The sequence below is a fragment of the Anguilla anguilla genome, chromosome 9 (genome assembly GCF_013347855.1).
Source record: "Anguilla anguilla isolate fAngAng1 chromosome 9, fAngAng1.pri, whole genome shotgun sequence".
In the NCBI taxonomy this organism is placed as follows: Eukaryota; Metazoa; Chordata; class Actinopteri; order Anguilliformes; family Anguillidae; genus Anguilla; species Anguilla anguilla.
The window spans coordinates 12123993-12268171 of NC_049209.1; the positions used below are offsets into that span (position 1 = coordinate 12123993).

Genomic DNA, 144179 nt, shown 5'->3' on the forward strand with positions numbered 1-144179 from the left:
TGACTCCAGTGTGACTCCTGAAACGCAATGATAAGAACAGCTCTGGGAAATCTACTGCAAATAAGGGATAAGCACTGTAGTTGCAGGATAAGTCTACCTCACAGATACATGTTTTGGTAAAGGAAAATAAGTGGGACGCATAAACTGAAGGAAATATCTGTCTCGTGCAAAGACATCGGTTCCTACTGACACAATTAGGTACATACGAATACACACAAGCCTGATGATGGACCACCAGCTGTCTGTCAGTCAACCCCTGTTATCTAATTGGAGCATGAAGGCTTGGTTAGTGGAGAGTACTGAGAGAGTTCATATAAAACAGACAGCCTGTCCTGACATTTTGATTCACACTTCATACTTTGAAGCAAGAAAAATGTCAGGATATGCTAAGTTATAGGTATGGTGGCGAATAAAGGACAATTAAGGATTATTATTTATGTCTTCCATCCAAAATCTTCTACAGCGTAGACAACTGTACTGAACATACATGGACATGTACAGTATATGAAGGGGGGGGGGGGGGGGGGGGGGGTAATAAACAAACAAACAGAATCTGAACTCACAAACAAATGACTCCCTCATAAAAAAATGAAATATTCATATTATCTTTTATAACATACCATATGGGGAAATTGTGCAAAACCTATTCAGAAGTATGAAAATAAAATAGAATGGAAGTGGTTCATAGTCAAACAGTCAAACAGAACCTTCCTCTTGAACATGCAGAGATTGTATGGTCTGATATCCAACAGGAGAACATTATTCATTATTTAATTCTAAATATACACAGAACATGTAATTTGGGTATTAAACAATATCTAAATTGCTTTACTCTTTTGAATTTCACACTTGTACAAATGTTTAATTTATGAGTTATTTACTTCAAATAGCATTGAGACCGGGAGATTATTCTCAAGCATACTACGTTAAAAAAAAAAAAAAAAAAAAAAAAACACTACAACTACTGACCTCGTTTCACAAGTATCTCTAAAGCAATTTGCATGTGACAGTGACATCCCAGTTTAAATAAATTATCCTACACGCATACCGGTTTAGATGCTAGCCTTCGTTTCCCGTATTTTGGAGATATGTTTAACATATAATTGTATATTGAATCATTTATTTTAAGTTTGAAAAAAATAAATGATGATTAATCACTATTACGTAGCCACAGATGGTTTGAATAAAACCAGTAAAAGAGTTTAAAAAATCTACTTAGAATGCTATTTCATTTATGCTCAAAAAGCAAAAAAAAAAATGTTTTTTGAACTGCCGCAGTTATCCAAGACAGCGAATGCCGCTTTACTTCTTAACGAATGCTTCCGGTAGAGGGCGACATTGACTACTCTTAAAAATAATCGTCGAATTTCCGAATGATCCAAATTAGTACAGGAACTATTTCCCTATGAATGACTTACGTATCTGTGCACGAATGCCAAACTTCATTAAATTGAATAAGTCACCACAGCACATTTACAGAGGGAGAAAAGGGACAACGGTTTTCACAATAGACACCGCTGTTTTGTTCTTGTTTTGAATTGCGTTTAATATTATAAACACATTAGTGTTCGGGGATTTGGACCATAAACGCAGGTTTTATTGTACGTTAAAGATTCTAACTTGAATTTTTTTAGTAACATGATATGATGTATCGTCAATTTCAGAATTTTAAAATAGACCCACCTCGAGGAAATTCCCACGATGGCTAATTAGGTCTGCTGCAGGAGAGTACTCACTAAAACTGAACCAAAGATATTATGTCTGCTCAAGGGTCTGTTGGCATTTAGTTAAACAGCAGAATAAAAAACCCTGTCCGAGGTGAAAATGGTAAAAAGAAGTGTTCATGTTTTGTTTAACCACTATGTGACAGGGGGATGGGGAGAGACCTTATACGTGCACTGTGTAGTTATTTTTTAAAGAAATGCAATCAAAACATTAATATTAAAATACATCTACTCATCTACTTCTAGGATTAGCGTGGAGCAACAGAGCGCTTACCACAGATATTAATGGTGACTGTATGAGGACCCTCAAAGTTTGCTATGATTGGTTGGGAGTACGGGGCTGTCCTTCGCTTGCCTGAGCATCATATTACACCAGCAGTTTGCCCGAGGAGGGGCGTAGTTTCAGTCTCATGCAAGGGCGCTTTGCTGTAACTGGAGTCATAGCTCTTGAGCGCGACCACCATTCAAATGAGCGTTGGATACTACTTTTTCTGTTCTTTGTATAATTTGCACGTGAAACATAACAAGACAACAATCCCTCTTCAGTGAATGAATCCAGAACAATACGCATTTTGGAATACGCAGCACAGTAAAGACTCTGCAATTCACCTGTAATGCACAAGGCACTACAGAGAGGACCATGTTTTGAGGAAATTCAAGCAATTGGCTTTTTGGTGTACGGGAGTCTGGAAGGATAACGACTACAGAACCTAGGAGCCAATAAACGACTCAGGATTCGTCGCGCTTAATGCAGTGGAGAAATGTTCTGATGGAGCACTTTAGACAGTTATAGAAATAACAATTTGGGGAGTTCTTTTTTACCTTCAAAAAGTTCGGTCGCAGCATTGCAGCAGAATGGATTTGTGTTTACTAATGTAACCGAAAGACTCCGAGCCACAGGCAACTCATAATCTTTCTGTTAGACAGGCAACGAATCACCTGTATACCGCGGAAAGGAGAACCTTTTTTTATGACAGACAGCAAAGAAAACGCCGATAATCAACAGAACATACTCCAGCACAAGAAATCGCGTTCCTGAATTAGAAGCGCACGCGATACCAGTCTCCAAATCGCAATTTAACCGCTTCACTGTGAGCTGAGAGCAGGCAACTTAGGTAACTTGAATTGCGAAAAAAAACCGTAATTGTATTGTATAGCACAGCGGCATTTGCTTAAAAAGCCATCCAGAATTTATAACCATAAGAAATAAATATATGTTTCTGGCTATTCGTACTCTAACTGCTTTTCAGTTTGCATTGCGCTTGACACAAGGACGCGCATACAACAAGGGGAGTGTGCAATAAACAAGACTTCTAAAGATTTGTTTTTATTGTTGATTGACCCTTGCCACTGGCGAGCTAGCAGCGAACACTTCTTCATGCGGCGTTATTGTTTTTGGTCAGAAATCTAGCGGGATTTACACTTCACCCATTGCTTTGAATGATCAAGGCGCGTTGTTGATTTGCTGCAAAAACTACGACGAGAATGGCAGGCAACGGGTGCTACTGGAAGTATTACCTCTGGATTTTAACAGCCATGTGCAGATCTGCGTTACCAACAGCGAAATCTCTGGAATCAGTGATCTGGAGCTCGCAAAATCTCAAGTAAGTTGCCTGAACGTTATCGCTATTTGTACTGCACATACTAACTAATATTTGAACTCTGAGTAATACCTTAGGCTACATCCCAACCTGTGTTCTTTCGTGTATGAGTGGGCTGTGATGCATAAACACACTTAACTCCGTAATTCATCAAATCTAGGATCCGATTGAGCTGAGCGCACGCGGTGACGTGAGATGCTGGACAATTCAAAGTAACCTACAGTGCGCTTCATTGAGCATAATGACTTGATGCACAGCTATAGGCTGTCTATAGAAAGAAGTCAAACGAAAGTATTGTATCCTAAGAGCGATTTTGGTAAGAATATAAAGCAACTCTAAATCGCGTAGCCTATAATTCAACCAGGTAGATTAAAAGGCTCTTTTTCAAAAGCATTTAGAACACCGTGCCGATACACTGCTATTTTGTCATTAAAAAATGATAATAAAATTCAGTGTCAACGACATGCATTTTTTACGTCGGCTACGGCGTTAGGCTACTGTAGATGTAGCGTGCGTATTCATGACCATTAAAATGTTTTCGCAAACTAGCGAGTAATTAATGTCCACTCGATAACTAACGACGTTCGCTGTCTCTAATGTCGATTAGCATTTTCATAAAATTGAGGCAAAAACTTGATTTTGCTGTTTTTTCTAGTGCTTTGTAATATATATGTAAATCTAATGTAGGCTACAATGCGATTACGTGGTGCTTTATGGCCTGATATCATGCCTACATCTACAGGCATTTATGCATTTTTAATGATTGGCACATTTGTTGACTGACTGAACATATTTTCCGAGGGGAAGACTTCAACAACGCATTTAGGCATTTACTTGTATCTATATTATCAATATATCGCTAACAGTAATTTGTAACTTGTTTAAAAGTAATGCAAGTTAGCAATTCGCTATGCATCTAGACTTTAGTCGAGGTCATATGAGAATTAAACATGCAGGGCAGTAGTATAGGTTGTTTTAGCCGCTGTAAAAGTGAGTCGTGCTATGTCAACGTCCTTTTCATGGACTATACAAAATGTCTTGGCCGAGACCCTATAGGTCTTTATCTTATTTATAATGATCTTCACAAGCTACAAATAACTTGTTTCTAATTTATATATAGGTGTTTGTGGGTATTCATTAACTTTTTCAATAAAATCTATACAATGATTCACATTAATTAACTTTGAATTCAGGTGGCTATTTAAGTTGATTAAAAAAAAAAAAACAAAAAAAAAATAAAACGCTTGAAGTATAAAGTATATAAATATAAGTGTTCTAATGTTATAAGTATACTAAATATAATACACGCAGTTCTAAAAGTTATGTAGATAAAATGTACATTTTTAACCACTAAGGTAAACTTTAAAGGTTTATAACAGGCTACTTTATTTTCTTAAATTAAGTTGAGTCAAAATGTACTCTTCTGTTCATATGTTATGTCTTTAAAACAATATCAAAACCTATATTGCAGTATAGAAATCTTACTCCCCAAACATCATAGATTGTTATATTATTATTATTGCCACTTAAATAGTTGAATTCTGGAACACAGTAACAGAATACTTAAAACATATCTAGTGTGCATAATTTACATCTTTTCTTTATAACAGTATAGCATGTTGCAGTGCTTAGTTTTTAGTACCAAAGCAATGACATTTGGAGGGCTTTGTCCATGCTGACATAAGTATATAAATAAGTATATTCAGGGGTCTCAACTTTGAAGCCTGGCAGGAACCTGTTGTAAATTGCAGCAAAACAGGTGTGAAAATAAGGGCTGTGTTGTTTTAAAGCAGTTGGTGGGAATTTTCTCAGCTAAGGTGCTGTTTGTTTGCTTATCCCGCAAATGGTGTTGCTTGGTCTGCTAATAGGTTTGCACGCGATAGAACTGGTAGATTCGGGGCCTTTAAAAGTGTCTTCAATGGCAACTGAAAGGTTACGACGATAAGACCAGTGCAGTGATCTCATATATTGCATATATGAGGCATATATTGACTTGGTCAGGCTATATAAAGATTTGTGGGAAAAATCTGTTGTATTTTTTTGCACATTTTGAGAAATCAATGGCGGTTTTCAAGATATGCCCCGATTCTTATATTTTTCAACTTATTTCTCAGTTTTTATAATAGCGGTGAGGTCCATATGTAAATGAGAGACTTCGGCATTTTCTGTTTATTTTTCTGTAAATTTCACACAATAATCATTCATGAATTCACTTAAACACAGCTTTGGTACTCTTCGAGGAATGCTGTAGCGTATTTCTGTGAAGACATCAAATGACAGGTTTGAAGTTTTTTAGTTATAATTATTGTAATTTGTGATCAAGTGAATGGGGGATTAGTGGTGAACAATGTTAGGTGTGTCCAAGAAGTCAAAAATAGCCCGGGATTCTCAACTCTTAAATTTGTGATGCTCAAATACAGCTTACAAGAAACCCTTACTGTAGGCCCTTTTTTCTTCTGCAACACTATAAACTTGCTCAGTCATAAGTTATGCTTTGTCTACACATGACTGTGACTGCAACAGTTATTTATTCTTGTGCGTATTTCAGTCCGATTGTTGAATGATCTCTCTTCCTCGGAGCGTCGTCAGAGTGAATTGTGAGCCCAGTGGAGGCTGCTCTTTTGAGGAAGCTGAGTAAACATCGTTTGAATTCCTACTGGCTGTAATGGTTTTATGACTGGAGGTGATGGTCCAGGAGAGGAGGCTTATAGATGTCTGACTCTAAAACAGACATATGGAATAACACTACCCTCGTGCTCGGCCTGGTAAATCACTCTCAAAAGAGGCTTATGAGGCTTTCCACAGTAAGTCCATGCAGATCAGCTCTCCTTTTTTTTTTTTTTTTTGTTTAGTTTTTTTTTTTTTTGAAGACACATTTCTCTCAAGGCCCAGTTTGTACATTTATTAACCTTTATTTTTTCCCACTGGACCTAAACTCAACATTTTTTAACTTCGAGTGACGTGTTTTCTCTGTAATTTCTCATTAGCTCAATACTCCAGCTGTGTAGGCTCAAAGTTTAAAAGCCCAAAGCTTCTCCCTTTACTGCTGATTTGTATGGGTGGACACTGCCTTAATAATGATATAGTCTGAAGTATTTAAGACTTGTCAGATATCATGAAACTGTGAATAAATCGGTTTGCATTGGGCTATATGATTTGGGCCATTTAACTTCTGTATTTGTAATAATCTTAAATTTACAGGTATTGTGTCACATTTCAGGGTAGGGCAATAATTTACAAAGTTAGACGGTTTCTGTTGAAAATCGTTTCCATAGGATGCCTGTGTGGCACGCACGGTTGTCCGCACTATTTGTTTCATTATTTTATGCAATTAAGCAGATTTCTCTGTAGTTAATTTTGTATGTCTAAGATTGCGCGTAGACTTGAAAGCCGTCAAAACTTTAAAAACTTGCAGTATCATTCACAACTAAATTGTACCGATAAATTCGTGGACCATTTGAAATCGTTTTACTTTTTTTGGGGGGGGTGGGGGGACGGGGGGGGATTTCTCCTATAGGCAGCTTAGGTGGCTTGAAAAAACACTTAAGCAGCCTGCCTAAGACATTTCAGTGTAGCAAAAACCCTGGTGTTTGTAATGTACAACCCGTGGGACTACGCTCCTGTGATCTTGATGTACTAAAAGTTTACTGACCTCAATTTGTAAAATAACTTGTGGTGTGCTTATGTTTTTTTTTTTTTTTTTTACTATTATGACCACACATTTTGGATGTCTAATACTAATGCAAAGACCAGAAATTCATGGCAGTTTAATCCAAACAAGGACCTATAGACCTGGAGAGTTAATTAGGCGCTCTGCAAGTCCAGCATGACAGTAAAAGTCATTTTCTGGTAAAATAACAATGTAAATGGCCATCATACTGCTTTTCTTACTGCAATAATTTCATTTTTTTGGTGGGGGGAAAAATAGGTAAGTGTGCTTAATGCCTTGTTAGGGCTCATTGTGAAAAATCAATCCTTCAGTGTTTTGTAGCCTATTGTCACCGACCCAACACCTTCACAGCATTTTACTTTGTTACAAGTGCATTTCAAATGTAATCCTTTAACCATTTGAATCTCATATGTGATTAATTGTCTCGTGGATTTAATTTAACGGATATATCACTCTCACTATGCAACTGCAAGGCTTACTTTTTTAACTCATAATCAAACCAGCTAATAATCATGCAATCATGATTTGACTTTTTTTTTCCTGCATTGGCTTTCTGAATGGCCTCGATGGCTATCTGTGACCTATTATTCAAAGTGTTGTATTTTGTACTACCTTTTTTTCATATCAACTAAAACTGTTGACTTTCACACATATAGGTTAGCTATATTCTTATCATTAGGGCTTAAACACAACCCTAGTAATTTTAGAGTTTTTAAAGTTATTTTTAGAGGAATGATGAAGGTGAATTTACCATATAAGATTGTTAGAAATTGAACAAGGCAACACTTGAAGACTGTACTGTTATATACTATTTTTTTTTTAAATATAAGGCTGTTTGGCCAGTTTGACCTCTACGTTTCCCAAAGAAATATATGAAATGTCTACAGTGATAAATGATAGCCAGTGTCTTAGATACGAATGGTAGGTTGTTTTCTTTTTCAGCAGTTATAATTGCATATTTAGCTGAAAAATATATTTATTTACGTTAAACCCAAACATGTAGAGAACTTGCCTTCTGTGTGTGACAATGGATGTCTTTCCAGATAAAGGCTGTCAATATCACAAAAAACAATACAGAAACCTCTTGAATTATATTAATCAGTGTTGCCAAAATGAAAATGCATAGATCCATATGAACACATTTGAAACATTATGAGAAGCCTGTTTTTAATTTTATTGAATAGTTGTGAGGGGTTCTCAGTTTAAAAGGAAACGGTTCAGAAGAAAATGAATCGCAGTCTTACTGATTGATGATGTACAAACCTATTTAGATCTAATTTCTCAAGAGAGATAGACTAAAATGTGGAGGGAATAGAAGAGAATCTGTCTTTCATTAGCGAAGGAGATTTGGTATGTTCCTAATAGAACTGAGCTTGTTAACAACATTAAACTGATTTACACTCATTTAAAACTGCCACTTTGAAAGAGCTAAGGACCTCTGGTTTTTGACACTCCAGCAGAAAACATCATGTTTCATTTTAGGGTGTTTTTACTTTTGCGCTTTTAACCCCACTTTGAATTGGAAGTGCATCAGCTGGTCCCTCGCAGTGAATGTGTTCAATTGGATTTACAAGTATAGTGGTAGTAATTTAGTGTTTTGTTTTCCGATGTGCTGTGGTGATCCCTTTCTCTGCCCTGGTCGCTATCTCACCAGGGCATGGAGAAAGTATCTAAGTCTGTCGCATAGATTTACGGCACTTTGGACCCTGTTCCTGCTTTGGAGACCAGCACTGCTAAAACTAATAAATTTATGCTGCCATCTTTGTCTCTCTTGAGAACAATAGCAATACAGTCCTGCCCTGCACTCCCAGATTTTGGTCCTGAATTAAGTTTCAGCGGATGTTGAGCAGGTGTTTTCCAGTTTTGTTTCTCTGAGTTTGCAGGTTTTTTTTTCCTTTCCTGACAATTACTAACATATTCTCTCGGCCAATTTATATCTGCTAGGCACATAATTTAACTTTATATCTCAGAAGACTTAAATTTGAATATCTCACCGCATTCTCTCAATAAGCATTTCTTTTGTCAGGTTTGTGAATTGAGTGGCATGAGGATGAGGAGCAACTGATCTCCATAGACACTCCATGCACTATGTGCATCTAAACCTTTTCTGTTGCAAAATACAACAGCATTTGCGATTCAAAATTCAGACAACTAACACTTTCCTTTAGGGATGAGACCACTATCAGGTGTGTCAAATATTCACTTTAGAAGGTCATAAATGAATTTTTTGGATCAGCATTCAAGTGCTTTTAATTAACAAACACGTAGGGTTTTGTTTTCCATTAATATTCACACAGAGAGTCTAAGAATCCACATAAATCAAGAGATGATTAAATTACATTATTTATTATTTATTTTTTTGGCTGAGTTTTTGTCTCTTTTGCAGTGAATTATTACAACAGTATAACAGGAGTTTACAGCCTACAGAGCTTGGGGAAAAATTAGCTTTGTTTTAGAATATTTGATTTTGAGAACAATTGAATATTCAGAATACAAATGAATATAAATGCATTACCTTGCTTAACAATCACAGAGCAGTCTGCAACAATTATGCTCTATGGCTGGAATATAACAGGCGAACCATAATCCCTAATCATGTTTGAGACTAGAACCATGGAACTGTAAGCTATTTGTTACTTTTGCATTTCATTTTAATTTGTCTTTGATCATTTCTGATATTTACATCTCATATGATTTTATCTGCTGTAGCCAGCTATGAAAGCTTTTTACCAAGCTTTTATTGTATCAATACGATGTAAGCACTCTTTAGTTGTTCTTAGGTGATCATACATCTGTGTCATATAGTTATGCAAAAGTTTATTTAATTTCTATAGTGCAAATGTGTATTAAAATGTAACTGGCAAGAAAAGAAAACATTTTCTGTTGAGATTCATTTTATCATAATTAGCAAGCTACTTTTCATTAACTAGCTCACTGGCTACTAAGCCAGATTTAACAAAGTCATACCTCTTTGGGACCGTATTACATCTTAGTGATGCTCCTGACCTATTTACATCCCATTGTTAGCTTTTTTTGAGTAATCGATATCTGCTTGTTCAGACAGCAGTTTTTGGTTCAGACAGCAGTGTGAATTTAGTCAGTGCATTAAATAACAGGTTTCCATTGGTTGCATTAATAAAGAATCCACTAGCATTTCCAGAAAAGTTAAATGTGATAATTTTGTGGGTCCCGAGTGTGATATGCGTTATAGCGGCAGCTGTTTCTTCTTTTGAGATGAGCGGTTAGATGAGCAGTTTACTGTCAGGATGAAACAAATAATTTACTAAAGAACTATTTTTTTTGTGATTCATTTATTTATTTATTTTTTAGTGAAGATTGAGTCCATGTCCCTGGTTCCTGTTGCAAATCTTGGTTAAAGCTACTTGGTTCAAGTTGCTTCTCATTTGGTCCCACAGTATAGATGACACAAAAAACCAGAGAATTGTTTCTGGTTCTTTCTGGTTTCAGTTCTATTTGAACAATGTGGGCAGTTCTTCTTCGTGCCTGAGGCTCAAGTTTAAAAGTGGAATAGCGAGAAAATGTAAGATAATGCTGATAAAAAATGAACTGGTTTTAACTTTCCAATTAAATATAAAGGAATAATTCCAATTTGACTGTTATCTAAAGGCCAAATTTTTGATGTGTTTATATAGCCTGTTCTGCAAAACTCTCACTTCCCTTAGCTGACATTCCAAAGTGTTGTACGTCGTCTTGTTCAAAGGTCTTAGATTAATGCTAGTCTTACTGAAAATATCATTTGAATGGTTTGATATAGGCTATCAAAAAATCATCAAACGCCTATTAGCTAATACGTACAATTGCAAATGGCAGTGCTAATGCTTTCAATTTAAAATTTTTCGTTTTGGACAAATCCATTGCTGAACAGTTCACATTTATCCACATTAGCTGTCATGGCAGCACCCACTGCCACTATTCTCAGAACAGGAGAAAGGGAAATATGTGGATTCATTTGGAATTATGGCACTTCCTAGCAGACCCCCTTAGATATATTTCTGAACTCAGCACATTTGGATCCGAAGAGTCCTCCATATAAAATTACCGAGCCATTTGTGTGCCCGTAGTCATAGTCGTGATGTAGACAAAAAAGGAAAAAGAAATGAGCAGTTGTGAAATAGTTCCATCAATTAGCATTTTTAATTGGACACTTGCAAGGAGCCTGTGTCTCCTAGGTGTTCCCATTAGTAGGACTTCCTTCCACCTCGGATGCAAAACTGGCATCATGTATAATGAATGCAGGAGATATCGAGTGTCCTGTGTTTGATGCATTAAAGTCACCTGGAAAGGGAGAGGTCCCTTGCTCACCCGTGCCATTCTGATCAATGTTCCTGTGATTAAAAGCGACAGTCGCGGGATTAACTTTGTCACTGCGTAGATAGGCAGTGCCAGCCTTCCAGCTCTTTAATAAACCCTTCCCTCACGCCGATTCCGAGCAGCCGTTTGCACAAGAAAGGGACTCCCTCAAGAAGTGTCACAGGAGTGTTTTTTTTTTTTTGTTCTGCTGGCTCCCTTCATGCACGTTTTGATTCTGTTTCATAGGATTCCAGATTTACCTCAAAGAGCGTGGGGCGGGGGCTTAGAGCCACCTCAGGATGGCTTAGCTCACAAATAAAGAGAGTGAACCCATCCATTGTGGGATTAGGCTCCCTTAGTATTCCACTTGTGGAAAGCAACTGGTCTGTCTGCTCCAAGGATTGTCTGGGCCCATGCCTCCTTTTTCAGTTCTTTTTTCATGTTTTCCCCCTTTTTTCTCCCCAATTTGTTTTCAGCACACATGGCAGCAAAATCAGGCAGACAGGCATGTGCTCACCTTTGAAGCGTGCAATGTCAGCCGTGGCCTTTTGCCACACCGCAGTTTGCAGTCAGGCTCACACAGACACGAGTCGAAGGAAGACCTTTTAATGTTCAGCTGAACAGGCTGAGTTGTGGGCACTTGATCAAATAGTGGGCGGTTGCTAGTGTGACTGACTAAAACCCTTCCATCCATGGGCAACGCAAGAGCCAGCTGTGCTGTGCCCTGAAGGGTGACAGCCGCAGTCAGCGCTGGCATGGTCTGGAGGGATACCAGACTGTGGAACCCTTCCATACCCTGGAATGGTACCTTAACAGGGTGAGCCACCCAGTAACCTCCTTTGGCTTTCCCTTTGAGGCTGTGGTCCTACGTACTGTGCCATAGAATTGTAAGAGGTTCCTTGAGGAAAAGACATTTGTCATCTCTTAATGGTCCCTTTGTTTCCTTAGGCAGCAGCCTTTAGTTTTAGGTCTCTTGTGGCCTTATGCTTTGTGTACTTTAATGATGATTCTGATTCTTTGATGATTTAACTCAACAATGTAACACGAAAAAAAGCAGTTAATGAAGTACATTGTCAGTAATTAATACGTATATGTATTATTTAATATTCTGTCTATGATGTAACTTTTTCAAAATGCTTCCATAAAGATTGCACAGCTACTCCTAGAGCAGGCTTAAGATGGAGAAATAGACAGCCTGACTACTTACTAGATTCGGAAGAGATGAGGCCTCACTTCAGCATTTTCAAGACCTAGTTGTGTCTTTCATAGACAGACACAGCTAGGTCTACACAAAAAGGGCACACCTCCATTCAGGATCCTGGAAACAGTGACACGTTGAGGGGAAAATAGCAAGTGCGTTCATTTATGTTCAACATGTTAGCCCTTTTGGAATATTAGCGTAATTGTTGTTTTAACCTCTTAGCGCATTGCCCCTAGTGGTGGGCACGCCCGCGTGCCTAAATTACTAAACTCAAACATTTGGTGCTACTGCAACCAAAGTGTGAGATGAAAACAGAAACGCGTTGTTTCAGTTTCATTAGTAGACGATACATGACAACTATGCCGAAAACGGAGTTTCGCAGCCCCACCATTGTCGCTCCCGTCGTTCATTTAACACACACCCCCTCCCTGCAGTCTCATCTAAAAAACACCCCCCACCCTTGACATAATGGACAATATTGTCTATCTTGGCATTCATAAAAATATTCTTTCACCACTAAAAAATCGTATTCCGTCATAGCAACAAGATAAACCCGACAATAGCCCTAAGATATGCCTATACAGCAGTGAAAACGCTGCTCACTGAATAACGAAATAAACGAGAAAAAGTTTTTTAAAATGATACCATGTCATTCTACAGTCAATATCTGGGACTAAATATTGAATAAATATAAAACCTTACTGTTGGTTTTACGTGTAGAGATGTCCCTTTTGAGACTGCGTGGTCATATATTGTCTTGGACAATCCGTTTGGGAAATATAGGCGCATCTGTGACGCCTGGGTATCTTCCAAAATAGCTGTGCGTAACACCACACCTGTTGTTTACGGCGTCGTCGCCCTTTTTAGTACAGTCTGACTAGATTTACAATTCATTTATTCGGTAGGCGAGAGTATAAGCTTTCTAACGATGTATAACATGTCTAATTCTGCTTTCGGAATAGCGTTTTATAGGTCAGCGTAACAGAAAATATTCTTAGCATAGCATTCACTTACGCAATCACACTCTGTTAGCAGACAAATACGATGCACCTAACGAAACATGTTCAAGGATATTTCGTAATTTCTTGGAAAATACTATTATTATTGAGGACTTCTGAACATAGCTAAGCCATATGTTTGCTGATAGACCTAGCTGACATCGTTTTCTGGAGCAAAACAGAAGCGAATAGAACAATATAATTGATACTGTCTCTCTGTCTCTATCTACTGAACATAGAGGAGATTTCACCATTGCTATGTAAGTATTATCGTTCAAAATATTTCGGTTATATACGTTCTTTTTGAAATTGAGTATTTTTAAATAGGTTAGTGGTGTTATATAATGTAAATATTTCACACTGTAATGTAAGCGTTAGACGGAAGTGTAATAGTTTTTGTGAAGCATGCAACAGTGATGACGTCAGAGCTGGAACATTGCCAAAACGTGGTGGACGGGTGAAAATTGTTTTCATGTTGTCTCATCCCCATACAATAAAACATACGACAGTACAGAGTATAGAAATACACACGAGTTAATTATTACACATTTAGGTACTGTACCGCATTGTGTGACAATGTTTTTGCATTATTTTTTTAATCTGATAGCAATGTTTCATCTTAAACCCTCATAAGGGGCTCATTTATATGCTTTATAATGGACAAAAAACATTTTATTCAATTTTGGAGAGATTTTGGATATGTTTCTGGACACCTAGCTATTTTAGACCACTGTACTGACTGAAAGCTTGTAATTCCCATTTGAAAATTATGCAACAGTGATTTTCTTGAGTCAAAACAGTTGATTTGTAGTGAAATACATGGATATGTTATGATTTACAGCAATGCATAATTTAGACATTTTGGATAGATTTGGAGATGCTGGGTACACTGCTTAGTTTTTGCTTCATACATCTATAGTAGTTCTACATATCCACCCTTAGATTTTATGAACTTGTGGTCAAGAAGTTTTTGACCTAGCACATGTATAGTTTAACCTCCTGCATATATTAAATCTCGCAGTATTTCATTGCGAACTTAAAAAGTGCAAATTTGTTTTGGATTTTTTGTCAAAACAATTGCATTTGTGGCACTTTATTTCTTCCAAAATTATGAATATAAACTAATCTGTGTTAGTATTGTAAATTGTACAAATGTCTTGCTTCATTTAAGCCATTTTTCAAGTCTCTGTGGTGTTCACGTCTGGAGTTATAAAGCTTTAAATAGGGTACCCCCTAAATGGGCAAGGATTGGCAAAATTTGGCTTGTTCCTTAAGAGGTTAAACAAAATAATTAGGCTAAACACTGAAACTATCAAATGTGTGAAAGAATCCCTGACTGCTTAAAATTAATTACATCTGTTGCTGATGAAAGTATATATGAGCATCCTTGTCCCTTGCATTAGATTCTTTTCATATGATTCCTTTTTATGATGTACAGAGAAACACTAGCACACATGCAGGCAGCATTTTAATTGCTGTTTCTAACAGGTCCTTGATGTGCAAATAGACCTACCAAAGGTGAAGGAAAAGAGCAGGTTAATTATCTAGGAGGAGACTAAGTAAGGAGACTCATCTCAGCTACTTAAATCGATAGAGGATATGTAAATATTCAGTAAAAGTAAATATATGGAAAGTGACCTTTCTTGTTAAATGGACCTTTGAGAAATGATCTCAAGCAGTAATTCCTCATTGGAGCCTTTCTGTGTCAGTTGGTGCATTTTCTGAAGGTCATGACAGTCAATTGGTCTACGTTTAATGCATGCCCACGTGCTGAAAATGGAACTGTGTTTCCCCCTAGAACTGAAATGGCGACTTTACCATTTTTGTTCATTATCAAATGGCTTATTTTTTTTATTTTATTATTTTTACAAATTCTCTGTAACAGCAAATCTAAATCCTACATCCTGTTGAAGTTGAAGTAGTTAAGTTGTAGTGTAACATTAAACGGAGAAGATCAGCTTTATTCCAGTCACATTCTGAATGTTAAATTTAAGTGGACTGTGTGTCTGATTACTGTCGCAAGCATGTCCTTGAGACAGTATTGTACTCCTGAACTGTTCAGTTTTGACAGACCTAACAAATTATGTGGTAATTCTTTCTTGATATTGTAATATCAGACCACACTGTACACTGCACTGTCAGGGTCCTCCAGATCCTACAACGATTTTCCAAGTAAATGACATTCAAATTTCCATGTATTTTAGCCAAGGTAATAAAACAATTTTCCTGGGAAATTGAATTGAAATAACAAAGGCAGTTGTGAGCAGGAAAAGTAGGATCTTCTCCGTGTGCTAACATGTCAGTACAAAGTGCTGATCCATATCTGTTTTAAATCAATTACTTGGTTTTGCTAAGCAATCAGAGGTTTTGGATACACCACTATCCTACGCCAACCTCCTTGGAGGGAGGTGTAGTCACTGTGAAGTATCCAGGCTGTCTGACACTTCATGCAAGAGACAGCAGATGTTAGCGCTCAGAAGAAAGGGTCAGACAAATGGCCACTTCATTGGACTGCCTGACAAAAAAAATTGTGTACATAAATCTGACAACTGTACTTCACTTCACTGATATTTAACATATGTCCCCCCACCTCCCCGCCCCCCCCCCCCCCCCTCCCCCCCTCCCCCATACGCACCAACACGTTTTGCTCATAATACAATCTGTGGTCTGTCAGGAGGGCAGTCTAACCTGTGTCTGTTTTTGGATTGCACAGTAGTTTTTTTTTACATGCAGACGTGCTCCTTCATATTCCAAGGAATGTCTGTCATATTTCAGCTAGGAGAAAGATCTAGATTATTGTACTGTGTGCTGGAGCTGAAGCGCTGAAAGCTTGAACTAGAACATGCTGCGACACTGCACCTGTGCAATCGAACTGTGCTCTTCCCAACCTTCTTATTTCTACTGTTGCACTTTTGGCAGCTTTGGTGTTTTTCTGTTAGTGAAACAACTGGCTTTGGGTACATTGGGGCGTTGCAGGTGCTGCACCAGGAGACAGACAGACAGACAGACAGACAGACAGACAGACAAAGACGGGGGGAGATTTGATCTATGAATGGAGAGGACAACAGTCAAGAAACCCTTGCGTTGCCCTGCATTCCCGCTCAAGGGAGCAGGGCTGTGGAACGGATGGATGTGACAGCCATTCCAAAACCCATTAGATTCCACATTTCAGAGCAAATTTAATTGAATGGATGATGCTGTTCCTGCTGGGCCCACTCCTCTGTAAGTGTGTCACGGCGCCAGATGGACGCTTGCTCACACAATTCTAATGATTAATTATAAAACAGTCCTAAACGACACAGTGCGTAAGTATGGCAGAAATTAAAACCAGCAAAGACAGTAGGAAATGTCATCACTGCTGGCCAACCTTGGCCACGCGAGAGATCATTTTATTGTATTTAAAATTTTTTTTTCAAACATCCCTTTTTCAGGGATTTCAGTCATCTTTTAAGTGCGTACGTCAGTTCACCCACCGTGAGTGCAATTTATCACAGAGGATTTCTCAGTCTTTTGTCCTGCCTGGCCTCAGAGCCGGCCCCTGAAACGCCGTAAGCGGGTCTGACATCACAATAGCCAGCGCTCCTCCACGTCTGTAAAGCCAGAGGTCTCTTTCTGCCGCCTTTAACCCATTCTGCCTGCCGCCAATGCCCTCTCTCACTTGTTGCTATGCAAATGCCTAGCGTGAAAGGGGCACCCCAGCCTTTTGCACAGGATGAAGGGCGAGGGGGGTGGGGGGGTGGGAGATGGATTAAAAGTCATGCTGCTAACGCCCCGGCTCGGCTCCTGAGGATCAGCGATTCCAGGCCGCCGAGTTCTATGGCGGCAGTGAAGGCCAGCTCAACGGCTTCACTCCGGGAAGCCACAACTGATCTGCACGCCATCTTTCACTGCTCACAAGCACTGCAGCACGCCCACAAACCTCAACCCAGACACGTTATACCTTACCACCGAGACACCTTTTTATAAACTCTTGCAGTTTTATTCTTAGAAAAGAAAGGAAAAAAAAAACTTGAGCAAAGTTAGCAAAGACAAAATGCATTTAGTGCAGTTTTTGTTTTAAAAAGTCTATGTAATGGCGTATATCATTCACTGTATCTATACTTACCTGTTATGGAAAATTGAATATATTTTAAAAAGATGGTGTCAAAGTAATCTAGATTTAATGCCGTTACTGTTCAGCTTGTCTCTTGGCTCCATGTGTCTGCAATCAGAGGTATGTGGGATGTAAGCCATGGAGATTTGACATCCTGTGATTGAATTATTTTTTTGTAGTATCTTTGATTGATGGAGTCAAACATTCACATATATCTTAGTTTTTTGTTTGCTTCCCCGCTGTTCCTTTTCATTATGGCCGCTGAGGAGATAATCGAAGATGGCAGATCCCAGCGATCAGACAGATTATCACCTCAGAAACATAAACATTTGATTTGAAAAGCTGTGAGCTGCCAGGTTAAAGTTTCAGGAAGCTTGCCAAAGCCATCTTAAGTTTCCTCTTGCTAAAAAAGGGAAAAGAATCATAAATAACAGGACAAAGTTTCCCTGGAGCTTGTGCCAGCATTGTCAGTCCATCAGCTGAGTAACAGGGTACAAGGGCTTAGCTGTTGGCACTGAGAATGAAACCGCTCATCCTAGTGCCTTGTAACCTCTGTGTCTTACAGTGTTGAGGTAAGAATCCAGCCGTTTTGAACTTTGGGTTTACCCTCATAAAAATGCACTCTTAGCTGAACTGGACAGAAACTGTTTGACCCTAGGCCATTCACATTTGCTGACAGCATCTGCCTGCTGTTTGTACAAGCAGTCGCAAGAACACTCCCTAGTAGAGAATCATTATGAGACAAATAATTATTAATCAATCCCAGCTCTTGGCCAATCATCTACATGACTATAAAAACATCAAATAGGCCATTGAAATGATGGAAAGCTGCTGCTGGTGTTTGATGATGGCAGAGCGGGCCTTGTGGACCAGGAAGGTTGGGACCCCTCCTCTGTTGGCTCTGCGGCCTACTGGTCAATGGCATTATATGGGAAGGCACTTGAGTTGCCCATTGATAGCCTTGCCTACTAAAGCATTTCAAAATGGGGGTCCAGGTGAGAACAGAACCTGTGTCACCTGAAATATTGTTATTTTTTCAGTTATGTTGTGGAACAGGCGACATAGAGGGGCAGACACCTCCTACATACAGTAACTCCAATGTGGTATCTGTCTTAGACAGTCCAATTGAGATAGTCTACTTATATAATGTTTCATTTGTATATCATCCCATGTGCAATGAGCCTCAAAAATAATTTCAGTACAGCCCTTCTGGACCATTGATTTGCATTCAAAATGCTGTACATAACTATTTGGAATTAGAGTAGATAATCTAGAGTCTAGCACATTTAGAATATTTCAGTGATGAAAGCTCTTAAGAATTTACAGATTTCCCATGCTGTCAGCCATTTCCCAAAGAGAGACGGGGCCTTAATTAGTGTGTTGGAAAGTGCACACTGACACCCCTTGGGTATTTTTTGTTCACTTATACTCATTATTCCTGAATTCCACTGTCATGACCTGAAATATGACCTGTGGCTTGGTTCTGTAGGGAGGGCAGTTTTAAACAAGGCCTCATCTAGCCTCTCTAACCTGGGGCACAAAGAAAGACCTAACCCTCAGCCTTGGATATCTTTAGGGACTGAACCAGGTGAATACAACAGAAAGTTTTTTTTTTTTTGATTTTTAAGGGGGAATGCCTTTTCTCAAACTGAGGCATTGTGATGATTGCTTCACAAAAACGTATGGACATTCTATCCTCGAAATACATAGAAAGGCCATTTAGAAATATAGTTGAAAAGCTTATGCAAAGAGGCAGCAGATACACCAAGTTTGTGTACATGTCAATTATTGGCTGTATATTTATTTAAAATTGTATTCTGGTCTGCACATGTACACTGGTTTTATAAACATATCTGCTTTGCAGCAAGAATGCATGCAAACAACTAAATGAAGGGAAAGTCATTTCATTTAGCTCATCTGGACACAATGTCCATCACAATCACAGTTTTCTTTAACCGGTCATGTATGACTATGCATATTCTATATTTACTTAGCCTAAATCGTAATGTAGACAATTGAAGTTTCTCCACCCCACCATGGCGTGGTTTCTTTCACACTGCACTATGCTGTTGTGTGCTGTTGCTGGTAGTAACAGGTCAGAGTTCACCCCTGTAGTGCCCCATTCATGCCCTCCCAGTCAGCAAGGGTAGGCTTGTCCAAGATTGCAGCAGACATTTTGTTTCTTAGATATTTTATTTCTGATTGGCCAGTTGGAACATTGGCTGTTTCAGACAATGAAATTGGGGCAGAGCATGCCACAGTTGATACATCTTCCAATAAAATAAAATGAAACCTGCTGCAACATGCTTTCTGCTACCCTGTCCCTAATGGTCCCTGCATTTTTAAATTGAGTCCTACTAAATAATTGCTTTATAAGGGAAGGGAGGTATCGCTGAAAACTGAAGTCTTCCAATACATTGTGTGGGCTTAGAATTGCCAGCTGCTTGCCAAGTGCTATTATTGTACGTCAGCGTTTTCCATTACAGGGGCTGATTTGAAAAATAGCCTGAGTGTGTTGTCTGGCTCAGTACCCAAAAAGTGTGTTCAGTTTTGTGAATCGATCCCCCCAACCCTTTGGGTTCATAATATTCTTCACTGTGAATCCAAATTTAGAATGCATCACATTTTACAACAGGAATGCGCGCACACGCACACATGCACACCTACACATACACACACACACACACACACACACACATACATTCTCACACACTTTATTTAATCAATTTCAAGTGGTTTGAAGGCACTGGAAACTTTTAAATGTATGAAATCAACATTTCTGCCGTGTTTAGGGTTACTAAATGTGCACCCCCCTCCCCTCCCCCACTATAATTCATGGGAGATTTGAAGTCAAGGGAACCCAGCAAAGAGAAAGCCATTAAGAAATCAAAACAGTTTCATTAACAAATACAGTAGTGTTTTCACACACTGGCATGTTTACCCTGAAATGAGTTGGGACTTGGGGAACGCAAGACAAACTGCACACTTGAGACCATATAGTGAGATTTGTTTGGGTATTTGTCTAATGATGTGTGCTCCTGGACTGTTGAAACTGGGTGTTGCGGATGAATGATGAATACGAGGAAAGTGTCATTATTACTTTGCAGCCTTCTAAACATATCGAGAGCATTGACTGACGGGTAGTTGTAAGGAGTTATTCTTTTGTGTTTTGTAGATTTGTTGTATGGCTGGTGTTTTCCTGATCAGGCATTCTCCACAGTCTGTTTTATGGCTCTGAATGCCTTCCTGTTTGCCTCAAACTTGCAGCCACCTGCTACATCCTACAGGGTACCCTACCGCATTTGAATCGATCAGCAGTGGCAAAGCACTTTAAATAAACAGGGTGATCACACTCAAGAGCCATTCCAGTGTAAATGTGACTTTTTTGTTTGGCAGTGACGCTCCTCAGACCCCCTGCAGCTTCTGGCTAGGCCTCGTCTCCACTTAAATTATTTATTTATTTATTTATTTATTTTTTGAGAAGGGCGTTGCTCCAAGTGTGAAATGACTTGAGCTTCAAAGCCTGCGCTTGTTCTGAGATTATGGACGAATAAAAGATGACCAGCACTGTCTGCTTCACAGGGGAGAGAAAAAAAATACGACCAGGAAATGATTGGATCTGACTAGCTTTTAGGCTCCTAATGCAACACGGCCCTTTCAAAGGTTCCAGGCTTCCAGACGGGGGCCTCGCGCCGCACTTGACGCGGTGCGACTTTGAAAGGAGAATATTACGCGCGTGGTATTCTCCGCGTTGGGTTTTCTTTTCTTCCCCTCCCCGACACAGTGGCCGCTCTGTGTTCTGGTCAAGTGGTTCGGAATAGTGCGTGTCCAAAAGTCACATTGCGAGGCAGGGGTACAGCTGTTTCCACAAAAGGGGAGGCAGAGGGGTAGAGGGAGTCTCCAGTGTCAGCTCGGCAGAGCCCTGGCGAGATTAAGGGCAAGTATCAGTTGCAGATGGCGTTAATAGTGATAATATAGCCTAGCTTTACTAATAGCACGTCTTTCCCCTCAGTGCTCTCAAGCTTTTCTCCGGCTGTCACTCCGAAAACAAAAACAAATGCTTTCCTGCAAAGCCTGACATTTTCTTTAAAGGAAGAGCAAAAACCTTGCAAAACCAAAAAGAAACCTGGCCGAGAAACTTAAGTCAGATCCAGAAGTTAAGATAAGGGGGGAAAAAACAAAAACCTGTTTCAGGGTTTTCCACAGGAGCATTCTATTACTAGGTAGCCTATAGGCTACCACCTGTTCGAAAATTTGCGGCTGGTTTTACTGCAAGAAAGTTTTATAGTGTATAAGCATGAATGTGAGATGATATGAACAAACAATTGAAGTACATTTTAACTTACTGCTTGAATTATTTCCCATATTTATAAAGTTAATTTGCAATGTAATGTCTGGATTCTGTTGAAATCTTATAGGATTACTTTAGTGACTTCCAGTCCATTTGCTACACTTTGTTTAACCACGAGGGGTTTCCTTGGGTATACACTCTGTATCTGGGTGAAAAATGACCGTGGTGCTGGCTCATTTATCCTTTTAGAGCTGATGTTCCACAGATTACAGTGATTTTGTGCCATGTCTGAAAGTGCAGAATTGGAGATCAATATTCACACCCTATAAAAAGATATTAAATTAAGAAGGATGCATTTTCAAAATTTCCATTAAACATTGACAAAAAAGAAAACTAAACTCCTTTTTAAACAAGGGGAATTTTACCATGATGTGTGGAGAAACAAATACTGTCCTGCAAACAATGATTTTGAGTAACTGCTTGAAATTTATTTTTCTCGAAAGCCTCTGTATATTTAGGTCATTTTAAGAGCCTAGAACAAATGTAGATTGCGTTATCATTTCCTGCAACCACCACAAGCAGCGCCAGATTTTGCATGTTGTGTGTTTACCTGTCCCCATTGCTGAATCTCAAGCCACTTTGTACGGTAAGGTAAACAAAATTACCCCAAACTGATCCCTTTTCAGTCTTTAAAGGGTCAAAGTTTTTGGGGATCTGTCTGTGTCTTGCACCTCCTGACCTGGCTTGTTTCTATGGAGGGTGGAAGACATTAGCATTTAGATGGAAGGGGCTGAGCCTGTTTCTCTTGTTGATTGTTAACAAAGGGACGCTATGGGCTTTAGATATCAGAATAATTAAGATAAATGAAATTAAACTAATAAATACATGAAAAGGGAAGTTGCATGAAGTTTGGATTGCATGAACAAACCTCCGCCGTAACTAGTCGCTTCTGCTTGCTGGCGTAAACATTCCCAGACTTAAACTGCAGCAGAAGAATTGTCGCAATGGATTATCTTCTTGCCTCCGGGGAGAGATAGAGTTGTCTCTCACAGTGACAGCCTGTCATTGAAGGCTCATTGTTCTTTGGTGAGTACGCATTGTGCTTGTGCAGCATTGCGCATGCTTTGGCGTGCTCGGAACGTGACGTTTACATGTTAATAACGAGCAGATCCTAGAATGGCATTACCAGTTGGTCAGCAATCGAAGGTTTAATTGAGGACGTTCCAGCGATGAGAAAATATCTGCTGGGAAGAAAATGGACACAAATCGACAACGATAAAACACATCTTCATTGTTCTTAAATGTACATGACAACATTCAGTTACTTTGACTATTTTTGTAATTGAAATTGAATTTCCAGCAAAAGTTTTAAATGTGTGTTTACAGCAATCCTGACACAGTTATAAAAAAGAGGTAATTTTGTTCGGTTTCATTAAAGTCATCAAACTGTGGCAGTGGCTAGATGATGCAGCCTCAGCCCCTTTTCTCATTCGTCTGACTCATCGAGCTGGGAGGTTACCAGGTGGAGCTACTTTTTACCACTAGGGGGTGAAAAATCCAGCAAAGTAGTCGCAGCTGTTGAGCATTCAGTTATTTTTTTTACCAAGTTTCTCAACCTCATGAGAACAACATTCTTCTCCTAACACAGCGCTAAGAAGAGAGAACTAGAAATAACAGTCTGACTCACAAATGGGTTGGTGGTAACATTTGCGGTACATGAATATAATTTAGAGCGCTACAGAATGTAAACCAATATTACTTTGTTAGCAGGGAAAATAGGGTCATGTTTAGAACTGGTTTTGAGGGGGTCGTTTTTCCTTTGCCTCCTAAGTATAATTTATCTCCAGAGCCGGTGTCTCTCATTATACATATAAATATGTTTTTTTTTCTTCCCAGGGATAAATGTGCCTGTAGCTACTCTGTCGCGAGCCTTAGCTCCAGAAAACAAAGTCATATTTTAAAGGTTACCTGCTAAAACGTGTTCAGATCCAGGTACTGCGTCTCGGCCTTTGGGTCGGGAAAGATGTTGGTAAAAGAACAGAGGTAGTAACCATGCCCACATTTGTCTTCAGGGAATTTGGTGAAGCGGGAGGATGCATCAGTCTCATATTGGCTTATATCTCCAGACTAATTAATTCTGTCTTCCGGGCTTGTTCATTAATATCCTCTTGATTCTTCTCTTCTGGGATAGAAATGCGATCAATGACGATGATTGCATCCCTGTTATTTTCCCATAAGCCAAATGACATCCCAGCGGACAGAGTGGCTGTCTTTGGGAGGTTTGGCAGACCAGACTTGTTGGAGCAGGTAGAAAGACCTAGCAAGGGAATTATGTAAATTACTCATTTTTTTTTGAAGGGGAGCCCCCCAGTTTTTGCTGCTATTAAACGTGTTATATTAAAAGCGCCCTGGCAACTCAAAACGCAACGCAGGAGACGGTGACATTTTAAAGCTGGCCTTTCAGGCTGCTCAAGTTTTTTTTTTTTTCTTTAGTCTGCTGCTCGTCAGCCAAGTAAAACCTGTTTATTTGACTGCTGTTGTTGAGTGCCGTCGTTTAGTCCTTTACAGTCCAGGCAAGCATACCATGCTGATGCAAAATACTTTGTCAAGGAGGCTGCCATTGTTCCTAGAAGACAGAGAATCCAGGACTACTCACTAAATTTAGACCACTCTCAATCACCTTAAATATTCATTGCAGTAGAATGTCACTGAACAAAATTAAACATGCTTTATCATTGTGAAAGGCCTCTGTCTGCCTAAAGCAAGATTGAATTATCTGTCAGAAAATATACTGGTGTTTAGAAATATAGAAATATAGTTAATTCTTATATCATGGAATGTTGCACATGAGTTAGCCTACTTACACAGAAAAACAATTACACACAAATAAAATATATGTGATGTGACTGTAATGATATTCATGGTCAGCATGTTATAAAGAATAAAATATAGTGTTACTTCATCCCATTAGGAACTGTAGCATAGGCTGGGCTTGAAGATTGAACTGTAATTTTCTGGGATGTTGATTTTACAGGGTTTTGCTTCCTCAAAATAGGGCTTAGGTAGTGACTTTACATGACAGCGACTGCGGTCGGTTATCACAAATTTAGTTTATTTTCATGGAGTTATGTCCAGTTACATCGCATAATTATCTATAAATATATATTATAAGCCGGCAGATGCCTGACAAATAAACTGACAGTTTCCCTATAAAAACAGGAATCGTGTCTATAGCAGAGTCCTGAGTGGCATGCGCTGTTGTGTGCACTTTATCTCCTGTCTCATTCTTTTATGCAATTACGCAGATTCTTCTGAAGTTAATATAGCATGTTGACGTCACCTAAGTCTCGTAAACTTGAAAGTAGTCAAAACTTAAAAAACTTGAAATGCAGTGTCATTCACGCCCAAATTGTACCAATAAATTGTTTTACAGGTGTTTTTTTTTTTGGAGTAATTTTTCCTGTAGGAGGCTTGAAAAAAACACGTAGGTGGCCCGCCTAAGACATTTCAATGCAGGGAAAACCCTGTATTAATCTTCTGTAATTTACGTATCTGCCTAATTCTACCAGAAGTGGCTACGTGGTTCCAGCTCATGATCATGCACAGAACAGCGAAAACCTTCAAACTTTTGAGGCCTTGTATTTTTATCTTTATGTTTTCATTTTTTAAAAACACCAATGATCTTTTCAGAATGTGTGAAGATAAAGCAGCCAGGGCAGCCAGTTTCAACCATGTTTGTGAGTGTGTGTGTGTGTGTATCTGTGTTGCTACTGCAACCGAATGCTGGCTTTGTCTAGAATCAACATGACTTGCATTCCATATTCATTGAATATTCATGATGATGTTGATGAAGTTTGGAGTAAATGCTGCGTGGTAACCGGAATAATCCTTCTGGGAAAACAAAGGAGCCATTTCCAATCAATTATACTAATCAGCAGCTCCGAATTGAACAAACTTTACTTTTCTCAGATTTGTTCCATTTAACCCCATTTAACCCTCAAACTTGGAGTAAACAGCTCATTAAATGTGTATTCTTTGGTTCCTTGGTTCTACTTTAGAGGAGATTAGTTTTTATCTAAGATATGGTCATTTTCATTCATTTGAATAATATTGAGCATGCCCTGCGATCCAATTTGACTGGGGTCCAGCTGAAATATTGGCTGAATTTGGGTTTGAGTACCAGCATCCAAGTTTACATTTCATTTGTCCTTAACTTTGAATCATAATTAAAAGCAGGAAGGCCTTTTTCTTTTTTTTCATAAGCACAGTTCAGCAATCATGAAACTAACTTGCCAATGTGTGCTTGCGTTTATTTCTATGGCAAAGTTCACAGTTCAGAGAAGAAAACATCCTGTACAGCACAAGAGGAAGGGAAAGCAACACAATAGGGGACAGCACTAACTTGGAAATGAAAAGGACAGCTCTTATACACACTCATTTTCAGATAGTGGCCTTCAGGGTGACAGTTTTATTGCTTCAATAAGCAATTGCTGGAAATTGTGTGTATTCTTTGATCGCTGGTCAGAATATGTCAGTAGAATTTGTTTTCTGCGGAGGCATGGAGCAAGCAGTGCGTTCACAGGCTGAAGTTAGGACTTAGGCAAAGTCTGAGCCCCTTCCCTTTGTCTTCTTTTATTGGCTTCTGCCCTTTGCTCTCTCTCTCTCTCTGTTTGGGAGGAAGATGGCAGGGCGAGAGGAAAGGAGACGTATCTGAGGAACGTGCACCAGGAATGCCAAGCTAGTTCAAGAGAGGATGGGAGGAAAAAAAATATTTGTGACAGTTCATCTACAAACAAAGAAAGATAAATATTGAACACCAGCAGAGAGGTGAAAGGAAATAAATAAAAGTGTTATTCTTCCCCTTACAGTTTGTTCAGTTAGATAATAAATCTTGCCATTCTGTAAGTCGATCTTGTTTTGTCCTTAGCTACCAGCGCCTTGCTGGTGCGTATGGGAATTGTCCTAAGGTCATATGTGTTCTTGAGAGTTATTACTAGCTAAGACTTGCTTGTGGCCTGCCAGGCATGAGAAAGACAAATTGTGCTGCCTTGCAATAGTCGAACCAGCTAATTGCCACCCCCCGATCTCCGAGGCAAAGCTGGGAATGAAAGGTAGGGAGTATAGAGCTTTCCAGCATGGTAGGAATCTTGAACGCCTTTAGAAAGCTCGGCTCACAATTATAACGCCAAGCGATGCCTTTTCATTAATTCTTTTTTGTCATGATTTGACTCCTGTTTTACTTTTTTTAAAGTGTGAATCACCAGGCACTTTTTGAAAAAAATTGATTACGTGCAGCAAAATATATCCGTCCCTTTTTTGTACGTATGTCTAGTTCTCATATTCAGTTGGACTCTTACCACACCCAGCAGTTTGGGTTTTGCAAAAGCTTTATAGCAGTGGCCATTACATTCTGTGCTGAGGCCTCCATTTTGAAAGCCAATAATGTTTGTAGAGCACATGCTGTTGTAATTATAGCTGAACACACTTTCTCTGTCTCTAGACGTAATTGAAAATGTGCAATTGGAAGCAAACCACTTTACACACTTGTTTCTTAGCTATGTGTCATGGTGAGCACAAATTTTAGGTCCCAGGGACCCCTGGAGATGGCAAGCTAACAGAGAGCAAGCCAACAGAAGCCAGAACTATTTTCTGTTCATACAGCCATTTGCCACCACAGTGTGTAAATGTGGAACAAAATAATGATTTTGAACAAAGCATCACCCATGCAGTCTTGATTGGAACAGATGTTTGTATCTTTGTGGAAGTGAACAAGTCATTAGAGAGGGACTTCTTTGTGGTTTTATTTGTATCGTCTCCAAGATGTGGGTGGAGGGGGCCCATTGATAAGCATAACCCTGTAAGCTGGCATTACTTGCTATTCCTTGGCAGTCACAGTAATTATCCCTGTTACTGCATTGGTGTACTAGATAATTGCTATATTGTACTTTGGGTACCTGAAGATTGATGACTATGTCACAAACGTTCGTGTGGCAACATTGGTTTGGTCACTTCCACTCCCATTTAGCGAGGCGGAACCATGTGCTCTCTCATTATCTCATCCCCCCTCCCCCCCTCGCCCCAATGGCAGGTCTCTCTGTGCTTATTTCCTCTTGTGCAGGCTTCGGGCACATTGAAATAAATCGAAATATTTCTCATTTTTGACTCTGAACATGTGGGGTGTCCCCCCTTGCAGAGAACATATTAAATTACCACTCTGCAATATGTATTCTATTGATAAGAAATTAATCCTGATGGTCTTCCCAGGTAGTTTATATAAATATATATTCCTTAAAGAAACTGCAGACAGAAATGAAAAAGTTCTGAGGATAGTGGGTAGGGGTGAGGGGGAGGGGGCGGGGGGGGGGGGGCATGAAAAAAAAAACAGTCTTGTTCCCTGTTGACTCAACCGACACGAATACATTACCAGGGCAGCTCTCTGAGTCTTGCTGTCTCTTTGGGAGTGAGATGGGGGTGGGGGAGGGACGTCATTGGTGGGGTAGTCAGACGTGAGGAAGACTACCCTGCACTTGTCGAAGAGGGGGAGCACCATCAATCATTTGCTGCTTTTGTCGATGGGAATAATAAGTGTAGCTGGGATCCGTGCGGCAGCTGGCACAGAGTTACAAGATAAATATTGGGCCTGTACATTCTTCCCTGCCTCCTCCTTCTTCTTCTGCACTCTACTTTCGCTTTGTTACACATCAATAATGAAGGCATTTAAAAGTTGGGGCCCCCTCTACCCTTAGCTCCAGCCCTACAGACGACTCAATTCGAGCTGTCAAAAACGGAAATGCTGCCCCTGAAGATGGACTCCCTCTGTCTCCACTCCTCCTCCCTCTTTTGTCGTCTGCCTACTCGTGTTTGTTTTTTGCATTGTGTTTCTGATGAACAGCTTCCCTAGCTAGCTGTGGTAGGTTAAATCTTTAAAGAAAATGAAGGCATTGTAAAATGTCTGTGTATGATGGAACAGACTTTTCCATATGGAATTATTCTTTGCTTTAAATGTAATGAGTTACCATCCGTGTTAATGAGAATCTGATATTCTTATTTTTAATTAAAACAATCTTGATCCTGAATTCCATAACCCCTAGTGACTAAAATTAGAAAGGAAATGAAAGTCTATTTTGTGAAGGGGGAAGGTGGAGGGGGGGAGGTAGAAAAACATAGTATTTTTGATTTGTCATTAAAACGGCTTTGGCTTTCAAATCAGCTTCACTATATGCTCTCCACAACATATAGAGATAAGTTTAGCCCGCCAAACTAGAGACCTAAGTCATCAACCAAAGAAACAAATATTTGTTCATTTTGAGTGATGTTACATTTTGCAGAGGATGTTCACATGCTCAGGTATGACTCTGAGCTTCTGTACACCTGCAGGTACAGTGTCATCTAATTTCTGTGATGGGCACACCCAGAAACCTTATTCTTGGAAGTAGGGCTTAAGCTGTGTTTAATTATCTTGTGCCTGCCTGGTTTTGCCTACTTTCACAAGCTGTCAAAGTGACAGTTTTCTCCTTTCTCTATATAAGGCACTTTCTTAAAAGAGCCAACGAGTCTTCAGTATGATGCTCAAAATTGTCCACAAAGCTTGGCCCGCGGTTTGCTGAAGAGTGGGCCGTCGGCACGCAACCGAACCTTCATCTCCGCTCATGCTGCCTTCGCATTTCAGCCCGTACCAGGTAATAAAGTGTTTTCCCCCTCAGCCGTTAAAGCGAAGCCCCGTTTCATCACATCATTATCTCTGGCAGGCCAGCCTGGAATATCCTCATTAGGTGCGCGTATTATAGTCTGAGGCGAGCACCGGGGGGAGACCGGTCAAGGACCATCGTCCCCCACGGCACTCTGGCATGCGGGCGCTTTTCATCACCGGGAGAGTCTTGGCTGCATCGCTGCGCTGGCCCCGGCTGTCGAGAGGCTCGGGCCTGGATCTGGGATCTTCGGCAGACCGCAGGGAGTCCATCTGTATCCACCCCCCCTCCCCCCCCCCCCCCCTCCCACCCCAAGTAATGGAAAGCAGCCTGCTGCTGCCCAGCCTCTTACAGGGAACGTTGCGAGGAAGCCTTCCGTTTGGCTCGTTCACGATACAGGCGCAGTCCAGGTCTAAGGATGTGTTTGTGTACACTCCTAGCTTTGGAATGGAGACACTCTTGAGTCCTCTGGCATGTGTGTACCAGAAACTGTGGTTAAATGTTTGTAGAAATGTGAATGATGATGTTATATGAATGAACGGTCTTCATTTAGGTTCTGTGCAAAGTCCAGGGCAATAATTTATCAGGAAACAATATTTGATTCATTGTGTCGAACCTACATTTTAGTTTAATGTACGTGAGCTTTCAGAAACTCTAAAAAACACAGATGTTGACATCTGTATTATTATCAAAAAACAAAGTAATAAAAAAGCATACAGTGAGGATATTCTTGAATGCAAATGTGGCCATACCTCTGCTATGGCTCTTGCTTAACCCTTTGCATGGAATTCACTCACTTCGAACCATGGGTTGGCTAATGCGTTCTTGAAAAATCCAAGCGAGACATCTCACTGCAGCATTCCTCTCAGAAATTCAAGACAACCACAAATTTCCAGGCGTAAACATGGCCACCTAGAAACAGGCCCTGGCCTTTTCCACCGCTGACATTGTGAATAAGCACAACATTAAGTATTCTAAATTCAAGGGCTCCATAACCTGTCATTTGATACCATGGATACCAGCTGTATTCACAGGAACAGACTTGCCTTCCTGTTTGTCTCGCTGTGACTCATGCCTGCATTTATTTGTGTAATTTGGGATTTTAGACATCTTTTGAAACCGAATCTGCCGTTCGTGTCTTGTACCAGACAGCTACACGTGTGAGTGCGACAGGGAAGATATATGCATAGGACTGTCAAAAGATGTAAATTAGTCACAGAGGATGTAATGTGTATGTGTGCACTCAGGGGATAATTGACCACATCACACCTCTTTAGATAAAATAGTCTAATTTGGAATGCATTAAGTTTGACAGCGACAAACATGACATGTTTTTACTGACAGTTCTTTTAATTTCTGTTATGACATGTATACCACTGTAAACCCATGGATTTAACAGTAGTCGGTATTAACTTTCATCGTGCCTGCAGGTCAGAATAAAAACTGAGCATGCTCGTTTTGGTAATTTATCTTGAAACGAGTCTACATTGCATTTAGGTTATGGATTTACTTTAGCAAATGATGACTTAAATCCATACCTATTATGAACCATTATTTGAACCAATGCAACATTTTAATTTATTTATGCTGAGATGTGCCCAGAGGATTCTGTCATAAATTAGGTTTGGAAAAGAACATGTTCCTGCTAGGTTTTTTTTTCTTCTTTTTTTCCCCCCAAGTTAATGCAGCAAACGATCACAGTGGAGCATAAAGGAGAAGCCTGCCCCGGCTCTCTTTGTCATGTCCTCTGACCCGTTCCAGGAACCTTCTGACCAACATGATGGTAATTGGGATCATTAGATAATTCGCACAGCCATGCCTGTGTCCCAGTCTCGAGCCCACGAGAGCTCCTACTTAAAGCCAGGTCCTTCGTCTGGAGGAGACGGGACTGCCTTGCAATTAGTGCATCCCTCGTAATCTCCGCGCTCGCACTAAGAGACCAGAATAGAACTCAGAAGCAGAACACATGTAATGGTTTTAATCTGCTGATGGCTTGGTCCTCTCTGGCCGACTCCGATACCCTGTCTGCCCATGTTTAGGCAGATTCTGCCCCCAGTACACCAGCAGCGCTCAATGCTTTTGAGGAAGCTCGAACCTCCGAGGTGCTATTTCATTTCTGTAATTCTGAGAAGGCAGAGTGGCTTCAAGTCCTCGCAACTTGATGCCACTCCGCGAGTGGATTTAAGTCCCCGTAACCTCGGACTGACCAGTATGAGCACCACCGTGATTTGAACACACTGTGCTCACTGACACAAAAGCCATTATGCTGTACAGTGCTTGGAGAACAATGCGTAGTTTGTGCAACCTTAAACACTAGAATGGGTGCAGGTGTGAACAAGCATCATGTAGTGAGAAATTCTTTTCATAGAAATTTCTGTCAATTTGTCCTCTGTTATTTATATTTTCCCCTCAAATCAGGAAGTGATCTGATTTCAAGGCTTTTTTTCCCCACCTCTCACATTTACAAAGTAGTTCAGTGAGGGGTCATAAAAAACCAGTGTGTGTCGAAAAAGGGCAATGAATCATTACCACATATAAAAGATACTTAAACACTCAACAAAGATAAGTGCTCACTTCGTAGTGCTAGCCACTGCTTGACACAAGATTCCTGGTGTCACAATAGCCTACATTGAAAACCAGGCACAATAAAAGTGGCTGTTCAATACATGGCTGTGAAATCACTGAAAAGTAAAAAAAACAAAAAAAAAAACTAAATGTTAAATTGAATTATATTTTTATTTTACCTCTATCTCTGATACAGACATCTTAGATGGTACTGGCTGGTTACCTCTGCACAAAGTTTGGGGCACGGTGAATTATTGCAGCGCATAAATTTCCTTTCACTGTGAGCCTGTCCCCCTTTTCTCCTCACGTAACGACTCCTCGGGGCAGCAGTTCACACACTCTGAACCGCCTCTTTGGGCGAGGAGTCATTGTTCAGCAGCCGTCTAATTATACCATGAAATAAAGGAAAATAAAGTACCTGAATTCACCATTCTGCCGGTCTCAGTATTACTCCAGCAGGGATAAATTAGCTTGTCTGTGGGAAAAACTTTATTAATTTGAATTGAAATATGGCCTGTTCACGCTGCTTTTTGGTCTCAGAAATCAGTTTATTACAATTTGCCCCATATGGGTTTTTTTTTTTATTCAGCGGTAGCGGCACAGGGGATGTCCACAGCTCACAAAACAGGCTTTGAATATTTCCTTACCTCATAGCTAGCGTGAGGCCCATTGAGGGAGATATGAATGGTGACAGTTGAAAGGCCTAGCCTAGCCGGGCCTGGTGCTACAGCCTGCCAGTGCACCCCGCAATTCTATTGTATCCCTCCTCAAGCGTGGGGGTATTTTGGGCTGAGGGAGGATGCCAAGTCATGTGCTTGTATTCTCTCTTGGAATTTGTTAAGGGGAGATGGGTGGAGCGAGCATGGGGAGCCCCTCATGAGAATCTTTTTTTTTTTTTTTTTTTGGGAGGGGGGGTACGACTCAAGAGCATTGTCACAGCATGAAAAAATGTGAATGAACCTCATTTGCATATTCTCAATAATGAGTAAAACGCACTCTTTAATTGGTTGCATTCAAGTCGGTCTAAAATCCTGTGTTCATTTGTAAGAAAAAAAGAGAAGGAGATGAGGAGGGGGAGGGATGGGGGATTTATAAATGGCACCCCAACCTCATACCTCCCTCCCTTTTTCCCCTATGTGTTTCGTGTTCAGATGAGTCGCACACAGTAGTATCATAACCTGTAGTAATGGTTCACTCATCAGGCCTCTGAAGAGAAGTTGTTCAGATGAGAGGGGTTATGATCTAATTGCAGTAATGCTAAACAAATGGAAGCTTTTTCAGGTCGATTTTGACATATGGATAATTATGGTCAGGAAATGCATTCATACATTAACAACTAGCCTATAGTGTGTGGTGCTGTGGTAGCAAGGGTTTTAATTATGAACATATGGCTTTTTGGTTTTGGAATTAACATAATGGTCTTTGGAATTAACCAACAAAAGCTCTCTGTTCATTCTATAGAAAATATAGCTGGACATTTCCGTAGTTTAAGAAATGATTCCTTTCTCATTTTGTATGATTAACAGTAAACTCCACAGAACAGGATCTGTAATAAAAGATTCTTTGAGTATAGGATTGTGGGATTTGATATTTTATTTTTCATGTGCTATGGGTTACCAGATGCCTAGTTTAACTGGGAGCTAAAAGGTATATCAGCATCAATGTCTGCTTAAAATTTTGACTTGCATTACGGTAACTTATTTCTTGTAACTATAGAAACTCTAAGGCGATGACATAAAGTGGAAATGAATTTGCCATTGCACGATATCATAGTCTATATTCATATTCAAGAGCCAACCCATGTTTAAGTATTACCAATGAATATTATCTTCAGTGTATGGAAGACATACATTTCTATATCATCTAGTTTTAATATTTAAAATGTACGTTTCCGTTAATTTTTATTAAAATTTTATGTTAAAGATGAAAGTACAGTTTCTTTCAGTACCCTTTTGCTGTTTGTTTGGGTTGACATCCTTTCAAACCACAGTGTAATTTAATGCCCCTTTCTGGTGAATCAACTATTGTGCTTTTATAGAGGTGGAATTTTTGTTATTTAGTTATTATTATAATTTATTTATAACATAACACAGCATCTTTCTGTTTTCATGATGGTACACTGTGTTTTGAAAATGTGTGCTATGGGTTCACCTTGGTAAAATAGCTTTGGACAGTTTTATTTGGCATTAGGTAATTTAAGTGACTATGTGCAACAGTTGGGTCTTCAGGATTATAAGGGCTGGTTAGGAATCAAAGTTTTTTTTTTTTTTTGTTCAATCATTTTTACAATGCCTTTATTTCGCACTGCATTCTGGGAACCAAACTTGTGTCTGTAAGCCGCTGGTGGCTCTGCGCTACCTGGTGCTATTTACATCATCTGAGCTGCTACATACATCAGGAAAACCGTGCGTTTTTAAGAACTGTTTTTGACTGTTTAGACTGGATAAGGCGTTAATCACAGTTATATTGATGTTGCCAATTAATTACTGTGCAAACCCACATCTGCACGGTAAATTAACATCTTGGTGTTATACAAAAACTTTGTGATAAAAATCTGCCAAGATACGTGAGGAAAATCTGGCAGTCCTCCCCACTCCACTTGACAAATATTTGAATTAACAAGCAAATATAGCCCCACCCTAAAGCTAAGAAGTCTTATAACTGTCAACTCTTGATGAATTAGAGTTGAGCAGAGCTGAGTATCCAACACCTGTATGCAGTTACAAATGCACTTTCAGTAGCGTGTCTGTGTGTGTGTGTGTGTGAGAGAGAGAGAGAGAGAGAGAGAGAGAGAAAGAGATCATCAGCAAAACCTGGTGTTTCCATGGCAACTTGTTTATGCCTGGCTGCTGCATCTTGTAAATCCAATTGGAGGGAGAATGAGGCCTTGTCTTCACCAAGGCCTGAATAGGTCCAGAAGTGGAAAAAAGCCGGTTTAAAGTGTGCTGGAGGCCCAAATAAGTGAAGAGGTGGGAACAAAAGGCGCGTTTCTTTCTTTCCGTCTTTCTTTCTTTTGTCGTTTCTTCCTTTCTTTCTTATCTTGCCGAGTTTATCAATGAGGATCCGTTAACCCCAAACAATAGCAGTGGCCTCACTCAGAGGGGAGATGAGTTTTACCATATTGCAACAGTACGTCCCAACACCTGGTATGTTTTACATAATTTAATTAAATATTTTCTCTCGCAGTGGGAAATGTTTGACCATTTGCATGCGATTTGATTTGATCACCACGCTGGTGTTTCAAATGAAGTTTCTTGACAGAGGGGTTTCCTGAAAGTTACTGAAAGTCTTTATTGATGTAGGCAGAAAATAGTGCAATTCAGTGTATTGTAGCATTTATTTCTGAGTAAAGATATGGTTTTGATGCCTTTATCTCAGAAAAGTTGGTTTTATGCAAATCTGAACGCGGCAAAGGTTATTCATTCAAAATGTGCTGCTGTCTGCGGTCAAGTAGAACAGTCATTGGAATGCTCTTTACAATGTGGGTTAAATATTCTGTCACAAAGAACCCCTGATATTTTAGGTCTTTCTTTATTCATTTGACTTTTTTTTAAATTTGTGAAACTATTTAATTTGTGAAACTATGGTAATCCTTGATGTTTTCATGTTTGTTGTCTCATTTAGAGTAAACCATCATTATCTCAAAGTGCTGTAACTCTTGTGCTCGCAATATTCTATTAATTTAAGGAGATGAGTCTTTGATTGAGTGCTGCAATCACCATATGTCTCCTGTATTAAAGCCTCTTCTCAGACCGACTGATTATGTCGTTGCATGCCAGGCAAAGATGAGGTGTAGGACCAGTACTTTATTATGCAAAACAAAATCCCTAAGGCTGTGAACACTTCAGGCACAGGCTGTTAACAGCATGAGATTTCAGGCATCCTGGGAAGACAGTAGATTACTCCATTAATTAAATACAAATGTCATTTTCTTTTTTTAATTTTATTACATGTACTGTAGTGTCAACACAATAGTTTTTCGCTACCTTTTTTATTCGAATTCCTTTGCAGTAGTGATGCTTTATAACACATCTCTTAGTGGAAATATTGATTATTTTAATGGTCATTCTGACCAGTAGCTGTGTTCATTTTTGATCAATCGGTGCATGCTACTTTTAACTCTATAGGTCTTTGGTGTTCTACGTTACTTTTTGAAGAGGAACTAATTGCACACAGTGGCCATTGTATCAAGGCAGCTGATTAACTAGAGATTTGTATTTATAGCTGGGTTCCAGAATTACTTTTTGGTGCTGAGCATTATTTACCAAAGGAAATAATTCTGCGCTCTGTGTAGTGTTGCAGTAACACTGTGTGTAACATTGCAGAAACACTGTAGTCTCTGAAGGTTTCTAGCATGTCCTCCTTGATAGTTCAGTTCATATTTATATTAATATATTCATCCTGATATGGCTGATAGCTCTGCTTATTTTTAAGATTGTCCTATAAATTGGGACCTGACAGTCACTATCTTTATATTGTAAAAAGATTAAATAAATGAAATGAAATACAATCAGTCTGCACAGTGTAAATCTGATCTTTTTTTGATAACAGAACCCTGTGTGCTCAGTGAACGCATAGACAGTAGCACCATTCCTAAAACCCTCATTGGCTGTAGTAGATAAAGCTGTAATAATCACGTTCTTCTGCAGAGGAGAAATTTCCATTGAAAATGCATAAAAGGATTTGTTCGACGGCAGGGTGAATGAGATGGCTACCGTCGAGCGTGCCTGATGGATATGCTAATTTGGCTTATTAATATTCATTACTTTCTAAAACACACATAATACCCTACTGTGTCTGCTGATTTTTGTTCTGAAATAATTGTAATAAAGGGGAAGAACTCTGACTGCCATGTCAAGCTGTCACTCTTGAAACGCATTACCAAAAGAAAGTGGTCAGAGATACTCAAAGCCCAGACTAATAGCAAAGATGACCTCTAATCTGTTGTGTTTGTGTCTGTCTGGAAATAGTGTGTCTCTGCTTCTTGTAGCAGTCTTGACAGTTTACTACACGACTGGTTCTGTTTGTTTAGCCTCTTGGAAAGAGGTCTGTATGCTTGCTTTTCATAGAGGTGGTAGAGCTTTTATTGAGAATTTAGCTGTGGATGTACAAGCTTGACATTTCTGGATATTTCAATGAGACTCACAGTCTTAAGAGTTTCCCAATAAAATGTCAGTTGTGAAAATGCCAGTGTGCTTTTAAAAATATATGTCCTCTACATTTATATTTAGTGTGATGAACATGGAAACAAAATCAGTGAGAGACAATGTTGTTTTCCTTATTGATTTGCCAATTTGTGGTCCGAAATGACCAGTGGGAAAATGCTGACAGGTTTTTTTTCTGTTCTCATTTTTGGACTGATTCTGCTGCTCCAGAGTCCTGCGATTGGGTACTAAGGCCCGACAAGAAAGACTGACCCTGCATAATTTCAGCAGAGGGCGCTGATGAGCAAGAACAAGAGGGGCCTTAGTGTGACTGTTCCTTAGTGAAGAAAGGTGTGGTTGGTCTGTAGCTCAAACAAGCTAGTATTTGTTTAAACTGGAGCACGAGTTCACCCAAAGGCTGCGTAAATGCAAGTGAACTGTTTGGTAAGGGCTTTTCTTGATGAGTGCTGTTGTTTCAAACACTGTACTTATTTTGCCCGACAACATGAAGGTGGCTTTGAGCTTGTTTAGGTTTTCTTCTCTTTATTTCTATCCCCCCGGTCCTCGTATTTCACTTTAACTACCGCCATACTCCGTATTACCATTTCGACGGCAGGAGGCAAAGTGTTTGTTTGGGGAAAGTTTAACGACAGAGCCGCACTGTTTACCGACTTTGAAGAGCGTGTTTTCATCGGCCTCCTCACCTTTCCCATCAGAAAACACCTTCGGAAACAATAAAGAAACCGAACGCCGTCACCCGATAGCGCTCTTAAGAAGCCTCGGGATAAGGGCTTAGCAAAGAAAACAGGTTTCTGAGGCTATACAGAGAAGCCTGTGTTATTCATTTTAAAAAAATGAGAATGGAATGAAAGAAAGAAAGAAAGAAGGAAGGAAAGGAAAGAGAAAGAAAGAGAGCCACGCTGGGCCTCGAGCGACGCAGGCTGGGGTGTGACTCCGGGCTGCGCATCGTCTGCTTCCCTGACAGAAGGAGCGACGCTCGCCCTCAGGAGAGCGTGCGACCCTACTCACAGCCTCCAGATAGCCGAACGGGCTCTGCAAAGGGTTTGGAAGCACTGCAGATCCTAGCGCGTCTGCTCGTTCAGCCACATCTCACCTGCTGCTTTTACAGTATTCCTACTGCAGATTAATGCAGCCACTGCGTATTGCACCAGTGCTCGCATCAGATCCTCATCAGGTTCTCTGTTTGTCTCCATCAAATAACGTTTGGTAGAATTTTGATTCGAATAAAAATTTGACAGTCTCTCAGCAATTTTATTTTCTCAAGAATGTGAATTTCTACGCTTGACTTAATGTAAAAGAATATTAATTACATTATTAATGATCTATCAGCAATCCATCTCATGGGTTGATTGGCGATATGAGCCCTAATTAGTGCTTGTGTTTTTTTTTTTTAAATCGTTTTTAATGAAGTTATTGTGATTCAGCTGTGGGCCCCGGTGAACAAGCCAACCAAAACTGCATGCCGTGAATTAAAATATCTGAGGTTTACACGAGTGTTGTATGTCATTTTGCCTGAAATCCAAGATTTAGAAACTCAACATTTAATCCAATAATTCAGTGAAATCTCGTTTAAACACTAAGGAATTCATGTTGCTTCTGTAGGCAAAAGCAGTGCCAGAGCCACAGTCTGCTTCTTTTTTATGTGTGATTATTCTTTAGGAAGCGGGAAATGTTTTGATCAGATCTCCTGTCACTCATGCTGAAAGGTTTCAACATGGATTGCGTGATGGGTTGTGTTTAAATATGTAGGCCTTGCCCTAACCCTGCTCTCCATTTCAGTTACTTTAAAAACTGTGCTTTATTTAATTTCCAAATGGAAACTAATGACACAGAATGTCAGATGAATTCAAATGATTAACCTGAAGGGTAGACACAGGCCTTTGAGAAATGTGAAAGCTCAGTAAAGGAAATCAACAGTTAACATCACAATCATTTTTCTCTAATTATTATCAAATGAACACTTGGCATTGGGAAGATTGGCTCCAGTGCAAAGTTATGTAAACTATATTTAAGTTTATGCTCATGAACTTTTCATGTGTTAGAATAGATCAAATATTGGTTTGATGTATTATTGTTGATACTGCCACAATGTAGACGTGTAATTGTACTGTAAGTCTCTTGCAATTCTATACCTGTAGAAATTCTGCATTGCATTTCCATAATCTGCTGCCTCAATGCAATTTACTTTTGTGGGACAAAATGGCAAATACACACCCATAATAACCATATTGCATGACTTTGACCTGCTGCACTTTATGGAAAAGCTATAGTACAGGCTTGTAGTTATTTTCTTTTATGAATCTCACAGTATTTATGAATACTCTGCTCTGCTCAGTTTTGGCTGATTTCTTTTATGGATTTTATATGCATCAAGTCATAGGACTACCAGAGGCAGTTTAAAAGCTATATTAGCAGCAGGCTTTTAACATGAGGCTCTTCGAGTAGAACTATTACCGTTCTATTAAACATGAAAGTCCACAGCGAAATCAGAGAGTCCAGGAAGCCGATGAAACAGAAAAGTTGTTTTCAGTCCGAGTCTGTAATCACGGACAAAGGGAGAGGATTCAGTCTCGCTAGGAGCTCATTGCTGAAACTTGGGTCTGACAGTGCGGGGGGGGGGGGGGGGGGTCGTGTACGAATTTCAGTGATGTGGCACTGAGCGTTTCCGCATTCCAGCAAAAAAACAAGGAAGCAGGAGCTAGACGACAAAGAAACGTTATGGAAACGTGGAATTCTATTTATAGCCCCCCAGCAGCGGTAGGACACATTGCGAGATGTGGAGTGCCATCGGCTTAATCGGCGTGGCTGGTGATGAGTAACGTGGGCTGGGAACTGGGTCGCGCGCCGAAAGCGGCGACTCCATCTCTGGTTGTTAAATCCATGGCGCACTACGCATAGGCGAGGAAAACGGACGTGCGCTTGTGATTACGGATACGCGCGGTTGAGAAAGCGGGAGAAACGAGGCGCGCTGTTAACTTTGACGCATTACGCAGAGGGTGCGTAACGATGCGCTTACTCTGAACGTCTCGGGGGGAGGCCGTCGGTCGCGAGCGTGCCGACGCAGCGCGTCACACGCGCCAGGCTCTCGTGTCGCTCGGCCTCGGGATTAGCGTGCGCACCGAGAACCTCATCTGGATGCGGCTTTATTTCCGATCAGTCTCATTAGGAGCGGGAGCAGCAACAGTCAGCTGGATGTCATTTCTGAAGAATGACAGACACTTCCAATGGCCGTAAAGTCTATCTTCTGCCAGTTGCTCCAGTTCGTTTGTTTACCATTAAAATATTTGCTGTAACAAGCATGGCAACTGGGTTTTTCTCCCTTCTGATAAGAAAGGATTTTTCGAGTTACAGTCATTTATCTGTCTCTATTTAATCTGTACAGTGCAGAGTACTTCTCACTGTCACTGCTGTAATAAGTCAGGACTCTAGACTACCTAAGCTAATCACTGGGGTAACCAGGCTAACATGGGTTAACCTACTCAACAATTTTAGCAGTTTCAATGAACCTATATAGCCTACTAGAAACTAGTTTAGTTATGTGTGCCTCGTCAGAATATGCTTTTTATATCAGAAACAGCATTGATTAATTGGCATCACAAAGTTAAACTGCAATAACAACAATAATATTGCAGTTTACCAATTATTATTATTAGTAATAATAATAATAATAATAATAATAATAATAATAAAAATCGACATCGGCATGATAATAACTGTGTTCAAACAAATAATGAATAAGAAACAAAGCCTTGTCAATAATTAAAAGAGCGAGTTAAAATCCTCAATTAGTATGCAATGGAGCGTGCTGTTTTGAATTAGAGAGAAGGACATCTGAATGAATTTTGAAGATGAGGCATGGAGGTGCCATCTGCCTATCAGGGCAGCCTTTCTGTCATCCATTTCACCTCTGAAAGAGCGGATTAAGTGCAATCAGTGCCAAATTGGGCGCATTTCACGAGAGCAGCAGTTCCCTGTTAACATCCACACAGGTTATGTTTGTTTTTTTTTTAAGACATAAAGACAATTTTTGTTTACTGAGTTGAAGTGAAATTTTGTTACTGTTATAGGATAGATTATTTGATTTTATCTGGGGGAAACCGTAATCCTCTTAAGACCTTTGTAGAATACCTGTGGAATCGACTTTGTTTCTCTGAAAAATTGTTGATTTTCATTTTCATTGTTAGGAGAGAGATTGCTAAGAGGTGCCATTCAAGAGAAAGAATTGTAGAAGTTAGTTAATGAGCTTATTATCTTTGAAATATGTTCAAAATACATCCAGAAACTTACCTTTGCAGATAATAGGAATTTCAACTGGAGATTAGTTGCATACCAGTAATGTGTCTGTTTACTGATTTCCTTCTGAAAAGGAAATTCAAGCAACGCATTTCCAAACCATGCATTAATTCCTTAATTTAAGTAGTGGGTAAATTGTCACTTTTAATTTTATTCATCCATCATAGTTTGACTACCAAAACACCAGTATCCTGTAGTGGTTGGTGTTGGCGGACCTCTCTGGCAGTGGATTTTGGAGCCAGACACTGAGAAGATAGGAGGACATGCATTTAAGTTCCATTTAAAGCAATTTTGGTGCAGAAATTTATGCATACTCAACAAGTTATATGGCAGCAAGTCAAAATAAAACCTAGCTATTTTCAGAAATGTCTACGTTTGAAACAGCAGGCTACAGGGCTCATCAAAACACAAGCTATTTCTAGAACGCAGTGTACTAAAGGCTTGTTCGTGAACTGGAATAAAAAATAAAAAGAAAATGTTTTTAATCATTCGCCACTTCTTATTTTACAGGTTTCAGTCAGGGAAAGGACTGGTCATTTACCCTGAGATTGGAGACAAGCTGGATATTATCTGTCCTAAGGAAGATATGGGGAGACCGTATGAGTTCTACAAGCTGTACCTGGTGAAGAAGGAGCAGGCAGACACCTGCAGCACAGTCCTGGACCCCAACGTACTGGTCAACTGCAACAAGCCGGAGAAGGACATCAAGTTTACCATCAAGTTTCAGGAGTTCAGTCCAAACTACATGGGCCTGGAGTTCAAAAAGAACGTTGACTATTTCATCACGTGTGAGTAGCTAATTATTATTATTATTATTATTATTACTACATGTTCCTTCATAAGGTGTTTTTCAATGGTGTGCCTGTGTGAGAAGATTGATTCCCTCCACCTGGCTGTTTGTTACACACACATAAACACAAGCTTCACTGTAATTCATCCTTTGCTGATGGCTAAAGAGCGTAATGCAAGTGCAGTCCTTTCTGGGAGATCCTGTATACTGCCATGCTTGTTTTTCCCCGAATCTGAAGCTTAGAGCAGGACATGGCAGCACAACAGGATTTAATTTGCTTTGTCTTAGGATTAAAGGTCTCCCTGCGATGCGGGGAGCTGCTATTTGTGCATCGTAGGCAGACCTCATTTTTTGGAGCACAAAGAGTAGCACCATTTGATTCTCTGAATGAGACCTTTATACCACCATTTGATTGCTGCACTGCGAGAAGCTTGAAAATCCTGACTGATTGCTTTCAAAATGCAGTTCTGTGAACATTTACCTATGGTGGCCTGACTCGATAGCATTCTGCTCTGAGGGGGACAAAGGTGCCCACCATACGGGGTTGACCCGTCGCATGCTAAAGCCGGTCACCACGTTGTCCAGGAGCTTGCTGGGACCCCCAGTGCAGATCACCGCTTTTCCTCTTCAGATCAGAGTCAGTTCTGTCAGGCTCGGTCAGTTGCAATAATACTATAACTCACCAGCGCAGAGGTCAGCACAAGTCATGCAGGTCTCATTTGTTACGTTACACATCGCTGAGTCCAGCTCATTGGCTCTGACATGGTCACGTGACACCACTGCTTCACCTGACTCCACAGCCCTTGGGGACTACTTTCCTATCCCTCGAATCCGGAGGGTCCATCTTACTGTGACATTACAGACACGGTGCAATGTCAAGTCCTCTCTTACATGAGTTGTCATGAGGCTGGCCTCACCGACACAACTGCTTAAATGGCTGTCACTCACGAACACGTCTCAAAATGCCGCCGTTTTCACAAGTGACGTGTGAGCAGCATGTAAAAATGTGTAGTCCTAGTCATACTTTTCAAGGCCAGGCCTTGAAAACAAAATCACCCAGGTCTTATACAATATGAGCAGATACAGACTCTGTTACACCCCTTCAATGTGGTGCGGTTCTCATCTCATATATCCATTCATAGCTCATTATTATTATTATTACTAGTACTTTTACAATAACCATATTTTGGTAATCTACATTTCATCAAATCCATTTGTTCTATATTTAAATGAAAAGTGCAGCAAAACAAATATAAATATAATACTGCGTTTCTTTTTTGTCTTGATTTAGTAAATATGTAGCATCTGTCAATGTACAAATACGTTGTTGACCTATTTTCAAACAGAGTGAACGGTGACAAAATGGTATTTTTTTTTCCCTCAACACATAAAAACCGTCTGATTTACTGGCACTCCTGGGCACTAGACAGATCAGATCGCTCCAGTCTTTATCAAACACACAGGCCTACTTTTTCACCCTTTTCAATGTGACAAAGCATCTCTAATTGCGGCTCACGGAAATTACTCTGAAAACCTATGATATGCTTATTGATTCCTCCCCCCCCCCCCACCCCCCCCCCCCCCCCCACGCCTTCGCAAAGAGGAACCGCTAATGTGGTACCGCAACTTAATGAGGATATTGGGCCCTGTGATCTCTGGAGACTGATTAGCACCGGCCTTTAAATTTGAGATGCAAATGGCTTCGCTAATTCAGGTGTTTTTGAAATCAAAGCAGGGTTCGCCGGTTTAGAACATTAGCGCCGCCGAACGTGCTTTGTCTCCCTGGCCCTGGGGTTTGTGAAAGGGGGGCCTTGGAAGGATCTTTGAGGATTTAAGCAAAGGGGCTCAATCGCTTAGCGCTCACCCCTCGAGTGTGGATTTCAAACAGGCCGTAATTGAATGACGTGGGCTTTTCTTTTACCTATATCTTATTTAAAAAAAGTGCCGATATTGATTACTCTTTTGAAGCACAGAACTGGAGGAGGCCTTCTGTTCTAGATCCAAAACCAGCCTTAGTTCACGGAACGCGCAACCCTTTTATTGTCTTTAAGCGTTTTAAGTTCTTTTTTTCCATCTATAATTGTGTAGCTTGTGTAGGAAAAACCTGGGTGGATGAAAATGGGTTAAGGCTACTTTCTGTGTGAAGTGTGTAAGGACGGCATTTTGTTTTTATTAAATTAGACAAGAAATGCACTGAAGCAATCAGTTTTCAGGTTGGTTTATTTTATATATTTTTTTTTTAGGGAGCCAAGCACCAAGGGTGTGTAGGACCCCTGTTTTTTTTTTGCTAGGATTATTTTTCTTCTATTCCTTTTCTTTCAACTCTTGCTAAACCCTTTTTTCACCCTTTTCCCATGCCCAAAAAGTTCACTAAATTTGGCAGGCATGTCCGGCATGGCTGCAAATTTATTATGCATGACACTCATGCAACTGACATTCTAGCACCATTTGCAAAATTGCAACATTAAAACAATTATTATGGCCATCTCGCTTCATGTATATGCACCAAATTTCTTCCACATGTCTACCTCCTCATGCTGAACAAATAATTTCATATAACCCATAGTGTCTGCCAAATTCAATTTTCCACCATTTTGAATATTTTGCAAAACAAACATTTTTTACTTCTCCTAAAATGTTTTGCCCAATTCTCCACACATTAGGCATGTGTGATCCACAGCACGTCTGTGCATTAAATTGCAAAGAACATTTAGATATCTGCAAAGATGGCTGCAGGACTGTACTTTCAGTTTAGCAAAAATGGCTGACTATTCCTAACATATGCGTATGGCCACAAATTTACTGCAACAATTCTTCAGGGGATGATAGATTGCCATAGTGTGGATGAGCATGCCCGGACATGCAGTGCTATAGTGCAATATGTAAGGGCTCTTTTTACAGAATACTGATTTGCATCGGTTCCATAAGGCCAAATTATGTGAAATTTGACAGGAGCCCTGCCAGAAAGCTGCACTCCAACAGTCCTGAGAAACACTTCCCCTCAGTCCAAGATTCTCAGAGATAATCAAATATGAATATGCAAAAATTGTGGAAAAGATATCTAACCACACACACATTTGATCACTGTTCAAATTTTGGAAATATGCAAAATGAAAACAGATCATGTGTATTGCATTTTCTGCACCTACCACCCAAGGTAGCGCTACAGCTCCACATCAAAATAGCAATGTTCAAATCATTATTGCAATACAATTTGCAATACACACCAAAGTTGGTTTGATTTCCCAGCCACTAACTGCAAGCTGGTTAACTTGGAAGAATCATAGACTATAACTGCACACATTTCTGATGACTTGCTTTCACTTTGTATGCAGGTCAACTTTTGTAAACATGAAGAGATGCCGTTCGTTAGGACTATATCAGAAAAAAAAAAAAAAAAAAACACTTCTCCCATCTCGATAGCACTGTTGGGCAGTGGTTTATATTATGATTCTGATTGTAAATGTGTCAGTGCTTTATTGAATAAATAAATTATTCATAGAATCTTGATCATAGCTTAACTTTTCTGTCTTAAACCAACTTGGGGAAGAAATTATCCTCAGTAATTAGCGTTTCCATAAACTGCCCTAAATGTAGGCAAGAGCTGCAGCATATGCACAAAGACTGTAATTAACTTCATACAAGATTCAGCATTAGTGACTCTCTGTGTGTGTACACTGAGTGGTGAATGCTGCAAAACAAACTGTGTTTGAACCCAGGGAAGATATCCATTATAATGTACAGTGTAGATCTGTAATTTATGAGTAGCATGCATTACTTGTATTTCACATTACATGACAAGAAAGGAGCAGCAGGCAACGGGGGGAAATGGGGAACTCAAAATGGCACTTTTGCTCCAGAGGGGAAAATGGGCTGGTGGTCCAGCAACATTAGGACCTTATGTGTGCATGTGCTAGGCTGGGAGGAACAAAGAACTGGTCATTGCACTCTCTGCTTGTCTCCCTCTCTCTCATTGCAGCTTGCAGTGCACCCAATCAACATAACTGTGGTATGAAGGTGACTAAATTGTTGCACAATTTCTTTTATTTTTTATTTTTTGCAGAATTCTCAGAAAAATATGAATTGCACTCAGTGCTCTGCGGCTCACCCTTGGCGCTTGGCCCTCAACATCACTGCTTGCAGCTATATTTGTTTTTGTTTCTTCTTCATCTCAGACCAACTGACCTTGAACACAAGAACTGTTGTGAGCATACATATTCTTTTGGGTAGCAAATGTTTCCATTAAGTTCCACATTATGATAGAGCATTAAGTGTGTCTATATTTACATCAGATCACTCACTTTGCTAATGCAGAGCAGCCAACTTTTAAGGGTCTGCTGCAGTCTCATGAGATGCAGTTGGCTGATACGGTAATTTTGCAGCCTTGTAAACACACTGAAACCACAGCTAATATCTTTAATAGGCTCCAGTGTGATCAAAGATAAGCTGTAGATAGCTGATGGTAGCGTCCCCAAACCCACAGAACCGGTGACTTGAGAAGATGAGAGCTTGTTGGTATTATAAATAATGGGATAGATTATCTCTGTTGATTATACATTGGAATGAAGATAAGTGGCAGGTTGCCTTTATAGTCGGCTCTCTATAACACTGTGTTGGGCAGTCCTTTTGCATTGTGCCCCCAGTGCATTGTGGGAGTTGCCGTCCCTGCTGTCTGAGAGGAAACGGGACACCGCATGAATATAGTCCCCCGCAACCCTTACTTTCTGCAGGGGGTGTCCCTTAACCCCAGTACCTGTTTCACTGCACCCAGACTGGGGTTGGGTGGTTGGGGTCACTGCACCCCAGCGGGGGAATGCTGACGATAGCCCCCCTGATGTAAATTCCAGGCCGGCCACCATTTGGTGGGTGGAGGCCACAAGCACGAGGTGTCCGGTCTCCAAGCCACAAAAGGGACTGAGGGAGTAGTCATGCTGAAGCAATTGCACTCCCCAAATACAGCCAGATGTATTTACTCCCAATCTTCCATGCCTGTTTCCAAGCTTGTCCTCTGGTGCTCTTTCTGTTTATGCCCGTTTCCAGAAATGCACACAGACAGACAGACACACACACACTCACACACACACACACACAAGCACACATGCACGTAAACGCACACACACAAACATGCACGCCCGCACACACACACAGACACGTGCACACACACACACACACACACACACACACCCCTACACATGCACACGCACACACACACACACACACAGTTGTTTTTGTTTATGAGCTGGGAGGGTGAAAGACGGAAGGAGTGGGAGGGGGAAGCTGTTGACAAGGACCTTTCTAATCTAGACGCCCTCAGACAGTGAGCGAGCGTGCCCTATATCCTGTGTCGTCAGCTGAACATTGATTTCCTCTAGGCCGGCTGTGGATAAGGATGATGCGCGGTGACAGCTGCCACTCCGGCTGCCCGGCCCGAGCAGAATCCCGCTCGTCGCTCTGGGATCAGAGCCGATTTGCTCTGCTCCCCGAATTTCGAGCTGATGCACAAGACGGGGAAGGGGCGGGAGGGAGGGAGGGAGGGAGGCAGCCGGTTCAAAAGAAAAGGAGAGAAAGAGAAGAATAAAAGGTCAAAGTTAAACCCCATCAGAATAGGAGGCCAGAGGGTGTATTAGGCCCTCTCAGAACCGGCAGGGAAGTCTATATTGTTATGGTGGTGAGCTTCTGAAGGCTTATCGCCAGAGCTTTGATTGATTAAATCTGAATTGTTCCTCTAAATAATTTCTATTGTATATAATATATTATTTATCCTTTATTGAGCACACATGCAATACATACACAGTATATATAGTTTGTTTGTATGTGTTAATTATGTGATATTTGTCTTTGCGTATCGCACTGGAAAATTATTTTCTAGTGTGATCATTTTCAGCTTTTCTGCTTTGTTATTTCTCCTATGCCATTACAATCCCAGGGATTAATTAGGCTAGTCTGTGTTTTTGCTGTTGATAAGCATACAGTATTTTCTTATTAATGCTTGCCAGGTGTCCAATTGTAACTTCTCTGGGAGAGCTGCAGATGCATCATAGTTTATAGTATTGTCAGTCTGGCGCTGGCTTTTGTGTTAAAGGATGCCGGGTGACTGATTTGACACTCGAGGCATAAACTTAACCCAAACTCGTAACCCAAATCCGCTTGAGTCCTTTGAAACAGGATGCTCATTGTCATTTTCATTGCGCAGCATGGACAGTTCCAATGGTGCATTTGTGTCTGAGAGGGCCTCGCATTGTTGGGAGGTATAGGGATTTCATGTGGAGTCAGCGACTAAAATGACACTGAAATAACATTATCTTGGCCCACGAAATTGCTTCCTTTGTTTCTCTAGAAAAATCTTCTCACAGCAATGTTCAAAGGGGGCGAGTTAGGTATCAGTGCAATTTTCTAAGAAGACCACACACACACACACACACACACGCATGCACAGACACACACACACACACATGCACACACGCAAACACACTCACAAAGTGCACGCACACATGCAGTACATACACAAACGTGCGCTCGAGCACACATTCGAACTCACACAAGTACGTGCTCACACATACATACACGCACACGTACATACACCGTCTCCCGCTCGGCTCCTCTCTGTGCGACTCGGCGGGTCTAGCGTTTCACGGGCTGAGCGGCTGCCATCCGGGATGAAACGCTGCCGGCTCGTCTGTGCGGCAGGCAGGATGGCAGGCGTCCCCGCGCGGTGTCGGAGGCCCAGCTGCTGAGCTGCGGCTCGGCGGACCGCGGTGACACCCAGCGCTTCTCCTGCTTTCGTTGGCGCCGCGGCCCCTTTTTTCCGCAAAGCCCTCGGACACGCCAGGAGACATTTCGAGCTACCTTTAATCAGCGGCCAACCTCATAACGCATTGGGTCGCAGCCCAAAGCCGGTTCCATGCTTTTTTTTTTTTTTTTTTCCCTCCTAGCGGGAGACCTGTGCTGCTTTGCAATTCGAGTGCACGGAAACATCTAGTGGAAACTGTCAGGTTTCAGGTTTTTGTTTCAAGGGCTTTCCGCATGAATTCTTTAAAAAAAGTTTTTTATTCTGCTGCACAAAAAAAAGTGTTTTGTGTAGTCATACATTTGTTGTTTTCTTTCATAGTTGTCAACAGAAAATTCTTTATGTAATATTTCCAGCAGGCAAAAAAAGACTTAATGAGGCTGAGTATATTGATAGGTCTCATAGGTCTTGCTGACATAATCTCTAAATGTTCCTGTGAAAATGATATGAAGGCATATATATTTTGGAACTGATCTATTCAACATGTACTTTGTAATAACCTGTTGCGTTGTTAAGCATGGATAAATTTATTACATTTTTTTTTGTTTTTCATAACGGGAATGTGTCAAATATATGTCTATGCAGTGCAGCACAGGAAATGGTATTAGCCATCCCTGTTTCAGTGCAAATTTAAATAGTTTTGTGTTATCACAGCTCAGTACAGAAAATCTATCGGCTCTGCGTAGATTATTATCTTTGGATCCCATGGTATCTCCCTACCCCACCCCCCTCCCACCGCTGTGTGTAGTCAGTTTTGCTCATAAAGCCGTTTGTCAGTTAGATTTTATGCCTCTTCGGCGATCTGGAATGCCAGGCCGGCTAGCTGTTAAACTCTCTCAGCACATTCCGGCAGCCAGACCTCCTGAAATGTCGGAGTTTGAGCCCTGTGTGGTGCGGGGATGTCTGAGATAAGGGCTGACATCACTTCTGCACGAGGTTACAGCGATGCCCGGGACGACAAGACGCCTCGCGCTCAAAATGCAAAGGTTGGTGGGGGTGGAGAGCGGGTTGGTCGGGTTGGCAGAGCGGACTGAAGCAGCTCCCCCCCCCCCCCCCCTCCCCCATTGCTGCGTGCACACAGTAACTAGTTCAGCGTGCTAACAGGGCTGCGTTAATGGATTCCGTGCCTGGCGCTAACCCGGCGGACAGATGTGAAGGGGAATAAGCGTCGAGCAGCTGTGCAGTCATCGCTCTTGCGTTGTGCCACGGAGCGTCGGGGACCTCTTCCCGGTCGCAGTCCCTGCGGTTCCCTCGCCCGTGCGCTCTGTGCCCCCCGCGTGCCAAGTGTTAAGCTCCTGCTAGAGGGCCTTTTCGCTTTAGAGTAATGGGGAAGTAGGGAGAGCGCCCTGGGCCTGTGGGTGTCAGGAGAGGGGGGGGTCATGGTAATTAGCCCAGATACAGTGCAGTTCATGCACGGGACTGGAGAGCCCTGTGTCTTGGAGGGCCAGGGACAGCTGACTGCAATCTTGCAGGGTGACGTCTGTCTCCATGTTCGTCTCTGAAAAGCCATAGTTGTATTGGTTTATTATATTGGCCATTGCAGTTGCGTTTTTTGTTATTTTTTGAGAGTCGAGGGATACAAGGTGAATCTGACCCGCGGCTTTGCATTTGCGACCAGGCAGCCAAGCGACAGGCCTCGGAAAAGCCTGAACCTTCTGTAGCCTCCTCAGAAAACCGAAACTTGACCCGAGAACCACGCACTGTTAGCTTCAGTTTTTTTATGAACGAGGGTCCAAGTGACGTGTTGGGTTTGCTGAAGCTTTAACAGGAAATAGTACTTGAATTATATATGTGGAAAGAGAGAAAAGTGCATGGGTTTGTAAACGAAATGTGAAAACGATGGTTGTAGAAATGTTACTTTTAAGGCTCTCCAGAGGAACTTGGATGCAACACCAGTTCCCAGATGCAACAAATGGATCGTTTTATCAGGGAAACGTCTACAACTTCATCAAAACCAAAGAATAAAAAATACAGTAGCCAGATGCTGGATTGTGTTGTGTATATCATAACTGGTCATAAAGGCTCTGGAAGAGCAAGCTATTTATTTGCGACTTGCTTGGTCGAGAGCACATTTCATCACAGGTAATCAAATTGTTTTTGGCGATAGCTGTGGCAGGCCTGACATTCATCCCGAGCAGCCCAGTTTAAGCCCCTTGTAGAGCCACCCGGTGGTCCTGGTCCTAGGTGAATTTGAATAAAGGGTCAGGCAGAATGAAAAATGTATGATTCTTATCTGGAGGACGCAACTCTTGGCTTTGAAGAGCTGCCATGGCAGCTGTGATGTTTGGACCCATTTCTGTACAGAATGAAAATAGGCTCTTCGGTTTTGCTTTAGTACTGGTAGCTGCCTTGGCAGAGGTGGTATGTGGTCTGTCGACCCTTTCTTGTATAGACGAGGGAAAAACTCACTGGCTGAAGTACCTCTGCTGATGAGATTCCACTGGATTTCATTGGATGGTGATCTTTATGGCCCTCATCTGTGGGGAAGCTCACCGGATACAGCATAGTATAATGGAGCCAGTTATCTCTGAATCATGAAATGGCAATAAGTGTGGTCGTCTGGTACAAATAAGTGCGAGCAATTAATAAAAATGAATGTTTGCAAATTTACTTTGTATAAGTGGACCAAATAATGTTACATATAACCAATAAGTCCCAGAAATAGTCGTTGCTTCATACATTTCATTTAAAAAAATAACTTTTATAGAATTACAAACAAACTGTGTTTATGTACAGTTTTACAGGAAAACATGCAACTGTTGCTGAAATATGTTAGTTCAGGTCACTGGATCTGTTTCATCACCAATGGATTGTGCCTTTGGTCACCAAACCACCACAAAGTATTATCGTCGAACTGAAGAACAGCTAAGAGGCTGCAGTTTCCCTAAAACTTGAGATACACCAGGAAACCTGGTGGACGGCAGTGTAACATAACGGTCAGAGAGACCCTGTGGTCGGAGGGATGATCTTGAGCGGAAGCGCAAAAAAGGACTATGTCTGCCGTTAACGAGGGGGTTGGGGTCGTAATTGGGGTTGTGTGGGGGGGGGGGGGGGGGGGTCAGCGGATGAGGCGGCGGCTTCGTTTTTTGTCATCCGCAGCCCGTCAAGTGAAGATGGCGTCCTCAGACTGACAACTTTATGAATAGCAGCACTGTTAAAAAAGCAGAGGCGGATGCTGAGGCAGTGGAGGGCTCTACAGTGCATTGTTGGGGGGGGGGGATTGTCAAACTTGAATAAGCAGATGGAAAAAAAAGAAAAAATGTGTTGGCCTAGTTAAAACTTCAGCATTTTTTTCCCCATTTTGTTTTGTTTTGTTGTTTCTGTAAGACATTATTGTTATAACTCGCCGAACTGCCCTATAATTTGATTTGTGTCAATGGTTATGAAGGGCAGCATCATTCTTCACTTTAGTCTTGTTAGATTTGCATATGAAAACGCTTCGATGAGTTAATGCGTTGCCTTTTATGCTGGAATTGTTGGCTGCAGTTCTCCCTTGTGTAATGCTTATCACTTCACATCGGTTTCAGTCGGGAGGAAAAAAATACCAGCCTCTTCTTTTTAGATTATTCATCAGTAGATTTGACAGTTTTAAGTGTTCGTTCTTGAGCTCGGTGGGTAGAGCATTTAGCGGACCTCTCTGCTTGACAGGTGGTTTAATTTTGAGGCTTGATGCATTAAGTCCACTTTGCTTGACGGGAGATTTGCGGTGGGGTGCCCACGGTCATACCAAAGCACAGATCTTGTGGAATAGCAATATTACGGTGTTTGTGTGTGTGTGTGTGTGTGCGTGCGTGCATGCAAGTGTGCATGCGTGTGTTCATGCTTGTGTGCGTGCGTGCATGTACAACATTGTCTGTATGAAAGCAGTAACAACCCCGTGTTGACAGAGGGCTCATCCAATTTATGTGTACATTCCACTTGGACATGCATGTCGGACTACAATGCATGTACATTCACAGCATCCACCATTTTGCACTGGTTAAGGAAGCTTTCTCAGCTCCCTGGAAATACTTGCATATGATTTATGGGATCTCATCAAAGCCACAAATATGAGAAAAAGGGGAAAATATTTCCATTAAAATTCAGTTGTGCGCTGTAGGACTTATTGAGGAGCAACACAATATGCAACATGGTTATCTGCAGGCTCCACTGCTAAACCAACAAAATGGTAAAATAGTCCTTTATTACACATGGATGTCTAGACCTCCTTGAGGCGAAGCGTGTAGTTGTCAACAGATTTCAGCATTGTAATTGATCCATACCACTGTGGCCATTTCAGAACTACATTCATTTAATTCAAGTGAGAGCAACAGAGATATTTTTGTGTCTTTAGTTGCTCCATTTTGTGGAAAAAGATATTCTTAGAAGGATCCTGCTCCACAGTAAACAGAACTGCAGCTGATGCTTTATACTAGAAAAGGGTGAATAAATATGACTGTGTATTTGTGTTTGTCACACTACATGTTTTCGGTGAATAAGGTTAATGATCATCAGAGTGAGAAGATGACCATAAAGGAAACTGCTACACCCAGAGTTACTTTTAGATTGTAATTCACTTTTTGAAGCTGAAAGGATGCTTGAGGCTCTGGGTCAGCAGCAATTGTTCTGTTCTGTTGCGGCAATGAAGGCGATATCAAACGTAATCGTCTTGCATCTCACTCGAATGGCTTTGGTTTCACCTCGTCCATTGTCCATTGTCACTTCTCACTGCAGATGGCAATCCGTGCCTTCATCACATGGGCATGAATGAGATGACCTTTATCTTATTGTCCAAGATAATCCCATTTTTGAGATGATAATAATAAAACAACAAAAACACACAGAACAACAAGGCCAGATGTGTGGCTCAGTCCATTGGGTGGCCAACTCGAGCCATATGTGAATCCCCCGCACGGACGGGGGTTCGATTACCTGCCGTGGCACCTTGTGACCTGTCATCCCTCCTCTATCCATTAGCTTGTCTGCTTTCTCCCTTCCTGAACAAAGCAAAAGAACAAAAAAAAACCGAAAGAAAACCGAAAAACGGAACAACAAAAGCCCCGAGGAATTCGCAGAGCAAGCAAGCACAGACGGGAGAGAGCTACGAGCTGGGAGCTTGGCAGGGGAGCGGCCCAGTAATGAACACCAGGGAGAGACCGGCCTCGGTTTCCCCCGCGACGCCTTCCCCATGTGCGCGCACGCGTCAGGCCTACCGACCGGGCGGACGCTCGAGCGCGGCCGCCATGACGCAGATCTGAAATCCGAGGCCGCGAACCTGCAGCTTTCGTACGTCGCCACAAGTCAGATGAATGCTGAAAGCGTTTCCGTCTCCCCGCTCTGTTCCTGGTTTAGCAGTTGTTTATTTTCCTGGTATTACTCTAATGAGTGTTTTGGTTACAAGAAGCATATTTATCCTTTGCTCTCCATGTAGGGTGTTCTAACTCCGAGGCTTAATTTGTGCCAGCAACATGGACATGGGCGACATGTGTTTTCGATCGTTTTAATCCAATTGCAAACATAGGTGCATTTCAGAGCTTACGCCAGGCTTTCCTTTTGTTTCCAGATTAGGGGAAAAAAGTAGGTTAAAACCTGAGCGGTGAATGTCATAGATCATCGGCAGATGCATTTTTATTTGGTTTTTGGTCCATGTGACCTTGTTGAAAGACCTTGTTGCTGAAGGCCCATAGCTCAGGACCGGTCAGCGAGCAGTTTTAGGAACTCGTTCCTGCAGGTGGAGGAAGACTTTCTTTGTTCTATCCTGTCTTTTCAGATTCTGGAGCAGGAGGAAAAGGCCACATTCTGTTTCTGGGTACTCTGCCAGTTCACTAACAGAAAAAAATGAAAAGGAAAAAGAAGAAAAAGGCCAAAATGAATGGCACCGCAAAATAATAAAATAGCAACACATCGTAGGTGTGCATATGTACATGTGTGTACGTGGGCTGTACATGCCAACCGACTAGCTTGTGTTCAGTACACATACTTGGTACATACATACACACACACAGGCACACACACACGCCCAAAAACCTTCCGCTCTGGAGGAACTGTGGCAAGCCCCTCGGGACAGTACGGAACAGAAAGATGACTCTCCCGATGCTGCGTAATGACCACGCTCATTGATACCCCCCCTGACGAACACAGCCAAAAAAGAAGGCCTCTCTAATTGAGCAGCGATTACAGCGCTTCGCCTCCCACCCAGAGCTGCTCGCTATATCCCCAGCGGGAGCTCCCTAACGCACGAGCCGTTTACAGGGCGGCCAACGGCAGCCCGCGGCCCCCTGCAGCCACACCCCCCCCTCCCCCGGCCCCTTCAGGTGCTGCGTTCCCTGGAGAAGCAGTCCCTGGTATCTGGGAACAGGTTTTTTGAAAAGGCGCGATTTCGCCACAGAGCGCGGCCGCTCATGATGTTGTTTGGGAACCGCGCCATCCTTAATACCATTAGATAAGGATCTGCAAAGAGTAAATTACTGCTGCGGTTGCTTTCAGTTATCCCTAATTAAAACAAATGAGAATGATAATCGTCGGATCATGGGGGAAGCGTTGCCGCTAATGGATTTTGTTGGGCGCACGTTGCCTTTAAGGTGGGGGCCAATCCGTCACTGTCTGGACTCAGGCGTCACCCTTTTTGAAAATGTATTTCATGGCTCAGGCTTTTTCATAACTCACTGTTGACTTTAAGTAGGCTGGGATCGATGGCGTCAGAAGGGCACCGTGTAAAGGTCGCCGTGGATGCTTGTGGACCAGCCGAAAGGGAAGGAGGCGGGAGAAAACGAGGCGGGGCATCAAGTCCTATTTTTTCGCCTCTTTCTCTAAAGCCCCTTTGTCTGTGGTGAGGTGCGTCTGGGGTTACAGTTTTGCCCTAAAATTGTGACTGCTCGTTTTCGTAATTTTCAGATGAAGAGATATACGTTAACGCGGGGCATACAAGACGTTACATGCGGTGAATTAGTGGATGATAATTGCTTTCCACCACAAGCCCATAACTAACCCTCTTGATTACCTGGCATGCTAATGGAAACACGGCCTTTCATGCTATGATATTGTTTATACTTCTGAACTTCAAGGTGGTAATGGGGTATTGGGTTTGCTGACTGGAAGGCAGGAACTGTCAAAAATCCTGATTTATTTGTAACAGAGACATGGGTTGCTGCAATTCAGGTTGGTGTAGTTTACAGTACAGCTTCCATTTACCCAGATAGTTGATTTTTGAGGAAAGCACTGTTTGAACTTTAATACAGAACAAGTAATTGGACTATCTCCCCTATCACAGAGGCTTCCTGTTTGGTTGCCCCGTGCTGTAATTTGCTGTGGGAATGTGCTTACCCAGACAGTACGTAATCACTAAAACGCAAACCAATCCAAGATAATAATTAAAGAAGGCTTCCTTATGCATTTTCGTGATGACAAAGCTGACCTTTCAGGTTATCTCTCTCACCGAGCACGAGGGACTGCTTTAAATGACTCCTAAGCTGTTGGACACTTCATGTAGAGTGGCACTTTACGAGCCTTTGGAGGATAACTAGGGGTTTTTATGGAGAATCACACGTGATGTTTGGGCTTTAGAGCAGATGAATGTGGTGCACGGCCTTATTGTCTGAGCTGATGTAGTAGCCTTTGCTTTGTTCTGTCATTTGTAAAATGCTCATGTTCACTGTTTACAGGCATTCAAAGTGGTAAAAGTGCTCTCTCAAAACGAGTCAACCATTGTAATTGTTCTAAACATGAAAATCTCTCACTCTCTCTCTCTCACTCACACACAACACTGTAAGTCATTATGCAGGGAATGGCACATTGACTGCTTTTTTTGTTATCCAAAAATAAACTTTTGAACTTCCTTCATCCATAAGATATATACCACCAGGGAAATTCCATTTTGTCCAGTGAATAAGACCAAGATCAGATTGAGCTTGCAATCTCCTGGCTCTCTGTCCTGCTGCTATCCCATTGTACTGTTAGAGACCACCCATAAATTCTCATGGCATCTATTGGGATTTTTTGGGGGTTTATTTAGTCCCCATGCTGTCAATCTGCCTTAAAATGGATGGTGTGACTTTTCAGGGTGCACATTAACCCCATAAACCCCACTTAAAACCCAGAGCTTTTTTTAAGAATCTACCCCTGTCTTAAATAAAACCTATCATCTTCAAACTTATATACAGTACAGATGTGGTGCAAATGTAGCACATTTGTACAAAAATGACCAAATCTCCTAATCCTATGGCAGTCTCACTCATAAAAATACAGGACATTTTTATTCTATAAAATAAAAATCATTTTGTGTTTTCTTTATTCTATTCATGTTCTGAAGGAAACCAGATTTCTTTTTCCAATCATACATCAGGATGTCGAAAACACCAGGGAAAAAAATTGGAGTCACTTGATCAAACCATAGGGGGAACCACACAAACCATATTTCCACTTTTTGGATAAGCCCTGTATTTCAGTCAAAAATTGATCATTTTGGAGAGCTTCTGTGCAGAAAACCTATTCACACTGGTTGCTTATCACACACACTAGCAATCAAACCACTTGGTTTTTCCTTTGCTGTGCCCTCTAACCTATTTGCTCACCTGTCAAGAGAATGAGAAAAGGGGGGAACCAACGGTAAGCAGATCTGTAATTTGCATATGCAAACAGTGGCTGTGTGAAATCAGGCAGAGCCTCAGGCCCCACCAAAGACAGTGACAGGAATTTCTACATGCAGGTAGCTGTTCTTGAAGCACTATATTTACTAAATGTACTATTACAACAACTGATGATAACAATAATAATAATAATTCTGTTATTATTATTATTATTATTATTATTATCATCATCACTTGTAGTAGTAATAATAATGCTCATGTTTTTCACCAACTGCCGTCTTATGTCGGCATAGACAGATTTAATTTATCTGCACTTATCTGCCAGGCTTTCTCTCTCATTTTGGCAGCTCTGGCTATGTTTGATTTGCTAGGTAGGATTGCTTTCTCTTGATAAGTTCTTGATCTTTAGGTGTGGAAAAAAATATGCCCTATCCAGCCATCTTTTTGTGATCTACAACTCCAAAACAAAATAAAAAAAAACAACATAGGTTATATCATGAGAGTTTGAAAAATATTGCTTTCATCAACTTCTACATGATCCCGCAAAGGGCAATGCCACCTGTCTTTATTTCAATGTAAGGAGTATGATCCTGTTTTTGGTGTGTGATTCATCTCCCCTTTATAGCAGAATGGGAATGGGCAAGATGATATAATCCTGGGATAACTAATCAAATCATAATGTATATTCATGAATCTGCACTTCATACATATGTGAACTGTTTGATTACAAACATAAAATTGTGGAGTACAGATCCAAATCGATAGAAAATATGTCTTTGTCCCAAACATTATGGCCCTCACTGTATATCCACGGTCAATGGTCAATGGAAATGACGCATTTCCTAGCCTATGTACAAAGAGTGAATTGATTTCTTATGGCTCATAAGGGGGATTTTCGTGATGTCATTTCCATTGCTGTAGTATTAGCAGTTGCTTGACTTGTTGCGGATACTTATTGGATTATAAAATACCATAATCATAAACCTGGAGTGTCAGTTGCAGCCCTCCTTTTGTTATCTCTAGTGGTTTTACCAATCGAGACAGGGCTTTTGCATAAAAGTGAGGCTAAGCATTACCATGGGATACGGGTTATAGCGCTTGCACCTTGAATCAATGGCCGATCAAAGCAATAATTTAAGACAATGTTATTTTTAGACACCATCGTCTAATTTCATGGTCATTGGGCTTTAATAGTTTAATATAGCGTCGCCACCATTAAGCATCCACCATTTGAAATAAATAAAACATTAGATGAGGACTGGTGCTTCCAGGCTGTGATTTGATGGTGGAAATGAGTGAAGTCCATCAGTTCAGTAGGCCTCCAGCTGTGAACAGGTCTCGGCATGTCATGTGTGTCTTTGCCATCAAAGTCAATTTAGCCCCAGCTGAAATAGCAAATGTAAACACAGCACATACGTATATTACAGATTTCCAGTTGCACGCATGCGGAATGGAGGGTTACTTAAATGTACATAACTTGACAGTGACATGGAAATGCACCGATTTTAATAATTTATAAAATAGGTTCCTCTCATTGTGTAGCTATTGTGTTTCAGTTCAGAACCACTCGATACCAAGATCAGTGGTAATCTCATTAAAATCGGTATTTTATCAGTGGTCTCTCGTGCATACTGTTTTGATGTTGTACTTCGAACACTGTTGACTTTCCTACATTTTATTATTTAGTAATTATGCTACTTATTGTTCCAGACCTGTAACTGAGGCCACCATGTCCACCATCTACTTTTTCAATGAAGCATACTTCATTGTACACACTTAGCCTTTCTGGTACATTTTAAAAGTGTGAATGAAAAGTGGCCACCTCTAATCTGTTGTCCCCTGCTTTTCTGCTCTGATTATTTTAATGTTGATTAGATTTCTGCAGGGATTCCATTCCTCTCTTCATTGAGCCCTCTTTTTATTGCCGCTGTTCTCCTGCGGTATCTGTCTCAGCGTGAGCATTCATTTTTACTCAATGCATGCATCGCAAGATAAAGTTTTCTTTAAATTGCAGTTTGGATGCACTGTAAAAAAATGCAACTGAAAAAATGAATGTGAATGTGAAAAAACTCACTTAACTTAAACAATCTGCCAGTTGGGTAAGAAAAATTTACTTGATGAAATGAATTAAATAAATTAATTTAAATAATCCTGTAGGGAGGAAAATAAATGTTACAACTAGAAAACAAGGGTTATTGTTTAAATTAGTTTAAATTTATAATACCCAATAAGATTTAATTTTTGCAGTGTGGTGCTTTTCTATTGGCTTTCTTTCTTTCTCCTGGGTAAGAAAAGGACCAGTACACTACCTGTGTTATGACTGGTTTTTAGGCCTCGTTACACCCCAATTGTCCCAAGAACTGAATAAATCGGGGAGACTTAACCCTGGTCCTGGAGGACCTCATGGTGTGCTGGTTTCTGTTGTTACTCAGCACTTAATTGATCAATTAATGCAGGTTATTACACAGTTAACTCACATTCGCTGGTTTATGTGGTCTGAACTGATTGTTGATTATGGGGTGCCAGCTTTGCAGGACCAGGGTTGAGTAACCCTGCTGTAAATGGATTCTGCCATCAATGAAAAGAATCAAAATTACTCGTGATCACAGTAAGTGAGGATAATGGGCTCTAGGGGCCATGTCCAATGAAAGCAGTATACAAGGAATGTAAACTGAGAGGTTGGATTTGGTTTGACATATATAGACACCCCCTTGTCAATGACATCCTGACTGCTGCCTATAGGGTTGGTGCTGGCATACTCGTATGTGCCATCCAGAATGGGAAAACACAGCGTATGAGATGCCCAAGTGCTATTCTCCCAGTGAGGGAAGGCTTGCAGCATCCAAAAAGCACCACGAGCCACTACACTGCAATTATCTTCAAGCATTTTTCTCTTTGTGAAGACCATCCACTAACATGAGTGTTCTCGTACTCACTTGAACCCAGTGAGTCAAATATTCTGGTGTACCAACCATGAAATCTTTGCATAGATGTGTTAAATGGTTTCCACACATGTCCCATCAAAGGGAGAGCTCAGGTCTTTAGTCAGTGCAGGCTCTAAAAAAACATCAATTTGACAGAGAATAAAACGAATGGAGACATCTAAATTGACTCTATTCCCCAGTGTATTGGCTTCACTTCACAATGAGTTCTTAATTTGACTCAGTCTCCAGGGGCCAGCATACCATTACCAAACTTTCCTTGTTTATTTATTTGCCATAACCCATTTCAGAGTACATTTATTTGAACATGAATTTTGTATTGGCCTTGCAAGCCATAATACCCCCCCCCCCACCCATTTTCCTCACTCAACTGTTCTTCCTGTTCCACGTTCGAGAGAACAAAATGACCTTGAGGAAGAAATCGTTAGGAAGAGGACAGGCTTGTATCAAATATTTGTTCCCAGAATTCAGTATGCCAGCGAAATCCCTGGAGCCCTCCTTGCATGCCAATATATTCTCCGCAAAGTTTCCGTTAAGAGAAATGAAATACTCCCAGCCTGAAGGAGGACCCCGGCTGAGGAGTACAGAGAGAGGGCAATGTCTCCTCTGTCACTCGGCCGTAGCCTGGCTTTTGTTTCAGTCAACAGCAGAGTCCGCCAATGTCAATCTACAGGGCCTTCTATAATTCGCTAGCCCTGTCCAAAAGGGCAAGTGAGAGTTTTAAAATGTCTTTCAGCCAAGACAGTTACTTGACCGGAGCCAAAGGCCCAGCCCCTCTCCATCTCTTTTTTTAAGCATTGCTTACAGGACAAAATCTTTGCTCCATAATTACGGCAAATTAAGCTGAGGTCAGTTCAGAATGAAGGATTGGATTGCATTATATTTTTCCCAGAGGTTTTTTTTTTTTTTACATTATTTATTTTATTTTTTTCAGAATATTCTGTTTTGCTTCTGAAGTGATTTAATTATAAATCTTTGCCTTTTTTCAAATTGTTTTCGAATACAGATACAGTAATCCTTAGTTATGCATTTTATGTTGGAATATTTCTTTGCTTTCCAAATGTCTTTGACTGTTAAAATTATGAAACTTAAAATTTTTCCAGCGTTTTACAAATTAATCACTTCATTAGCTGGCTTTATTAATTATGGCTTTATTACTTTAGGCTTTATGACTGAATTAATAAATACATATTCATCTAAACTGTGGAAGGGAAGAACAGCAGAAACTGCAGAAAAATTCTCCCCATTTGTGTTTCACACGATAGCTTGTCGCTCTTATTCTCTAATATACATTTAAGGCTCTTGAATTAGAATCACCCCTGAGCGTTGGCTTTATTTGCAAAAAGCCACTCTCGTGATATTAAAAATTGCGTGGCCCGGATGCACTCGAACGATAATGAGCGTTTAATTACGTTTCAGGCGGACGTCTCATTGGCGCGCCTGTGGAAAGCTCGGGTCGAGGCTTTTAGCCGAGGTCGCTAGCCGATTCTGGGGGAAATGAGGAGCTGTCCGCTCGGATATCCGTCAAAGCCCCCGCGCGCTCCGCTCCGCGCCGCGCCGCGAGGCGGGAGGGCAGAGCCGGGCCCCGAAAGCCGCCTCGCTCCGCTCCCAGCCCCCACGGCGCGGGGAGGGCTCGGAGGATTTAAAGGTCGCCGCTAATATCATTGCCGGAGCCCAAGCCCTCTCTAATCTCGCGGCAGCGCTGAAATCTCCGGCCCAGACCCTCGGCTTAATTTGGCAGCAGGCTGGACAACTGTGCCTGATCTGATGGGGTGGAACCCCCCCCCCCCCCACCCCCGCGCCCCCCACCCCGTCACACGGACATGCACACGCCACACGCACACACAGTCCTGCTCGCTGAATTCCATTCTCCCTGTATTCCCTGCGCATGCATATTCACTTTGAAAGGAAGGAGGGAATTGAGTATTGAGTACTGGCTCAGTAACAGTGTACCATAATTGTTAGGGACCTAGCCTTGCAACTCCATGGTCATATGTTTTATTCCCATGTGGGGCACTGCTGCTGTGCCCTTGAATACAGTACTTAACCTGAATTGCTTTTAAAATATACAGCAGCTGTATAAATTGATTGTATGCCATGTAATTCTGTGTGGATAAGACTGTCCGAGAAACGCATGAGTATTTAAGTACCGTATATCAAGTATTACACGTGACTACAGATTCCTTCCAAAATCAGTGTATTCTGTCTGATGCAGGTGACATTTTGCATTTGACTTGTGTGCAGTTTCCGTGCAAGGCAGGTGTGATTTTTGCTTATCTTAAAATCACGGTTATTAGAGCATCAAAAAGGACTGCATTTGTCCTTCTGCGTTTCCCCGGCGTGTTGCTCTTTCCCCCCGCACCTCAGACTGCTCTGTCTCACCTGCTGAGCTTCAGCAATGCGACACTGCACACACCCCATAAAGACAAGGGAGGTAGCAATGCAGAGATGCAGAATGAGGGAGGGAGAGAGGGAGAAAGAGAGAGGAGGAGGAGGCGGTGGACTGCACATTTCCCAAAAAGCAGTGACTTTGCCTTAATTTCGTGTAAAGGGTATGCACACATGCTGGCTGCCCTTCCCCCAAAATAGCTTTGGCGGAATTAAACCACAGGATAATGATAGTAAAAAGGGAGCTCTGTCGTTGGTCAGAGTATTGTTAAAAAGATTTTTGGTGGCTGTCATTCATTAAGGCTAATGGAGACACCCCCAGGCTGGACCAGAGGGAGGGATTGGGAGGAATCATCTCTGACTTTCAGTGCTGATGCAGTGCTTTAACAGATGTCTCTGAAAAAGTACACTTGTTCTCTCTCTCTCTCTCTCACATACACGCACACACACAGACACACACACTCTCTCTTTCTCACACGTACACATGCTAGTTTTGCCTTCAGGGAGAGAAAAAAATGTTTCTCTTTGGTCCTCACTTGCTGGGAGTTTAGTTTACAATGGGCTGTTCTTTCCTCTTAAGTCTGTCTGTCATCAGGGCTTTTTATAGCTCTCTATGGTGTTTGCTTTACCATGTTAGTTTTGTAGTTGACTGTACCGTTTGTCTGGTGGTTTCGAGCAGTAGGTCACCAGAGGTCTCGTCACTACCAAAACAGAATGTCTGTGTTCCTGTTTGGCAGGAGCCTGGTGCAAAGCTGCCAGGGTGATAGCATTTGGGACGTGGATGACACACATTTTTCATTTTAAAACTTGAAAGGCATTCCCAAAAAAAAAGCACTCTGGGATGCCAGAATAGAGGCATAAGGAGAAGTGAAGGGTAAAAAAATTGTGATGTTTGAGCCACTTATGCTCTTTGACGTCACAGGATCCGGAATTGGTAGCGCAATGGTTTCTATAGTTGAAAGAAATGTATTGGATAAAAAAAATCTTGTTTCTTTGCTTTTAATTGCAAGTGTAATAACTTTCTGCCTGGGAAAGTAAAAAAAAAACTACAGTTGCCATTGCTCATATAAGACACATTTATGATGTGTATTTCTGTTACCAGTCGTATTTGACCACTGGTATGATAGATAACTGAACACTCAAGGTTTCTAACCCGAATCAGTCAGTATAAAAACCTAACTGGCGATGGGTGAGAAACAGAAAACATAAATCAACAAATCCTTGAAGGCTAACAGGGTTTTATCAATTTGATAATGTAGACAGTTTTATACTCATTTACTGAGTGAGTCATTACAGGTCAACGGACTCTGTGCACTCTGAATGATTGCAGTTTTTATGTGTAGAGTCAGTTTGAACACATATCCTTCAAATAAAATGGTGGTATTACTGACACTGAAGTTTGAAGAGTAAACAATTTAAAGCATCTCAAAGCAATTTGACTAGCCCTGGAATTTAGCCCTTCTTCTTGCCGACAGAACAAGGAAGGTCAGCGGTGGTACATACCAATGGTTGTAAACAGAACCTGAACTGTGTATATCTATAATTAAAACTTTGTCAGTGTATATTGCAGAGATTGACACAGAGAGGTCAAAAGTGACGAGATGTATCACACATGTCCACTCTCAATGAGGTATTTAGATGAGAACAAACCACAGGAAATGATGTCAGCAGAGCCAAGACCTGAATTCTTCCAACTTCATATCCTCATCCAGGATTCTTTCGGGAGAGTAAAGAATTAGTTGTTTCACACACATACTACAACCCCCCCTCTACCCACCCTACCCTGGACACACCCCAATTTCAGGAACAGTAACTTCTGTTTCAAAGCCCAAATATTTCTGTTGAAGCGTGAAGACCACGTTTTGCAAGACCGTGCCTGCTTTGGATCTTGCCTGCCCAGGGACCAAAAAGAAAAGAGTGAGATCAAGAGGGAACATGTTTTACTTAATTAAAGATGCGAAGAGTTAGAATGGGAGAACCACTGCAAACAGTTTCAAATCTGGGCGGAAAACTTCCTCAGAGTCTCACAATTAAGCTGTTGTGCGTTTATTTGAGGGGATTAATTGTGGGCAAATGCAGGTTTTTTTATTTATTTTTTATCCCACTAGTGTGAGTCATGAATAGCCATACTCTAATTCAAGTTCCTTAGGCTATATTTTATGGCTGTTCTCACCGCCAAGCCTTCTATAAAAGCAATTTATTTTCAAATATATCAAATACACTAGTGCTGAGCCACACGCCTTGGTAACACTATACAGGATTTTTTTTTTTTTTTTTTTTTTTTTCAATGCAGGGCCGTCTGAGTGTTTATTCAAGCTGCCTATGCCACCTACAGTGACTGAGCTGCCTAGGGGAAGGGACGGCTCATATCTCAATGCGTTGTGGTGGTCACTTGAAGACCAGAACTTTACATTCGAAGTGTGCCTAAATGTAAGGAGACAATGCATCAAGTTGTCAGTGACAGTAAAACCGGACCGACCGCAGTCGCTGTCACACATGACGTCACCACCTAAGCCCTATATGTGACTTTTATTAAGCAGGTGTATATCGTGTGTGTTGTGTATTGTGCATTTGTTTACAGCTTGTTTACAGTCTGTCATTTCTAACACCAGCAGGCATCAGATTGACAAAGCTTTGCTTGTTGAGCTGGTCAATGGCATTGCAGTTTTCAGTGCGGTGAGGCTTAACAAGCTCTTAAGTGTGTTTCTGAGGTGAAATAAGCAGGTTAGCCATTCTGCAAGGGTAGCATCCTGGGAACAGACACAGCCATTTACCAAACACATCCACTCGGCCGTTCACTGAAATAAAACAAAGTATCATTAAAACGGCATATGCTAAAAATAACAAGAATTAGCTTGTTCACTTTGGAAAAAGGGCACATTTTTTGTGTCACACCTGGACCAGAGTTCAGAGCTCATAGCCCAACTGAAAGCAGGTGGGAAGACTGAAATCTTTCAGGAAGTTTTTGTAACAGAGCAATAACATACGGCAAAAAAAATTGAGGGCATGCAGCGCAAAGTGTGTTTTGAGTGTTCAAGGTGGTATGGGAGCACTATCCACCCTAAAGAAGCGTAAGAATGGTTTCAGTTCTCACAAGAACAGGATGCTACGGCTGATTTTACTTCCAGCCTGTCGCAGCCATACTCTCTGCATTAGTGTCCTTGCAAACATTTATTTATTTATTACTTTTTCTAAACTGTAAATCTTGCAAGATGGTAAAAAAAACAAGAAGCCAGGCTGTCTGGTCGTTTAACACCTCTCTTTGTCTGCGAGCCACATGAAGGGTGCAGATGTTTCAGCGGTGAAAGCTTAATTGGAAAGGGCTGTTCTCACATCTGTTTGCCTGTAGCAAGACCCCGTTCACACAATCAGCGGTGCCCGGGTCCCTTCGGGTGGAACCTCAATCGCGCGGGGCCAAGCCGGGGCGCGAGGCTGAAATGGCGGCCGGCGCGGGGTCAGGCACCGCGAGGGCTCTGACCCCGCAGCCGCCTCGCCGCTCGTCATCAGGCAGGCGGTATTTCTCGGGGGGCGCGAAAGGTGAACAAAAAGGGCCTTGTGTCGCCCCGGCCCAAGGCGAGCCGGCGAGTGGCTACGCCCCCGCCTCCGCCCCTTGTTGGTTTTGAAACGGGATCCGCCGCTTGGATTTAGCGCGCGGTCGGCAGCGGCGGCGGCGGGCGCGGAGAGAACGGACGCTGCCCGCTCCTTCTCCGGGACCTGTTTCATATCCTGCCTTCGAGATGCTGGCTGCTTCAAAGGTGACCTTTGTGGGGCTGGAACAATGAAGAGCGGTGTTTGATTACCGTTCTCCATGGAGATATTCCATTCACGCGCACCTTTACAGAATACGTCTAAGAGATAGCGGCGCACATAAAAACTAAATTCTTTTTTTCTATGTGCATCTATATTTTAGAGCACAGCTCATTACAAAAAAAAAAAGAAAGGCGATATATTAATAAAGCTGAAAACGGCCCTGGAACGCATTGTGAATACAAATGCGCAAGACATTAAATGTCCTAAATGGATTGTAACTTTATGCGGAGATCAGACTCTGAAGAGCAGTTGGACTGCGTCGTTTGCTGTCAAACTTTAAAATGACACTTGAAAAAACGGGCCTGGGCTGACTCAGTCTGTACAACGTGAGACTAATTCAATAGAGTCATCTTGAATTGTCCTGCTGCTTTCTGATACCGCGGCGCGCTCATTTTGAGCATGACAACTCGGCCTGAGTCTGGCACCTGTCCCAGACCCATGCATCTCAATAAGTGGTGACATCATTCAGGCAGCAGACCCACTCCCACTCAACGCCCGCCTGTCCGCTAATAGACCGTTAAGGATCCATTCTAAAAACTAAAACACAATTTGTTCTCCGGGTAATTGCTGTTGGCTGTTGATTGCCGGTGTTTTATTTATTTTTTAACCCCGTTTTAATTTATCGGGTGCTGTAAACCAAAAAACAAAATGGAGAAACCTTCGATGCGCCACGTCTCCATTTTGTACATTAAACATCTAGAATGAAAAACAAAATGGGGGAGGACAAAGTGCGTGACTTTCTTTAGCGGAGTGGTGGGAATCTCCAGGGCTCGTGTCAAGGAGCCAGTGGCGGAGAACATGGAAGCCTGATGTTGCAGTTAATGTAATCAGGGGAGACTAATGAGTTGTGTCTTTAGTTTTACTTCTCCTGCTCCATCAAACAAGCGAAGGTTAGACTGTCACTTTTACTTTGCCCTAACATTACTTTGGCTGTGCCTCTCTCGCGTGGTGGAGAACTCAATCAGAAGGGGTGGGGTCAGCTTCCTGATGGGATCGCTGAAGCCTGAACCGCGGAGTGAAGGGCCCTATTAGTGCTTGCATGCCCTGTCTGGGTCAGTCAGTTCATCTTACGACTGCGCCACACAAGTTCATGGCTTCCATCGTGAATCATTTTCATTTAACCCTGCGTCTTGGGGTCATTAATAAAGCACAAGGCCTATGCTGGGATTTGCCTACAGGAAGAGGAGGCTGTCCTACTCACTGTTCTCTGATTCATTCCATTGGCTATTCAGCTGGCTGTCCCAAAAGGACACTGGTTGTGGGTGACCCCTGATGGCTTCCTTTTTGCAACTTGCTGTGATCCAGCATGTCCCGTATGCTGATGTAGACTCAGGAAGTGGCCAGTCAATGAACTTCCTGTTTTTATGATTACCTGTGGTAAAGCATTCTATTATTAAGTCACCAAAGTCTCTCAATAACTGGGAAGTTAGGGTCATTTATTATTACATTTAAATACAAATGCAAGCAACATAAGAGTGACCTTAGACAAGAAAGTAGGCCTTTGTGGAAAAATAATGATTTTGAGTCTTACTTGGAGAGAAGAGATCTGACTCACGACAACTAAAAAGAAACAAAAGGACATCATACTTACTGTCCTCCCGGACTGTCATAAACTCTCAAAAATAATAGCCACCCAGATGGGAACACCACGTCAACAGCAACCAAACCACAAAACAGTCTGTTTTCAACACAGGAACAGCGGTTTCTTAAGCAACAGCACAGTTTATGTAGGCCTGTAGGGAGGGGGAAGCAAACAGGCCATCACAACTCATCCAGGCAAGACTCCAAATCAGCAGGATGAGAGCAGAACATGATCACCAGCAGGGGGTAGTAAGTTTACCACAGTGCAACACCATGTCAAGAATGTGCTTGACAAGACAATGCAGTTTACCGAAAATTCTTGTCAACAGCCCAGCACAATCAAAAAACATGACTTTAACAAAGTCAAGTCTCAAGTAATTCAGGTCTTTTTTTCATGAAAACATTGGTGATTTTGACAGGAATTGGCATCATCATCCAGATAAAAGTCCCACAACACTTAATTTCCAAACTATGAATTAATGTGCTTGACCTTTATTGAGCCCACTGTGTAATCCTGTCTTGATGAGCCATGTTAAAACCGATAAATGCCGGGGACTGTGTAGAGTATGGAACAAACAGAAATGCAAGGGTTAACAAGTGTCCCTTTCTAAATTCTGTGATGATCACAGGCACTCTTCTAACATGACACCTCCTCCTCAGCCCACATTAGCATCGCCTACCCCCTATCCCACAATCCCATGCCTTTGCAGCCACAAGAGGGCTTTGAGTCAGGGAGAGTAGGATCTTATTAGTCGGGCCGTTTTCTCAAACGGACAGTCATTCACCACACTTACTGAGCACGGCATCTGGACAAACTAATAAGGCGCTCTGCCCGTAGGCGTGGATGAGGGGATATGCTGGGGTAAGGGCATTGAAAGTTTGGGAGGGGTGGTTCAGAACAAGGATTTAAAAAAAATTGCCATGAAGCCGGGTTGAAAAGAATCAAATGGCAAAAAGGTCCTGGCATACCCGTGGTAACACCCCTCGTGAGAGCGATATGTCGAGAGAGAGAGGCGTGCATTCATTCCGGGCTGTTCCCCCCCACCTGAATACTGAATAAAGTGCCAGTTGCACCACATTGTGTGTGACTCAAGTTCTCGAGAGGCACAGCTGACAGCAAGGAAATGGGTTCGCTCAGCCTCCTCAATGGAGTTGGATTTGAAGACAAGCCCCCTGAGATAAGGGGTTTAGCCCACTGTGCCACCCAGTCACTAATTACAGGGCATAGAGAAAGGGAAAAGTTAAGCCCTTGGCATTTGCAGCTCGCTATAATTGCCGCTGGCATGACCCTCATCGTCAAATTGCTCGACGCATTCCTTTCTGGAAAAAAAAGGAAGAACAAAAACCCTTAGTTTAAGCACGGGGAGGAGGGAAAGCGGGCAGAAGGGGTGATTACCGTTGACAAAATGACGGACCGAACAGCTTGCGCACCTCCCTCCCAGAACGCCTTGATTTCAACAGGGCTTCCAGAGTCACCACATTCCCCCGGGATAAGATTACAATCACAGGCAATATCTCGGTAAGACGAGAAAAGCCCCCTTGCACATTTTTCCCCGCGGTTGTTTTTTTTTTTTTTTTTTTTTCCGCCTCCCAGCATATACACGTGTGTATAAACACATAATGTATAGGAGCTTTTATTCCACAGGCACTTAGGAGAGCTTGATGGTGAGAGGCCAGTGCCAGCGGGTTTGATCAAACCCACCTGCCGTGTGCTGCCAGCAGATTTAACTTATGGAATAAATGTTTCCTTAGAGAACTTTGCGAAAGCCCCGGTTAAATTGCTCGTAGTGAAGCATGGATTCCAACCGACTGTGACTTTTTAAGGTACAAGAGCCCCACGTTCTGACCTCTTATATCAATCAATGCTGTACTTCTTCCTGGTCTCTTTTAGGGGTAATGCATACTTTAACCAGAAGCGTACTTGATCTATGGCTCCTAATATTTCACGGAGTATTCGCTAATGTGCGGTCTCTGTTTCTTTGTCTTCGCCGCAGCCACGTCCAACGGGACCCAGGAAGGGTTGGAGAACCGGGAGGGCGGAGTCTGCAACACGCGCTCCATGAAGATCGTCATGAAAGTGGGCCAGGGTAAGTTTCAGTACCTCATCATTGATCAACAAATTGATGAAATGTAACAGTCCCTCTGGCTCTCCACAAGCAAATTTAACTCCTTGCCACAAATTCAATGTATAATATATAAAAAAAATATAAATGCTCTACGCAAATGTGCGTATCCTGTGGCTCCATAGGTGTCCACTGTGCTGCAGTAACAGTTGAAAACAGTTGTTGATAAAGGTGAAGGTGCACATGAATGCAAAATCCTCTCCCACCCTGTACCTGCCGATTTCTGAAAGCACTGTTATTCACTCTGTAGATCGAGCAACGGTCCAGATATTGTCGAATAGGTGAAACAAAACACTTTATTCGAGCAATATTTGCCTTTGCCAGCCCAGCCTCTGGACAATGTGTTCTCCACAGGCCAAATGAAAGGATGCTGGCTGACTGAAAGGAATGCTTTGTAGACAGACGGGCCATGACTTCAGGCTAAGAGAAGCGTTTCATAAGTGATTGTTCATAAACTGAATTGCTCCTGGCGGTGGAATTTACGGTGGATATTCCACGCAAGAGCCTCTCACAGTGTATGAAAACGAACCCAATGACTTCATTTCTCATAAAATGGGAGTTTCAGACATTACCTTTTATTCTATTTATAATCTTTCAGGGGGAAAAATGGAATAAGAAATATATTTGACAAAACTTTCATTACGTTCTCATAATAAAAAAAGAAGAAAGATTTGGAGACTACTCAAGCTTTTGAGCGCAAGCATCTCCACACACATTCCCATTTATTACAAGAAACCTCTCCTTCCCAGAGTTATTAAAGAAGAAGTGTAAGATCCATAAAGCCCTTGGATTGTCATTTCTTGGATGCGGTGCCATGGTTTCTGCATGAAGCCAGGAGGATATGTTAACTGTTTTGAATGTCTAAAACAATGTAGCACAACGACTCTTCTCTGACTCTGGAGCCCAAACACTTGCTGCCCATGTTAACCAACAATCAAACAAGGGCTGACACTGTTATCAAGATTACCCAGCAGCCTCAGAGTGATCCCTTGCAGCCACAGATGTCGATATCTAGAGATCAGGTCCATGGCATTCACCATACAGAGAGCGGCCTAGTCTTTGGCTTGTCCCATCCCTCATATTCAGGTGACAAGGTTTGTGATTTGAAGTAGCAATAGCACAAGGCATAATGTGCACCTGCTTTTAATATTGTCATGACTGATTAAAAAACAAAGGTGAACACATATAGGCTGGGTGATGTAATGTATTTTCATGTATAGGCAGTCACTCAACATATGCTCGGCCATTTAGCATCATTCTTGCTATCTAAAGACTAAACTCAGCTAGGGGTGTTGTTAGAGGAATCGGAGCGTCCAGGTCAGTCGTATGCTTGTAAATGAGCCCCTCTTCTACGCACTCCTCCTTTTACGAAAGGCCCAGAAAAAAAGAAAAAAATTACCCGACACAAAAGAGTCCAAGACGGCTTGAAGATAAGCCTCTGTTTGGAAATGAGGTTATGAGGTTCATAGCATTGAATACTGCAGATGATTTTATTTATCAGGCCTGGGATAATTATTATTGATTTGACTTCAGGGATAATTAATTCCAGTTGTTTGCTTTATTAAAAAATACAGCCTATTGTCTTGGCTTCTCACGTGATTTGTTTTCAAATTTTTTTAAATTCCAGAAATATTCGTCTTTTCCTTGGCCAGGATACTTGTTTCTCACTTCTGTAAACCGAGAGTGAAAATATATGCGCCTTATGAATAATGAATTGCAATAAAAAGTTGATATGTAATTACTTAAACCCTATTCTGCCACGAGTTCTGAGTGTTGCTGGGGAACTGGCAGTCGTGCATCATGTGGGAATGGACAGATGATGATTCAAGCCCCAGGAGTTTGAAGCGGTCTCTTGTGCGTTTGCTTCTGGGGAGGTGATTGAAAAGATGCGGATGCTTCATCTGTCTGTAATTGAGATAACTGCCTGTGTATGTAGGAAATAAATGTGTGTTTACCTGAAGTAAACCCCTGCGGTTTGGGTGCAGCAGATGTTTTATTTAGTCTTTTTTAAAACGATAGTGTTTCACAATGAGCCTGTTTCAGAGATGTTTACGATTTATTTCTCAAAAGTAACAGAGTATTTTTAAATATACAATAACTGTTCAGAACTGTTTTCTATGGCCATATGAATCCAAGAAGAAAAAGATATTGTTATTATTATTATTATTATTATTATTATTATTATTATTATTATTTAGCAAAGCCCACAAAACTGCAGTCTATACCTATATAACAGATGTAAAGAGTTATGAAATGTTATGCTACAACTGTTGATTGTTGATTGGTATTGCATGTAAGCTAAAATAAATGCAGGGTTAGCCACATGATCTCGATGAGAAATGGACGTTATCAGCACTATCACAAGATTAGAATCATTAGAGAACATAAATAGGGCACTGCCAGTAGGTCACACATCGATGTGTTAAAAACAACTCATAAATGTGTCAGTTTTTAACACTCCGCCATGTCTAATTAAGGACAAAACTTATTGCAACAAAGTCTGTGTACAACAAAGTCAAAGTCTCCCTTTGTCCCACAAAAATTGTATTTTTGTAACACAGAATATGTGCTAAAATAAAGACTAGATACTGAAAGCTCTGTTATACCTGCACTAAGGAAGCAATTAAACATACCTGATTAATCAGAAATGCTTGTTAAGCCATTTGTCCCAAACGCTATGGTGCCCTGGAATAAGGGGACTACAGTATGTATAAAAACTAAAAGTCGTGAAACCACAAAAGGGGTGATACCAATGTATCAAAATACCCTTTAATAAAAGTTTAGAATGTGCACTTTAACCACATGGATTTTGGAGTACAAAGCCAAATCAAGAAAAAAATTTAATCTTTGTCCCAAACATTATAGAGCTTACTGTACATGTATCTACACACACACACACACACACACACACACACAAACACAACAAAAAATAATGTTCTGGGACAATGATGTTCTCTTGCATTAACAATCACAGTGTAGGTATTGTTTTCAACCCATGCCGTTGTTATTCTTTTGGATTCTGGTCACAATTGTGAGCAAGCTGAATTAAAACAAAACAATGGGTAGTAACTGGGTAACGGTATCTGCTGTTAATTACATTATTCTCCTTTCCCGATTCAGAATTTACTGGCTATGCTTGGATTGTGTGTATAAGTTTATATATGCTGTATAACTTTAAGTGTATAACACAAACAGACTGCAGTGTGTTTGACGAATGTACGAATGCATATTTTGGAGGGGCTTTCATCAAAACCAGCAACCTCAAAGTGTTTCAAAATGAAGCTTTGGCGCAGTCAACAGGCGTCCTATTTCCTTCAGGCATCTCTAAAGTGATTCACTTCCTGCCAGTAAATGTCCAGACACATTTCCTCAGCAGATTTGTATTTAGCTAGGGTATTTGTGGCAAACAAGTCATAACACTTAATAGAAAATCAAACGAGTGATTAATTACAAGCAATCAACACGTTCCACTTTGGGTTGGTGTTCATTTTTATTCTTTTTTATAATTTTATTCATTTATTTATTTATTTTCCATTTAACCAGACACGGTTTAGAAATTGTAAGTCTGAACAAGTATATAAAAAGGAGGCTGTAGACTCCATGGTAGTGGCCTCAAAGATCAGATCAGTGATTTATTGCATTTTTCTCCGTACAGTGCTTTCAAACCCCAAAAAAGCAACGGAAAAGGCGAGGCTGACTCAAAGTAGAACTTTATTGTGTTTCGAGTCGTTTCACTGTCTTTATTTCAAATACTTTTTATTGTACCGTTTTATTGATATATTTAATGATGCACAATTCTGGCACCATTCTTCCGAGCTTTAATCATGAAATGAGTTGTATAAATCTCTTGTGGACTGAATATTTGTAAAAACCACAAAGGGGATTTTCCTTATTTGTACTGAAATTGTAGCCTCTGTTGCTTTGTACCGAGAGCATGTCGTACCCTTGAAAGCTAGTGCTTTGTGTTTCTCTGGATGTGTATTAATTGACAGCCCTGTAGGCGGCCACATCATCACCCCCCCGTACCACCCCCCCCCCCCCCCCCCATCTAAACACCAGGGACATTCACATGTAAATTAGAAACCCAACGACCAGGAAACAACTTCCTGTAGCCTTCTGGTTTGTTTACTACAGCCACCAAGGCTGCCCTTATCACTGAATAACAAATTGAAATTAATGTTTTATTTTTCTATTTCTTTTTCATCTAGTTTTCGCTACTGCCAAATTTGTAATAAAGTGAAACGCATGAGAAGAGCAAAAACATCTTAATGACCTTCCTCAGATTGCTGTGGAGTACTATCTTTCATCACCAGCAAGGCTGGAAATGCATTGAATACAGACTGAACAGAGGCATAAACTTGTCTTTATCTGTAAAAAGATTAGCACAGACTCTTGCCAATTATGTTACTTTATTTGAACTTCTTTTCTGCTCAAGGCTTTTATTTTATTTTATTTTTATTACAGGATAAATGAAATAAAAAGATCTTGGTATTAAGAGCAGCATGTGGGTTCAGTATAACACATTGCCTCCGACTGGCATTATTTCCATGGGGAAAAAATGTATTTGTGTTTTTTAAACTCAAATTCCCAGAGTACATCTAAATTACATCTATATTCTCCATAGAGTAGCATTTAAGAAATATAGGAAAGCCATAATTAAAGATGATACTTAATCCTTTTCAGGTCATTCCTGGAATGAAACAGGTGGATAAATATATGCTAAGCACATTTATCTATTTTATGTGTAAAATATTAAAGAATTTATATTTTCTGGCTTTCAAGGTTCTCAGGGGAGAGGACGAGTGAAATATACCTTGCATAATGACCAGTCCAAGACTTAGTCATTTTTTATTTTCTGCAGTCTTTCGATCAATCCCTCTTAAACTTGTTAGCAGTGCCCCAGAGATGAACCATAAAAAAACATTAATGTCGTCACAATGAGAATGTCTTTATTGACGGGGGACAAGCAGTGATGATATCTTATAACTGCGTTTGGCAAGGATTTACAGTAATGCATTGCTGAAAACGTTCTGGCTTTACATTTGTCTGCTCCATTTATTTCACAACTGATTACGTGTTTGATGATAACAATACTGGTTTTAAAAAAAAACGATTACTTTTGGCAAGGAGGATGACAAAAAAACAACAAAGCAAGGTCAGTGGAGCAGGTTATGATGTAGGGTCATTTGTATATCTGCCTTGTGCAATGCGTGTACGTCGTTATATATATATATATATACGTAGTAACCAATGATCCGTCTGCCGTCATTGTTACAGACCCGAACGCGGTCGTTCCGGACCCGGCGATCACCGAACAGCCGAGCAAAGAGCAGGACAACGTGGTGAAAGACTCCACCACCACCCCTGCCAAGAAGAAAGACAAGGATGGTGCAGGAGAGCAAGGCAATCCAGGTGAGGGTGTACTCCCACCGAGCGTGTCACAGCACGACTCCTAGAACTTTCTGGAACCTGGACAAGAAATAATGATGGATAGGCTGTGTGTCACAGGGTTGTGGTGGTGCTTGGAATTTCAAAGAATACCTGAAACTTGGAGCATAAAAGCCATCCTGTGCTGGTTTTATTTGTGCACCCTGACTCACAGATTGAACTAATATTGTGTTCTAGTAGCTTAAAATCTGATTAACAATGAAAAATAAGAAACCGATGTTTGAGCATTTCATGCTGTTGTTTGTTTTAACCGTAACAGATGATAGGTCATTGTGTACATGACAACATTGAGTGTGTGTGCGTGTGTGTGTGTGTGTGTGTGTGTGTGTGTGTGTGTAGACTAAGAGAACGATCTGATAATGCTGTTCTAAAAAATGAACATTACATTTCTATTGTCCGTATTAGTAGGATGTTAGCAAGTTGCTAGACACTTAGTTTACATATCTGATAATGCATATGTCAAACAGTTACCATTGTGTCCATGTGCTTTATCACTGTTTATACTTTCTATGCACACATTTTATCGCACAGTTTATGTTTGCATATTTTAGCGCTCAGTAATTTCATTCCGCAAGCAGGCAGTGGTTCTCTAGCTAGAACGTGCTTTTCTCCCACACCCCAAAAAAAACTATTTGTACAGTTCCGTTATTTGTAACAGACAACATCTGGTTCGCTTGTTTCAAAGGCAAGAGATAAAAAAGCCGGCTTTGCATTTTCAATGTATTCAATAGTACCATAGTAATTCATCTGCAACATTTCTCTTTTTATCTGATTTTGAAGAGATCCTCGATGCTTGTGAATGGGTCTTTCATCTCCTAAGTGATAGCCTGCACTTCCATTGACCACGTCAGAGTAATTTCAGATTCCCTCTATTTGATCACAGCGAGCCCGTAATCAGATGTTGTTTTTTTTTGTTTTGCTTTCCCTGTCTTCTTTCCCGCCGCACCGTTCCCCTGCTCGGAGGACACTTCAGCATTTAATCGCGGCGAGCGGTAATGCAGATCGACGTGCCATTCGAGTGCGGCAACGAAAAATTAAAACCATAGCCGGAGCGCCGAGATGGAGCTGCCGATAAGACTTTCGGAGACTATTAAAACCATTCAGAGGCGCAGAGGAGATTTTTTTGGCATGCGCGTTTTTTGGATGTAGAAAAAAAAATTGCGTACGTTCCGCTTTTGTGTCAGTCGCCAAAACTGACAGATTTTTTTTTTCCCCCCTAGACTAAGCATTAAAATGTTGGGAGTTTCTAAAGGTTTAGAAAGTCATTTTTCCCTCTGAGCCCAGGGCTTGCCGAGGGACAAAACAAAATCAGATGTGCACAAAAAAAAAAAGGCCTTTCCCTTCCTGCCTGGGCTGCGGCCAAGACTCCCACGGCGCTGTCCTCTTCCAGCGAGGCGCAACCGCCTTCCCAGGGCGCTTTGCACTCCGAGCCGCCATCTCGGCCCCGTTTCTTTAAACGGGCGCGCGCGAACGCGTAGGAAGGGCGGAATGACCTGTGAGGCGGGAGCGTCCCGAGCTTCCTCGCACCGCGGGGACGGAGAGGAACGAGATAAAGACGCGGGGTTCGACGTGCCTGTCCGCACGCTAACGCCGCCGCCGCGACTGAACCGCGGCCAAACGCGCACGGTGCGTCCGCGGTCGGCCGGGACGACGTACACGCGCGCACAAAAAAAAAAACCGCTACGCGTATTCTTCATCGTCGCCAGAGTGGCTGGAAATCGTTGCGGCAAAACAATTGGGTGAACGTTCACTACGGTAATACAGAAATGTGAATAATGATGGTTCAACAACATTTTAGGATGAATATGGCCAGATCCAGGAATTATAGTGACAGAGGTGTGAGGGCATTCTGTGATGGTTAGACACTTAAAAAAGAAAAATAAAAAACGTCGGGCCCCCCAAGAACCACAAACTACCCGCTTACCTGAAAGTTTGAAGGAAACATCAAATATTTTTAGATGAACGCAGGTGTTCTTTGGTTTTGCAGAACAGACAGCTCAGTTTCTGTTAACAGGATAGGCTTAGGCAGACAAAACAATCGGTATGAAGAGGGGTCACATGCAAAACACCAATTGAGAAAACTGATGAAAAAAATTTATATAGTATTTCAACTGTGTCAGTGCAGAGGAACACAGAGATGTACTGACAAGCATGTGGAAGGCTAATGTTCCGTGTCTTGATCACATCCCGCAACTCATTAACCTGCAGGTGGTCTAACTTCATTACTGTACAAGAGAGAAGCACCGCATTGCCACTACGCAGCCCTTCCAGCTGGCTTGTTTTGTCAAACTAAAAAAAAAAGAGGGAAAAAACAAAGGGAGCGATACAGGCCGGGACACAAAACAGATAAACTCGGCTGCCTTCCGCACAAATTCCAATTTAAAGTCTTATACGCCGACAAGATCAATAGTGTTTCTTTCCAACTGTTTACCTCAGGAAGAGTTTTTTCTTCTTTTTTTTTCACTTTTTTCACCTCTCGCCGAGGAAAAAAAAAGTGCAAACTGATACCTCTTGGGTTACACGTTAGGTAACCCATAAAGGAACTTCAGCCCTTGGTTTGATTCCATAGCATCAGCCTGGAAGCAGTGCCACCACAGTCAAAGGGCAGGGGTGCAGCTGAGAATAAATAGTGAAGGAAATGGTGAGAAAATTGGCTTTGGGGAGAGGGACCGCACAGGAAACAGGCTCGTCGCCCTAATTGGAATCAGTCTTCAGCCTTTGCATCTAATGAGAGGCCTGTGTTTTGATTTCTTTCACACTCTGGACCTGTGGGGCACATAAGTTTAAACAGTTTCTCTTCTCTAACCCTTGTGTGGACTCGTATGGGAAGAACATATGGGAAAACCTACACAGTTCAATCCTCTCTGAGGATACGTGCGAGGAAAAAAGATGGTGTCATTTGAGGAGGAAGGCTGACCAATCCTCCCCCCCCCCCCCCCCCCCACCTCACACACACACACACACGCACACACACAGTCAAGTCATATTAAGGGTGTCTCTCGGGACGAAGCAGAACTTGTGAAAATAATGGGGTTCCTCGCAAGAGTGCAGCCGCACTGGCAAAGTTTGTCGGGGTTCACCCCTATTACGGGAGAGATGATTATCCCTGTCTCTTTCACTTCTGTACTGGCAAGAGAGCACTGCTCTATGTGGGCTGGGTGGTCTGGTTCTTAATCCGTGTTCTCTCTCTCTCTCACCCAGACACCATGAACCAGGACAACAAGTCCAACTCGGCTGAGGGCATCTTCAGCTCCAAGCCGGCCCTTTTTGCTGCCATCGGGGCGGGCTGCGTCATCTTCCTTCTCATCATCATCATCCTCATCATCCTCCTCATCAAGATACGGAAGCGCGCCAGGAAGCACACCCAGCAGCGGACGGCGGCTCTGTCGCTCAGCACGCTGGCCAGCCCCAAGTGCTCCGGGAACGCGGGCTCGGAACCCAGTGACATCATCATCCCGTTACGGACTACAGAGAACAACTACTGTCCCCACTACGAGAAGGTGAGCGGGGACTACGGACACCCTGTCTATATAGTGCAGGAGATGCCTCCCCAGAGCCCCGCCAACATCTATTACAAAGTGTGAGGAACAACGTTTGTAGGACCTTTTCATTTTAGAGAATTGAGGTCTACCTTTTTACTACCTAGACCTTCTGATGTCAATAGAAACGTGTCGTATGATGCTTTAAATAGTGAACGCAAGAGAAGAGAGGAAAAAAGGAAGATAAAAGACGGAAGGTCTACATGGACACAATGGTAAAGACTCTTTGACGTTTCTCTGTAGGCCAAAGGCAGGATGCTTGGGCGTCTAGACCTTCTCCTTGTCCTGTTTCTCACTGAAAGTGTATCCTCCATGTTTTTGCTGTTCTCCGTGTGCAGAAGGAGAAAGGCGGGAATGCTAAAGCGTTTAGGTGTTTTGAGAGCGGGGCAGCCTGCCGAGCTGGGTATTTCCAAAAAGCAAGGAATTCATGGAATTCGGAGCAGTAGCCAGGCCCTCATAGATCGCTCTTGTATCAGGGCACAGTGCGTAATAGTGTGACGCCATTTTCTCTCTCTTGACGTGTTTACCTTTAATGTCTTGGATGGCGGAAGTCACCAAGATTCTCTTTCACCACTTTCTACCCCTTAAATTTTTTTCTTTTTTTTTTTAACCATTAGTTAATCTATATAATAGAGTGTTTTATTTTTCCCCCATTTTCTCCTCGCCTGCAACATGTCAGTTCTAAGGTAGCTTCAGCTTGCCGCCTGCGGTTAGGACCGCAGAGTTCATCGATACTAGCTAGGTGTTCTTCTGTAAATCTTGGGCTTGTCAGAACATGTCCAGACAAGCTAAGACAATACGCGCCAAGGGAAGCATGAATAAGCGTCCTGCGGGTAAATTAACGACAGGCGAGCGGTTCTCACCAAGAGTCGCTAGACGCCGTTAATTAAGATGAGACCGATAAAAGGTTATGATGGCTGACCTCTGAAATAATGTGAGAATAACAAGGAATGAAAAACCCTCAGAATTACAGGTCGCCTCTTATCTGAAATCCCTCTGAAATTCTAGGCTGTCCTGTTGAACTCTGGGCTCGGAGCCGGCTCAGAGCGACGCTCGTGGCGACGAAAGAATAACAAGATCAAATTTGTAGGAAAATAAGAAACGTGAGTGGCAATTAAGATGCTATCAGATAGGACAGGAGTCACCTCGGTTCGCGAGTTTTCACCTCTCAGTATCCACGCCGAACTCAACATCGCAGAGGCCAATGAAATGCGTTTATATGGCATGCAACATTTTCCTCCTTTCTTCATATGGGGTCACTGATATGGGTGCGAGTGATTGGTTGATAATAAGAATTACTCAACTTGCTTTCTGTTGGACATTTTGGCTGACTAGATTGCACCCATGTAAGGCCTGGCACGGTCTAGTAAGTGTTAAGCTTGGAGGGGGTTAAAGGAAATATGTTTGTGTGTTTTGCTGCACTTCAGTACACAAAGTAAAGGGGGGAAACAGATGAGAAAAAGTGTGGTAAAGAAGCTACTGTGGCTGCAATTCAGAACCTTGCACCACAGAACCTTGGTAATCAGAAAAACAAAGCTACATCTCATAAACAAAACTTATGTAAACCTATACATGGTAAATCCACAAAGACTTTACTTCAGTTATTAATTAATTTCTCTCCAGCAGATAGCCAGTTTCCAGGCCTACATACTGCAGGGCTACAATCGTGGATAAAGTGCTGTTCTTAATAAAATAAAATAAAATCACCTGCCCCTTTTTATCTCAAAATTAGTTGTTACTATAAAAAGGTTTTTATAATAGAACCCTTATTGTGTGCATAAATATGGGTCTTTTTTTTACCTCAGGTTTGAGCATAATAGCATAATATCCTTTTTTAATCCTGCACAGGTACACCAATGCTGAGTAATTTAAAGCATTGTCTTCTGTCTACCTATAAAGACTTTGCTCTAATCAGCTTTTTTTTTTGTCAGCACCTGTTATTTTCTGGTCTGTCATAAGTAAAGCCATCTGGCTACTATGGGGTGAAAAATGGCTGCTTTCTCTGTTGCGGTTCACTAAGCAACTGGGCAAAACACAAAGTTAAAACTGTCCTCAAATGTTCCTCAATGTCAAACATTTCAGCTGCCTGCTTTGTGTTTCTTGTCTCCTTGTATTGAGGCAATCCAAGCTGTACAGGTTTTAGTTATGCCCGTTGATTTAAATGTAGCAAACAAGGCACTGATTTATCGAAGCTAACCCAAACAGTGCACGCAGCGGCCGGATAAGGACACGTTTTCATCCAAAACAGCAGGAGAGTTCCGAAGATTCGCTTGGGTAAACCGCTAGACTTACTGTATCTGTTCAGTGTTTATGCTCTCACAAGGCTTCGACAGGGCCGCATTTTCTATTGGAACTGTGAATTAGTTGAGTCAGAAGTACTAAACTTGTGTTTCACTGATGGGTTGTGTCTTGATTGAAATGCATTGCTTAAGCAGACAGAAGATGCATTTTAGAAGAACCTTCGTTTCAGAAAAATACGGAAGTAAATCTATTCTTTATACACAACAGACATTTTTGTGGACAGCGAGTCCCATCAATTTCAAAACAGTTGTATTTGTTAAAACATAAAAGGAATATATATATATATTTTTTATGTCATAGTGTGTCATATAACATATTTCAATTATTGCTCCTTTCACATGTCATTTTATTTATATATTATAGAGTATATTATAAAAAAAATTATACATTTTCTTTTGAATATTCTACAATATCTTTAAAAGTACACTTATGAAAGGGGCAAAATTCTGTAAATTTGTATATATGACCTGGGTTTAGACTACAATGTATTCCTTATATGTTAATATTTTAACAAATATTACTTTTTTGGAAGGGACATAACTGACAGTAGTTCAGGCATACTACATAGAGACCTAAAAATCCATCAAGGCATACCATTTTCCAATTCAAAACACGTTAAATATACTTTAATATGCCCATCACAACACTCTACAGTGTAAAGTGTTACATTTTATGTTCATTTTCTTCTTTTGTTGTTTTTTTTTTTTTTTTTTCCTTTTATTTTAGTTGAAATACCTGTATTGTAAATGAGTTCATTTACAACTGGTAAAAATTGAAATAATGTAAATATGTGAAAATGGTAAATTTAAAAATGACATTTATTAGAGCCCCATTTATGAAAAATATCTAATTAGGTTTTTTAATGCAGAAATTTTTGTAAATAGTTGTCTTTTTTTAAAAGACATTTTGTATAAACTTTTGAATTATTTTCTTGATTGCTTTTTTTGTTAGTAAAAGATACACAAATCTCTTAGAACGGGTGTAAAAGTGCCAGGTATTGCAATGGAAAAAAAAAAAAAAAAAAATTTGCAAGGTTCACTACTTAGCAGAGATGTTTTTTTTTTGTTCAGTGTCATAAATCATTTTGTTGGGGGACATGAGGGGGACAAATTTTATTGACACATTAATTCAATTTTCTGTGCATTTCATTCAATTGAAATATTCTCAGTGACCCAGTTATCCCTCTATCACTGAAATTATAGTAGTGAACCTTTCACAGGTTAAGTGAACAACCAGTGGGGAGCACCTGTTGCCTTGCAATCATGAAGTGCCACCATTTATACCATCAGTTATTTCTAAACACCTGTTTTCATTGTGTGAGCTCTACGCCATCTTTATTACTTCTGCTGCAGTGTTTAGGTCTCTATGTGGATGGACAGCCTCTTGTAGTCAACTAAAACTGTTTTTAATCATTGTCACTAAAGGATGGTAATCCTATCCATAATAGCATAAGTCAGATTGAGCAGAGGATCAGCACAGTATAAAAGCCCTGCAGAACCCATGGCTGTAGTGAACTTAAAAAAGCGGCCATGTTGGCTTGTCTTGCTTAGCTTTTGGACACCAAGGTGAATGACCCTTACTGCTCACCACAGTATTAGCACAGGCTCTCCCTAATGACCAACCCCAGCCCCTAAAGACATTCCTCTGCTGTCAACTAAGAGCTACGTTCTTCTGGCCTCTGCAACTTAAGACGGCTCATCACTCCAGGGAAACTTTAAAAAATGTAAAGACTGAACCAGCTTGATGTCATATGGTAGGTTATCAATTCCTCTGCCTCACCAGCTAGTTAGCACAGCTAAAACGAGACCATCAGTATGCATCTGCTGAGGGAAACACTCTCACCAAAACAATGTCCCTTCAGCACAACTGGTTGTTCACTTTCCCTGGCCACCATTATGCTCCATCTGTTTTTTTAATTTCTGTCCATGTTAAAGACACAGTATTATGTTCAATGTACATGTATGCAAACCCAGTGAAATTGTGTTTCTTTGTATCTGCTCCATAAATGTCACTTCATTTATTTTATTTCTTGCCTTTCTCAATGCAGCTTTTTTCCCAGTTCAGCATAACCAGTTTCAATGGAATGACAATTCCATGAGCCAAGTTTGAAAACCTGATATTGCATATTGATAAATAAATTTTTTTCCTATGGAATTTTGTCTCTTTTTTTATTCCCAGGTCAAAGATTTCTTTTCATACTGTTGTATGAGTTCCAGGTCCCTCTACTGAGTTAGTGGGACAAGTAGGCAGCTATTATTAATTCTTAACAATTACCATGGCTCATTTTAATTCATGCAAGAGAGGTGTGTTTATTTGTTAGAACAACAATAACGCAGTGATCAACAGTGAAGAATGGCTTTACATGCTCTTGTCTGAGGCATGAGGCCAGCACTCAATTGCAGGTGTCCAAATGAGATCAGACTAGCTGAAATGCTAATGGTATGATTTCTTGTCAACAGGCGCTATTACATAAAGGCTATTTTCCATAATCATTATGCTTCCAATGAAAAATGTAGTACAACTGCTTACCTTGGATTCATGCCAGTGTGTCCATTTTAGAATTGAGGACAACAGCGTATGACAGTTAATCAGAAGATAATGCCCTGATTACATTTCTTATTGCAGAATTACTAAAACTCACCCGTAGATTTAGTAGATATATGGTTACTTGCTTGTCCATGTTATCTACTTGTATCTCTGATAGGTAGCCTTTTTTAAATGTTTTTTTTTGTTGTTGTAATGACAGGATGTAATATACAGTGTAATGATTAAATGTCCTCATAGATATATCTTTTAAATGCTATTTAAATTCACTTTGATTTATCTTGATTTTTAAAGGTATTATATATGGCAGCAGTGAGATTAAAAATCACCTGATTTGACTGCTAAGGCCTGTATCATAGAATATTCAAGTGTAAGGCAAATAATTGTCTGGACCAATGTGGAAAACCTTCCAAGTACCATGCATGTAATCAGAGTAATATTAAAAAAATACTGTATATCTATTTCCAATAGAAATCAATTTGTGGCAGACAAGCTGTCCATACAATTCCAGGATCTGCCTGTAGATGACTAAAGAGACAGCACCACTTAGAAAAAAAACATTTGGGGGTCATACGTGGTGTTTTTAAAAGATTCTTTTATTCTGAAGCTCATGTTGATCCACCTGGCTCAACAATGCGCCGCTGTGCTGACTTTGCTGGAATCTGATATCATACATATCCAGGCGTCCCTCAGCTCATGGTATCTGAAAACGTCAGCGCCCATTCCAAAAAACACAAACTTCTTCTGACAAAGACCAGTCCGTCTCGTGTCCTGCACAGACACGCAATTGCCAGAACACAGCAACGCAAGGCCCCGGGTTCGGCGGAGCCAGGCGCTGTCTGCGGCTATGGTTGGAAACCCTCCCGCGTCTGCAGTCGAACCTGCAATCTTCGTGCTACGAGTTCAGACAGTGGCCTTTTAACGAAAAGACCACGCCAGGTCACGCATCAGTACGCTTGAGCGTTAAGCGTCTGCGCGGAGCTTCCTTGAGAAACCGCAGACGTTTTTGTGCACTGTGTATGACAAAAAGAGAAGAAGCAAACTGGAGATGGATGGAAAGCAGTCGACAGTCCGGTCCGTGTTTGAGAGGCGTGGTCTTGAGCTCTGAGCGGCGCATTAGAAAATGGCTTCCGGTGCATGCTTCGCACTTGAGCGCCTGTGCTTGATGTTGTTTATTCGCACGCTTTTTGTTTGTGCCTGATGCGTGCTGTCTCGGTTAAATGCGTGCCTCGGTGGAAATGTGCCACTGAGAATAATCGCTTCATCGGTAATGCGTGATCAAGGTGCAGGCTGCAACGCAGCGTGGCTGTTCGGATTCTCGGGGTATTAGCCTGTCGTGTGCCTGTCACAAAGTGTTGTTGCTAACAAGGGATGCACTTGGAGTTTGCAACATCAGCCAATGCTAGCCCCCAAGGATTATTCCCTGCAGTCACTTGGAGCACGTTACCTGCAGGCAGCCGGCATTATGCTCATGTCCTTGCAGACATTAAACCAAAACAGCAACTCGGCACCATCGTTTCTGTGCCTTCCCTTTTAAAGAAATTCTCTCTCGCTCGCCTCAAATGATTATATTTATGCAGCCTTCTCCCTCTGCTGATTTTAAACTAAATTGAGCTGATTCAATATTGCAATTTGACAGCCAGGGCCTGGTAACAGATATGTCGTTGTCTGTTGCTGGGATCCAGTCTGGTTGACAGAGCAGTCGCACAATAACCGCAGTCAGCCAGGGATCACGCAGCGATGATGCAGTATGAATGCAGCCTGCGGAATTTGATTCCCTGCCACTACCTGAAAACAGCCTGGAGATGGATACGCTCATCTGACTTTCCAGAGAGGAGTTGGTGTGTGTTTCATAACAGTCTAACCTGGACTGCACCGGCAAGGCTCTTCATTTACTCCGAACCACAGGGAGACCTGCACTAATGATGAACTGCTGTTCTTCTGGCTGGGGCCGCTTCGATTCTGCCATATTTTCCGATCAGAATATTCACATAGTGCTTAGCTATGCCTGTGTGAATCTTCACAAGACAACTGCTGAATTTATAGTTCATATTTGGGCAGGGGGTAATGTGTGCACTCTGTTCCTGGGAAAAGGTAATAATATCTACCCAACTGAGGGGAAAATTTGAGATATGCTATTATCTTATGAAAAAAACTGTGCAATTTATGAACATTACTTTCTGCCAGCCACAAAGTTTTCCACCCTGTGCACTTCTTAATGCTAGATCTTAACTCTCAATGCTGAAGAATCCTCGAAACACGTCTTTCAACCCGGCTTTTGTTCTTGAATGTCATCCATTTGATGAAACACTCGATGTGGACTGCCAGATCTGGAACCCAGCAATAACATCATTTTGATGAAAGTCTAACAGTGAGATGTCTAATGATGTGAGATGTATAATAAATTATCCTCTATCTCTTGCTGTCAGACTTGGATGGATGGCAAAAAGCCTTAAAGCAAGCTAAATGATGGAGAGAGAGAGAGAGAGAGGGTTAGTGTGTGCCTGTGTGTGCATGTGTGTGCGTGTGTATACACGTGTTGTGGAAATGGTACGTCAAATTATCATTGTCACTGAGTCTCTATTGGAGTCGAGGGGGACACATTCCTATGTTTCTCAGCACTCCCTCCCCCGCCCCAAATCGATGAAATGTGTGCTGCATGGTTTACACTGCTTATGCCTAATCACCGGTTGCTGGGCAAGTCCTGACAGCTGCCTTGCTCAGTAAAATGATGCCTTTGTCTGATAATTCCTGCCCTTGGCTGCTTAGGTAATAGGAAATGCAGGAATTGTGTGCATGTTTAACTTGCTCTCTGTTTCTGACTCCAGAAGCCAGTCAGTCTGATTCCAACCATTCAACTTCTTCCAGCCCAGAACAAGTGGAACAATGTTCTTATATACCCTAGAGTATGAAGAGGAGATTAACCTCATATGATTTATGGTATTTTTCTTTGTAAAAGAATTCTGGGAAAATAAATACTGAACAAAGCATATTTTCTGAACAAGCAACATTAACCTTTTGCAGCCATTCAACCAATAACCCCCGTTGTACTTAGTTTATTTATAATGTTCTTTTTTAACTTGGGTCAAAATGTCAACTGTATTCACATGTGGGGACAGGAGCTGAACTTTTAGCAAAAGGACACCCGTACTGATTTGAGGGAGCTTTTAATCCATTCACAGCAGCCATTGCAGCACTATATTTTGGCTGTGATCAATAATTTGATTGAAGTGTGATGATATACATATTTATAAAGTATACTGTACATGTCTGGCATACATTGTGTATAATGCTGATCCAGTGTTTTAATTTATGTTTAAATTAATCCTGAACATCATGAAAAGAGAAGCATGCTATATTTATACTGGCAAACAATTTCCATAGACATAATATAATATTTAATAATACTTGCAAGTGAGTACATTCAACACTTCAGTTTATACAAAACGGGGGACCGTAATATTGTAAAATTAATTTCATTAACCCATGAAGCCGTAATGGTACGCTGAGTATAAGACATTTGTTTGAGTTAACAGCTACAAATGCACATGCCATTGTCATTAACCATTTCAAACTGTATCACTTAAGAGCTGACTATCTCCATTACACAAATATGATCAGCATATGATCAGATGTAAGCATCTTCTCTACAATAGCCTTGAAATATAAATGATAGATGGCACCACGTGACTGCATCAGTGGGTTTAAATTCTGTGTATAATATTACATTTGGAGGGCATCTTTGAAAACATTTCCTGTACAGATTATATTCCTCTAAATGTGATCAGTAACACATTCCCATGCATTAGTCAAGCTCGGTAATGTAATAATAAGAATGCTTTTGGATGATGTTCTGGACCAGATTTCTCTCAGCGAATGGCCAGCAATACGAATGGATACGGACTGATGGGAAATGTAACCCGATAAGTCATCACATTCTGGCTGATCTAGTTTTCGATATATCTATTATACAAACCTGATTAGTCCAAAACCTTGGACAGGACACAGAAATGCATGCTATCTCACTATCATGGGCATTACCTTGTTAAACACAGGGCAATTCGGTGAAAAGGCTCAGTTCACAATTTCCTTTTCTTAAATATAAGTTTAAGTGTTCTACAAGAGCAATGCATTGTCAACATTTTTTGTTAAAACACTTCATTCAAATAAAACCTGCTGTTTTCAAAAAAAAAAAAAAGAAAAAGCTTGGAACTTTGCTTGTAACCATGGTATCTCAGTATGTACTCTGCACTTAAAGAAAATAGCAACATGTCAGGAAGCCAATAGAACACTGAGTCTGCTGGCCATCATGCAATGGCATGTCCTTTAATGTATCTCTACTTCCGTTAAGCTAAACACCCCATACTCCAATATACAGTGTGTCATCAGGACATAGATCATAGCTATGAAGGTTTTAACATGGGGGTGTGGGGGATGGGGGGATGGGAATTCCATGCTTTGGAAAGTGGAATTCTCTGAGAGGTGTTCCTATGCCTGCTTGGATGTCTTTCACATATATACAGCGCTTTGCTAATCAAGCAAGCTGTAAAGCAATCTTTTCATTAAGCTTGTTTGTTTTACCCAAGATGTTGTGTTATTTATTTGATTGGCCACTACTGCATATGAATTTGGATAGATCTGCTGCTCACAGCTTAGCTGTGATCGATCAGTTCATCAAGAATATTGAACAAAACTTAGTGGTTGAACACTCCACGTCTCACTATAGTCCATGTAGAGAAAGTTTTTCAAAGCTGAACTGAATTATTAAGGGAAAGGACATTCTCAATGGTTTTAATTTGCTGTAGGAGCACAGCAACATTGATGTGACAGCAGAAGAGGCCCTGGATGCGTTCAGTGCAATGCTGGAACAGCTAGGCCTGATTTTTTAAAATAGGAAACCGTTTTTTTTTTAATTATTTTTGTTCTTTAGTACATTTGATGTTACATCATTTTAATCAAATTTTTGTGCGTGCGATTTGTGATGGGGGAAGATGGTGGAGATGACAGAACATGCAATGCTCTGCAGAGGGAACAAACGTCAGTTTCACTTAAATGCTTATATCTTTTAAAGGTTTTCGAATTTATAGAAAAACATTTTATATATTCAACCAAATTCTAAAACACAAGTATCTTCCATCATACTGTACATGTATTAACAGACTATAAATTCAGTGTTTCTTTCTCATCTTCAGAGTTCATTCTGAGTTTGCAAACAATCAGCACATCTTTCTGCTAAAGTTTCTTGTTGTAGAGAAAGAAAAAAATAATTTAATTGAAAAAGGGTTCTTAAAAAGGACAGTGTCAGCAAATACCAGGGTATAAATATTAAAACAGGACATCTCCTGGTTAGCGCTCAAAAAATTCACCTGTTTTGAAACTGTGCTCCAGAAACACTAGGCTGTGCAGCTTCCCTAACTTTCTCCCCAGCCTATTAACTTTAATATGCCCCTGTAGGAAAATACTTGGCTGGGTATGGATATCACACAAAGTAACTGAGGAGCAGCTACAGGTATAATTAGTGGAAAGATTTTCCCTCTCCTCTTACCTTCCTGTTTTGGGTCAGAATGAGTTCTGAGGACTGTAATACAGATGGTGGTAATGTGTGAATTCCCTGAAGTGACTGCTGTTTCCAAATATTCTTGAGATGACACAGTGCTGAATGACTTGCTCGGTTCCACACGTCCCATGACGTGGGGAGACGCGACACAAAAACTCACACAGAAACATGAATATTGACGTCAAAAACAATTCACACTGTAAAACACGGAAAATTAATTCATACGTTAATTGTAAATTATCTGCAGCGAGGTATGCATATTTACTTGATAAGATTTGTTAGAACGAGGCATATATTATTGAATTGAGCCAAATAATCATGTTAGATTAAATTAATTTTAAAACTACAAAATTGAGTTATTGCCTTAATTTACCTAGGACTGTAGTCAGTCTGCCCTCCTTATTTATTTATTTATTTATTATTATTGCTTTATTCAAACAGGTAGAAAACAGAGAGGGTAACTCTGCTCAGAGCCCCAACAGACAGACTTTGCCTCATGTCAGCAAATTATTTTGCTGAATATAATTTTGTTACCCATGGAAGCATCTGGGTACCAGAGATAAATGCAAAATATGTTTTCTCTTACCAGGGATCCAAGAAACTGCTCTTTTATTGTGATAATGCAGTGATGTAATGACAGGAATTTGGAGAGACTCTTCAAAATTCATGTGTGGTGAAATTCAGGCTTTAACAAGTCGAGCTGGTGATGAAGATGTTAGACTTAATGAAAAAGACATTAGGCAGAAGCATCACCTCTGTAATTATGACTGTTGAACAATTAGTTGAACAGGAGTTTTAAATTTAGCCTTTTATGGTTATGGGGGAATTCATGCTGGTGGAAAAGAACTGTGAACTTAAGCACTAGTATTTGCTCAAAATACCCTGAGCCTCTCAAGGTCACAGTCTGGTGTTATATTAAAAGTATTTGCCCTCTTCCTGGTTTCCTCCATATTGCATATGTCACACTGAATTGTTTCAGATCTTTAGACAAAATGTAACATTAGTCAAAAACAGAGTAAACACGAAACATTTTTTAAAGTTTTTATTACATTTATTTAATGAAAAAAAAATTATCAAACAGCCCACATAACCTTTCCTGACTAGTCTCAAATTGCCTACATTCTGTGCTTGATGATGGAAGAAAAAAAACATGCCCCTACCCCCAACCAGGATAGAATGTTTTGATCTCCCCCATTAGTGTACCATACATTTGTGACAATGAGCAAATGATAAATATCCCGCCATCTGCCTTATGCACAACATGAAAATGGCCTCCAATCTCTAAATAGTATTATGCATATGCTATTTGTAAGCTGCAGCTCACTAATATTGGATTGTTACATAAGTTCCAGGTGGAAATTTATCAGGTTTATTCATTAATAATTCACTCCATGTGTAAAAAATGTGAAAAATAAATATGAAATGAAACCAAATTAAATATTGGCCTTTTCCCATTACATTTTAATTAGTAATATTGTATAGCATATCTCAATGTTTTTCAAGTCATCGATAGATTTGAATGTAATGTATCAACAATAAATAATCCAATTGTACAACTTCAGGGACTACGTCTTGTCCATTAAAGCTTGCTGATGTTAGTATTAGGAATACTTCTCTGCAGGCCTTATGAAGGCAGAAATGGGCTCTGTTTCTTGAAAGCCATTTTTCTAGTGATTGTGGCAAAGGTCTACTTTTACTTTGCAAGTTGACTGAAAAGACTGATTTGAAACAAAGGTAGTTCATTGGTTCTGCAGACATCTTTCTTTGGCCTTCCTGGCTGTCGGGCCCACACAGAGTCAGAATCAAAGCCACACCACCCCTCCTCCTCACCCACAACCTCTGTTGCTCTGATCTGGCTCACTTCCCTCCACTACTTCACCAACAAACTCTTCAGATTCTTGACGTGGAAATCAATGCGCTGTGCCAAAGCGCTACAAACGTCTGCTGCTGGACCTTTGCAGATTCCCACCTGAAGTGTCAGAAGAACACACGTTTGTCATTGGCACATGGGGATTGGATAAACAGTGCAGTTTGGATTTTGCTTTGTCAGCACGGCTTACATTCGCTCTGGCGCTGGGGAATATCGGGGTAACAAGGTTGAGCAGCCAGAGTAATATTACCCCAGACAGCAGCTCCTTTCATAATGCGTGGGGCTTTCTCATCCAACGAGACACTGGTTACCAGAGGTGCAGGTTTGGGCCAAGGGGAGTTCAGACATATGTGTCACAGACACATCCATCTCATATTTGACCGTGATGCCATTTACAGTCGTGTGAAAATTCTGAAGGACACTTCAGATGAAGTGTTTGTGCATGAGATGCTGTAGATGTGAATGCATTTTTTACAGCTGCTTGAGTTTCGTTTGAGTTTTGTCTGCTTTGAGTTTTGTCTGAATACTGGCCTAATAGTGTGCATGCAGTCCATGGTGAGAGTATAAAAATCTAACCTAGATGGAAGAAGAAATCCCTTAAACAGTCAGGTATCACTTCCAACAAAATGGCAACATTTCCCAGAGGTTTCCTGAAATCTCTGTAGTTGTGTGTCCATTTTGTATTATGTATGACCGTGCAGCGAGGGAACATTTGTCCTTGCAGAAATGGTAGTGATAAGCTTGAATAATGGTTGCTCTGAAATTAACCATACACGCATAGTTAAAGGATTAAAGACATCTTTAGGGAGGCATCCAGGCTTAACATTTTGTGGTGAAAGTTCTGCATCAAGCTGAATTTTTTTTACTATTTCTGTCACATTTTCTACAATGCCAATGTGAAGCTGAGTCTCAGAAAGCCACCTGATCACAGACGTATGACAGCTACCAGGACATCAGCCGATGCATTCAGAGGAGATAAAAAATGAGAAGGTGAGTTGCAGTGGAGGATCTTCTTTGGGCTGCAGATGTTGTACTTTGAATATGAGTTTAATTTTTGATTCAATCTTTTTTTTTTCTTTCTCGAATATATTTTATATCAGGCTGAAACAGACATCATCTGAGTTTAAAAGGCAGATGTTATGTTATTTACCAGTTGGATTAGATGCCTCAGTTAATCTAGTTTTGCTGTAAATGTTTTAGTATTAAAGGTTCATCCATTTGACAGAGGAGTAATTTGTGAGCATGGTGGATCTTAAGCTTGAAATATATTTCACTGATGCTGGTGGTTCTGCAAAAGTTCTAAAATATACTCTAAATCTAACATAAGATTTAGAGTAAGGGACATAAGTGTTTTTTTATTGCATTCTAAAAACAAATCTTACATTTTTAATGCTGATTATATATGTTGGTTGATTATACATATAGGCTTTTCTTTGAAAACTTTCACATCTACTGTATGTATCAGTTGGGACTAGTGACTATGGACTAGACTAAGCAAGAGATAAGACCATACCAACTGTGCATTTACATAGCTGAATCATGAATGCTTTGTACTTCTAACTAAATACTTGAGCGTAAATCCCAAACCCCAAATTCCCTTTAAAGACCAAACTTGACTTAACTGTACACTATTTTTTTTACCTTTAAGACTCATTGGGCCTTTGATAAAATAGTAATAAAAAAAAAACACTTATGTCCCTTCTGCTTGAGTCTTGTGCACACTAATCTGCCATGCTTATGTTCCATAACATCATAAACATGAAATGGAGCCTGTTGCACAGCGAAGGGCTGTCCGCTCAAAATAAAAATTGTTTGCTAAAGTGAAATTCGTTTTTCCAGCGTCTATGGTCTTCAGCTTTCTGTTTCTCCAGGGCTGGCCTAAACTGAACTCTGTGGTTTGTGGACGGAAAAAAAGCCTCCGCCCTGAAAATATTTAACACCAGCCATCCTGCATGCGCAGGGAAGCTTATTTGTTTGCTCGTAAAGAAAACGGAAAACAAGGAACAACATGAGGGAATACACAGAGGAATATTGTTTGGCACATGAGTGACAGAGGCCTGTGTGGTGAGTCATCAATTGGATTGTAGATGGAATGTGGGAGGACATATTGAATCACTGAGCTTAGCCAGGCAGAAGCGCAGGGAAACTGGTGGAATTTTTTATTTCTTTATTTATTTATTTATTTGGAGGGGTAGGTGGGTGGTGTTGGTTGCAGGGTGTGTAACCCATTTCAGCTATGGATGCAAGACAAGACTGGTGCTGTAGGAGTGACACAATCATGCATCAGTGTGTGTGTGTGGAGGGGGAACACTGCTTGTTTGTCGAAACATGCTCATTGGATACAGTTATGGAAGAGAAGTCAGCAAGCCTGTGGAAGACAGCTTGCGCAGTTCTCCCCGTATGCCACTCACATAAAGGAAAAATACAAAACAGCAAAAAAACAACAACAAAAAAAAACATTGTTTATGAATGAATAGGCCGATGTCTCCCTCTCCCCCAGAACACTTAAAATGTAGGCGTCGACTCTCATCCCCCTGCTCATATGCAATCTGTTACGCAACCCAAATAATGTTAGAGATAATATGCAAATATACAAGTGTGCCCTTTGAAAAAGTTACATAAAACACAATTGTTTACTGCAGATTGCCTGGGGGAAGGACAGCTCTATAATGATGAGATCCTTTGGAGTGCTTCTCCACTGCAGTTCATAATTCATTTTGTTTTCCTTTGTACTTAAAACATATTACATTTTAGAATATCATATAGCCAAAGAGTATATTAATTTTACTGTTAATTATAACTCTAATAATAAGAAAACTACTCACATAATATACTTTACGATAAATAAAGAATATTTTCTATACAATTCTATCCCACCCTTGTGCTCACTTACTGAATGACCAGTATCCTGGCTGTAATTATTGACAGAAGAAACTGCATTTGGTCTAGACCAGTGGTGTCCAATATTATCCAAAAAGGGCCAATGTGGGTAAAGGTTTTGTGTTTTAGCCCAGTGCTATGACACACAATTTTACTAATCAACTAGTATCATGTGACTTATTGTAATGCCGGGCTAAAACAAGGGCCTACACCAACAACGGCCCATTTCAGATGAGATAGGACACCCCTGCTGTTGACAATCATCATTATGGTAGGACCCTCTATCCCTAATTTCACCTGCAGCCCTATTCCTAATGTTCTGCTTTATTCCACACAGCCACAATGTGCATCAATCTCTCCTGACTGCAATGGCCTGGAAAACTGTGACAGCCTGCTGGTTGTTCTAAGCTGATATGTTTGCAGTCCAGTATGAAAGTCCATTCTCCCTTTTGTGTCACTTGGGCTTCAGTGGCCCCTGCCCTCCCATCTGTGACATGACCTTAATCCTGGCCCACATGTACGGTGACAGAGCCCATCGCGGCACCCACGTGTCCCCATTAAAGGGGATAAACACAGCTCCGCAAATGGGAACTATGCAAAATTATGCCCGAGGAAAGGGCAGCATCTTGTGTCTACTCAAATGCTTAATGCACATAAATAATACATCTGACACAATAACATAAATAGCAAACAAGGAAGGATAATCATTATGAAGATTCAAACAATCATAATGGTATTAACAAAAGTAATGACTGTACTACTGCTGCTTCCGCTGCTGCTGCAGCTGCTACTACTACTACTACTACTACTACTAATAATAATAATAATAATACTTTCATTTTTCACACTGTCCATGAGGCTATGTAATGCTTCTGTATATTGCAATGTATGTGTGCATCTGACATAACACGTGCATCAATATACTCCAATATAATTCAGTATGTTTAGAAACAAAGGAGTCAAGTAAGAATTGTGTTTTCTTCTGCAGTCACACAGCGAATCATAACATTAATTTTTTGGACCCTTTGGAAGAGAAGACTTTTCTAGGTTTTATTTTCTTATCTAGAAAGGAACCTGCTTTTAGGTGGCATTTACAGACTAGTAGGATTTTGAAAAGCTTTTTTTTTTTTACTGCGGTAAAGATTGAGTCCTGGGAGAGGTCTTTTTTTAAGCCCCCTGCAACATGTACTCACTCCCAATGCAACAATGGCTGATGCAACCAGTGCCCTTTCAGATGTGCATCTCTGGACTTTACAGCAAATGTCATTGTTTTGGGTTGGAGGGGTTGCCATGGCAATGGGTATGTAGAGAGAGGACTTCAGCCAACCTGCAGAAGAACAAACACTGTATTTCGTGCACTCCTCTGTTGGGGAAGAGGGGAAATGTGTTATTCTTCCATATTCTTTTCCTCAGCTGATGTACAGTGAGTACAAAATGGCTGATGTATGTCACCGAAGTGAGTACGATGCATTGGTGGTGATTGAGGGGAATTTTCAGTCCTACTGCTTTGAGACCCTGGACGTCTCAATGTAAATGTAATTCACAATTGGATTGTTCAAAGCACAGGATCACACATTGTTCTCGACCCTGATGCCTGTAAGCAGGAGCCACTGGGTGAACTGTGCACATTAGCAATGTGCTAACTCCTCAGTACCTTCTGAAACACTGTACAGTGCTTCAGCAGCACTTCCTCGATGAGTGTTGTCATGGCCAGTAGTCTCATACATCTGATTGAAACAAATGCTATAGCCCCATGGCCCTTCACAGTCAGTAGAGCTTAAAATGTTTTTATACAAATTTTTTATGCAAAATATTATTGTTTTGTTTCCATTTCTTTCCCATAATAAATTTATCAAGAACAAAAAGTAGGCCATTTTGGTGGGGTTGCTGTAATTTTACAGTGTTTGAATGTGTTGTGTCAGAAAGAGCACTGAAGGCTTCTGCGCACCCGACAAGGTCATTGCCATAGCATCCTCTGGAAAAAAAAGGTTCAGAACATGAGAGGAAGAGAGAATGCAGACTGTTTAATGTCCTGTTTGCCAGGGATCATTGTGTAACTCCACTTATTAAAGAAAGTGCACTCAGAGTACAAAGGCATATTAGGTCTGAAAGCACTCCATTGCCAACTCTGCGGTTTAATAAAAGCCTTAAAAACATTTCAGCCAGCGTTTTATTTCTCTGAGTTTGCATAAATAGCCACAAACATTAGTCATCCCTCCAGGCAACCATTTCCATTGAATTAATTAAATTTTTTTTCCATAAATATGATTTTGGTGTAACATATTACATGACAGACTATGTATTGAAAGAGATATATAAGGCCTCTTGTGAGGCATGTTCAGATAAAGCACTAATCCTAGTCAGGATTATGAGTCCTACAGTGTAATGTAACAATAGTGATAGCATTGCCAAGGAAGGGAAGGCTTAATTTGGCAAGGTTTCTGCTGTCCCATTGCACAAAAGCAACTTTTCCGGTCAATCACGTGCCTACAATCTGCCGAAGCCAGCCGTGCATTAAGCGTAGTTGTCCGGTACGATGACTAAGCAACATGTGCTTGAGAGGACACATGGGGTATTCTGAATTCTCCTGAATCTATGGAGAAGTTTGTTGTTATAGGATCTATCAAATGATTTAATTTAATTCAGTGCCAAATAAGCTATTCTCTTATAAAAAAAATACTGGGTGCTGAATCCCAAAAATATATAATTTAATGGAAAAATGGACAGCACTTGCTAAAATATTTTAAATGACTGTTTTTATACTTTTATTATTACTCTCAAATATTTTTGAACATTGTCTATAGCATGCTGAAGAGAGAAATTGTCATAATCTGTGCTTATTTCCAATTTCAGTTTGCAAATGAAAAATTTGGGGGGAGAATTAAAATACAGTACACAAATGAATGCAAGCAAGGCCAGGACAGATAAATTATATCATTATTGTTTACGCACACGACTTGAATATCAAATAACTGGCTACGGACAATTAGGCTGTACCTTTGGCTTTCCCAGGCCCTCAGTTCACCAGCTCAATAGATGAAACATAATGTTGTTTTATTTATGGTGTACACCCTTTGAATCAATACCTTTCTGGGGAGTTATTATTGGTTCACCATTACAGATGTATTCCTTAGCTAAGATTTTGATGTACACAGAAATCACAGACATTTTTCTCATAGCCAAACACTAGGCCTGAGCCCACCATATAGTCAGAGTTGGATTCAAATCTGTAAGACCAGCCCCAGTAGTCAGGTCAAAAAAAAAAAAAAAATAAATAAATAAACAGCAGTCAGGACAACTCGTGTATGTAAATTGAATATATCACACTAGCCTTTGCACGGTTGAAGTTGCCCATGATATGACCACTGATAATTATTGTAATACTACTACTACTACTACAACTTGTACTACTATGACTACTAGTACTACTACTACTACTACTACTAATAATAATAATAACAATAACAATAACAACAACCTTACCCATTAATGGGGGAATTGCCAAGCTGCCACACATCAGTGGACACCGGTCACCTTCACACTACACCACTAACACGGCTCTGCACTGTGTTTAGCTGCTTTGTTTAGCAGCTGCTGTTTAAATTTTTAGAAAAAAATATTTTCATTGTTGCCAACATTGGATATCAGACAATTTCATTCAGCTCAATATATAAATATACTAGAGATACAATAAGTCTATATGGCTCTCAGCTTGTGTCAGGCACAAGGGGGTTGTGTTGACTTGTTAGCTAGCTGGAAAAACACGTTTTCAATGTACAAAAAAGCCAAGTTACTCAGACATACAAAGCGCTGTCTGTAAGTCTTTCATTCAAATCTAGGCCAGCCATTAAAAGTATTGAGAATTGCACCAAGTTACATGAAACAATATTGTCAATCTTTTTCACACAAATTAAACAAGCTGTGTTCCAAAGCAATGCTACCCAATGTTTCCTACATTGTTTCAAGTAACTTGTGAACATTTAGCCTATTGTAGAAATGGAATAAACAATACTGCTGTCCTTGCTTCGCATGGCATTGTCTTTTAAAAACACCATTACAAAATTGCTTGTGTGCTATAAAGGCCTACTTCTCCTGGGAAAACATCTGTGTCAGGCTCTTCCAGTTTCATTTTTACCCAATGGAGGTCCTAAGTTTCACGGTTTCTACACAGGGTAGATCATTTTTCCGTTCCTGCACCGGTTGAGTTGTTAGCATTCAGATTAGCCACTCGGCTAATCGTTATTTTTGGTTCCTGTGGGACGGTTATTCTCGCCCTAACATTCCTTGCATTCGTGCAGGATTACCACGGTGATCTATTTCACCTGTTGGTTGCTCACGTCTTCCGCTGATTACCAGCCACACCTGTGGCTGGGTATTTAAAGCGTCAGTAGGCAGCGGAACGGTGCTTGAGTGTAACGTGTTTCGCTCTAGTCAGTTCCCTGCTGCTTATCTGTGCAAGGTATAGGAATTATTTTAGGAACCAACAAAATATAAAGAATTCAGACTTTAGTTTTTTGGGAAAAAGGTACTAGGACAGTATTTGTCCAGATTCTGGGTTTGGCGGTTTTTAGGGGTTATTGTGTCACCTTCTGGGCACAATCATTCCGCCTCTTACTAACCAGTTTTCCCCTGGTTTTAGTTGGCCTCAGAACGTCTTCTGTTCGGTTGTGAAAGATATTTTATTTTTCTCAGCTTCGGTTCGAAGTCGGTTATTGTTCTTTATTTCTCATTTCCCTGTTCCTTTATTTTTTATACTCCTTCTTCCTCAGTTACCGGTTTTGGGTTTTTTTATTCATTATTTGGGATACGTCCCTTAGGAGTATAGCACCCTCTTCCTATTTTGTCTCTCACGAGACTTAGTGGTTACTGGAGTGCCCTTCGGTAACTTGTAGATCCCCTGTTTGGTTGCGTCTGGTCTTCACTCTTCCCCTCCCTCACACTAAGTATATCTTAAATACAGGACATTGTTTTGCCATTTATGAATAATAATAATAACACTATAATAACATCCGCTGAAAATGGAACAATTGGTATATTTTGCAATATAATTAGCATTATATTATTAGTTATTTTCTCAAATTGCAATAAGAATAATACACATTAAAATATACTACATTTTTAATAATAGTTTTGTATTTTCCAAAAAGTCATAAGTAGACTATATGTAGAAGAGATTTCCATTCTCACAGAATAATTGAAAATGAGGAATACAACTATATTAGATTCCCATATATATGTAAAAATGTATTTTAAAAATGTAAAGGGAGGATAAAGCTGCAATTCTAAAGAGGTTGCGATGAGAAGTAAGTCTGAGAATGTCAGTTTTATTATACGGTGCCTTGACAGGAGCCGAATAACCTTGGTTCAAGACAAATAACCACAATGTCTGTCAGAGGGATTTTAAAAAATGACAGGTTGAGGTAGAGAAATAAAGCACAGGAACAAAAATAGTAATGTTTTCACCTCAGTGAGGTGTGGGACTTGAACGCCTTTATCTAAGCGTTCGATCAATAGGCTATAAACGTCACTATCTGAGATACCCTTATCAACACTGCTCTGAAGGTGCAGGAAGCAGACTGTGTGTGTGTGTGTGTGTGTGTGTGTGTGTGTGTGTGTGGCTGCTTGTGTGATGTTCTCATTCACCATGGCGAATGTGTGGCTTATTTTCCACCATCTCTCTTTTACCCTCTCTTTCTGTCCTCCATTTCCACCATTTCTTTGTAAGATATGAGCAGTGATTGCTGATGGATCAGAGTTGTTTGTGTCCCCTGGTATTGTTACTCTGCTGAATACATCTCATCATGTTACTGTCTGGGCAACAGTGGAAGCCCTTCAAATTTATTTATCAGTTCATTACCAACAATCACAAACCTCCACTTTCAATTCAGGAGGGCGCAGACAATCAAGTGCTGTTCGCAAATGAAGCACACACAGACATGTGTCAGAGGAAGACCCTTAATAGGCAGTTCAACAAGTGGACTTGCGCTTGCCTGATCGACCAGTGGGGGTCACCGGTTCGTGATGTGAAACTATCATCCTGGCTGACTGAAACCCTCATATACCTGGGCGATGCTAGAGCCAACTGTGCATTGTCCTGTGAGGCTAACAGCTGAAGTCAGTATTGGCACAGGGCACACCATTTATATTCAGCATAGTTGCTTGTGAGTCCCAATTAAGGTTATTCGACTAAAATGTCTATTGAAATAATAGTTAAAATGGTATTTTGTATTAAGAACGCAATAATTAAATTGTATCCTATTTATAAGTCAAATTAAAAGCGCCAGTTGCAGGTTTCATTTATTTAACAAGTGAGCTATTTGATAATGCATTGCTGAATTTCACCAATGTGTGCGAGTCCTAGATCATAAACCCGAATGGACAGACAAAGACCATGCTGTTTTTTCTCCTGTGAAAAGTGATCATGTTTGCACCTTAGTGTCCAGCACAGGGTTTAAGTCAATAGACCATTAATCCTGTGTTAAGGGTACAGCTTTATGGTGTATTAATTAGACAAACAGTGCCTGCATTTACTCTATAACCAGAAAAGTGTAATTAGTCTTCATTATAGCCTGGCCTTTGCCAAGCGACAGCTCGCACAGTGTTGAGAAAACAATATTAAAGCTGGGGAAATTACACAAAGTTGGGAGCAATACTTCTTTGACCCCCAAGGTTCTGTGTGCAGTGGCGGGATTGTTGTAGCTACCTGTGAAAACATTCCCAAATGATTGTTTTATTTGACAGAGTCATTAAAGGCTCTGGTCCCTGTACCCTAAGGGTAGGACATTCTTACTTTCAAAAGATTTAGTGTGAAACAGCAGAAAACAACACAGTGAAAATAAATAACATTCCCTCAATGTGGGCAAGAGGGAATAATTGTTACTAGCCTCGAATGAAATATCACAGCATTGGAGAGGAATATTTAGGAATATGAATAGATATTAGGTTTAAATGAGTGTGACTACAATAATAACACTCGATCATAATCATCATCACTTTATGGAAAGTAATCATTGTGCATCAATGCAAATATGGTGTGGTAAAATGTAGCTCTCCTAAAATATATCCATTTAGATGAATATGATAAATGCAACCTGTATGTTGTATCTATGTGCATTTGCGCTTTGCGTCTGTGTGTGTGTGTGTATGTGTGATCCCATAGGAAAGCAAAATCCAAGAAGAGATCTCATAGTTGTTTCTTTCATTTCTCCTAGACACAAATGAGCTATTTTTAATACTAAGTTGAGACCAAAGGCTTTTTCTCCTACTTCTCAAATTCAACTCAGGAGAAACAACCACATATAATCTCATTTATGTCTTACTCTGATCAAAACAAGAGATCTCTAAATGATCTTAAATAAGTCTCATTTAAGTCTCCTGAACATGGGACAATGAGATCAGAGAAAGAGCTCAAAGAAAACTCAGCTATGACTCCTAGGATCTCATGATTCTTCTCAAATATGTCTCAGTTTTCTCATAGTGACCTCATGAGAAACAACCGCATCTCAATTCAATATCCATTCGTCTTACTGAAGTCTCAAATTCATCATCTCATTATCTCATCTTTTCTCCTAAGGGGGTTTTAGGAGCAACAATTCAGATTGAAGTGATCTCAAAAAGATGTGCAATTGAGATCTTACTGCTTTCTCAAGAGTTAAAGAAAAGACTATCCTGAGCAAAATATTTTTCCTCTGGGATCATGTGTGGAGATGGATAATGCTGGACAGTAATATGTTTTTTCCACACATGTTCAAAAAGTAACAATCTTATATTTTGGCCCCTGGATTTACCACAACAGCCTGTATCAGACTTGGCCTACCCTAAGCAAACAGCTTTTATATAAAACTGCACAGTAACGAATCAACTCTCTCTGGGACCATGTGTTTTCAGTTACCGTAAACACAGGGGGGAAAAATCCTGGAATATAAAACATATTCTTAATAAATATTGACATATCAACATGTGATCTCCATTAACTGCCCCTTCAAATGGACTTGAAAAAGAGAGCCCTTTTATATACATTTATCAGAAGTCAAAGGCAAATTTATTTTTCAAAAGCCACCTGCTGTTTAGAAGCAACTGTTCAGACTTATAAAAACAAAATTCGGTGGGTGTCCGTTTGGCTCCATACCGTACAATCCTCAGAACCTTCTACCTTCCTAAACATAGACTCGCCCCCTGCAGACTGTGCGAAATGGGGAAAAAATTGAGAAAAAAAAAGAATACTCATGTACAATATTTTGAATCTGCCAAGGACTGAAAAGTGATGAATCATTATTTATTTATTCATTTGTTTATTGTCTGTCTGAGACTTAACTGACACTTTTAATTAAGCTGTCTGAAAGATTTAGAGGTTCACAATGGAGGGCCCTGCCGAGTCCGGCATGTGAGGTAACAGTGCCCGCCAAGACATCAGCGGGAGATGTGACCGGCCGCCTTCTTTAAGAAGAACAAACTGTCAGCCGTGTCCTTCATGGTTGTGCGTGTGTGCCAGCCATATGGGCCTTCAAAGAGACTCAGCTCTCCCGCTGCTTGTCCGACACTCACTCGCTGTTAAGAAAGAAAGTCTGTTTAAACTGTGGAGAAAGAATCCCCTTCCCTGGTGTTTTAGGTAAGGTGAGTACTCTGCGTTTAATAAATGTTGCCGGAAATATTTAAACGGCTAATTCTGTTGAAGAAAAAATACATTCTGCTGTCCATCTGTGAATTTATGTCCCATATCTCATGGAAATAGCTGAATATGCTTTTCCTCATGTAAACTGGCTCAACCTGGCATTGTAAATCAACATGCCATTGCCCACCTGTTGCCAAGCACCCCTCCTAATACATAATTTATTTTTCTAACAGCATCTTAAATACAGTAAGTACTGATTTGTAAAGTATACTTTGGGAGATCCTCTGAGGCACTTCATTGAGTTTACTGTAATGTACTTACAGCTTAATTCAATTAACCTACAAAATGGCAGGCTGGGCTCTTGTCAGAGGCTGGAGGAACCAGTTCACTCCAGCTATAAAATAAAAGCTCTGCCCCAAACACAGTTGGAAATCTGTGTCTACTTAAATCCTCATACTTTCAGCCATGGTTTTCTTTCAAGTCGGCCAGTCCAGAATACTGATACAGTTGCACAGCATGTCATTTTTTATGTTTTTTATTTATTTATTTATTTTTTATCAGATGACAACAGTATCAATGTTAGCAAAGTTTATTTGCACAAATGTATATAAAATCTTAAGATTAAGATACCATGACAAGTCCTAGCCATTTGTAAAATTTATTGAATGTCTTTGTACAGGGATTACAGTGGAGATACATCTTTGCCACAAAGCCTGATATCAAAACTTTCAACATGTGCAAATAGCCTATCGGCGGTACACTGAAGGTAAACACACCTTCTCTATTTGTGTATTGTACACAAAACATCCAAACACTTTCAGCATATACAAACCTCCCATATTCTTTCCATACAAATGCAATTCCAACCCCAACAGATGTTTCAGTGTTTACAAAGCACTATGAGGGTAAAACATACATTTATAGAAAATTATGTACTCACTTTATTGTCAAGCAAATATTGGAATGAGGTGGGAGGGGGGTTAATGATAGCTCTTTATATTATTTGCTGTGATTCACAATAGCAAGTCACCAACAGCATAATTTAAATGAATATAGTATGAGGATCATGTCTGTAACTTTCAAAGTGAAGTCAACATACACCAATACTGATTTAAATATTTTATTGGAATGGTTACTTACTCTATTACTCTAGCCTTGTTATAGTTAAACAGGCTCTTATTCAGAAGCTATAAAAGTTAATAGTTAATTAATAATTAATAACAACCCTTAAGTGGAATTTCATTATATGTTTTTTTTAATACTCTTTCCAAAAGATGCAGCACAATATTTTTATTTTAATTTATAACCTCTTTGTGGGTCTGCAAAACAAAAAAGCTACAAACTGTTGGTTTATATGTCACAAAGAATGCATGTGTATTGGTTACAGGGAATATGTTTGTTGTGGTTTCTGTGTGAAGCACTTAATGTACATGTACACTTGTACGCAATCATTATACCTTGTTTTCATTGAAGTCCAAGTTCCCTTGTATAACAAAATCAAGCAATGCAAAAACCCCCCACTGAGATGCTTGACAATACAAGGTTGGGTCAGTAGAATAAAGCTGGTTTATGCTTATTTAAGGAAGCTATAATGAAAAGCTGAGGCAACTCAGCTTACCAGCAGGCCAAAAACACTTGTTTTTTATAAACAAAAACCCAAACTATATTGGACGTAGTTCTTGCCACCCACAATAAGACAGCCAGTTCAGGGTGGAACCCTATCATCATAGCTGTTCCTGCATCACCATGTGTTTCCCATTTGCAATCTATATTCAGGGATAAGAAATAGTTTTCCTCATTTATCCACTTTTGGACCAGAGAGCCGAGTACAGTCTTCCAAAAATGCTGATTGGATCTTTTTCAGAAGAAGGCTTAACACTTTGCAGCCCCTGCACTACAGCAGAAATAGTCCCTATGGAAATTCCAGATTTGTAGAGACTCAAGGATAATAGTCAGGTAATCTCAAAATTCTCAACATTGGTAGATCTACAGTATAGATATCTCTTGAGCAACCAATCTCTGCTCTGCCAGTAGAACTATGTAAGCCTTGCGTCTAGAACAAGGTCTCCCCACTGAGGGAGAAAGACAAAAACATGTCTATTCAGTTTAATCAGCAATATAAACGACAGAAGAAATTGACCCAACCAGATCGCTATTTCATCCACTTTATCATACATGGCCATGCAGTCATCAGACGAATTACAGATTCATCATTTGAATTCATTATCTCTGTGATTAGGCTATGACAGGCTATGATTAGGCTCTCAGTTTTCTTAGTTAAACTCACTGAATCAAGCAAAATGCAAAAAAAGGGCCACTACGATTTTTGCATTTGGTTAAAAAAAAACTATGGAAATCTATGAATCCTTCAGTACATTCAAAATGTGTACTAGCTGAAACTGATAAGATACTCACAGAACATAGAACATTAAAACACAAATTATATCTGTAATATGATATAAAATTCAGTGATGTCATATTTACATGTGTTCCTTTTAGAAATCGTCATCCATCAGGATGGAATAGGATAGAACATTCAGGTAATTGATGCCTGTGAAATTTTGCATAATGGTAAGACCTGGCAAGAATCTGCTGACAAGTCAGTTGATATGAAATGTGGATTAACACAACAGACCTACCTGACATTCAAAGGTCATCTGCTACACTTTTGGTCCATTTATAGCCAGGGCATACATGTTGTATTCCATGGGATTTTTTAAAGCTTATACAATTATTTTCTTTCATATCACCATACTGTATACCAAACATTGGAGTACGGTAGAGATGAACTCTGTGAATCTTTCCTGTTTTGCACGTGCTCACTATAGGCTACCTTTCATGCATGAACTGCAAGACTGCATTGCAATAATTGATCCCTGAGTGCTTGATTAGATAGCACATGCTTTTTATTCCGTGTTGCTTGTCAACTCAATTTTCTGTTTTTATCGATGTATCTTTCTTTTGTGAACAATTATGAATTTTGCTATGATGGATTTACAGATGAAACTGTGCTAGTATTAGCATCTCTGTGGATTTATCCACCATTTTTTATTTATCTCATCTGGTATTTCCAGCACATGGTTGTTTCTAAGCTAACACCAGGTTTCTGGTAATTGAATTTTCAAAAGTATTTTAAATTGTTTAAATGTTAAAATACCATGCCCAAACGGCCCGCTGCCTGAAAGGACCAGCCCATATGCAAAGAGGACCTGTAAATCATTTTCCAGTCATATCAAAGCACATCTATGATATTTGACAGAAGTCTTTCAAATTAAAAAGGGCTCATTGGGCCCACTGTTCCTGGGCTCCCGGAAGGGGAGCCAGTGCTCGATGCTGACCTTATCAAAATGGTGGAGGGAAAACAATGAGTGGTCACTATAGTAAACATGTAATGAGACCCCCATGAGAAGCCTCTCCCCCCCATTAAAATCTTGCAGGTGTTCTGCTGCTCCGTGTCAGCTCCTGACACATGACCTAATCCAAATTCAGCAAAGGCTTCTCTGTTCTTTGTTCTACGGCTTGCCCTCTTTTGCCTGCCCAAAACAGTCTTGAAACTTAAGCATGAAGAGGAAAACAGGTTTTTCTTTCTTTCTGTATTGGTTCAAGAATGATTCTCAGCAAGGTAATATGCTGTAAATATAAATAAATAAAATACAAGGTACAAAAAGGACACTCCAGTGAGATTGTACTTTTTCATTCCTGAAAATAACACAAAAGTTCTCTACCTTTGTAAATCACTCTAGATTTATTAAGCGCATTTATTAATTGAGTTTACTATAATGTAATGATAAAGGCTTACATTACAATAACAGCATTGACAAGACATCCTGACCAAATTTTTTACACTCTTCATCCTCTGGAAAAGGTATCAGTTTCAGTCACATTTTCAGTTAAAGTATCAGTTGCATATAACTTTTGTTTCAAAATGGCTGTGAAATTAGGCAAAACATTTTGAAGTGAACATATAATAATTAGATAGTAATGTTAAATGAAATCTGTGGCATTTAGCACATTATCAATTTAACACAGGTCCAATATTTTAAAATATCATCATTAATTATAGACAGACAAATTTAATGACAGTGTAATTAATTGGTGACAGCAAGTTCAAAGTAATATTGCTGTAATTGCCTTGCAGTCTGTTGTTAAAATCTCTCAGCCACAGGAACCATAATACATAACGTATTTTACTCCTTGATTATTAATGGGACATATTAATTTAAAAAATGAAATTAGGGAGGTTTGCCTTGAAGGGCTGTTTAAAACAAAATAATTTTGTGTAAAAGTATTTTCATTGCCATCGCTTGCAATGTAGCAGTAGCCGCTGTAAAAAGCCCATATTTATATCTTGTGAAACCTTATTAAACCATCATAAGAAGGACTTTTGCTCTCCAAATCCCCTATGTAGCCAGAGGCTCCAAGAAGTACGTGACTCAGACCCTGGGTCCAAAACTCTCGGGCCTGAGATGCAAAGCATGAGGTGGAATCTAAAAAACATGTGGCTGAGATTAAGTGATATTGCGTATCGCACCATGATGGCTTTACCAGGCCACACATGTGTGGAGGCACATAAAAAAAGGTAGATAACATCTGAACTGGTACAGACCACTGGCAAATCATTTTTTCTCCATTTCCTTTTTATCATGCCTTTTTTTTCTTTAGCGAAGGAAGCCGTAATTCATCAAATACAAGCAAGTGTGAGAATTTTAGTTTGGGGGGGGTTTGGTTGTTGGTGTTTTTTTGAAAGCCTTCACCTCTGAAACAACAGATGGGCTATTTTTCATGTGCAGCTAATGAATCTTGTCAAGTAACGGCGAGCGCTGGAGAAATGTGTCAAGAGCGCACACAATGTATTGCCAGTGTGTGTTCCTCAGACATGGCCACCGAGGTAATTCACATTCAGAAGAATACATGCAGCATAAACTCACAATGTTGAGGTTATCCAGATTCTTTTTTTGATCAGTTTCTTTATAAAGCATGTGCATCCCAATTGTGTGTGTGTGTGTGTGTGTGTGTTTTCTTCCTGTTATTTCTTATTTTATTTTGGAACTTTGCGACTTTAAATTGCAAATTCTTTCGATAACACCGAAACATCGTTCAACCTTTTTGTGAGGTAATAACCTTTCCATCTCTGCCAACTTCACTAAACACCGGAAGCTGTTTTTTCATCATCTTAATGACCTGATCTTCTATTTTCTTCCTTCAGATTAATGAAATACTGGTAAGGAGGCTTATTTCAGATTAAAACTACACTATTAGGCACATTTTGACAGTAGCTAAAATTAGTTGGAGAATTGTGTGAACAAATGTCATGAATCAAAATTTGTCTGAAATGAACTGGGATTAACCCAGTCTAAACAAATTGACATCTTGAAATATACTTTCTAGGGCTGTCAGCACTGGCCAAAAATTACATTTGAATATTCCTTCTAAAAAACACACAGGTCTGAATGTATTAGATTTTTTCTTACTATTGTCAATGGTGTATTACTTGCCAGTTTAAATGTAATCCTGCTAAAATGTTAGAACTCCCAAAATGCTACTGTGGAAAAAGAAAATGGTAAAACTAACTTTACTGGTTACGTGGTTAAGCATTTTATGCCAATGTCAGGTCTGCAGGTTATTTGCTAAAAACACCTTTCAACTAACAAAGAGGACAGTAACTATCTATTTTCATTCACTATATTCCCAATAGAGGAATAGACACATCCCAGCGAACTTAAGTTTTAAAAAGAAAAGGTGCTAAAATGCAAGATTTATTTTTGGTTTGACACTACCCAAGTTGAAATGAAGACAGTCGCAATAAAGACACATTAAATGTTTTTCTTTCACATTCACATTTTCATTTTCACTCTCATTTTCACACATTTCCTTTTTTTTCAAATTTGAATGCCAATTCGAATATCGAACTACCATTTTGACAGCCCTAATGCTTTCTGACCATTTGCAAGGGTATTTGCTGTTTGTACAGATCAGATATCCCCGTTAAAACATCTCCCACTTCAGACATGAGCCAATTAATCAGCTCGTGGCAACAGATTAGTTTCTCGGTTCTGAAGGACACAGCTCGATATTCTTAATTTGTCTGTTTCTGATCAGACATGTATCTATGGTAGATAGGTACAGCAGTCCATGGTCGCCTGATTAAAAAAGAAGCCCTCCTTGATCTCATGCCTAAAATGGATTGTTGTTAGCATTACCCTTCTCTTGTTGCTATTGTCAGACCCCTATTAATCTTGGATATCAAACTGTAGTGTGGAGATGTTCTCTCCGGTGGTATCAGGTCCACTTTAAGTGTCACTCGTCACCTCTTACCTGTCGGGCCCCTCAGACTCAAATTGGCCATGGACTCATGAGCAACTGCTAGATTTGTTTGCCCCCCACTTGTGCTGAGTGGTTATCAGAAGTGGAGATAAGCTGATAGCTATGTCATTAACAACTTCAAGCCTTGTTGTAATGGACCATTATGTGCTACACAAACAGAATTTGCCAGTACTACTCCCTTCTCAGCCTGTCCTGGTTTACTGTTTTCATACAAAAGAGGCTTTTTTGTGATGGAGATGCTTGGCATTGGAATAAAAGGGAGGTGTCAACTCCTGATGTAAATCATAAATAAAACACAGAACACAAGCATAACAGAGAAAGACACGCACACACACAAACACATACACATACACATACACACACGCACACACACGCACACACACACACACACACAGATGTAGCATTCAAGTGAGCTACGGTCATTATGGAGAAAAAAAAAGTTGTACAGTAATCTGGTGTCAAACTGAGTGATCCCGTGATAAGAGGTTGCAGTTGAGGCATTGACTTGATGATGGCCGCGTCTCAGAGGACAGCCATGTGGAACTCATCACAGGCAGAGAATGAGATTTGTCAGAGGGGCATGTACGGCGAGGGGGAAGCGTGGGTTTTACTGCGAGTAAGAAAAAGGCCAAACAGTGCACGCAGATAATTTAGCCATAACTGCCTAATCCCTGCGCGGCAGTGCATGAGGGACCCCAAACGACTATCCCATCTGTGAATGAGATCTTTCAGAACCTGCGGTGACAAAATTCTTTCCTAATGGCCAACTGAGAGAAATAATGGAGGAGACCGGAATCAAATTCAAACTTTCCCGAATGGAAAGGCTTAGAAGATTTTTTTTTTTTTTTTCGGTTGGCTCTCCCTGATGCAACGCCATTCTATTCTTCTCAGACAGGGGAAGGTCAAGGCGCTGGAAGACGACCACAGGAGAGAAAAAAAGTACATTGAACTCCAGCGGCTCCTTATTATACGATAACCAAGAAAAAATAAGTAAAAACCAATGCTAATAAACTGCATCTTGTCTGCTTGGTATCGCTCAAGTTTCCGTTGATCCGTGACGCGGGGAAGCCGGAGGTGCCGCGTTTTCACTGAGAAAATTCCTGTAATCATGGCTCCTCCGAGAGGTCAGAGTCGTTCCCGAAGCTGAGGATTTTTATCTGAGCAAGAGCCTGTGGTGCTCCGCACTGCAGGGAGTGTGCAATGTGCACAGCAGCCTGGAGAACCAATTACCTCATCGAGTTGCTCCTTCAGGCACCTGAGAAAGACAATTCTGAAGTTTAATTGTGCCGTTTTCTCAAATGGGAAGGTGATTGGCCACTAGGGGGAGTCTACTGTAACAGGAATCAAATATTAATAAAGGACCTGGAAATATAGTTGTAAGGGCTCCTGGGGACGAGGGGTGGAGGGAAGTCTGCAGTGAGGGGCATGTCCTTTCTGAAGGACTGAACAGGAACAGGGGAACTTAGGAATAATTTTAGGTCATGGTGTTGCACTCCTGGTGAGAAACAGAAGACAAATGGTTCTTCTGATGTAGGATCATTTCTCACAGAAGGTTATACAGTTTGTCAGAACTGTTGGCGTCTTCACCATTCATCCAAAGATGTGTTCTTGTTGTGAAACTACACAGTAACTTAGCTTGCTCCTTGAATGCTATTGACTTTAACTTTTCATTGACAATGATGAACAACAGTAACACATGGTCATAATCATGGTATTATATGTTTAAAACAAAAATGACATGAAATCTATGTAGTGATACACAATTCCTTAAAAATGCTATGCATTTGGTGTATTGTTACAAATTTTCAATAATACAAAATGTTTTTAACACATGGAGTCACAACATGTCGGTCACATTTCTACAGTAGCTAGTTTTCCCATCCTGGTTGGTTAGTATAACTTCTTTCTTGACAACTTTGCTCTGCAATTGCTATCATGTGTGTTTCTGATTGCCTGTTTCATGTAATGTGCTCTGAACTGACCTCCCTAGTCATATGAAAGAGATAACATCAACCCATTATCACCTCTACTGTTTTGAGACAATTTTTCTTGAAGTGTGTGTCTACCGTTATCAATTATTTATTGGATTTATTTTCCCATTATTTTATTTTATGTTATTTCATGCAGCTCAGCCAACCAGAGGCGCTCCGTTAGCTCTGCTTGCCTCTCTGACTGCCTTTTCCACTTTATAAACCTGTGTACATGTTATGAAGACCATGATGGTCAAAGAACGATGGTGATTTGCAGCTCATTTATAGAATAGTTCCATTAAAACCCTTTTCACTCCGAAAGAGATAAACCTTCCTAGAAAATAAAATGTTACTGCAGTTATTGATTTTTGGCCTGCAGTAAGCCTCAAATTTTCAATTGCTTATCTCAACTCCTTGCTATTTGTGCTCTGTCCTCGTTTCAATTTCTTCATCCTTGGTAAACGTGGGAGGAATGAATGTTTCTCTAAAACAAATGACCATGTCCTTTTTTGCCACCAAGTGGCAAATTCAAAACATTCTGCAGAGAACCATTATATAGAGTCCAAAGGCACTCTGTGTTTTGTATTGAAGATGTATCAAATAAACTGGTCTCAATACAGTAGAACAAAGAATATGCCAGGTCATTTAAAATGAATCAAAATAACACGCACGTGGCATCACAGCTAAAATTCCGGAAGAAGCAAACATTCAGCAAACACCAGCTATTATAGTGCAACAGATGCAGTTACCAATACAGCACAGATATACAGTATTTTATTTCATGACAGAACCAATTGCTGAAAGGCCTTTGAATGTTACTGAGCGATGAATGCAAACCACATGCATAATATTAAATAAAGTGTTACATTTGCAGTTAACTGACAGATAGCATGGGCCTGCAAGCTCAAAAATCACACATATGTGAGAAAATCATAATACATGATCACATGGACAGTCAATATTCTTGAAAATGCTTTTTTTTTTTAAAAACAGAGCCTCATCTCTTGTGTAATATTAAATAATGTTACATAATTTAGACTGCAGCATTCGTTACTGTACCACTTTGAATAAAGGATAGTTAGCATCGCGTTGTGTTGCACAACATAGCCTGATCTATAGTTGCCTGTGTCCTGTGGAGAATGACATTAAAAAGAAAGTGATCTGTGCATCCTGATCCAAGCTACATTCTGAATATTGAAATTGCTGCATGACTTGCACCAGAATGCAGTATAAATCAGAAAGCAAAGGGTCAATTTCCATATGTTTTTTCAGGGAGAAAAAAAATACAAACTGTTGGATTCACAAAAAAAAAAGTAAAATTATGTTGACTTAAACTGACTGTGTAAATGCAAGCTTTTTGTCAGTGTTCACTAAAAAGCCCTCCAGCAAACTAATATGCCTGCGTCAGGCCACGGTTTGCACTTTGTGTGTCAAAACATTGAGGTCAGATATACGAAACCGTTTTCAGCTAAGATTGTTTTCTTCTGCAACTCTTGGAGGCTTTGACAATTTGTAGCTCTGGGCCAACATCTAATTGAAGTCTGTGTGAAAATCATAAACATATTAAGCTCACGTCTTATCAGTTTTGAACCCTGGTCCCTAGAGAAATGCAGATGCATAAAAGATTAAGTAGTAAAAATATACAGCCTCAAACAGAATGCAAATTATCATAGAAAAACAGAAGATTCAAAGGTGATTTCACATTTAGACCTCTAATAATGTTTTGGTGACAATAATATCCATTCACATACTTGCTTTTTTACTGAACCGTTAACCATGACATAAAGTTACACGCAACTGAATCAATATTGTATGGTCAATTTAGCAGCTTTAAAGGGATTGTGTGTACATTATTATGTGCCTTAAAATTAAATTTGAAAATGCTTTGTTTTCAAAGTTTGCCCAAAAAGTCTTAAATTCACAATAACAAAGACGGACATCAATACTTCCTGTAAATTGTAGCTGTGATGAAGTCAGCAAAAACTTGCTTGCAATATATTTCTGGGATTAAATGATGTTGTTGGCTAAAAAATACAGTGAATTAAAGAAGAGAGAAACTATTCAATGTTATGAAATGGACCCAGGACTTTAACATGTCAAAAAAACACCACCCTGTTGTCAAAAGCTGGCCTTTCACACACATTTAATACACAGCTTCTATAACTTCATAAATTATGAAGTGTCCATCGGTAATGGAAGTCAAAAGCCTAGATGCATGGTAGCAGGAGGAATATTATTTTTCTGAATAGCTACCAACAAAATAAATAAAAATAAAGCATTTAAATACCATGCTGAGGGCAATGTGTGCAATGAATAGATACACTATGATTTATTATTTTTTTTTACAAGAACAACATAGGCAATTTAAGTACTCCGTAACTACATTTACTTGGTTTACCAAGGGAATCATTTATAGATTGTGTTTCCTGTTCAGTCCACAGAGTCATATCCAAATGAGGTCATTATGAGGTTAATATTCACATATTTTAATAAACAGAATTTAGTAAATTAATATGTTCTTATCTATTGGAATACATAGTAGAGTACTGTACTGCTCCTGCCAAACTGAACAATCTTGCTAAATGTTTTTTTGTTTTTTCATCAAACAGTTTCTCAGATAATTTCACATAATACGCTTGACCTTTCAAGATGTAATACATTTTACATAAACATTTATTTGAATCAAAATTCCAAGATTCTGTATTTAATGTTCATTCCTTTGTTTAAGGAGAACAGACGGTCTACTCCCCTCGTACATTTTTTCCATTTATTCAGATGGGGAAAGCAGATAAGGTTGCAGATTGAGATGGGATGACAGAATCAGGATGCCATGGTGGGGAATTGAACCTCCAGCACACGAGGGGATTTTGGTAGGGGTTGAGAATCAGTCCCCTTATGGACGATCTTCCCTCTTTCATTACTTTTAGAACTTTCATAACTTTGTGGGAGAAAACATTAAAGCCATTCTAATCCCGTTTTTTTCACACGTCACTAAACTAGCACAGTATTTTCCATTATCGGAATTGAAGGTTTTTAAGTTGACTTTATGCACTGAATGTCAGAACGCAGTCTTAAGCTCCTGCATGCTTTAAATTACAGCCTCGGTTGCTGGTTTATTTCTGGGCATTTAGAAACCAGCAACTAGCTCATTCTTGCTGTCTGATAAGAGCCTTGTTCAATTATAAGTTCCCAGCACTGAGATCCAACCACTTGGCACACCTAACAGACTTTCATTGCATAGCATCTGCTTGTCTGGCTGCTGCCAAGTTGTTTGAAAGCTGAAAAAAGTAGAGAGGAAGAGAGTAAAAGGTAGAGAACGTCCATTTATGGAACATGCCTAACCAATTTATTTATTTTTTTATTTGTATTTTTTTGCCAAAGCATCGCCTACTTTGCAGTGTTTTTCTCAGACAGGGCAGGCTAACAACAAACTTATGTGTGTAGGAGACTCTGATGTTGTCTTATTTAATTCTTCAGCTGGCTTCACGGTTGCATATTCTAACAGCTCTTATGTAAGCCTGCTGATTCTTTCTGGAGCCATTGAGCACACTTTTCATTTCTGCCTGATTGTTGCTCTAGGAATAAAGCTATTTATTTTTCCCTGGTTTCTGTGCTATACTTCTTTTTATTTCACTGCTAAACCTGAGTACAAAAAAAGCAATGAAACAATATGCAATAAACAAAAATATATCCAGCAGAAGTAATGCTCCGTTGTCCGTACATGAGCATAACAGATGATAATTTGCTCTTTGTGAGCTGAACTCATATCTCACTAGTGCATTAATGTGACAACATTACAGAGCACAATGGAGCTTTCAAACCAATGAGATACAGAGGCAATGCACAGGTACTGTATGGGTGACATTTCACAGGAAGAAGGTAATTAAAGGAAAATAAAGGGCTGCTGGGTTTTCTGCAGAATATAAGAGGAAATTACTCTACCATTGCTCAACAGACTTCTCTTCCTTTTTCCAGCACAAAGGATGACAAAAATGATGGAGTTTTACAAGGTGAAAGAGGGGAGTTTTTGCACTCATGAAAGCTCGGTCGGTCGTGAAATATTTTAGGGGGCAAGCTCATCTGTGAGAAGATATAGAGTCCACCGGAGCACCACATCATAAAGCGAAAGTCGAGAAATGCCTGTGCCATTTTTGGGTGGAGGAAGTGAGGGCCGGGGATTGGAACGTGAACAAACACCAAATAAAGACATTTAATATTTTTAAAAAATTATTTCTGTTCTTGATAGAAATGGTTTGTGCTTTTCAAACTTACACGTAAGTTAAAACATATGTATCAGGATCAAAAGAATGTCAGAAACTAAAGAATGATCAAAACAATAAGTTCCCCGCTTTTTATATAAAAATGGATACGGCTAACTTATAAGGGGGGAAGAACAGAGGCACAATACAGAGAGCAATAACGAGGTACAAAGAGCACAATAATTTCAGAACCAACGTTCTCTAAATATGAAGTTGACATGTTTGCAAACATGATTTGTTTGTGATAGTGTGTAAACACTATTTTGTAAAATGGCTTTTATTTTAAAATTAAATATTTTAGCTTTCATCTAACATAAAAATAAAAAAAATCTACAAATAGAGGGCTACAGTTTTATTCCCCTCAGCAAACTCTTTTATATTTGACCATTGTTGTCACACATATGTTTGTTTATTCATTTTTTCAGTTTTGTTTTTTATTTTAAATGTTTTTGTAATTCCCTCTAATTTAACTTTTGGTTATATGAGTTTTTGAAATTAGGTGGCTATGATACATACATACCTATGATAACATACAAGGATAGCACGACATATAATTAGAAAAAAATAATGATGATAATAAAATGACCCAAACCAAGTTTTTAAACAAAACAGACAAATGAGCTGAAATTATAAACAAGGACAAGAAGTAGATGTAGTTCTGTGAAATCAGGAGACTGACCTGATTGAGGATGAACTTGATTTTGTTTCAGATTTTTGCTTCTTTCTACTGGGTAGATAGCATGGCCATTATTTTATGTTACAGTGAATATTGTAGTTACAATGAGGAATATACAGTTCAAGAAAGCACAATAATAGTACAAGGCCATGGTATTTGCTATATAAAAATACCTTGTGAAAAAGTTTTTTTTTAAATAATAATGTATCACATTAAGTTATCCAGTTAAAAGTGACTCATGTAAGACTAAATAAGCTTCTGCCATAAAAAAAGTAACCAAGGTGAACAATAAACTTTCCTTAGAAAAGTATCTTTTTTTTAGGATTCCATAATTTTCACAGTTTTAAATAAAGATTGAATGAAACATCAAGTGGAAAAAAAAGAGTTCAGACTATCTCCTGCTGAGTAAAAAAAAAAAAAAAAGAAGAAAATCTGCGTGAGAGAGGATGAACTGGAATGGTCTAATCCCTACAGACAGCTCTTCCCACCTCTCTCCCCGACCAGGTGTTCCCCTGCACTCCCGAAACTGCCAAAGAGTCAGGCCGGAAATCTCTCCACTGCTGGAGAAAAGCGATGGGCTCGGTTTTCCCCTCCCGCTGACTGTGACCCCCTCCCCGCATATGGTCCTAATTCTTGCTCTGTATTCACCAACTGCCACAACATGATATCATCCCTTTGCCCCAAAGGCAGCCATCAAGGTTGCTTTTTTCTCTTCCATCAATATATCGATTGCTTGTTGTTTTTTTTTTTTTGCAAGCTTAGGGCTACATGTCGTATATTTCAGGATTTGACTGCCAGCAGCGACCTAATAAGTTAAGAAGCGAAATTCCATTGTGTGTTTGGTGGATTGTGACTAGGGCGCTTTCCATCACAACAAAGATGGCGTCTTCCAAGTGTATGTAGTAATTCCTTCAAAATGTATGTTCACAAAAACAAATCTAAGGTAAGCACCCAGAATTCTTTGCTTTATATCAGATTTGCATTGTCGAAAAAAATTTAAGGATGCCTTTTTTTCAGTGGGTACTCTACTGAAGTCTTCTTGTGATGAAACTTTGCACATAGTACAAGGACTGTGGCAGCCATATGGCCTGGGCACGAGTACAGTGCACCCTGTCTTTTTGGTCGACACATTCGTACCCTGAGAAATTATTAATGTGTTTGCTTTGACTCACACGCATGCTGTTCTCAGTCTAGAGTATGACCCGTTCACATCTGCTAGCTTTTATTGAAGAGATGAGTAGGGCTGTACTTACAACGTAATGGAAAAGGTCTCGCCGCACATCCACCTTACTCCGGGTTGCGCTGTCTCTGCACGCATCATTTCCTTTTATTTACATGCTAATGTGCTGAGCAGAGGGGCGAGAGCTGGGATAAGTTCTGCAAGACTAGAGCAGGGCAGTATCACTGACATAGCCAGTGAGTTTATATCTGCCGCTGAAAGATCTGAGCTAAAGCACTGCATTCAGACCGCTGCCTTTATTTGTCTGTACCAGAACGAAGTGCAATGAAATCGATAATTAAATTGACTCAAATATTTATGATAGTAAAACAATAAGGAGAACGGCAGTGGTTGCTTGCTCAGTGGTGGATGCCACATGCTAAATTGTCCTGGGTCTGTTTGGTAAATCTGTGAGTTTGTGGAAGTCTGTAGGTGGCCCCTTGCTGTTTAGAGTATCATCCGCTCAGGCTCAGCAGAGAAAATGTATAGAGGTTTCCTGTAATGGCTTCTCCAGTGGTGTGCTATATGGAGAAATGGGGAAAGCATCTCTTCAAAATGTGTTTGATTATGATAATGAAAATGATCTAAGCTGTTTTTTTTTCATATCTACACTTGCATGGGATACTTGCTTGCTCAGATAGCAATTGCATTTCACTTACTCTCAATCCATTTGCTTTTGACGCATGCTTGCATGCCACTTGTATTTGACAGTACTTGCATTCCATTTGCATTTGACACTTGCTTGCGTGCCATTTGTATTTGACAGTACTTGCATGCCATTTGTATTTGACAGTACTTGCATGCCATTTGCATTTGACACTTGCGTGCATGGCATTTGCACTTGACACTTACATGCATACAGAACCATTCACATTTGACATTTATTTGGATGCCATTTGAATCACTTGCTTTCAATTAGCATGGCACTGGCCTTGAGGCTCAGTGAACACTTGGTGGCTTCACCCAAGCGGAATGTTATTTACAGAGACTGATTCTGACTAAAGGCTGAAACTTTTGGCTGAACCATAGTGATGCCTAACATTCGTTCTACCATTAACACACAATGTCATTTTAACACCACTGTATTTCTGTCATGATCAGAGATATTATTCAGACATATATGCAGAACCTGTTCTGTGTTTTTCCTATTATTTGACATTATCTTCTGTTGATAACACCTCACTTACTTCACTTATTTTTTTATTTGGTGTTTTTGTAGGTCACGTAATTGAATGTAAAACTAAATTTTGATATAATTTATTGTGGAGATTCAATATACTGACTTGACCATGAAGTCTGGCTCACAAACAAACACACACACACAGGCATGATACACAGACGCACACAGACACTGAAAGTATGCAATCCCTCAGTCTCCACCTCCACCAGTGTGATGTGGTGTGGTGAGTGTTAATTCAAAATGGCTGCCATGCATTACCCAGGTAGAGGCAAGTTTCTCCTCTTCACTGTAAAAGGCTTTGTTGTCATAAGATTAAAATCACCATATTAATTTAAGTCATTATTGTTCCATTTGTATTCACACCAAGACATTCTAGTGCTTAAATACATTAGTTTACACAAATGTGGGGATGGCAAACAAAAACTATGGTTTTGTTCACTTGCTTATTGCTAAAAACCCTCTTCTTTAAATTTATCATACTGTTTCTTGTGAGAATGTACTTATCATTTTCACTCCTTTTGTGTGTGTATGTCAATGCGGAATGGAGATCACACAGATTACATGCCTTCTCGGCTGTGGCATATAATCACACAAATTCTTCCGGATACAAACATACAGCAGCGGTTCTGTTTAATGTTTGAGAGCCTAAATAATATTATTATTAAGATAGCAGGAAAAGTCAATTGCACTAGTGGCACATTCGGTAGTTTTTCAAGATGGGAATAGGTGTACGAGGATGGAAAAGACTTGCTTACCTCAGCAGACTGGCCAGTTCATGTTTATGCATGTAAAAAAATATTGGCCACTTACAATCCTTAGCTAAAATTATTTTTTTTTTAAAGTAAAAATTTCGAAATGCTGAAAAAAAACCATAAACCAAAGTACTTGTGTGTGTGCACATGTGCATGCGTGTCTGTGTGTAGGTGCATATACGCGTACCTGCTTGCCTGTATGTGTGTGTTTCAGACCTGGTATTGTATGATTTTGAAGTCAGGTACAACAGAATAAACTGGAGCTGGAATAAAATTTATTTGACCATTCAAAGGCTTGACATCCAATGTATACACATTCTAAAACTGCCATGATTAGTTGACTGTTGACAGAGCTGCTCATTTTCAAAGGCACACATATGCCATGAAGACCACTGAGTACCGTAGTCTAATCCGGGTAACTTGAACTGTAATCTCCTTTCTTGATCCTTTTTCATTCCTGTAAACCCTGAATGTTGGACATTAAATATTTACCACCCAAGCAGCTAGACAGTCATAAGCTTTGTCGATACTGAATCTGATAGCAATGATAAAAAATGGCTTAATGGAGCCAAAGGAATGCAATATATCACTGTAACAGAGCACTCAGTCCTGAAACGTTATTCTTCACCGTTTACCTCACTACCTCCTACATATTCTACAGCACAGTAGTGCCAAGCATGGTCTTGGAGGCACAGTGTTTATGCTTGTTTTTCCAGCTAAGCTCTCGGTTAAAGAGGTTTCGTTGAGCTAATAACTGAACATAATTTAAAAAAATGTATTAGTTATTTATTTTGCTGTTGGAGTTGTCATTGCACTAATATGAATGCAAAACAAATCTATAGGGTGGTCCACAATTTCCACAAAATGTTTTTGGGTGTTGCAGACAACCCTACACCAGATATGACAGTACACTTGGACCAATGCCCAAATATAATTGAAAAAAGCCTACTAATGGTGCTAAGCCGTAAACTGTGAAATAAAACTTGTGTACTTAATATATTGTGTACTTAATATATCACTGTATTTACTTTTGATATGCTCTGTATACTTTAGCCTAATAATTGTTTAATCAATAGTTATAGTCCTCTTTTTACAAAGTTCAACATCTGTTAGTATTCCATTTACCTTGTTAGCATGATGATGTACTACATGTAATTTGTATCTCACAAAGAGAAAATGTTTGTGAATATATTCAACTTGACAGTTGAACATTTTTAAATCATATTTTAAGTTAATTTCCAGAACTACATCAAAACACTGCAGGCATAGATACTCATTGTAAATATTTTCTTAATGCTGCCATTTTCAAAAGCTTGTTCCTGTTACATATTGCATATACATAGACAGAAAAGAGAAAAAAGATAAACAGATGTTTTGATACTGTACATGTGTCTTATTGTACAAAAGTGAAACAGCCCTTTCTCTTCCAGTTTGTTTCTTACAGAATTTTAAAATGGTAAGCAATTGCATCGGAATTGAACAAAATCCATCAAACTTGTGCAATGCAGAAATAATGTGTATACTTTTTACAGATGATGTACCAGTCATGAAATGAAGAGATGCCAGGTTAAAGGACTACAATGTGCTTCCGTGAGAAATTAACATTCATGAATGAGATTCCATCTAAGATGGAAGATGACTTGCCTCAGATTGCGCCTATAATGTGCTTTTAGTGATTTGTTGACTTTGTAAAGGAATGTATTAATAAAGTTCAACCTTGTTCATTTGTCATTGGATTTTACACATTCCCTGCAAATAAATTGTCATAAAAGATGAAAAGGTTCTTTATCAAGACTGTGAGCAGGAGCCCGAGCATCGCTGTGCAGTACAGTTCCCGACATAAGAGGCACTGCACGCTGTTGTTTGTTTGCTGAAAACCAGACAGGCAGTACACAATAATAGCCTTGGGGTTTATTGTCCTTGCAACAGCTTAGGTGGTTTGACAATTCTATTCTGTGGTGTCCTTGCTGTTAAAGTAGGAAGAGGTTTATATTTCATACACCTAATCTTGTCACTAAGACAGTGGTAAACAGTTACACTTCAAAACCCATGCTAAATATATCATTACAAGAACACACTAGGTCTCAAAAAACACAACTATTCATGGAGCAAATGTCAAATGCCCCAAGGCAAAATTATATAAGCGTGTTCTAGCAGTTTCCTCTTCAGATAATCTGTCTGCTTCATTTTTATTCTCTCACAACACTAATTTAATATATAACTCATTTAACTGAAAGTACTGGAAAAGCACATACTTCACAGCAAATTATGCATAATCTTAATTTACAACTTTTAGATAGTCACTGCCAAAGTCCTTTAATAGTCCATTTTCATGTGGCCCAACTGTAACCAGCTGCTTCCAGATTTTCCAAGTGACATTCTCATGAATATGAGTGACCGCTGCAGCATGCAAATCTGAAGTGTATTTGTTTTGTACTTCTTGTTTTTGTGTCTTCCATTTTGAGCAGTTACAGAAGCGTCAGCAGATGCAAGTGCTTTAGAGCTGGCACCGTGTTTCGGAGAAACTGAGAACTGCCAGCTTTTCATATCGTCCATTTAAGTGCTCGGAAAAAAAAAGAAAGATAGGTTTCATAAAAATGCACTGGCAAACAGCTGGGCCGCCATATTTTTTGCAATAATTGGAGCCACGGGCAAAATGAAAAATGGTGACCATTAAGTGTACAGATTACTCATTATGAAGCATGAGATAAGGGCGGAGAGAAGGGGTGTTCATAATGAGGCCTGTGTCTTGCTTTTGTCTCATGAAACGGTTGGTGATTTCATGATGGCGAGGCTGTCGGGGAAGCTCAGATTTCATGTAGGGGGTGGCCTCTTCTCCCAGAGTGGATGACAGGTATGATTGAGTGATAGTGTGATGAATGGCATTCTTGCGGTTGCAATGAAGACCAATCTTAGCTCCATTTCAGACAACCAGGACAATCTCTTTCTTACGAGAGCTGGTCTGTCACTGTACGTTTCGTATTCCTCACAAAGCGTGCCCTTGATCTTAACCCCGCCAGAGACATGGGCACACGACACTGCTTCAGAATAACTGACATGCTCTTCTCCACGTTAAACAATAGAATGTGATATCTATTTCAGACATCGGGTTTTATGTGTTTTCTTGGATGTTAAAGTGGCAACGTGTTAGTCTCACAGTGGCGCAAAACTGGAAATCTTTTTTTCATTACAACAGCTTAATGATACAAATTTTGAATTACATTACTTGAAGAAATGCAAGACCTTACAATAGCACAACATTTATTTTTTTTAGATTAAAAGGTGATTCTATCAAAGAGCTGGATTATTATTATTATTATTATTATTATTATTTTATTTTTTGTCCAACTCAACATTAATTTATTGCATGTGCAAATAAATAAACAGATGAAATCTAAAAATAACCATTTCAGACAGTTCGGGCCTTTGATTTAGTTTTGGTGAAATTAGTGTCTGCTTTTAAGATTGAGAAATGAGAAAAGTTGCATCAGGTGGGGTTGCCAGGTTATGCTCCACCGCTCAGGATTTCCCTACTCTGGTATAACCCGCCCGTTAGACAGATGGCAAGTCCAGCTTTCCAGTAATGGCTGCAGCTAATCCAGTCTGTGTCCGGGCAAACTACAGACAGCAGCAGCCGTGCCTCTCTCGACACTCTCCAGCATCACTCAAAATATACAGGTTGAGTGCCAAGTGACACTCTTGCGTGGTATTGGTTTCTATGTGAGGTACCTTTTTATAATTTAACCTGCAGATACATGACGCATCTGAAAAACCTTGTAAGAAATGCAGTACAAGAGCTTCTCAAAATCCTTATGTTTTTGTGAAAAAAATCAGTAATTGCTTGTGCAATAGTCAAATTAGTTTCTCACGGCTGCTTGCGAAGCTCCTTGATGTGTGAATTGACTGCATTACTTTGACGCGCTTTCGCTGGTCATGCGAGGTCGCATACTCATTTGACGCGGTTGCTGTCCTGGGCTCCCACGACGCCCTCTCAAGTCGCTCCCTTGTCTTTGCTCTGTGGAAGGCTGCCATGGTTAATAATGAAAAATTCATAACTTGAACTTGGCCATGGAGGCGATACTTTTTTTGCGGGCCAAGCTGCTAAACCAAACACAGGTTGATGATATCTCCGCATCGAGTGGGTCAGTGCCTCTCTCTGCCTGACTTACCCCCTACCCCAACCCCCCCCCCCCCCCCCCCCCCATTCTAAAACCACTAAGCTCCCCACACCTCAGAAACACACTGCCAGGAATGAAGTGGTTTCCCAGGACCTCCAGCATCTGCTTTGCGGGGACGAGTCTGGCTCCCATGTAGGGAGCACGCTGAGGCATGAGTGGAATCCAAACAGGACGTGTCCTGAAGGGAGGCATATGAGAAACACTGACAGACTGAATAAACAGGCCTTAGTGTTTCATTAGATGCGGGGACTCGGGCGGAGTTCTGCTTAAAGCTGCACGATGCGGCTTTACGAAATGAAGAGCTCTGCGGAAAGCCGGCTCGGACTTGGCCTTCTTCTGCTGAAAAAAGTCCTGCTGATGTCCCTGACCTGCCCTCCAGGCGTCTTCTTCTTCACGCTAGAACACTGGTTTGCAGCTGGTTTGTGGCTGATCCAGCTGGCTGCACTGGTGTCTCCTGGTGTCTTGTATTGACTGTGGGAGGGGAGGGCTTCATGTGCATGCAGTAGGGCCAAGGCGATATGGCTAGTAGTAGAACTAGAGAGGAAGGCAGCTCTTAATGTGTGCATAGAATTGCAAACTAGAGGAGATGGTTACTATATTTTGCCAGCATTGTGTTAGGGCTTTTTTGATGGCATTGGCCTCTTGTTTTCTGTGTATTTAGCTGGGGAGGCATTTCCTGGAATTTATTAAAAAAGGAAAAATCATGTGGATTTTATTTTTGAGCTACTGACAATGTAGCACATTGCGGCATAGTGCAGTAGCTCCTAAGCCAGCTAAGTCACATGCTAAGTCCTGTGGGTAGGTAGCCAGTTGAAAGTGTGAGCAAAGTTCAATGCAGAATGCTCCACATATCTAATCCAATATAAAGAACCTGGAATACTGTACCTCCCTGAGAGATGTGCTGTAATGCTGGATGAATGCCAAATGATAGCAAGGTCAAAGAGTCGACTATCTGGCCAGCACTCTGTACCAAATCACTGTGGGATAACCAGGATTCTGTTTCACAAAGAGAACCTTCATCATATCAAATATGATAAAGGTTTGCAAAGCAGATTATTGACCTGAAGATTGCTAATTCGATCCTTTAGCGCAACACTGCTTTGGTCACCTCCAGGAAAGTACTGAACATGATTTACTTTGGTCAAAGGTGATAAGGACACATGGCAATCAAGTGATTCAGAGGAATAATATGCCTGTGAGATAATCTCACACCTTACTGAGACCATCCACCCATCACATAATATCTCAGAGCTGTTGGTACATAGGCTACTGTCTCTTGGAACCTCTGACTGATTTGACCCAATCAGCATAACAGGATGAACAGGGTGATATTACCTGTTTTCCAGGATGAGAGCTGGTCTTTGGTGTCATGGCAGGGCTATAATTAAAGCTTGGAACGTGAAGGTGTGTGCGGGATTTCTCTCACCCAATATTTCTCACACTCAAGGAATTCCATTAAACTGCAATGGATTCAAAAAATAAATAAATAAATAAAAAATAAAAAATCAGAACATGCAATATTTAATCAAATATTCCCTGGCCCCAGTCTTCATTAATAGTCATAGAATACATTTTATGGTTTCCCCTGGCACTATATAGCATCATAAGTAGGCAACTATGCATGCTTCACACAGATGAAGCTTCAGTGTGGTGTGCAGGAGGAAGTGGAATTAGCCTTTCCACAACTAACATGGAAGTTATCTAAGGTAGAGCGGTTGAATATTGTGCTATGAAGTATTTTTTAAAGGCAGCGTATTATTTATAAAGAAGACTTACGTTATGTACTTCAGTTTGTCAGATATCTTGTCAGAGGTTATTCATTTTAGTTTGTGTTTCCCTGTAGTAGTAAGAAAAAGGTCAGCCTGGCAGATTATTAACATGGAAACGCACTCAATCTCTTGTCTTCTACTCCCCCGTACGTCTGACCTTTTCTGTGCTCTTTTGTAACAGGTTAAAATCATTAGCCATGAATCAGACCTGAAAATAAATACCAAGTGTCTAAAGCAAGCTGAAGATTAAACAGCCAGCTTAAATATATGACTACACTGATTAACTTTACATCTAACTCAAACAATTAGCTCTACACTTTCCCCTTGATCACTCATTCTATTACAAAAAACCTCCCATACCTCGATAGCATCAGTGATAAAAAGGCAACATAAATTTGCAGAATATCAAAAATTGATAAAAATAATCAGAACGAATAAACTTAATATAGATTCTGGTACACAGTAATAACTCACTGCAATACTTCTAAATTGTGCATGGCACAACAAGACATTACAATTCTTAATGTTTTCGGTTTTCTTAATGTATCCTCTGTACTTATCAGAAGTTTATCAGTAAAACCAAAACCTAAATAAATATTAAGATTAAGATTAAAATAAAGATTTTGTTTGTTTGTTTTTCACAGGCATACCTCTTTACCATTCATTTCCTTATTAAACTGAATCTGTATGGTTTTCAGCTGCCAGGTCTGAGGGAGCGTACAAAGACCGGCTCGGCGAAGCGGTCAAAGCGCTGGTCTTCCTCCTCCGCCTCCCCCACAGGGAGGCAAATGTTCCGTGAGACGTAGCACACTCTGTGATTTCCATGCGTTCGGCTGAGTTCAGGGGGGAGTCAGGGATGTCTGTTTGAAGTCGTGTTCTGGGGGCGGTGGGTGGTGGTGGGGTCCGAATGGGTGGAGGAGTTGACACGGCTCATATATAAGTTCATAAATCAAAGACCAAAAGACACGCGTCGGAGTTAGTTAGGCCGTCGGGGAGAGCGCGGCGCGAGGTGACGGAGGAACAGAGAGGACCTGTTCCTGAAACGGCGGGCTAATGAATGCCCGGGCCAGGTGGAGGAGGTGTGCGGCGGCTGCTCGCCTTCTTCACTCAAACCGCACTGCGATCAGCCTTTCTTCTCCGTTGTGCATGGGAAAACCAACCCCCTGGGTCTGCGCAACTCATAGGAAACAACCCCCCCAAAAATCTGCAGTCCAGATTCTTAGTCATTAAACTCTGACACCGCTCAAAGGGGCATTTTAAACTTTTCAAGCCCGTGTCCATTCAGGAAAATTCGGCTGCAGTGATTTTGTATTTGTTTTGACACCTTTGGAATTTGCTAACAGAAAGCAAGCAGAAAACACTGATACATGTATGACAGTGAGTGCCATAAATTGTAAACGAAAGGCTCATATATCCACATTATGCCTCAAGGACAGCTTTGGATGTACCCCTTAAAGGTAGTAAGTTACAGGATGTGCCCAAACCACAGAAAAAGAGGTAAAACATAAAGAATGTCTTTTTAGTCATGAGCCCTAAGCTTAAACATGTTGCAGGCAAGTGGAAACTGAGTTGCTTTTTCCTTTATAGCACCAGAAAGCCTCTAATTCAATCAACCATTATTATTATTAGTATAATTACACTTGCATTTCTTATTTAAGGAGAAATGCATAATAATAATAATAATAATAATAATAATAATAATTTTACAAAGAAAGTATTAATTTATTTTAAAAATCTTATTCATAACTTATAGTATCATCTTTTAAAAGTGTGCCTTAAATTCTCTCATTTAATTTGTGGCATTTAACCTGGGCAACAGGGATTGACATTCCCTCTGAAGCTCTCAAACTCCACTGGTTACCGAAGGTATTGCAGTTTAATAAGTCTCTGGTGCTGAAAAGGAAATTTCCCAATTGAAGTCCATTCAAAACCTTAGGTACCAGCTCTGTGGGTGCTGAGGAGCTTGAGCAGCCCCAATATTTGACGGGGAAGTTTAATAAAAATAAAAAATGTGTCCACCACCTGGAAGGATCAATATAGGGGGAATTTTGAAAAGGATATATATACATATACAATATACATTTGTGGGATGGCACGGCGGTGCAGTGGGAAGCACTGTGTTGCCTCGACATGTAAGAATGTCCTTTGTTTGAATCCAGGCTGGCCCTTTCCGTGTGGAGTTAACATGTTCTCACTCTGGGCTTCCTCCCATGCAGTGTGCCCTGCCATGGCCTGGTGAACGGTACAGGGTGTTTTCATGCCTCTTGCCCAATGCATGCTGGGATAGACTCCAGCACCCCCTGTGTCCCTGACCAGGAATCAGTGGGTCAGATGATGGATGAATAAATTCAAAATTCAAAAATGTTCACATCAATACCATATGTATGCTCTTGATGGGAAAATATGCACGAGTCAATAAAGTGACTTGTTTTGTGCCAGCTGTAAGTATTTCAGCTGGGGTTTATGGAATGGCTGGTATTTAAGGCAGCGCTGTTACAGTAGGTTGGTCAGTTTGAATTAATAACTGGATTAATAACTACGTTTTTTTCCCTTCACATTTGGGTACCCACTGCACATGCGCACCTGATTCCTAAGGCCCCATAAAATGGCAGCCTCCATGAACTGGCTTCATGCGCCAATGAGCAGCTCCTCTAGGAATCCATGGAAATAGTAAGCGGAAGCTGTCTCCAGTTATATATCTCAATGAATTTAGCAGATACTAATCCACAGTGACACACAAACATTTTTGCATACAATGAATTTATACAGCTTGATATTTTTACAGAAGCAATTCCGGTTAAGTACCTTGCTCAAGGGGACAACAAAAGCACCCCTGTTGAGAACTGAACCTGCAATCGTTGAGATACAAGTCTAGCTCCCTACCCATTGCATTACGCCACCACCCCTGCTTCCCTCCCCTCCCTCCACTGTACACAGTACACTTGTGAGTAGGGGGTGGGGGTTTAAGGGGTGCCCTGCCAGAGCTGGAAATTAAACTGCCATGGCATGAGTGCTTTCTCAAATCATAGCAGAGCCACAGCATCCACCAGGATAAATCGTAATGATACCTCCTGGACAGGTGTGGTTACTGCATTGCAGTGCTAATTTTAAAAAAGTAGCAAAGACTAGCAAATAATGATTAAATAATTATTCAGGTCATGTTTTTGAAATAAGGTAAAACTATATGCTGAAAATACAAGTGTTCTGGTATTATGTGTCTCTTTATCTCAGTGCATTTATATAGGTTTAAGGCAGAGACGTTCCTGAAACAACTCTGCCATGCCCCACACACTAAACCATGTTTGCATTATTAATGGTCTGAGATAGTGGGGCAGCTACAGCATTCGATAAAGTGTCTGGGGGAAACTAGCACGTTTACACATGGTATGTGTTATAAAGTGTATCACAGTTCTGCATACAGAGAGTGCTGCAGAGAAGCTCTCTGGGATGAAATTCACTAACTCGTGTTCTCTAGGGTTCACTAAATAAAGCAAAGATGCTTCTTTGTTCTGTGCAGTTCTATATATCACCTTTACATCCAGGTGCTCGGAGCAGCTAGGTCACAGTACTGGCAGAGAGAGTCTGTTTCCACACTGCTGTGAGTTTAGGAGCAGAAAGTAATGGGCAGCTTATTCATTTCACTGCATCAAAGCAGCCTCTGCACATGTGCACTTTGGAGAGATGAAAGAGACGTTGACTTTGCGGTCTTCAGATAATGTGCACAATAAAAGATTCGTCTTTATTCAAAAGTAAGGTTGAATGCCTCTCCTTAGATCCTCCACAAACTCAAATGTGTTTCTCCAATCCATCCAAGCTTTCTTAGGTGGAAGTGTGATGTCACTTTTAAGGAACTGGGCACTCAACCAGAATGTTGTCGGTGTAAAGGTGCTATACCTTTGAGCAGAACTCAAAGCGTACTTCAAGAACATTTTCATAAATTCATGTGTTGTTCCTCAACATCAAATTATATGATTTTAAGGCTTGTATTGATATTGTAAATATAATGCAAAATCCAGTAGTCAGTCACACATAAATCATTAACAATGGCTATTTTAATGTTCTCCTGTCCAAAGTGATAAACATTGAAAAATGATTTAGTTCACTACACTCAGACAACTCACCGCCCTTCATTGCAGGGTGAATTTGAAAGTGCATTTGTTCAGAAGTTGAATAGTGCTTGAAGTAAAATATACATTGGTGCAGAAATACAATTAAGTTGGGAGGGGGGTTTGGGTTTGACCCCCGCACCCCCAGAAATGCCGATGATGTGTGTGAAATATGCATTAAGTCCATATTTTTTTACTAATTAAGTATCTAATAAAGAATGGAAACCACCATCCATCCCCTGAAAAACAAATAACTAAATAAAAATGACCAACCCCTCTCCCTCAAGGTCCTGAATTCCACTGCATTGACAAAATTTGCAGAATATGCAGGGAAGTACTCCAAATTTCCACATATGTATTCCAAACCAGTTCTTTCAGTATATTTTTCTCACACTTAAATTCTGAGATCCCTCTTTAAACTAAACTAGAATCAAAGCCCTCAATAAGTAATAGCTGCAAGAAATATAGTCATATACCATTGTTTATATCTCTTTTAATGGATCTGCCCATTGTGTTAGTATACCATATAGCTTTGGTGTGATATTCTGCAGTTTTACAGCATTTTATTGAGGTTTGAATCACCCCATTAAATTATATACATGAATGAACCAATTCTAAACCAATAAAGATATATTGCCACACACTTTGGAACACAGGATCATAACATAAAACTGCACCTCATTGGTTTTTCAAGACAGCAGAAAAAAAGGAATGAAATAAGAAAAAAAAAAAACTGCCGGTCAAAAGTTTTGGTACACCCACAATCTGCAAGCAATCAGAGATAAAAAATAAATAATAATTTCATTTTACAAAAAAAAAAAAAAAAAATATATTACATTAATCAAAATAGCCACCTTTTACATTAATAACTGCTGAGCATATTCATGCCATTTAAAAAAAAATACAAGTCACACCAGTACTGCTGTCAAAATTCCCATTGATGTTTTACACTTATGGGTTACTTCTCTTTGGCCTTTCTAACTAATTCATCACAAACTAGCTTGATTTTATTTCACTTGTTGGAAAATGGAAAGAATTTGTTCACCTGTTTAGCCAAATATTATATATAGCATTATGAACTCCAAAATTGAAAACTAGAACGCAAGGTTTTTTGTTTCCACTCATAGCTTGGTTATAGAAGCACTGAATGTCTGAGAATGTGAACTTCAGGACCCCAGTGTCCTGGCCACTAGGGGGCTTGCATAAAGGGCTTAATATATCCCTTGATCAGAAATGTTGTCACATTACAGCACAATGCTTCATCTGGTTAACAAAATACCTTGAGCAAGCATATTTGCTGTGAGAGGCCATAGGTGAAAATTATGAGGTTGATAAGGTCTACTGAAGAGGGATTACTGCTGCTAGAATGAGACTATTGACAGAACATAGCTGTGTGGTCCTCTTTCATTCACAAAGAGCTCATGTGGAAACGGACAGTGGTGTCTCTCTGCTTATTCTCAGGCTGACATGCAGGGGATTTATGTGAGTAGGTGTAGCTAGATCTGGAAAATACCACAGGCCGCTCCCTGCCTGTTGCCAAACCCGAAAACAAGCTGGGCTGAAGGAGCGGGACACCCCGAGCATAGAAACCAGTGGCAGTGGCCTTTCAGCGTCCTCTTAAGATATTTATTATCCAAAGCACCCTCTCAATAATCAATCCGTGTTACATATTTGCCTGCATTTCTATGACTACGCTGAAGTCATGCCATGTTTGGAAATCAAGCGAAATGTTGCCTTGCAACAATACGCATGCATTCACTTGCCCATTTCTTGATAAATACTGCTGTGGCGCACTGAACTTAATATAACTCTGCAGGGGCATTTTATTAATTTATTACAGTTGGATCTGGGCTTACGGAAAGTCACTTGAGCCAAACCAGACGACAACACCACAATGAAATACAGAAGGGCTATGGTGGCACCTGGAGGCCATGGAACTTCTGGTCTCCCATCCTAGGCCTGTCCATGGTTTCTCCTGCACAACTTCCCTTTGTGATGTCGTCCATACCTGTTTCCGGAGTGTCTGGTTGTTTAGCATGTTGCCCTCGTTAGTTGTTCTGTTATTGTTTTATTGGTTGATTAGTTTCTCCCCCCACCTGTTTATCGTTAGTCATTAGTGTCACCTGATTGTGCTCTTTATGTAAGTTTGCTGTGTTTTCTCGATGCTTTGCTTTGCTTGTTTTTTTTTTTTTTTTGTTGCTTACTTACAAATCTTCTGTCTTGTTTCTTGCTCCTGCCTTTCGTAGTCCCCAGGTTATTTTCTCATGTGTTTGTTTTCTTCTTGGTTCATGGTGTTATTTGTTTTGTTTCCTAGTGTTAGTATCTCATGTCCCTTCCTGTTTGTTACTTTGTTTTATTTTAAAAGTTTACTTGTTTGCTTATTCCCCGTTTTGAGTCTCTGCACCTGCGTCCACGTTGCTCCACAGCATTAGAGGCTTCTCTCTGCCACAGAAAAGAACCTCTTAATGATCACTGATATCCAGAAAACTACAGCAAGGCCAGGGCTCTCAATCAGTCCATAGGTCAACTGTGCTGTAGGGTGTTGAATTGGATTCCCTGCCACAGTACTTCATGCACTGGGATTCCATCTCTGACAGTAACCTTTTCTGTGTTCCCCCTGTCTGAATAAAGTTGAAAAAAATCTATAGTTACAAAGCCAAACATAATCTCTGTTTGTTTCTCTATCGGGAGCTATCTTTTTTTTTTATTCCTCATCAGGAATGTATACAGATTGAAATGTGTTTGGATCATTAATATCTCGTAGGACATGTTGTATGCAAAAAATGTTTCAGTTAAGCATTCTGTGTATAAAAGAATAAGGTTTTGGTTGAATTATAGTGCTTCATTTATTTGAAAGAAAAAAAGCTGAGAGGATTTTTGCAAATCTGTTTTTCAACGATTATTCATAATGTTGAATTTAGTGCGTGTGATGAAGTAGCTTGTATGTCAGGGGGTATACATTTGTAAGGGAGGAACATCCTATTGCTATTCACTTCACAAATGCATCCCATATGTACAGCGCACCAAGACCTCCCACCTGTACTCCTGCTTGAGCCATCTCTTTGGGCTCCCTGACAGCGATCAGATACAGTAGAGAAGGAATGATCTCCCCAGCACAGGACAAGATGACCCGGCAGGTGGAACATCGCCTGGGGAGGAGGTAGGTGACATACATACTATGAGCACTTGAAAAGCACACTCCAGGACACTTCCCTTACTTGCAAAAAAGGAGAGCTCACCAGCTCTATAGTGGACATTGACTTTATAGTACACTGACTTTAATGTATAGCTTGAGCTATATAGTAAGGGTATTAAGAGAGGCCACTGTTTGTAGTTTTATTTGATGAGACAGCAAAATAATTTTTTGTTGTTGTTGTCATTGACACTCCGATTGTTAGGGTTATTAAAGCATCATAATAATAAAGTATAAATACAGAGCTATGTAACATGCAATGTAGATGACTAACACTATACCTATCTATTTTATGGTGCCCTTGCAAATGGTGCCTTCAAAAATGATAAAGAAAACATGACAAAATAGTGTCTCGATAGAATGATTTGTAATCTAGCGGAGAACACTACACTAACTAACTGGAGTCAGTACACCGTGAGCAGAGGGGCAAAACGAAAGTCGAGGTTGAATTGAATCCGCTGGGCAAACAAAACCCCGAACTGGCTTGAATTGAATCCACTGGGAAAGCAAACTAGAAAAGCTAAGGCAAGAATCGGAGTCGAATAGAACGAGTCAATGGTCAAACACGAAATCCAATCAGCAAACAAACCAGAAGGGCAAGACAAGAATCGGAACTGAACAAAATAAGATCAAACATGTGAAGTCAAATGCAGTAATCACTAGCTACAACTACTGAGCACGATTTTTCAAACCTAGAAACTGAAGATTTGATGACAAACCGGAAGAACCAGACACACATGCAGCAGAGACAAATGTAAACACTAAACTTATGATAGAGGTAATAAAAAGTGGTCAAATGGTCTGTCCTGCATTTAAGTTTTTGTCATCTTGTCTTGTCAATACACACTTTAAAATGCAAAGGTAATGTAACTTTGAAAAAAAAAAAATGTTGGATGTCATATTCACGACCTATCGCAAGCAACTCAGCAAGTAGACTTTCATACCGAACATTAATGAATGGATACCAATGGCTGCCTGGAAGGTAGAAAAAAACTAATTCAACAATACAAAAAGCTGTATGCTTTGCAGCAATGTAACATACACTAAATTTGTAATAAATGGGCTTTAATATCCAAACTATCGGTATGGTTCTTTAAGTATCTCAATAGGTGAGCAGGCCCAGGCCCCTTCCCATCTGAAGTCAGTAAAGAAAAGCAAGTCAAGTAAGTTACTTTGAGTTGACTATAGCTGGTTTTTCCTCATGATTGTAGTTATATAGACAGACTTCCGCATACAACTAATATTGAAAAAGTTTGGAACAAATATTTGTATTAAACACATTATTCATGCTCTTATTATCGTATTTGGGAACATACTTGCTGTGTATCCTTGCAATGTACATTGAAAGAGCCTCCTCTTCTCTCCCTTTGTCACAGTGTGTCAGGTGAGGACTCAGTCTGACAGAGTGAAGTGCACAAAGTGCAGTTGATTTAATAATGTGTTCTGAAAATAAATAAATAATTATCACAGTCTTACGAAGGGAATGCATGAGATTTTGGAGGCGGATGATTTTAAAGCATGCTGGGAAGATTTTCATTGAGTAGGGTGGGTGTGAGGAGGTTTGGACTGTGTAGAGATGTTCATTGCCTACTCAAATCACACATTTGTGTCACCAGAAGTGCAATACAAAGCCCAAGTAGCATGCCTAAATATGTCAGATCTGGCTGTTAGATCACTCATGACTCATAGTCTAATGAGTAAGGCTGGGTGTTTGTCACAGAAAATATTGGCTTAAGCCAAGGAACAGTCATGGCAAAGTTGTTGAAAATCACAGAAACTGAAAAAAGCTGAAGTTTAAAATGTAGTCATGTAGTTTAAAAAATGTAAATTACATTAATTAAACTAGATCTCATTCGCAGCTGTGGGAAATGTGTGAAATAGCATGCACAACTGTAGCAACAGTAATAATACTTGAAATAAAAAAATAAAAAATCAACGGGCAGTAACCGGCTGCAAGGAATAGACTTCAAGTAAAATATCGAGAGGCTGGTGCATTTAATCCTGGAACGAAGGAGCATGCTGTTTTGCCTTTAATTTAACAGCATGCTGTTAGAATTAGAGCATGCTCTAACTGCATAACTTTTCCATTAGGTTTGTTTTGGTATAACATGTTGTACATTGCAAGGTTTAGTCCTCAATGGAGATCCTCCTATGGTAACTGAATGTTACCATAACAGGATAAGAATGGGTATTTTTGACGGGGGTATCAAACATCTGACTACAACAACTGACAAGGATGGGAATCTTGACACCAGTACAATCCAGAATCTATCAACAATGTCACACTTTGTTTCTCCTAGCTTTTGATAATATAGTAAAAATGCATGTGCCTATTACACATAACACTGTAGGCTATGTTGAGGCAGACAGTTATCGTCCAAAACTGTCGAAAATCATGGAAAGCACAAAAAACCTAGGAAATCGCGATAATGGAAAAACAATGGGGAAAGTCACGGAACCGTGACGGAAACTTTTCTAATGAGTCACACACAATGAATCATATATGAAATGCCTAAATGAACACTAACGATTACAACTGAAAAACGTGTTAATGTTTGGGGCAGATAACGGTTGGAGGCCGCTCAGTTTCAGGGGCAACCAAAGACGACCTACCTTTATTTGGCCAAAATCAGACACGTTTGCATGCGGAACAAATACGTTACCGGAGACATTACAAATAGTCATTTACATCTGTATAAAAAATGATGCGTACTGTACATTAGCTATCTTGACACTAGCTAATGAACTTATCAAAACCATCACTTGATAAGCTTCAAAACTGGGTGGCCAAATGAAAAATGTTGTATTATTGGTAAGCACTGCAATAATGGAAAATGTTCTGTTGTTTTCCCTGTACTCTTGCAGCTGACATTTTTAGTGTAGCTAATGTTATGCCAGTCTGTAATCCTGTAATCGTCCTAGCCGAGGAGTCGTGGCTGGAAATGTATACGTTCAGGACGAGGTATTTGGAGAAGCATGGGGGTTTGAGGGTGTGTCTCTTTCTATGTGGGCAGTGCCAACAACCTCTTGATGATTTTCAAGATTGCAACATTGCAAACATTGAGAAAGTGGCCTCCTACAGCTTTAAAAGCAGTACAGTAGTTTGAGTCCTACGGCTGTTTTACAAACATGAAGTGTCTCATTTGAATACAAATGAACCTTAAATATAACTTTTAATCCTCAACTCTATGAGTGCTTGAGATGAATATTTCAATGAAGAGATGTTTGTTTTCTTGCAACACAGTGCTTCATCTGTGACAGGAGAAAAATATATCTGAATATAACATCTGTATTGAGAATTCTGCCATCGTAATGTAAAAGTACAGCCTTGATTCAGGCCAACTCTTAAACCATTATATGACTCCTCCCTGAACAGTTGGGAGTTCAATCTACTGCCATGACACTGAGCTGTGATCTCCTTTCTATCTTTTACCCTCTCTGCATTCTTCCTGTCTGAATTAAACAACAACAAGAACGGAAGACAAAAGGTATGCACTCCCTTTAGGGAAAAAAAGAGAGAAACGTTTTTAAGTGTTTTCATTTGTTTTATGGAAATATTTGCAAGCGCTATTATGCTTCATTTAACATTTAATTTATTGAAAAATATAATATTATGATCATTTAAACAATCATATTGCTTGCTTAGTATAAAATATTATGTATGTATAAAAAGTGCTGTTATTTATAAATGGTGAAACCAAAAATTGCTCTTTAATAAAAGTTGAGAATCTACACTTTAACCACATATGAATTGTTTGGAGATCAGAGCCAAACATATATATGTCTAAAACCTGATTCTCTAGCCATATGAAGAAAATTGCAACCACAGGTTTTTTGGTAGAGCATAGAGCAGTTTGCTCTATGACCCCTTGCTGATTTGTACAGTGCATTACAGAAGTAACACAATACCAAATAAATACAAGATAAAATAGGGAAGTAACATATGCAATCTATTTAAATCAAGCTGTATACATTTTGAACAATAAAGAAAATACATAGAGAATAAATGAGAATGAGATTTTATCTGTGTACTTTACTTTTATAGCATTCCCAGGGGTTTCTTTGCATTTACAAATGAGAATCACGAAAGAAAGCAAGTCCTGAAAGGCATTTAAGATGACTTGTATGAAACCAGGTCTACTTTTTGTGTTCCTTCCTAGTCTTTAACACTGATTTGATGTAAAATAGTAGAACCATTAGCTGTGCAGGTCTCCATAGACACTACAGACAAACTTCCAGCTGACATTGTTAATCTGGAGAAACAAACCAGGGCTTCTTTTGAAAAAAATGGAGCCACTCCTTTACATAATCACTATATAATGCAGAAACAATGTATAATGCATTACATAAAGTGTATTATAGGTGGACATATACTTAAATAATTAAATTCAGTTCTTTCCTATCAGCTCAACAGTCCTATATTTCTGATTTAATTTTGAGTTTAGTTACAATTTGAGTCGCCTGTGTGGCATCGGGTTTTTGTGCCAGGAAATAGGACCAGCGACACCCTAAATTAGAACTGACTGAAACTCTGACATCCCCAGGCAACACAATGGGGCCATTAAAAGTAATGACCTTTGGTTACTACTTTGGGGAATAGAAAGCTTTGCAGATGTACTTTGCAGTAAAAAAAAATGATATTGAACCATGGCACTTCTGCCCTGCACACGGGGGGAGAAACATCTATATAATTATGTGAAATTTGAGAGCCATACCACACGGTCAAAAACACAAAACTGAGTGTTGAAAGCAGTCAATTCTGTGGTATTTCAAACCTGTCCATGCAGTGAATTTAGGAGGGTTGGATGGCATATTCCATAAACCTGATATGCCATAATTTTATGCATTCAGAGCGGGTGACAAGGACTGGCTGCCCACAGTAAAATAACCTGTATATCACTGGCTCTTTTTTTAATTTGGAATGAAAATGTTTACCACTTTACCACTCTAGTATAAACCATGGTAAGGTAAGGCTTTATGCCTTCAGTTGTCCTAAAGATAATGTAAGTACTGTATGACATGTGTGTATCCACACATTACACAGCATTTGCATTAATGCCATAGCAAAGGTATAGGTTCTGCTTTGTGCAAGTTGCAGCCTAATTATTTGCTATCTGCTACAGACACCCTTTCCTTTCCATAGTAAGCTAGTTAGAACCAAGGGAGCAATTGTCTATTCATTGCTGTGGGTACCCTTATGAAGAAATCTATTGTGAAATTTGCCTTTTCACATCTGAAAATCACAATTTCACATGTAAATTAAATATTTTCAGATGTGAATTAAAATATTCATTGAAAAGATGGGAACTGGGGACATGGGAACTGAACATTTTCATATATGACTCTCTTTTTCACATGCAAATGAAAACAAAACACGTTGCATGAAATCATGTGAAATTCCACATTTTTACATGACTGACTGTTACAAATGTGGGTGACAATTTTCATACCTTTTCCCGCACTCATTTTTTGAGAGGGATTATTTATTATAATTCACGTGTGTACTCTTCAAAAGTTGGGTGCGGGTTTTGGACACATGGTGTTTGAACACGTGATTTTTTCATAAGGGTGCTGACCAACAGGTATACAAATGTCCATGTAAAGGAGAAATGGGCCCATTTTGCATCACGGGATAAACAGGACACAGGAAAACATTTGTTCCAGACTTGTACGACTAAAAAATAGACTTGGCCTTTCTTCTTCACTCAAATTCCCATAGATGCATACAGCATATTTTTCTGTTTTAGGTGATTGCATATCTGATCTATTATTAATGCCTTTTTCATGCTTAAGCAGATTTTATGATGGACCAGCTCTCTGAATAATTAATGTGGCACTCAACATATTTATGAAGAATTTATTACCAAGGCTATGCTCTTATACAGCTTAAAGGCTGCCATTTTGGACGTCTTTCCCTCCCTCAGTTGTACCATTTTTGAGAATGTATTAGTCGTTTTGCTTAAAGAAAATACTCCTTGCTTACTTGCAGAAAATGCAGATATGTACATTAAGATAAATCTGAGGTTTTGGTTCTCTCTGCTTCTGCAGCAGTATCAGATTTGCTCTGAGACAGTTATGGACAATGATGAGTCAGGTCCCATGAGCTGAGGTGTTAACATTTTAAGTGCTCTTTCTGTCACCAGAGCTGCTCTGCCACGTCTCCAGTAAAAGTGACTGTGACAGGAATATTACTGTAGCTTCACCTGCGTCCTTATCATAACTGCTTATATAACCAGTGCTATGTGGCCAGTATTCCTCAGTATTCCTTCAACAGGAAGAAGGAAGATAAAAAGAAACACACACACACACTATGTGTGTGTATATATACATACATATATATGTATATACTCAAAACAAAAACATAACTGTGGATATGAAAGTACAGTATGTGCAAATATTTATTTTCACTCTGAAGAAAACCTCATATATAGTCTGTGGATAATTGTTTTTGCAACTGCTTGCATACGATCAGGAGCAAACCCTTTTCATAATTTGGTCAATTTGGATGCATGATATGAACATTTATTGTGCTTGTTTATGTAATCATGATGAAAAACAATAAAGCATCCATTTGATTGAATGGAAATAACAGTAGGACAATGTGATGTTTGTTTTTAGAACGTAATGATCTTGAGAACATTACATAAAACAATATTGATTTGTTATCCTGCAGCAATATCAGTTTAATTAAGTAATTTTTTTCAGAACAGTTGAAGTATTCCTAATGGTTTTCTACAGAGATATACGCCTGAACCTCAGTGGCTTGGCCATCTTTTGAGTTGAAAAACACATGCATGTGAGAGTACATTTTGGTCCACAATGAAAGCTTACATATGCAAGTATTTTGGTTTGCACAGTTGTGAAATTTAACTAAATCTTGAGAAAAAGTACTGGATTGAATAAAGCATTTGTCCTTAACTTAGGCACAAAACTTAAAGATAATTTTTGCTTTTTGCATAACAAGAACAATATTGTGAGTTAAATAATCACCTCGATTAATGTGACGAACTGGAAAGAATAAAAAGTTGCACTTGCAATATTGTATGTCAACTTTAAGTACACGTGTTTTCATAATAAATATATACATAAAAATAATATATTGAGGGCAGGTTAGTTTTATGTCAAACATGTTGGCTTAACCTACACCTGTAGTGGCAGGATTGCAATAATTGTGTAAGTGCATCTATGGGCTGGTGAGGTTATTGGAGCATTTTACAACATGAAAGATGATGGGAGATTTAATGAATCACACTTCTCTCATACTTAGGCAGTGCCATAAATCCAAAGTAGAGTATTTTTAACAGCCCTGTCTACTATGTGTACAGCTCACATTATCATAATAAATGATTTTCATATTTCCATTTTAACATGAAGTAATGCTTGCAGTCCCACTGGATTATATATTTCTGCTTTTCTCAAAGCCACTAATGGCCACTAAACTAAAAACAAGAAAAATAAGTAAAATAAAAAATAATAAGTAAATTAATTAATAAGAATGTGCATCTCCTAAAACCTTTAGACTAGTGTAGTATATATATGCATTTTTAGCTTTTTAAATTCTTGCAATTTAGATTATTTTAATTGTTGTCTTGTTTAATAATTAATTTGTAGTTCCTACATATGGATGGAATGTGTGGCTGGAGGAGCTGCCACTCAAAACCCAGAGCCGCACTCAAGAACAAGTGAGATTGGATAAAATTGGACCCCATCACTGTCTGTCAGACAACTGGGGTAAGGAGCTTGTGAAATCCGTGGTTCCACCCAGTTGTCAGATAGATGGCATAGAATAAAATATAATACAATAATTACATTTTTTTCCTGGGGGAACTTTAGGTGAAGTAGCCGGCATTCAAGAAATTGAAAAAATAATTGACATTAAAAGAGAATTACATAAATTGCGTTCAGAGATTCTTAAATTAGTATTATAACAATTGAGAAATACCCAGCTCAGTGAAATCATTGGACCCAGCTGTTTCACAGATAGCAACAGTGTCCACTTTTACCCTTAAGCAGAACAAAAGGCTCCTCCTTCAAAATGGCTTCTTCCTGGCTGCACTTGATTGGAAACAGCTGAATGTTATCAACTCATTAAAGACAGCATTTAAGAGAGCTCTGGAAGGTGTATAAAACCTAGATATTCTGCCTATCACACCATTGAGAAAACAGAGGAACTGACTGTGCAGCAGAGGTTGAATGGTTTGGTTTATTCTTGTCATTTTGTTTTTGTTCTGTAAACTCCTTAGCAGTCCGTTATAGAGCAGACAAATCATTTTATTTGGACCTCGGACACAGGCTACGCGTTTGGATTCATTATTTTCTGTTTGACATTGTTTTCCCCATCAAATATACCACTGCTGTTCTTTGAAATACCTGCCTTTCTTGGGAGTATAAGGACACTTCTATCCACTATTGCCACAGAATAAACTGCATCCTACCAGCATCCTGTTTGATCATGTCTTACAGATTATGACAGACAATCAACTAGTGTTCTGCTGCAGTGCCTTTGCATTAGCCTTTATTATTAATGGCCTAACCGTATCAGATTTAGTTGTCACTTAACCAACTTAAAAAAAATAAATAAAATAAAATAATAAAAATAAAACACAGTTAAGGCTTTAGGAGAAATGTCCTGGTAACTTATTCAGAGATTTAAATCAAATATTATGGTTGCTCACGTAGCCACGGGAACATGTTTTGAGTAGGGGGTGCTGTGCTGTAACTCGACTTTTGTTAAGTATATCAAATCAGCATTAAACACAACGCATAATCCAGGCTAGAAAACATATTTATTAAAGTCTGTGCTGTTTCATGAGCGTTTAAACTGTTCGCATTACATATTGACATGTCATAAATAAATACTGCACAAGTTTATGGTGCAAAGAACAGTGTCATCTCAAAATAAACTGGAAATAATTTTACTTATTGGTCTTAGTTATTGGCTGCCCTAGACACTTGTATAGCCTTGGCAACTTGTGAAAATCTTGTAATCTGAAAACCCTCCGTGATTCTCTGTCCTTCCTAAATAATGTAGTGTGTGCTCTAACAGCAGTGATTTTTAAAATATATTTTGACTGTATTTTGAAAAGATTTAAAACATCTTGTAGTATATGTGTGGCTTTACTTAGACTTCATTTAATCTTTACCTTACCAGATGTTGAATGGACATAATTGTTTGCACTTCAGATCTAGCTGTGCGTAAGAAAGCATTCATTTTTAACATTATCAAATTTCAAATTAAACCACCGTATTGGTTTCTGTTTGCTGTTAGCAGCAGCTATATTGACATAGCAGAAGACAACAGATGTCTAGGTAAATTTCTGCAGGCAAAAATGTAGCACACTACACTGCCATCCGATGTCATTTGGGCGCACTGACTGAACCTCACTATGACCACATTCTATATACCGGTGTATATATCTTTTGTAGATCCTTTTTAGGAACATGCCCAGCATGTTCTCATTTGAACAGCAGGAGCTTGGTTTTTTGTTTTTTTTGTTTTGTTTCGTCTTTCTCACCTTGCTCACAAAGGCGGGATGTGGTCTGAAGGTTCTGTGCCACCACATCCCTGAACTGATCCATTGAGAACGGGGAGCTGAGGAGCATTAGGCTGAATGAAATGAAGGGCTGTTGTTATTCGATGCTCTAGCCGACAAGGCGCCGTACGTACCCTAGCGCTGCTCTGCTCTGTCAGCAGTGCCGCTGGACCGTGAACACTGACAGAAAGCAAAGGAATGCTGCCAGTCGCCAAACTGCGCTCCCCCGCTCTCGTTACCCACCCTGCTCCCTGCTCCCTCCCTCTACCGACAATGGAAACCCAATACAATGACACAGGGTCTTTTTCAGTGTGATACTAGCTGACTTATCTTTTCTCCCCCCCCCCCCTCATTTTTCCATCCACATTTTGGAAGATATTTACTGAGGGCCTTTCTCTCTGCCTGTTGTTTTTTTTTTAAACCACAGCCAATACTGCAGGTGTACCCCATCCCAGCTTTCTCGTTATTGCTTTCCGCATTCTGTTTGTTTGCTAAACCCATAAATAACACGGAGATCCCTCATCCCAGTCCATAGGACTGGGCCAGGGAGATGGGGAAATGAGGTAAAAAAGGGGCCTACTTTGAAACTCAGGAATCCATCTCTCTCTCAGGTGTACAAGTGGTGTTGAACTTGTACCTTTGAAACATTCTAATTTACGCATAGAAGTGCTCTGTTATGCAAAATCCAAATAAAACTGGGTAAATAAATAAATAAATAAATAAATAAACAAATAAAATTTGCTGGGAATTGCACCAAGGATTCTTGCCATCGCACTGAGGATCGCATACAAATTGCCCACTAGCGACCACGGCTGAGCACCCCGAGCTATGCCTCTTGAGTTGTCACGATGAATGATCCATAATGATATTCATTTAATCTATCAGCATGCAGAGCTGTTTTATTTTACTGCACCATTTCATTCTCCTGTACAGGCAGGATTTGACCCTGCAAATTGTTCTCTGGTTACTGTCTCCTTTCTCAGTTCCATAGCAACAGGCAAGGTAAATGGGAACATCAAAGCATGCTGAAATAATGACAACTAAGGCCTATAGCTCTTTGCGCAGATAAACATGAAGGGGTCTAGTTTAATTTAAAGCAAAGAAGATCCAGGTTTCCTTGATCTGACTCACACTAAATGTTTAATTATCAATAATGCCTGTACATTTAAAAAAAAATCTAGAATGGAAAATCTCATCACAATATCCTCTGTAAAAAAAAATGTACGCTTATACAGTAAATTTAATATTTTCATCCAATGCACTTCACTCACTGAAGGTAATGAATTTATATCCACTTCAGTGGAGTAGCTTCAGTTTGATTACTTCCTTAATTTATCTTTAGACTTATAAATATGTACCTGCATATAACATTTGCACTGATGGATATATCTTGTATGAGATGAAACATTGTGAAAATACATCTAAGTAAATGCACATCTGCGCACAATGCATTACGCATTCAAATTAGTGTTAAGTGCAAAGGGTCTTCAAAGGGCCCACTGGGTTTCTGAGGCAAGGCCAGCACTTTGCATGATGTTAGCATATGGCGACATTGTACTGCATGTTGTATGTAACCTGCCTGAGCGTGCATTAATGATTCATGCCCTGCTCCATCGACATGTGTGCGGAGCCTACAGCTGGGGTGCAGATGCACCTGGGCGGCAGGGTAATACAACGGTTAGGGA

General features: G+C 40.1%; 1 protein-coding gene across 1 annotated transcript; it reads left to right on the forward strand.

The window, feature by feature from the left end:
* Window positions 1-2111: 2111 nt before the first annotated feature.
* On the forward strand, window positions 2112-84027 carry LOC118236111 (ephrin-B1-like). The gene is made up of 5 exons (XM_035434175.1): window positions 2112-3328; window positions 42111-42388; window positions 70457-70549; window positions 75863-75997; window positions 79235-84027. Exons 1-5 carry the CDS (start codon window positions 3210-3212, stop codon window positions 79615-79617), a joined length of 1008 nt encoding a protein of 335 aa, XP_035290066.1. The 5' UTR covers window positions 2112-3209; the 3' UTR covers window positions 79618-84027.
* Window positions 84028-144179: the final 60152 nt, after the last annotated feature.

What these genes read in the sequence shown, in the direction of transcription:
- LOC118236111 (XM_035434175.1), top strand. Translation starts at nt 3,210, where the DNA reads ATGGCAGGCAACGGGTGCTACTGGAAGTATTACCTCTGGATTTTAACA. An exon ending in TGGAGCTCGCAAAATCTCAA is followed by an intron (nt 3,329 to 42,110) that starts GTAAGTTGCCTG and finishes CTTATTTTACAG; the next exon opens with GTTTCAGTCAGGGAAAGGAC. An exon ending in CGTTGACTATTTCATCACGT is followed by an intron (nt 42,389 to 70,456) that starts GTGAGTAGCTAA and finishes TCTTCGCCGCAG; the next exon opens with CCACGTCCAACGGGACCCAG.